The sequence below is a fragment of the Onychostoma macrolepis genome, chromosome 06 (genome assembly GCF_012432095.1).
Source record: "Onychostoma macrolepis isolate SWU-2019 chromosome 06, ASM1243209v1, whole genome shotgun sequence".
Classification (NCBI taxonomy): domain Eukaryota; kingdom Metazoa; phylum Chordata; class Actinopteri; order Cypriniformes; family Cyprinidae; genus Onychostoma; species Onychostoma macrolepis.
Window position 1 is genome coordinate 5,633,652 of NC_081160.1, and position 106,061 is coordinate 5,739,712.

The window sequence follows — 106,061 nt, forward strand, 5'->3', positions numbered from 1 at the left end:
ACTAATCATAGCCTCAGCATGCTGATAGAGACACTATAGTCATTAAAAAAAAAAAAAAAAACTTGGTGGCTTTTGATAACGTGATTTTTATAAACGTGTGTGTGTGTGTGTGTGTGTATCTTCGGCAAGGTACAAGCAATGATGGTAACAGGGTTGGCAGGTTTTCAGTCTAATTTTACATTATTAGAGCCTCTAAACTGGTCTTCAAATTGCTGCTTAGTAGAGCATTAAATGCTATTATTTCAACAAATGTATAATTTTTAATTATCAGTTGTGTGCTATATAAAATCATGATTACAGGGATATAAAAGAGCCCAAAATATCCTTGAAAAATCATGTCATTCATAATCAAATTAAACGTACGATATATGAGAGCAATATCACATGCGTAGCAGTGCGATATGGCAGGTTGTATATCAGCACAGCTGTGATTCGGTCGTAGGTAATCACAGCGTGCTGATATGCAGCCATATTGCACTGCTACGAGTGTGATATTGCAGTTATACAACAGTTTGGTGGCATGAATGTGTAAATACACAAGAAAAAAAAACAACAGTGTCTTTAAAAAAAACTCTCGTGTGGAACTACTTCCTTCCTCCACGGATTCAAATCTCAGTTTAACAGCTGAGCCCAAGCCTCCTTTACTTATTCGAAAACGTCACTTTAATTGAGTTACTTCATTAAAGGTTTATTGTATTACTGTATTAAAAGCTCACTGTATTATGTAGAATAGAGTATTATGAGAGAGATTGACTGAGTAAGTGTGATTCCTGCATCTTATACAGCATTCATTCAGTCAAAAGTACAAAGGCAGCGCTCTGATATGTGACCTGGACCACAAAACCAGTCTTAAGTCGCTGGGGGATATTTGTAGCAATAACCAAAAATACATTGTATGGGTCAAAATTATCGATTTTTCTTTAATGCCAAAAATCATTAGGATATTAAGTAAAGATCATGTTCCATTAAGATATTTTGTAAATTTCTTACCGTAAATGTATCAAAACGTCGTTTTTGATTAGTAATATGCATTGCTAAGAACTTAATTTGAACAGCTTTAAAGGCGAATTTCTCAATATTTAGATTTTTTTGCACCCTCAGATTCCAGATGTTCAAATAGTTGTATCTCGGCCAAATATTGTCAGACCATACATTAATACATTAATGGAAAGCTTATTTATTCAGCTTTCAGATGATGTATAAATCTCAATTTCAGAAAATTGACACTTAAGACTGGTTTTGTGGTCCAGGGTCACATATACAGAATTAAACTGTTATGATACTTTGCGCTCAGCCAAAACTATTTGCTCTGGAACAAATACTAGATTAATGAGACCAAATACTGCATGTTAGATTTACCCAAAACGAATTATCTCTCACGTTTAACCACTATAGAGACATCAGAGCCATCAGCAAATTCCAGAAGATCTGGCCAAGCTGAGGCGCTCTCTGTGGGTTCATGAGTGCTGAACCGCTGACACCCTGGAGCTCACATCTCTGAAAACGTTGAAGCAAATTTTCAAATAGACACTATGTTTATTAACAAAGTGCATATTTGAAGTCTAGACAGCTACATTCTCACCTAAAAAAGTCCTAAAACTATATTTCATTACAAAAAAAAAAAAAAAATGTATTATTTATACAATTATAGTGGATTTGGATTAAGTGGATTCCTGTTATCACTAGAATATCGCACCACTGGAAAAGGCTCTCAGCCAATCAGATCTGAGGACCAGAAAGATCTGTTGAATAAATAAATTATATATGTATATGTATTTATTATAATTATATATATATATGTAATCTTGTATATAAATGTAATTGTGGTGCTCAAATAATTCATTTGATAATACAACTTTTATTTATTCTAGTGCACTGGTGGACAGAAAAGCCTTGATGTCTGTCAGTGCAGGTGTTTGGAATCACAGGGTTTTTAACACCCCAGGGCAGAGGTAGATGGGGTAATATTCACTGCTGGATATGAGGCTCTGCCACACATCCAAACAGCTTCTGTAAGGGTTAGCGGGAATGAGATCGAGATTACAGCCCTAGATGTAAAGACAGACATGTAGTCTACTGAGTCCAGTATTCAGGTATAAAAACAGCATACATTTGGAAAGCTCAATACTTGGCCTACTGAATACTGTGCAGTGTAACCAGGGTTGTATAAAGTATGCAATCATCGTAAAGATACCTTTATGGAAATCGACCCAAGGTACAATATTTCTCATGTGAAAAATACTACAATATCAAAACCACAAGTCAGTTTTATTATAGCCTACCACTGGCAACAGAGTGTTGTAGTCCTACCACAACAGCTCTTTGACACATTACAAATTAAACAAAAGGAATTAAGCCACTTCAACATAAAAGAGAAAAGACCTAAAAACCAGCCAGAACACTCTAGCAACAACACAGCAAAGAAAAACAACAACACCACAAGAGATGTTCTAGAAAATACAGGAGAGTTCCGTCACATAAACAATTCTTATAACGTCATCAGTACTTCACAACATTATTAAGCAAAAACGTATTAAATTAATTCAGACCCATTACAAATTAAAACTTACATAAGCAGCATCTTTAGATTCCATTATGGAGATCCATGTCTTGAGATTTAAACTCAGATTCGTGACTCCGGTTCAGACTCTTTGCGAACCGGTTTGACAAAGAAAGAATCAAATTTAACCGAAGGTTCGACTCAACTTATTCATTCGCGATTTGCTTCTTTGCAGTAGCAAATGTTACAAAAGCGCCTGCACTGCAAAAATAAAAATAATAATAATATATATATATATATATATATATATATATATATATATATATATATATATACATTTTTATGGTAAGTTGTTCCAAACAATTTATTTTAGCTACATTTAAAAAAGCAAATTCAATGAATAATTTTTTATTTATTTATTTTTTTCAGTGTGGAGAAAAGTTTCCAGTCTAAAAGTATAATTTCCTTTTCAAAATATAGAGATGAAAATTCAATAGAAACATTTATACTCAAGTAAAGTATTTAAAACTTTACTGAAGTAGTGTTTATAATCGCTTAATAATCACGCTATTGAAAACTCAAACTTTCAGGGAAAATTTTAAATAAAGATTGAAAGAGTCATCAGAAATTTAATGCTAGTGATGTTGAAGTCATGCAACAGTGGTGTAGTTGATTTATATCTTATGTTTGTATACTTAAAGGGATTGTATCTTCAAACTCCAGAGAGTTGTGTTCATTTGTTAAGATTACCATGAACAAAACGTGTTAATCATAAACTTTTGTTTGTCACGGAGGTTATTTTCTGCAATAATCCAAAAGCCAAAGGAAAAATCCTAGTGGGTTTTTCTAAAGGTTGATATGAACTTGCAGGTTGGCCTCCAAAAATACGTAGCCTAACTGCAGTGCTTCATTCCATGTGCATACATAAAAATTGCATTGTGCATAGTGTACCTATGTCAGCCTAGTGCAGAAATAGTATGCTATGCTATTTCGAAATACACACACACAAAACACTCAAGTATGACATACCTTTATCCTGAAAGCGGAGTTTCAACATGACACAAAGTGTGTATGTGTGTGTGAGTCTATTACTTTAGCATCATTTTCAATTATCTGTCAGCATTGTCAGAGGGAAATTAAAAGAACCCAATTTCCGCTCCAAATGCACGGCGTTAATCTACTCCTCTCTCCGTGCCTGTCTGAAGCTCACACATCCACAGAGCAGTAATGTGATGGTATAGACTTCTCTTCTCACGCTTATTACATGAAGAAAGCCTTTTTGAAAGTGTGAGCCAAGACCAAAACAAGTGTTAAAATATGGGGGTCCTGCATGGTTTTTGAAGCCTGTGACACAAATTCTTTTAATTTATGGCTTCAGGTTACTAGTTTTGGACACACATGCAAACACTGTTATTACAAGAATTCTGGGCGAGTGGCATGACTCTTCAGAAATCTTCAGTGATTGTGTAAAAACATAGTTTTGCAGTCATACACCGCGAGAGTGTGTTTTCATTTTTTGGGGTGCAAAGTCGGTTGGCTGCTGTCTGTATTCGTTTTATCATATTTGGAGAGACGCTAACCGGCTCTGACAGGGGCACATACAAGGGGTCCTTAAGGTCACGCATTTGGAAAAACACTATGGAAAAATTATTCACCATCATTTTGACAATTCTCTATCAAAATCAACTTTGACAGCACATTGCTTGCGTCCTATTTTTGTCTTTCTTTTGGTTTATTTATTTTCTTCTTCTGATTTTTTGCCTCAGGTCATAAAAACATCTCAGGAAAAACACTAGAAAAGCCAGAATACAAGATTATGTCCCATTTTTATTAGTGCCATATGAATGTACTCCTTTAGCCCCCCTGGTATTTTTCATTTGATGTAACTTTCTAATTTATCCTTGAGTAAATAGCAGTCGTAATGCGAATGGAATGAAGAGCAGGCATGAGGCGCGTGCCAATGAGAAGAAAGCGGCCCTCCGTGCAGCAAATTATCTTCCCAGCACGGAAGCATCTGTGCTCAGCCGAGACGAGAGAAAAACAAGGCTTACCTCTCCTCTCCTGCTCCCTAAAAAAAGGCCAGCAATCAATAGAAAGTTCATTTCAGAAAGGCAGTCTGGTAATCTGTTTGGCTGCACGCGCACCTGTCCCTAATGATCTTTCCAGCACAACAGGATGACCTAATCTTCATTCAAATGAATGGCTGCACAACACGGACAATACTTTATCACTGTCTCTCTTACGCACACGATTGGAGGCATGAAGGCCAGAGGAAGACTGATCTGAGTTCAGTGGGTTAAAGGCAGTTTAAGAACATGAGTTAGAAAATGGGAACTATTGAAAATTGGCCTATGCTGTTTATCAGTGCTTAATCTGGTTGTTGCAGGGGGAATTAGTGAAATTAATCTATTTTAAGTATTACATTAAATCACTTTTTTTCTTTTTTTTTTGTACCATAACATGTCAAACAATGAATCATAAAAGTCATTAAACAAATCAAATGCTTAGTTTATGTCGGACACAAACATACTACTGTTACGTGTAACGTTTGGGGTGATTAAAATATTTTAAAGAAACTAATGTATGGAGTCAATTTAATGCCGCATATATATGCAAAAGAAAATAAAGTTTTGCAAAAGAAAATAAGTTTTGCAAAGAAAAATAAAGAATTGCAAAAGAAAATAAGTTTTGCAAAAGAAAATGAAGTATTGCAAAAAGAAAATAAGTTTTGCAAATAAAAATAAAGAATTGCAAAATAGATAAATGAAACAGAGCAAAAGCAATGATTTTGCAATACATATTTTCCATGGCCATATCTACTAATTTATTTGCAATGCAGCTTTTATTTTGTGTTTCAGTCAAGTTTGAGCTTGCGATACCGTTTTCCCTTTGCGCTTCACGTTTCTGCCCGTCTCACTTTGTGGCGCTGTTTTGACATGGGGGTGGAGTCAGGTGACGGGGGCGTGTCCAACAGGCCTGGGCATGCCTCCCTGGAAGTGACGTCATCGGCCCGAGACGCAGATCACAGCTGATCCAGGCATCGTCATTGAGCAGAGGCATGCGGGTGGATCCTTTCCTTTTATTCACTAGCTTTAAAACATGCATGCTTTCGTTTTATTAACAACTGTATATGTGTATTAGCAGCGTTTGCTCAAGTTAAAGAAGTTGTTAATATGAACATCTGCTGTTTATTTCTCTCAATGTGTGCACACTTTTATAGCATTAAAATGTGTATTGTTTCATCTGGTTAACTAAATGTGCATTAATAGTGCTTGTTTAAAATCTCTTAACCTGTGCACAGCGCTCTTTGTTTACATTAGTTCAGAGTTACTGCTAGTTTTAATGTAAAAGAATGCAATTAACTTCACAAACTATACATCATTAAAAAGGTCTAAGACTCAAGCTTCATATCCATCTCGACTTCGTTTTTCATTTACATAACTCCTGGCATAAATTAAGAAATGACTGGCACTGGAAGTTTAAAAAAAAAATGAAGCTTGAGTCTTTTTGGTTTAAATTTCTCGTGGCCACGAGATATTAATGGGTAAACAAACCAGCGTGACCATAGCAACCTGGGATTATCAGAGATGTATTTATTAATATGTTATTTTTAATTAAGAAATTATTTAAAAAAAATACATTATTAAATTATTATATTAACACCACCACGGGGTGATTTTACCCATGGCTGTTTTTCAAATAGGCTACATAATATATTTTCAATTAAAAATATCCAAGTCTTACAGTCATTGACTTTTACTAAAATTGTGTTATTTACAATCCCCTGTTTATTGTTAAAAAAATTGTTTAGATAAAACCAGAACAAAAATGGGGCATTTATACCTATAAGCGCCATCAGGACAAATTTATGCATAATTCCTGTCATCACGTTCAAATGAAGATGTTTTAGATGTTTATTCCTCTACTCATAAATGTTCAAACTTTGGATTAAATATTAATTTGTGTTTGCAATTTTTTATCGTTTATGGTTCGCTACTGTGTTGCTTATTTATTCCTGAAAAAAAATCTGAATTATGATGTAATGAATAAAACAATTTTTATGATTACCCTAAGTTATTGGTTTTGTTCTCTTATTCAAATGATAAATTATATAACTAAACAAATTAATTAATTAGGTGAAACTGTGCACTTGAATTTGTCATTGTACATCCTTTGCAATGTGGTGAATTAGTATGGCTTATAATAGTCTATTTAGGGTGTTTTAGTCATTTAAATAACATGGGTTATCTTGAAACATTTTATTAGCTATAATATTACAACACCCAAATATGTAGCCTATTTATTTCCTCGTAATTCTCGTTGTCATTGCAGGCTGGTTTATTCATCATTAAGAAAAGTGATTAGTGTAACCTGCTTAAAAATAGCTGTGAACTTAAAACAACAGGACAAAAACATAGCTGATGACTAAAAATAATAATTTTATGACTCTAGACATTGTGAAGACAGTGGCATAATACAGTGACATACTAGTGTTTAGCCATATCAAAACAGTAGTCATGGCATGGGTGAATTTGACCCGCTGGCGCTTTTAGGTATACAGCGACCTCTGGAGGCTGAAGTGTTAAGGCTACGTACTGGACTGTATCGGACTGTATTCATAAGTTTATTATGAATAAATGTTACATAAAGTATAATAAAATAGGCCGACAAGAAAACATTTTTATCCATCCCACAAGTCTTGTAAGTCCATGTATTTTATTAGTATTGGTAATATTTTTATATTCGTTGTTATGTATTTGATTTATTTTCCATTAATTTCGATCTCTTAACGTTCAGGGCTGTATAATAATAATAATAATAATAATAGCCTAATATACACATATATTACATAAAAAGACACGATCAACGGACTGTGGGATGGATATATTTGATCAGTCTCTGATAATCCCAGGTTGCTATGGTCACGCGGGTTTGTTTATGCATGATTAAACTCATGGCCACGACATACAGTATTATCACGTTCCCACGACTTAATATCTCGTGGCCACGACAAAACTAAACCAAAATGACTTTTTAATCTTTTTTTAAACTTCCAGTGACAGTTATTTCTTAATTTATGCCAGGAGTTATGTAAATGAAAAACGAAGTCGAGATGGATATGAAGCTTGAGTCTTAGACCTTTTTAATGATGTATAGTTTGTGAAGTTAATTGCATTCTTTTACATTAAAACTAGCAGTAACTCTGAACTAATGTAAACAAAGAGCGCTGTGCACAGGTTAAGAGATTTTAAACAAGCACTATTAATGCACATTTAGTTAACCAGATGAAACAATACACATTTTAATGCTATAAAAGTGTGCACACATTGAGAGAAATAAACAGCAGATGTTCATAATATTAACAACTTCTTTAACTTGAGCAAACGCTGCTAATCCACATATACAGTTGTTAATAAAACGAAAGCATGCATGTTTTAAAGCTAGTGAATAAAAGGAAACGATCCGCCCGCATGCCTCTGCTCAATGACGGTGCCTGGATCAGCTGTGATCTGCGTCTCGGGCCGATGACGTCACTTCCAGGGAGGCATGCCCAGCAGTGTTGCCAAACCCCTCCCTCAGAAAATCTCTAGAACCACCCTCAAAAGTCTCCATTTTTCGAAAAAAAGTCGCCAAATATGAAAAGAAAGTAAATACAGGTAAATTTGGTAAAGGTAAAGGAAAGTGAATATATATCTACTTTACAAATGATGACAGTATAAAAAATATAACAAAAGATGTAGGCCTATAACAAAAAAATCTGAAGTGAAATTAGGAAATGCTTAGGCCTACTTGTAACTCTACAGGACACATTTGAATCAGTAAATTCTGAATCACAAATTCCAAGTATGGGTCACTTTCTTTCTTTCTTTCTTCTTTTACTATTAGCCTACTATTACTACAAAGTAAGTGCAAAATACTGCATCCCAGCACACATGACACGATGATGCACTGTCTCTCAGTATCTGGTTGACATGATTGTGCATGAATTGTGGCATAACTTTTGTGTCTGTGGTTAAAACAAGATGTTCATGCACTGATGTAGCTAATCATATTTTTTCTCCACCATCTTGATGTTTATAATGAAATGGTGGTGTGTGTCATCATGTCTGAATGGCAGATGTACTGATGTGTGTTCACTGCGCAGACTCATTAGGTGCGTTCCACTTTAAGCGGCGCTGCGCAGAACGGTCAGTGTCATCAAAGCACCGCCAGAGCGATAAGAGAGCAGACGGATCCTATGCATTCAAATCGCTCTCGTACTTTGATGACACTGACCATTCTGTGCAGCACCGCATAAAGTCGAACGCACCTATTGTCATGATTGAGAGCAAACGTGAAAGGTCAGGGGCCTTTTCTCCAAAAAAATCGCTATTTTTATTTAAATATAGCTAAAATAGCTCCTTGTCGCAAAAAAATCAATACAAGTCGCAGCAACAATGAGAAAGTAGCTAAATTTGGCGACAAAATCCCCAAATTGGCAACACTGATGCCCAGGCCTGTTGGACACGCCCCCGTCACCTGACTCCACCCCCATGTCAAAACAGCGCCACAAAGTGAGACGCGCAGAAACGTGAAGCGCAAAGGGAAAACGGTATCGCAAGCTCAAACTTGACTGAAACGCAAAATAAAAGCTGCATTGCAAATAAATTAGTAGATATGGCCATGGAAAATATGTATTGCAAAATCATTGCTTTTGCTCTGTTTCATTTATCTATTTTGCAATTCTTTATTTTTCTTTGCAAAACCTATTTTCTTTTGCATATATATGCGGCATTAAATTGACTCCATGGTACTAATACTTTTATTCGGACAGCAATCACAAATTAAATTGATAAAAAGTAGTAAAGACATTCATAATTTTACAGTTTTCAAATACATTGTTGTTGTTTTTAACTTTTATTGATCAAAAAATCTTTTTTTTTTTTTTTTTGGTGATTTCCACAAAAACAATACAACATCACAACTGTTTTTACCAGTATATTAAAATCATTTCTGAATGATTGTGTGACACTGCAGACTGGAGTAATGATGCTGAAACTTCAAAAAAAAAAAAAAAAATCAATCAATACTACTTCTGCTGTATTTTTGGTCGAATAAATGCAAATAAAAATGTTTCTTTCAAAAACACACACATACACATACATTATACATATATACAGTGTGTATATATGTGTGTGTGTGTGTGTGTGTGTGTGTGTGTATATATATATATATATATATATATATAAATAAAAGTTCATTTGCAAAAACAGTTAACTCCGTTTTTAATTTTCAAAAATCATGTTTTTTATTATGTTATGTTTTTGTGTTTGTCGTGTTTTTTCAAACTGCAGTTTGATTGAGATTAATTGGAATGCACAATGAAAATCATGATTTTTGAGAATTGTTAAAAATGGAGCTATCGTTTTTTTGCCAATTAACTCTTCATATATATGCAAGTATGCATATGTATATTTATATAGATAGATATTGTGTGTGGAGAGAAGAGAGAGAGAAAATTATTTAAATTAAACTAAACCATGCTGGTTTTGTCCTTTTTTTATTTGCATAATCACATACATAAATATAACATTATTTTTGAATGTTTTTTTTTTTTCAAATGCATTTAGACATGGCCAAATGTGTGTGTGTGTGTGTGTGTTTGTATTTATAGTTAAAAATATACCATCATTTTTCTTTCTTTTCTGCAGGTTCTGAAAGCACCTTTATCTAAAGAGAATTTGTTGAGAAAGAGGAAAGTGTGAGATTGTGATTTTCATTTAAAGAGCCTGACTGTTACACCATTATAAAAATGCAATTTTTTGTTCCTAAAATAACCAGCTTACTTTCACGTAAATATTTCATACCATAGAAACTATACAAGGTGAATGTCATTTACAGTATATATGAGATTTGAAATGCCAAAATTCTTGTTAATGTCAGGAATAAGACTGATGCTCAAAATGACAAAATCAGATCAAATTCCACACTTCCACTCAGCACCACTGGATGGCGCCAAAGTACGTGACAAACTGCATTTGTAAATATCAACCAAAGCTTCAAATTAGGCACAAAACCCAAATAGTTTGTCTACAAGCTTTATTGGTACTTTATTGGCTTATTTTCACAATGCATTTCACAGACAGTCTTCAGCATATTTTCATCAAAACTGAATTATCATTTACAAATGACCTGCATGAAGAAACAGTGCTTGAAGTTTGCGAGGTTTTAGAGCGTGTGCCGTTTCAGGTATTCGATCCACGATGGAGACGGCAAATTCTGCAAACATGTTGTTGATTTTGACATGACAGGAAGGTGATAGGCCAACACAGCATACATTCTAGTTTGCATATATATTTTTTTTTTTTTTTTTTTTAAGTTTAACTAAACGGCTAAAAACAATGAATAGTTGGGTGCAATATGCCGTAACAGATCCCTTTGAAGTGTGAAATAAAATTGCTCAAACTCTGCTACAGAAGACTAGAAGCCTCTTCACCTCTAACACAATTGAACTGCATCAACTTTAACACAGTTACACCACAACACCACTGTGTTCTAGCACGCCAAGTACAAACAAAAAGGGAAAAAAAATAGCTAAAAACAAAAGACTTGTTGTGAAGGAACTTCGTAACCAAAACAATTCACTCCCTTTATCATACTGAAATGAATCAAAATGGCCTTCAAACAAGGTGAACGCTTCACTGACCAAATAGTAAACGAAAAAACCTCATCGATTCCTGCTTTTGCCGACATCAGTTCCTCAGACTACATTCTGTAATGGTGTTACGTAGCTGCGTTTATTTCAAACATGGAGAGCTAGATCTATTGTGAAAGACAGTGTTGACTCTGCTTGTGAGAGAAACTGATAAGAGGTTTAAAGATTTCATACTCAGTTGCGCTAACAATTCAAACACTGGGGGAGGGGGGGGTAAAGTTTACATTGCATCGTCTAAGGCCTTTTTCCAAACCAAACACGATTCTGTCCATCTTCGCTTGTTCCACCATCACTTCTCGTGCACGGAAATAACACACTAGCTAACTTTCTTCACTCGGTCTTTGGCTTTGCTCCGGGAATCTTGGCCTGGATCCTGTAATGACACACAAACAAAAAGAATATGACTACAGTCCATTAAGGGACAGGAAAAACATCCATTTATGCAACTAATCATTTATTTAGTAGTAGTCTAGTAATTTATGTAGTAATTTTATACTGTCAAAACAAAGCAATATACATATATATATATATATATATATATATACACACACACACACTGAACAAAATTATAAATGCAACACTTTTGTTTTTGCATGAGCTGAACTCAAAGATCTAAGACTTTGTACACAAAAGGCCTATTTCTCTCAAATATTGTTCACAAATCTGTCTAAATCTGTGTTAGTGAGCACTTCTGCTTTGCCGAGATACTCCATCCACCTCACAGGTGTGGCATATCAAGATGCTGATTAGACAGCATGATTATTGCACAGGTGTGCCTTAGGCTGGCCACAATAAAAGGCCACTCTAAAATGTGCAGTTTTATCACACAGCACAATGCCACAGATGTTGCAAGATGTCGCAAAATACTATAAATATTAGCGTAGGTCATCTGTTAATATTATGCACTTTTTTTTGTAGTTTTTTGTTACTCAGACGCAGGCAGTGCGCTGCACAAGACAAAAAAGTAATATAGCCAAAACCACTGCATAGTCGCTCTTTAGTGTAACGTTAAATGCATGTTGATTTTATCAGACGATGTCGCAATTATAAATGAGAGTGACTCCTGGTTAACATGTATTAATGGGTCGTGTTTAGTCATTATTCAGTGTGGAATTTTTCTACAATATTCCCTCATCATGACAGCAAAATAGGGCATTCTAAGTCAATCTACTGCAGTTTGTCCTCCCTCAATCAGTAGAAAATGTGGTTAACACCCAGTCATGCATGAAAAAAATTAATACCATCATATTATACTAACCAGTGAAACCAGTATAATTTTGAAAAATACCGTGATATAAATTTTTGGTCATTCCGCCCAGCACTAATTCAAACATCAAACAAACAGATGCAAACAAACAGCACATCAGACGTGAAGCACTGCGGCTAATTAACTGAAGTCTCGCACAGACACAAGTCTTCTTTCCAAGAAAACTGAATTTTAAACCAGAATATATTGAAATAAATTAGGTTAAATGTTTCAAGAGGGTTACCAACGGGTAAGTTTAGGGTTAGGAGTTGTTAGGACAATAAGTGTATACAACTAAATAACTATATAATTCCTTAAAAATAATAACATACAGAATTGAATAGCAAGTGCTATAAAATAGTATGAGCCACTAATAGTGTCATTTAGCAGACGCTTTTATCCAAAGCGACTTACAAATGAGGACAATGGAAGCAATCAAAATCAACAAAAGAGCAACGATATGCAAGTGCTATAACAAGTCTCATTTAGCCTAACGCAGTACACATAGCAAGAGATTTAATTTTTTTTTTTTATTATATAATAAAAAGAAAACATTAGAAAAAAAAGAGCAATCTAGAGTTGGAGGACTTTTTTGCTTTTGTTAATTGTATAATAAATGAAAAGAAAACATAGAATACAAAAATATTAGAAAAGCTAGTGTTAGTTTTTTTTTTAGAAAACAAGCAGTAAATGAACAGAATGCAAGTCTAAAAGGGACAAGCTTGTTTGTTTTTGTTTTTTTTAAAGAATAGAATTAGAATAGAGAGAAGTGTGACGTTATTCATTCTCTCTTACATTATTTTCAGCTCATTAAAAATTAATCTTGCTGCTGCGTTCTGGATTAATTGTAAATATTTGATAGAACTGGCTGGAAGACCCGACATAATACATACATAAAAAATAAATAAAAAAAACTATAGGGTCCTAGAGTTCCAGTTCTGAAATTACAGTCTCCACCCTACTCCCAACAACAGCCTTATTGAACTTGCCTTATTGAACTTGACCCGAAAGCGCCAGACTTAGGCCCACCCCAAACGCTCTCATTGGTTGAGACGCGCGATGTGTGTGTGTATGTATATACACATATGCCATTTGAAAAGGAATCACCTATTTTCATTTAGTTTATGAATGAATAAAAAAAAAAAAGTGTGTGTATATACACATATGCCATTTGAAAAGGAATCACCTATTTTCATTTAGTTTAACTTTATATTAAATATTAATAGAAACCATATATGGATAAATTATATTTTTTTCCTTCAAGTAAAAAAAATATATATATTAAAAACTACTTCACACAGAGAAACAAACAAACAAAAACTAATTAAATAAATAAAAAGATAACAACCACCCAAGATAACTAACGTTTTTTAAATTAAAATGGAAAACAACTAAAAACTAATTGAAAATATTAATAAAAACTATAGCAGTATCTCAGTGATTCTAAAATAACACTATTTTGTCTACAATTATTTCAAATATGCTACAAAATGGTCATAACACTTTTTTTTTTGTCTAGTTTATTGAAGAAAACACCAGTCATATATTTCACAATGTAAACAGACTTACTTTCCAAAAACATCTTTGATTTGCTTGCTCACCAGTCCATAGTAATGGTCAATTTGTGCCTGAATTAAGAGTGAAAAAGAATAATTACAGCATTCAGGTATACATTATAGGTTTATTATAGTGTTTACTGAAACTGAAGAACCAGAAGTTATCAGAGTCAGGCAGCTGTCATGGTTGATTAAGTATTTATCAATGCATACACATGCCAAACATACCTGATGCTTTTCATAGATCACCGGCCAACTGAAAGCACCTATGAGACCTAAAGAAAAAGCAAATTTGGAAAATGAATGGCATATTCTTATAATACTGGCAAGTGCCAATTAACTGCAAAAAAATTAAGTATCGATTTAAACTAATAGGAATACAGCCCCAAATGGACTTACCCAAAATAAGAAGGGTCAGACCATTGAACAAGGCACCAACATAGGTCAGGATCCACATGAGAACTGCAAACTGGAAGAAGAGGGGAAACCATGTCAACATACAACCACAGTACAACAGACGAGAGGAAACACTGTAGTTACATGTGAGAAACATTTCAAACTCATGCAAGGTGTAACCGTATTAAAAAAAAAAAAAAAAAAAAAAGTTATTCAACAAGGATGCATTAAACTGATAAAAAGTGACAGAGGACTGTTTAAAAAAAATAAATAAAAATAAGCGTTTTGTACTTATAAATAAATAAAAATTCTGAAAAAAAAAAAAGTATCACAGTTTCAATCAATCAAGTAAATAAAGAAATAGAGCAGCAACCTTAACCCTAATGTTTCTCAACACTGACAAGAAGTGTTATTTGACTAAATCAGCTTATTGGAATGATTTTTGTATGATCACAAATAATGACTGCTGAACATTCAACGGTCAACAGTTCTTCTAAATTTTAAAATTTACCCAATATTTCTGCTTTGACTATCTTTTAACAGATAAATGCAGCCTTGGGGGGAAAAGACTATTAAATTGCAATTTTTGTGTTTGGTTGAACAGTTTCCTTAACTCTCAAGATTAAGATGGTTAAAGTAATGAAAGCTAAATAATAACTGATAAAAAAAAAAAAACATTTAAAAAAAAAATCATTAGCATTTTGAAAGTGCATTTTTAAATGCCTAATAACAGACCATTTTCATAAACTGTCATTGTAAACTCAAAAACTTTTCACTTGAACTCAAAATAGAAGGCTGACCCCTTTTCTGCAAGCTGACCCAACAAATGGCAGAGCCTGTTCAAAACCCACCGGCACAAACTGTCACTCGTAACTGGACACGTCACTCAATATAGCCGTCTGACCACAGAGAGACTGAATGCTGGGTCGCAATCTATCCGTCCAGCTGCGGAAGAGCTCCAGAGCTCTGAAAGGGCAGCGGGGTCTGGCTGTAACTCTATCCACAGCCCATAACCACCGCCCCCTTCACAGGGCAGTAAATCTCCTTACACGGATGCTTCCATCCACTGGGCTCCCCTGCGTTTGAGACGTGGGTCAATGCAGCGCCAGGAAATCCACGAGGTGCTGATTTAACATTAATGTTAGTGGCGCTTTTCCATTACGCCACAAACTTTGCTTAGAACACGGCGACTCCTTAAAATGTCAGACATTTTGACGCAAGATTAAGAAGCGCTTATCCCTGGATCCAAACATGTATTTTAGTAAACCAGATGACTTGTGACCTCTAGTTCTGCTACAGTCAACAATTTTAGGCTTACAGGCCCAGAGTGAATTTTCAGATTTTTTTTTGTTTGTTTGTTTTTTTAAGTATATGTAAATTTACATTTTTTCAGGATTCTGATTAATAGAAAGTAAAAAAAAGAAAAAAAAGAACAGCAATTATTTAAAACAGGACTCTTTTGTAACATGTTTATTGTTTATTTAAATGTCTTGTTTTTTTTGAATGGCCCACTCATCAGAACTGGAACGCCCTCAGTATGGCAACATGGGTATTTGAGCAACAATGCATAATGGGGTGGAAAGTTTATTCCAGCTATTCATTCACGATCATTCAGCCTTGCAGCTAACCTTGTCATGTGACGCATTAAAAACAGAGAGCATCACATGACTGGCATTCCTCAATGCTATATCACAGCTGATACTTTAACCCTGCCACCTCCAATAAAAAGAGTTGTTGGCTGTGTGGGGGGGGGAGAGAGAGAGAGAGAGAGGTCTCTTTGGCACCATTTCTATCCCATCAGAGCTCAGTCCAAATCCTCTCGGCCTGATCAACAAAGGCTTCTTTGTGGAGCCGTTCATGACCCGCTTCTGCAACACATGACCAAACACCCCAAACCTGCCTACTAAAAACAAATGGGAAGCCCTGTTTCTTATTCAATATAACAATGGACAAAATTCAGTATACACAACGGGAGAGAACACAGTTGACAATATGAAGTAGCGTTAGGTAATGTTTGGAGACGGTAAGGTTGTTAAAGTCTCTTATGCTCATCAAGGCTGTATTTATTTATATCAGTAATACTGAAAATACCATTTACATTTAAAATAACTATTTTCTACATTAATATATTTTAAAATATAATTCATTCCTGTCATGGCTAAGCTGAATTTTAAGCATCATTACTCCAGTCTTCAGTGTCACATGATCCTTCAGAAATAATTCTTTCTAATATGCTAATTTGGTGAAGAAACATTTCTTACTTTTAGCAACGTTGAAAACAGCTGTTCTTGCTTAATATTTTGCAGAAACTGAGATACATTTTTTCAGGATTCTTTGATTAACAGAAAGTAAAAAAGAACAGCGGTTATTTAAACCAGGACTCTTCTGTAACATTATAAATGTTTTAACGGTCACTGATCACTTTTATGCATCCTTGTGGAATAAAAATACATTTCTCTCTAAAAAAAATAAAATAAATAAAAAATAAAAAAAAAACACTAAACTGTAGCTCAATTACTCAATAAAATAGAAGTGTGTATTAAGGAATTAAGTGGATGTCAGATTTTGAACAGTTCATTTAATTGGCTAAGCAAGCTCAATTTTAAAATATCACAATATTGGTCAGACTGTAACAAATGCATACGTCAATCCAACACCTCACAAGCAGAACTGTTTTCATGTACATGTGTACAGAGTTCTTTGTTTTGGACACTAGAGGCCCACTTCTTCAGAAAACTCTTTTCTTTTCAAATTTAGCATAAACTGTACAGCTTACAGAGGCATTATTGCTCACGGACAAGATTTATTTTTCCAATGTTCACCCTGAGGGCAGTTATGGAGCCCCAAATCAAATAAAAGAGGCTAAGCTGAAAACAGCAGGTTCAAGTTTTCATTTCCTCTGGTCTCCTGGAAGAACTAACCTTGAGCGAGTCCACCAGATCCTCCACCAGGAAGAGTCGTCGCAGCTCCTTAATCAGACGGTTGATGTGCACCAGACCAGTCTCACTGTACTTATGAACCAACTCCGAAGAGATCCCGATATCTTTATCCAAATACATCCTGCAGGAAGAGAAAGAGGGTTTAGCGTGAGACCGGAGCCCTGTTCCATGAGCCTAGCGAGTTAGCAACTAGTTATGGGTCCTTTTGAAACACTGCTTCATGAAACTTTGTCAAACTTCAAAACCTGTGAATCGTTTGTTTTAAACCAGCAATCAAGCATGTATTAAACTGCCAAAGTCACAAGATTTAGTAAACGGTAAACAAGGCTTCATTACAAAGCTTCAATAAACAATGTTTCGTTACAAAATTTCAATGATTCTCCGGACCCATGAACTAGTCTCTATATGGTTTTTACCTGATCTCGGATGAGTATTACAAATTTGTATTTGACATTTTTAAATGACACATTTGTAGAATTAAAAAAACAAAAAAAGGGTTTTAGTTAATAAGCTCTTATTGGCTTGATTATCCAACAAACAAAACAAGCCCTACAATTATACAGACACTTCATGTTTGGAGATATTAAATGATTTGTTAATGGCATTTAATAAATTACACTTTCAATACACCATTTGAAATTGGTTTGTCAGAGGAGTTATGCATGTATGTTTGGCCTGAGTTTTCATTGTATTGACACCATTCTGACCACTTTGAAACAGCCAATCATTTTGCTAAGCAATTGGTTCAATTCCAAGTTTTCCACTTTTTAGTTAGCCATAAAGTTTTTTTTTTTAAAGACCACGCCATTTAACTAGTTTTACGATTCTTCCTTGTCTCGTGGTTATTTATACCCATTTAAAACATTTAAATACAAATTGCTGTAAATTGGCTTTTTATTACTGCTATTTTCCTGCAGTGAACATGATTGTAAATAATTCTCTCTTTTTGTCATTTAGAGAAAAGCTGTAGAAAACAATCTGTGTTTTGGCCATATCGTAACAATTAGCCAAATGCTTTTTGAAATAAACAAGCTAACATCAAACTGAGTCAGGACTCCTGTGCGCGTTGCTTAAAGAGGCCTGTTTTGTGTAGAGCAAGAAAGCTGCTGCCAATGTAGAGCATTTCAAATGTACTACTTAAGAGGTTTCATTTCAATTAAGATGTTGCCTTTGCTGTCTACTGCATAGTCAGCTACCTTCAAAGCAGCTCACTAGGTTTGGAACAGAGCTTTCTGAGAGATACAAAAGATACTGCGACCACTTTACTTCCAAAACAACTTTAAGATTCTTTAAGTGGCTGGATTTTATTCTATTTCACAAGTGAGGCTTAAAATTTTGGCAGGGAATCAAAACCAAGCACCTCATGTAAGCCCAGAAGCTAAGCTCCACAGATCTGCCTTCTTACAGAAACTGGAACACAAACTGATCAAAGAAGGATTATCCTGACCGTTTTACACTCAGGCAACGCAAAGTGAATAAAACATGGTGTGGAAATACGCAAGACTGATGCAACTACAATGTGTGCGACACGTGTGGGTCCTCACTTGAAGGGGTGTCCATCCTCTGACTTCTGAACAGCCTGTAAAATGCCTTTGTATATCCTGAAGGAGATGGTGACAGACAGCAGGGCAAGGGCCACGTAGGAGATCACGCTGATAATACTGCACACGCTGAGGGACAGCAGCAGGAACAGACTGGCTCCAAACACCACCCCCGTCCTCTGCAGATCTCGCCAATACAGCAGGTCCACCACTGCAGGCAGAAAAGAAGAGTTACTTCAGCCCCAAACAGTCAGATGATGCAACTTTCTGCTTTAATGCAAAAAGGAATGAACAATTTTTACATGAACATTCTTAAAATCACTTTAACAATAAACAGCGTCTCACGACCTTTGAAGGAGAATTGAGTTAAATTACTGTCTAAAATGACTATAACTGTAACAAAACTAGAATAGAAGAACTAGAATTTATCAATGTTATTTTTTTTTTTACATATTGCTTGAAGCGTTTCAACACATAATATTTTGTAAATATTTGTTAAATTCAACAATAAAAATATATATTGTACAAACCAATATATTTTAAATATTACTTAAATGTTTAAATTCAGCAATTTCGTAAAAAAAAAAAATCTATATTTTATATACACACACTATATATAAAACTTTTCAAAAATTACTTAAAATGTACAACATTGCTGAATTTAAACACCATTTAATTCTTATATAATAATGCATTTATTTCATAAAGTAATTTAATAGTAATTCTGCACAGTAATTTAACTCAATTCCGGTTAAATATAATATTCATTGCAAGCATTAATATAAAACCAGCTTTTGGTTTCATACAATTTTAGGTACTTCAGTTAATTGTCCAATCAGGGCAGTTATTTATCAGTGCTGATAATCTCAAAATTGCCAATATTAATCAATGAATCAGATTGGCAATACCGAAATATGTTGATTGCACACAAATGCAGGAATGATTTAATAGCTGTCGAGTATTAAAACACTATTTTTCTTTGTAGAGGCTTAGACATAATACAGATTTGAATCAGAAAGTGATGTGCAAGTAAACATGCTCAGTTTTTAAGTAGCTGCAGAGCTGGAAATCTGCTATAGATGTGCTGGTGGCTTCGCAGAGGAGCATGTGGAACAGATTATTTCAATATACAGATTATTTGGACCACACTGATCATCAAAACTCCATTCAGAAACAGAAAATAACTCATGCACACATTAAACAAGGACACCATCACGTCGAATTCTGGCTTTACAGCAAACCTAGTCTGTTCGTGCTGAGGGAGGATAAAAATAGGACAGAAACCTCACAGTCAGTCAAGGACCCTTCAATAATTAAACCTAATCTAAAATATGTCCCAATATGTCTGATCAGAGTTCATGTCAGACAAGCATGCGGTATCTTCTCTTACTGCATTTCTAAAGACAAACATCATCCATCCAAAAATCCGATGTATTTAATCAATAACTCAGAAGCACTTGGGTTCGTTCAGCAGAACATGCTGCCCTTCCTCTTGTACTCTTGCCAACAGACCGTTGCATAAGCTTATCGAAACTGAACAGTCCACAAAGTACTAATGCATCACATTTTCGAAAACCAACGTATAATGCATTCGTATCTGCTCATAAATGTTCATGTTAATGTGTATTGTTATAATGCACGCCGGGAGTCCTGCGGCCTTATCAAGACCCCCCCCCCCGCAATAAAAACTGCATTTTATCATCATGATTTCATCCTAAATCAACGACAGTGCGTGTAAACACAAATTGAAGTGCAAATGCTTATAAATCAAGTGTGACGCCTGGAGGAGGGACGCAATTACAGAGCGTTTAAAGGTCTAACTCACTAACTAACCTTGTTTGGAATCCATCTCGCTCATCTGCGATCAGACAGCCACTCAGCCAGGGCCAAGAACACACGAGAAACACGCAGCACCACTGACAAATGCAGTTCCGGTCGAATTTGAAGACTTCAAAACAAAAGTCCCTGCTTAAGCCAGCACATTTCAGATCAAGAAAAGCACTGAACGGATCAGATACAAAATAAAGGTCAGTGACCGTGCATCTATCAGGAAAACAGAAACAAACACGTTTGGCCAGCTGATCTTTTTTTAAACTAAAAATGTATTTATTTATTTTTATTAATTTTATGTCCAACACGGATTGCCAGACAGCCATCAGTTTTTTAATGCTTTTTAAAAGTCTCTGCATTTATTTGGTTTAAATAAAGTACTATTGTGAAGTATTATTAGAATTTACAATACCTGTTTTCTATTTTAATATATTTTATTCCTGTGATGGCAATGCAAAAGTTTCAGCATTATTACTGCAGTTTGTCACATGGTATTTTAGAAATCATTATAATACGCTGATTTGGTGCTCAAGAAATATTTCTTATCGTCAATAATGACAAAAATAAATTAATAAATTGTGCTGCTTAATATTTTTGTAGAAATTTTGATCGTTTTTTTTTCTCCCCAGGATTCAGTGATGAATAGAAAGTTCAAAAGAACATTAATTTGAAGTAAAAATATATATATGGAACACATTGAACTGTGCTGGTCATATAATTAGAATATCATCAAAAAGTTGATTTATTTCACTAATTCCATTCAAAAGTGAAACTTGTATATTATATTCATTCGTTACACACAGACTGATATATTTCAAATGTTTATTTCTTTTAATTTTGATGATTAGAGCTTACAGCTCATGAAAGTCAAAAATCAGTATCTCAAAATATTAGAATATTTACATTTGAGTTTGAATAAATGACCATCCATACAGTATAAATTCTGGGTATCTCTGGTTCTTTGAAACCACAATAATGGGGAAGACTGCTGACTTGGCAATGATCCAGAAGACGAACATTGACACCCTCCACAAAGAGGGTAAGTCACAGAAGGTCATTACTGAAAGGTGTGGCTGTTTACAGAGTGCTGTATCAAAGCATATTAAATGCAAAGTTGACTGGAAGGAAGAATTTGGGTAGGAAAAGGTGCACAAGCAACAGGGATGACCGCAAGCTTGAGAATACTGTCAAGCAACGCCAATTCAAACACTTGGGAGAGCTTCACAAGGAGAGAACTGAAGCTGGAGTCAGTGCATCAAGAGTCACCACGCTCAGACGTCTTCAGGAAAAGGGCTACCAAGCCACTTCTGAACCAGAGACAACGCCAGAAGCATCTTACCTGGGCTGTGGAGAAAAGAACTGGACTGTTGCTCAGTGATCCAAAGTCCTCTTTTCAGATGAAAGTAAATTTTACATTTCATTTGGAAATCAAGGTCCCAGAGTCTGAAGGAAGAGTGGAGAGGCACAGAATCCATGTTGCTTGAAGTCCAGTGTGAAGTTTCCACAGTCAGTGATGATTTGGGCTGCCATGTCATCTGCTGGTGTTGGTCCACTGTGTTTTCTGATGTCCACAGTCAACGCAGCCATCTACCAGGAAATTTTAGAGCACTTCATGCTTCCTTCTGTTGACAAGCTTTATGGAGATGCTGATTTCATTTTCCAGCAGGACTTGGCACCTGCCCACACTGCCAAAGGTACCAAAAGCTGGTTCAATGACCATAGTGTTACTGTGCTTGATTGGCCAGCAAACTCGCCTGACCTGAACCCCATAGAGAATCTATGGGGTATTGTCAAGAGGAAGATGAGAGACACCAGACCCAACAATGCAGATGAGCTGAAGGCCACTATCAGAGCAACCTGGGCTCTCATAACACCTGAGCAGTGCCACAGACTGATCGACTCCATGCCACGCCGCATTGCTGCAGTAATTCAGGCAAAGGAGCCCCAACTAAGTATTGAGTGCTGTACATGCTCATACTTTTCATTTTCATACTTTTCAGTTGGCCAAGATTTCTAAAAATCCTTTCTTTGTATTGGTCTTAAGTAATATTCTAATATTTTGAGATACTGATTTTTGACTTTCATGAGCTGTAAGCTCTAATCATCAAAATTAAAAGAAATAAACATTTGAAATATATCAGTCTGTGTGTAATGAATGAATATAATATACAAGTTTCACTTTTTGAATGGAATTAGTGAAATAAATCAACTTTTTGATGATATTCTAATTATATGACCAGCACCTGTATATGTGTTGTCAAAAGAGTAAAGACCCGGTACTTCGGTACCAAGTCGGTACTAAAAAAAATGAAAACGTCACGGTACCAGGTTTTTTAAAGTACCGGTGGTACCGAGTACTCGGTCAACCCAGCTCTTGACGCGTACGGCCCGATGATTTCCGCGATGCAGAAAACGCGGACGGAATCACGGAACCTAATTTAAAAACGGAATTTAGAGTTTAACACGGAATTTGTCAAAGTTTGGATGAATTAATCAAAAGTAGGTCATTGCACTTAAATCAAATTGCGACATGGACTAGTATCTGTAAATATTAAGCCGCAAAAGTCGATTTCCAGATATGAATCCCCATGTTCTGCGAGTCTCTGTGTGAATGAGTGAATGGCAGAGACGCGCGGTTTTTTTTGTTTTGTTTTTTCCCTACACACACTGAAGCGCGCGTGACGCTCGCGGTGATTTCAGCATCTGCCGTCTCAATGAGGACATAAATACATAAACAACATCTACAGAACTGCTCTGAGTCATTTCACGAGCATTTTACCGTTTCATTTGAGTAAAACCAGCGTCATATCATATAGCTACACACAGAAATATAAAGGTATTCCCGGCAACCCGTCAAAATAAAGGTTTATCTTAAAGACATTGTGCCAGAAATATATTACTATTATTTAGTAGAATGTATGTGATACTATTACTACTGTTGAAAAAAAATTATCACAATATTTCTTCCATATTTTAATTTTAATAGTAAATCCTCTTTTACCCTCCTCTTTACCCAAAAAATAAAACGTGTTTAAATTTCATTAATTAAATGACTAATTAAATTTGGGTGAAAATTGTTTACTGTTTTTCATACTTCTATTACTTGCGGAAAAACTTGAAACACAATTTAAATAAAGTATAAAGAATGGCATTGATATTTGTACATTTTATTTTTGTTTGATTTTATTATTAAAAATGTTTTTTAATTAGCATGTGGTACCAAGAACCGTGGATTTTCACTGGCATCCGTACTGAATACTGAAATTTTGGTACCGTGACAACACTAATATATATATATATATATATATATATATATATATATATATATATATATATATATATATATATATATATATATATATATATATATATATATATATATATATATATATATATATATATATATATATATATATATATATATATATATATATCGTCAAACCTTTTAACAGTAGTGTATATTAAATGTTTATCATTACTCGTCACTGCAGCAAAAATATCTACAATAAATATATTAGCCTATTCGGGGAAGCCTAGAAAACAAAAACGTAAAATTTTTACATAAAATTATATAATTCAACTGGAACTCATGAAAGGCAAAATGACTAATCTTGGCCCAAAACGGCCATATTCTATCCTAAAGTCAGGCACTTAGGTGTGTCTAGGAAACCCTTTCATAAGTCAGCATTCAGGGTTCACAAAAGTTTAGCATAGACGTCACCCCTCATTACATGTTCCCAGCTTGATTTCATTGCCACAATCAGTGCCAACTTGCATAAACAATTTAAACAGCACTGTCTCCCCTCCCGAGAATCTGAGAAGAGCTATAACACAATGACTAAGTGCTTAACGATGCCAACACACAAAAAGAACAAAAAATAAATAAAAAAAATCTAATTATAAACAATAAATTGCTGCTCAAAGCTCCTCAAGTTGTGGTAAATGGCTTTGACACGCTGCATCATATATTCTTGAACTTCTTTGAAAAATGCACTGAATTCAGAATACGCAGTCAGTACAACATTCTGTGCAGTAAACAGGCAGTTTGCCAAGAGAATTCTCTAGCAGAGGGATAAATGCTTGCCGTTGCAATATGCTTTGTAATGAAGACACCCCAGACCATTTACTCAGCGCAACTAGAACATTCTCTCCCACAAGCACCTTTGCAAGCAAGACCTCAAAACTGAGCAAAACTTACTCACAGCTGTACCCAATAACATTTATGGACAACACAAGCAGAAAAATGGTCTCCTTAATCCATTTTCAGGCTTTTTAGGGCAAAACAAGCATATACCCTGTTCTTTCCAGTGCTTTATCTCCATCCCTGAGGTTGTCATAGAAGGCGTGTTATCTGAATTGGCGTGCATCGGTCATACATTCCAAGTCACAGGTCTGCAGAAGAGATGGTCGGGGGTGAGGAAGGAGGCACGAGTCTCTGGCTGGGGTAGGACAGGACTGAAGGGTACAGAGAGACGCTAGGGCTCTCCTAGCAGAGCTGCCTGATCACGTTCTGCAAAGGCCAGCACTGCTGAGGTCAGCTGACCACATTCAAAGGTGTTGAACGCCGTGTACTAGTAACATGAGGTTTTAGCACAACATCAACTGGGTCGCTCTACAATCCGAGAGCTGTTTGAGTGATACTCATACGGTTAATTTTTTCTAAATGCATTATCAAAAATAACTTGCTGTGGATGCCCTTTTTGGCCTGTCCTCAGCGGTCCTATGAGCAAATGCGCACATTCTGAATAAAATGGAATATATGGAAATGAAAGTGAGATTTTTTTTTAAAGATTGTTAGATTTTCTTTACAGAAACAATAAGTACTTGGATTCCTTTTATTATTCACTAAAACTGTCGAGCATTTGTATTCATTGAAATAAGGATGAAATAAAATTAAACAAAATAAATGAAAAACAAGAAAATTTAAAAATATTGCCTTGGGAAAGAATTTTAATAATTTTATATATATATATATATATATATATATATCTGACATGGGGAAAAAAAGAGAGATGTATGAAATAGATAAATTATTTAAAAAACTAAAGAAATTGAAAATAAACCATTACTAAAATTCAAACTAATTCAAATTAAAAAATAAAATAAAAGCTAATTTTAAATGTTAATAACACGGTAAATTATATTATATATTATATATATATATATATATATATATATATATATATATATATATATATATATATATATATATATATAAAATTAATGCCATGTTACCATTAACCTTGTTGAGACAAATTATGAAAAGTAAACATTTTAGAAATCAAGATAACACAATGCTATTTATTAATACTTTTACATGATTTATCTGAAAAAAATATTTTAAACTTTAAATAAAAATAAAAAACACCTTATCAAAATGGAAAATGCACCTTTCTTAATGACCTACCTACGATTCACTTATGAAGCTGGTGTGTGCAAAGTCTTGGTTAAGTATGACATTAAGAAAAATGGTTAATGTTCAGACACAGTCTGTCATTTAGGCTGTAATGATTATGACAGGCTTTCACTGAAGAATGAATGTCTAATGAATGATTTATGAAGTCCATTGTGACTACGGGTCATTGCATTTTCCTCAAGGTCAATGACACTTCGGAGTAAACTCAGTCACTTAACTAAACTGACCTGTGTCCAGCCTCTATTTAAAATAGGGAGATGACCATTAAGTATGTGGAGCTGAATTAAAAACAGATTTATACAAATAGCCATATAAAAAAAAAAAAATGTATATATTAAATAAAAATAGGCTAATTTAAAAAACAGTTGACAACTAGTACAATTTCGTGGGTTTACGGGGTTTTGTTTTTTTCGTGTCAGTAATGCATCCACAAGATGGCAGTAAAGGGACGCCTTCAAGATGACTTTGAATTTTTTTTTTTAATTCCCCAATGATCATCATTTCAAAATGCTGTTCGAAGTATGCAGTAACGAAGCTGACAAACATTATTTGTAATCACATTAGATGAGTCAGTATTACAGTACATAAACCTCTTTTTAAACTGATCCTGCATAAGCATCAGTTAAAACACTTGCTGAGATAAGCCCAAGAAATATGAATCGGAGACTTAAATATAAATCAGAAACCTCAAACTGTATTACTGCAATTGAAAAGGTAGATAAAAAGTAAGTCGCTCTTGATTAATACATGTAACGTTAACGTTAATAATTCAAACGGATCTGACGTCATGTCAATTGTTCCTGGTGTAACATATTGGGTGGATTCAAAAGTAAAAAAAAGTTGATTATACTTATTTTAGTTAACGTTATTGACAATACTTACAGATCCTCGATTCAAATCCAAATCCAAATGATAAGTTAAAAATACATAATGTACTTACATGAACAACAAGAGTTAGGTTTGGATGGCGTGACTGTTGTTTTCTCATCTTTTTCTTCTGATTTCGTCGGTTTTGTTGTTGCGTCTCCAAAAGCACTGATCGGTGCTGGTTTGACAGCTTCTGGCTCTGGTTTCGAGGTGGATGATGGTTCTGGTTCTGTAAAGTCTAGCAGAGGCTCTTCGGTACGTGGCAATGTGGACCTGTGCCTCTCCAGCGCATCTTTCGCTCCTCCAGCCAGATCTAAGATATCATCGTCGTCTGGAACATTAGCCTCTGCCTCTCTTTTCGAGAAATCATGTCCTTCATCCATTAACGAGTTCTTGTGTTTGTCTGCTAGGTATTCATCTTCTTCATTATCATGCTGAAAGCCATATGAGGGTGTCGTGGAGCTTATATCCATCTGATCATCCATTGTTAAGAATAATTTCACACCGTTATGTATAAGAGTAACTTTTCGATTTGAATGTCTGAGAAAATATATTTTCAAAACTTCACCAACACACTGAGTGTGCGTCAGGTTCAGCACGGGCCTAAAACGCAGAAACGGCGCAACTGTTTGACTAGACGCTTAGTTAGGGGAAGTATATGCAAATTTAGCCAACTCCTTTATTGGTTGAACAGTGAAAATGGGCGGTTCGGCGACGCCCAAGCACTTCGTTGCGTGCAATGTTACGCGCTTAATTAGGGGCGGAGTATGGAAGTTTGTGGGTATTTCATTCGGTGAGCGGTGAAAGTGGGCGGGGCAGCCGTGCCCACACGCTTTCTCTTCCTGAGCAAAAATGTGAAAAATGGCTGAGTGATGCATTTCAAGCATTTTTAAAATTCACAGTGGTTTGAAAATGCACTGATAGCTTGCCTTTGTTCTTATATGTAAATACTAGTTATATGTTCTTAATATTTGCAAGATGTAGCCATTGTTTAATGAAATCAACTAGACGTGATGCCATGCAAGCAACACTCTCTAACCTTGACTAGATTCACAATATAGCAACATCTCGTGCGTTGATTGTGAAATCATTGACTATTGTTGCAAATACATTTATTCAGATGATTCAGTGTTTATGGATGTATTACAACATAAATTAAACAGGCTCGTGAGATCAAATGAGTCAAGACTGTAATAATGTAAAGTGTTTTGTATCATATTACTTTTATATGAAATACTTTGCTGAAGAAAAAAAAAAATATATCACACAATTTTCTATGCCTTCTGGATGGTAGTTCAAGTAAAAAGGCCTTTTATCATTTTAAAAATATCGCCCTTCAGATCGTGGTACATGTCTTTTGTGAAATCTCTGGTGATTGTTTTATCTAAATAAACATACAAATAATTTTTGCATGTTTTGCCCTCCCAAAATAAAAACTACAGGGATTTGATTAAGTATTTAAATGTAATCGTACAACAGTAGATAAAGAGATACAGAGTGACAAATGTTATACTGTTATAAGGATCTCATTGATTTATATTACAAGCTATCAGAAATACATTTTACATTTTGGCCATATAACAGAAACTGTGGCAAATTGAATATTTCTTATTAAAATTGAGTATGAGCTCTATATTCTCACTATATCATATCAGCCATATATGACACAAAGCATATCAAAAACATAGACTACAAAACATGTTTTTTTTAGATTTTGTCTAAAGGTTCAATTAATTTTTATTTATTTATTTACTGTTATTATTATTATTTATTGACTATTATTTCATATTTCTTCTCAGGCTTTGTAGGCTGTTCTGCTATGCTCCAGGAAATTCTGAACATTGTGTACTTGGAGCACATACTGAATGTAATGTAAATGTTTTCCTTGTCACACATTCAGAAAGATCAAACAGAGGAATCCAGGTGGATCCAGACCGTGACGAGACATCTAGTAAAATTACTTTATACCCTCATCATTATATATAGATATGTCTCAGGTCTCTCCTTTATTGTGAGTAAAACCTGTAAGTCTGATCACTTGAAAAATGTGTAGTGCACTTACAACAAAAGCAGTATGAGTAGTGATGCAAGTCTGAGCAACCACTACTATAATTATGGTCAAAACTTATGAGCTATTGATCATTAGCTGTTTTAGTACATTAAGAAGTCTTCTTGTTATCTTGTTTTATTGCAGATGGTGAGTCAGTGCATGTCTGCTAGGCAGATGCCATTGTCTGTCCTCTGTGCTGTGAAAAGGAGACAAAGGCAGATTTGAGGGATAGTTTGTCCTCTCCAGATACTGCAGTCTCCATTGTCATCCAGACGCCAATGGGGAAGCAAAGTACCAAACTGGTTCTGCAGGGTCTTTGTACTGCGCTGGAGACCTGCCAGTGTGGGCTGACTGATAACCTGCACTTTGCTTCTACTGATTGATTAATCATAGAGATGTTTGGTGCACTTCTTCTAATCTAATCTTCTAATCTGGCCTGCTGGTTAGCTCTTTCTGATCTGATCTTTTTTGCTTGTGCAAAAGTCATGTCATAATCCATCTCCTGTAAGAGAAAGGATGCAGGAATATATTTTTAGATCTCAGAATAAAACCATTTTACAGTGAAAAGATTAGCTTTAATCACCTTATTCAAGTTGCTGATTCATGTAGCAGTAATCTTGAAATTCATGGCAGTGAGTCAATGTAGTGCAATACTTATTTCCCAGAAAACAGAGTGCTATCATCTTAGTCATCTTAAGGGAGTCTCCCAGACCTTCCTTTCTTAAACATTCACAATCATTATGATCTTTGATGATCTAAGGTTCATTGTGTAATAGTGTATTTTAATAATTTATGTGTTATGTTCTAATTAAGCAATGAAGGTCACTTATACAGTAAGTAAAGTCATGCCATATCCTGGATTTAGTGTTTAAATTCCCAACATACTGTAGCATGGCTTTATGCAGCCTATTGCTCTTTACATCGGTGACTAGAATGGAAAATAAAAATCGGCTTTTGTGCAGAAGAAGAAAAAACTCATAAAGGTTTGGAAAAAGCGTTGAGTAAATGTCACCCAAATTCTGTCAACATTTACTCAACGCTTTTTCCAAACCTTTATGAGTTTTTTCTTCTTCTGTTGAACACAAAAGAAGATATTTTGAAGAATGTTGCTAACCAAGCCGTTGATGGTAGCCATTGATTTCCATAGTATTTTTTCTATACTACAGAAGTCAATGGCTACCGTCAACTGTTCGGTTAGCAACACTTTTGTTTTTTTTGTTTTTTGCTCAACAGAAGAAAGAAACTCATAGGAGTTTGGAACAATTTGATGGGTGAGTAAATGTTGACAGAATTGTAATTTTTGGGTGCAGCATCCTTTTAATGACAAATTTCCATCAAAACATGATTTTAAGCAAATCAGTTAAATGTCATCCAAATATAAACTGTCAAAAGTAGTATAGGGAGGAAGAGACATCCCACTCATAGAAAACTAATGGATTATTGAGGCTCCATCTCTCTGTCGAGATATTTCAGGAGGTTTCTTTGGGAGTAACATTAGTCTTCTTTGGTTCAGGGTGTTGTGTGGGTTTGTTGTTCCAAATTTGGAAGAAGAATCTGGCTGGTATTTAATAGTGGAATTTACAGGGCAATAAACTGTGATCTAACTAATCAAGACTCACTTACAGCAGGGGTGTGGCTCCACTTGGCAACGAACAGCATTCACAAGCAAACAATCTCTTATTATCACACTGCACAAGCTTATCTGTCTAACTTCTATTTAATTAACTATTTAATTCTAAGTAAGACACAAACAACCCAATCATAACATTATGGCTTTGGGGATTTCACCAGGAACTGCCTTGTTGACAGAAATCAGACTCATTATAATTGCTGAGATGTTAAACTGAATGTTCATGCATCATATCCTAAATTTAGGATGCTCCCAATGAAATATAAACAGTGTTTTAAAAGTGAAAGTATATTGAAAATTCTGTTATTATTTACTCACCCTCATTCATTTTGTTATTTGTAATTAAAACAATTCTGTAACTGAAATACAGCTGAAATCAAATCAAATATAAGTATTAGGGAAAAAAAACTTACATTAAAATGTTACATATATATATATATATATATATATATATATATATATATATATATACACATAGAACAACATGAGGTTGAATAAATACTGGCAGAATTTTTATTCCAGGCAAACTATCCTTTAAAGTGCTTAAATACTCAAATGAGTGTTTAATTAAATTAATTTTGCTTTATCCTCTGCAGTGAATGGGTGCCGTCAGAATGAGAGCCAACATGACTAACATGACACCAGTTCATCAATTAATGCCTTCTGAAGCAAAAAGATTCATGCTTAATAAACAAGTTCATCATTAATTTAGACATTTTTATCTTAAAATGTATGTGTATTTTATCTTAATATGTATAATATTGCTTTCTCCAAGTCATCTCGTCTGAATCATGAGAGAAATATGCACACATGAAGCACCACTTATAAAACAGTTCAGGTTCTAAACAAATATGTGGGTGGGTTTTGATGTGAGTGGACAACTAGAGGATTCATTATTATGGATTCGTATTTTTGCGTTATTATGGACTTGTATATTGTGGCAAGAAGTGATGGATTTGTTACTACAAACATGCAGCTTTTTACTTCACAAGACATTAACTGATGGACTGGAGTGGTGTGGATTACTTGTGGATTATTGTGATGTTTTTATCAGCTGTTTGGACTCTCATTCTGACGGCACCCATTCACTGCAGAGGATACACTGGAAAGTAAGTAATGCTACATTTCCCCCAATCTGTTCTGATGATTAAAAAAACACATCTATATCTTGGCTGGCCTGAGGGTGAGTAAATTTTAAGCACATTCATTTTTGGGTGAACTATAAGCATTAGTTTCAAACAGTGAGTGTAGTGTGTACATTTTATCTACAGTGAAAGTATGCAATGCATCCCATCTAGCTCTTTGTTACTTTTATCAGCCGTTATCCTTTGAGAGTATTCATAGACGCAGAAATAGTGCATGCCCTCTGCGCTCTCATGTCAGATCTATGACTCCTACACTGCTGTTTAGATCTGACTCCACCCTTGTTTCTCAGCTGTGTTCTGTATCTACTTGCTCCTTCCCCCTGAGCATTTATCACAGGCGGAGACAGTCCTGTTTTTGGAACAGGTCATGGCACACACAGTTTGCAGGCTTGCACTGGCTGCTTTCTTCATGAAGCAACTCCATAACACCATGTAGCACCTAGATGTCAACAGTAATCACTCATGCCTGCTGGGTCACTTGTCCTGTATCTAAAGGCCATTGCATATTCATGTGTAAATAGAGTTTTAATGTGCTACATTCTTTTAAATGGTGTGATGACGTCTATATGGGAACATGCTGTTCAGAAACTCATGTCATTCAGCTCTGGATGCACAACTACAAAGCCCTCAATTTCCTCATTCTGCTTCTGCAGAGCAAAATATTAGATTTTTGGCAATGAGCGATGAATCAGGAGCCGTGTTATGCACAGGCTGTTGCCTTTGGTTACAAAACCAAGATTACACAATATTCACATAAGAAGTGTTGTGCAGTTAACTGGGTATATTGGCCAAAGACCACATGCTTCATCAAGGACTGCAAAGGATGTATTATGTAATACAACAAAGAGGAAGAAAAACCTTAGCATGCTTGTCAGGAAGACTTTATAGGACACTGCATGCATATGAAAGAGCTTGAAGACCAGAGAATGCACCAAGTGACCACAGTGAGTCAACTAAATCCATTTTCATTTCTGGTGCGCAACTCTGAAATCCTCTTCTTTCAACACAGTTGTTATAGCGCCCCTAGTGCCGGATGTGCATTTCCGCCGTTCATGCCCATGATCACAAGATATGAATTCCGATTCACAACACTTATATATATATATATATGTATAATATAATAAATTATATATATATAATTTATTCTATGCTGCAAAAGTGTTTTGAGGAAATATAGGCTACTTAATAATGTTGTTTTAGCTGTAGGAATACACATTTATCAGTAGACGTATGTTTGAATCTGCAGACATTGTAATGTGTTCAGTATCATTAAAATGATCGATTTCAACAGCTTAATAAAATGTAAATATAAAATGCTACAGTTAACAGTTATGTTAATTGTTAAAATAACGGCGTATATACTACTAGTTAAAAACTAAAATTAAACATTTCCAACATTGTTAAATACTTACAATAACACACTTTTTGTGGACTTTTTTTTTTTTTTCTCTTCAGGCAGTTCGTCGGGCAGCCTTAAAGCGCTGAAGAGCACGTTGTACGGTTTGAAGGACCCTTTTCGATTTCCGCCATCTAAGAGCTGGTGGTGAGTAAATGTTACGAACGAATAATGGCGAAATAAATATGATATTCGCATATATAAATGCTTTAAAATGACCCAGAAACATTTACATCTGTTTTATACACAGGTGGATTGAACTTCAACATGCAGATTTTCGTGAAAACCCTAACGGGGAAAACCATCACCCTCGAGGTGAGGCACAGACGAGCCGCGCGAGACAATTCGACACTTGATCTGTTGTTTTATTGCAATGCTTGACTATGCGGGGCTAATTATATTGCATTATATGAATCTTTAAGTATGAATTTATAGGCTAGGTTGCGTTATAACGTAAGTAAAAGCTATATTTTTGTAGTTGTACAGAAGCCCTAAATATTGCTAACGACAAGTCGTGTGGCTCCGCTACATTCATACAGTAGAGGAGATTAGAAATAAATGTGAACTGTATGCAAAATATGCATACAATTGAGTACTTAAAATAAATAATTTTAGTTATGCAGTTTTAACTGAAATTTTCCTTCAGTTCACAGCTTCAATATTAATAGGTGCCAGTTACGGTGTAAGAATTGTTCATCTACGTGTAAAGAAGATAGGAGATTAATTTTAAAGACGTATCAACGATATTTTAAATTCAAAATATTCAACAAAAAAACTAAAATAGGATTAGACCTCAGAGTCAGTGGTTTGTGATTTGGAAAAGTTAAAGTTAGATTTCCCTTGGTCTCCTGTACATTAATGATCATAGCTATTGGTTTAAGTGCAGTTTACTGTTATTTAAGACAAATATTTATCTCTTCTACATGTTATAGGTTGAGCCCTCTGATACTATCGAGAATGTCAAGGCTAAGATTCAAGACAAGGAAGGTAAGTTCCCATCTCTCTCTCTCTCTCCCTTTCTCTCTCTCTTGACATAGCAAAAATGTAGAAAAAAAAACAAAAACTTAACATACAAATAACATGAGAAAAAATAATCTTCATTCTTTGAGTTACAAATGGCATGAGAGAGGTTTATCTTCAATGTTAGAGGTTTATTTTGTAATTTTTCCGTCACACCATAGTACACATTGATTCGTCAACTACCGGTATAAACCTCTCATGCTATTTGTAACTCAAAGAATGAAGATTATTTTTTCTCATGTTATTTGTATGTTAAGTTTTTTTTGCTATGTCACACCAGAGGACAGTCCAATTTTTATTTGTCAACTATATATATACAGTAGTCAACATTTGAACTGGATCAAAAAAAGTTCATCAAAGTTGTCCTAAGACAAGAACACATTTTGTTTTTAGGACAACCTTGATGAAAGGGTTTGATCCACTTCAAATGTTGATTAGTGCATGTATGTGTTTTATTTATTTTTATGTATATATGACAAAATGCTGACTGCTACATGTATTGAATGCAGGAATCCCTCCTGATCAGCAGAGGTTGATCTTTGCTGGCAAACAGCTGGAGGATGGACGCACCCTGTCTGACTACAACATTCAGAAGGTTAGTAAATAATGGTACAGTAATACAGAATTTTAGGTTCCTTGCTTTTCCTATCATGTAATGTACTTCATTGTAATCATGCATTCAGGAGTCCACACTGCATCTTGTGCTGAGACTGCGTGGTGGTGCTAAGAAGAGGAAGAAGAAGTCCTACACCACCCCCAAGAAGAACAAGCACAAGAGAAAGAAGGTCAAGCTCGCTGTGCTGAAATATTACAAGGTCAGTTTCAACATCTCCTAAACTGTCTTTTTTTGCCAGCTGCATGTGTTCTGTATTCAGCTTTGGGAGTTGCTAGCATGATTTCATGCTGTCTGTCTTGATCCTCAGGTTGATGAGAACGGCAAGATCCACCGCCTGCGCCGCGAGTGTCCTGCAGATGAGTGTGGAGCCGGGGTGTTCATGGCTAGCCACTTTGACCGTCACTACTGCGGGAAGTGCTGCCTGACTTACTGCTTCAACAAACCAGAGGACAAGTGAAGTACAGTCCTGACAACATGCTCTGTGTAATACAGGAGATTGTCTGTTCTGGAACTTGTACTTTGTAAATAAAATTGGCCTGCCACATTAAAAAGAGTCTCTTGAATCTTGATATCTCTTTTTGGGGTTTTAACTTTTTTATTAGGCATTCATACTAATATGCTAAAGTGAGAAGTTGGATAAAAGTGATGGTAAATGAAAATATTAAAAAAAACTCGCTTATGATTCTTGGTAACAGGACATGCAGAATACAAAGTCTGGTTTAGATGGGTTATCTTTCATTTTGGACTGGAAGTCTTTTCTTACCTTAAATATAATTTATGCACTTTTACTTATTAATTTTCTAGTCATCTGTCACGGTTTTTCCCCCCTCAGATGTAGCTACCCATTCTACCCGATAAGATATTTTGGAGCTTGACATAACTAGAAAAATATTTTTTATTATAAAGTGCCCATGACACAAATTTATAAATTTTTATAACTTGTACATTATTTTTTTCAGTTCTAGAAATGACACTTTTAAAATGTTCATATCCAAGTTTGGGAACCCTGGTTCTTAAAAATTATAGATGTTGAGGGAACAAACTAGAATAAGAAATATGGTGTTAGCTTATATCTTATTTACCTTCCTTACCAACCTTAAATATGATGTGTGTGGTGTTTTTCCCCATATCCTAGGAATTTCATTTCCATCTTGACTTTAAAAATATATTTAATGTATTCAATTTATTACAAAAGCTATATTGTGCGATAAGTTTAAATATATGAAATATCTATGAAGTAGGATGAAAATCATAATACTTTTCAAAGAACAATTTTTGAAAATGTGACTCTTCCTCATTTTTATTTACATTACAAGATACATTATGTACACTTATTTCAGTCCTGATATCTAGAGTCAAAATGAAGACAATCAAATTTTTTTGTAGGTTTGCTACAGCAAATCTTATTACAGCTACTGCATAGTATACTGATGCAGTCCCTTAAAATCCTGGATCCCAAGAAATTTTCTGTTTGATCTCAGAATTACTGTAACAAATAATTTCATCCCCAGGTCTGTATTCAAGTTCTTCGTTATTTAGAGAAAGGCCACATTCCATGCCTGTCTTTACTGTCAGAACATCATCCTTCAGATGTTTCAGTGTTGTCACGGATCCTGAAAGAGGAAACAAATGCATGAAAAAAAAAAAAAATATATATATATAATAGCATGCATTTAACACAGCTAACTGGCATAGGTTTACCTTCCCAGAGAATGTTTCTCCCTCGAATAAGTCTGAATTTCATATTTTTGTCCAGTTGGCCCTTCTGAACTCTACAGCCAGCCACTGGGATCTTCTTTTTCCCAAGCGTCACATCAAACATGGCCAGAACCGAGGCTTCCCCTGAAGTGCAAGGGAGAAAACACAACGTTCAAGGGCAAGAAAGACAGCCAATCTCATTCTTTCATTTACACAGCACTAGTTTAAGTTTGAGTCAGTGTCTTGTCAGCAGGCCCTCATGGAGTCTCCACCTGCAGAACTGTGATGTTCATTTCACAGAAGTATTTTGACTAATTGTTCATGCTTTCAGTTACCAATGTTGTCTGTGGCACTCTCGGCTCCATTTAACACATTTTACCATGTTTGTTTCAATCTACAGATCAAAATCAGGGCAGGAAAGTCTGTATATATTATATCTGGGCCTGGTTGTAAGAGAAGCATGACTGGTGAAGCGATTTAAAATCAACAATATATGTCATATTAAAGTTACACTTACCAATTATATTTTCCTCTGTGTTTGGAGGCAGTTTGCTGCTCAGGTCGTCTTTGAGTTCGTCTATGAGTTTGTAGATGACTCTGTGTAATCTTAAGGGAATGCCCTTCTTAGCAGCCATCTGCTGAACCGATTTATTTGCAGTGACATTGAACCCATATATGGTTCCTGAACAATGAGGGGGACAAAGAGAGAATTCAAGAAAATGGCCGAAAGTTTGACACTTTGACAAGGCAAACAAAAAATTAAAACAATAGTTAATTTAAGGGCTCTAAATCAGTGGTAATCAAGGATGGTATTTGAAAGTCTTCAAGATATTTGAAAGACTGGTTTTGGCTTATCTGAAGGACATCATGCAGTTTGCCTACAGAGCAAACAGGTCTGTGGATGATGCAGTCAACATGGGACTGCACTACATCCTGCAACAAGACAGACCAGGGACTTATGTGAGGATCCTGTTTGTAGACTTCAGCTCCGCTTTTAGCACCATCATCGCATCACTCCTCCAGCCAAAATTAACTCAGCTATCCATCCCCACCTCTGTCTTGTCAGTGGATCACCAGCTTCCTGACAGACAGACAGGCAGCAGCTAGTAAAGCTTGGAAAATTCTCATCCAGCACCCGTACGATCAGCACTGGTGCCCCCCAGGGTTGCGTCCTCTCCCCACTGCTCTTCTCCCTCTACTACACCAAAGACTGCACATCTAAAGACCCCTCTGTCAAGCTCCTAAAGTTTGCAGATGACACCACAGTCATCGGCTTCATTCAAGACTGTGACGAGTCTGCTTACAGACAGGAGGTTAAGGAGCTGGCTGTCTGGTGCAGTCTTAACAACCTGGAGCTTAACACGCTCAAAACTGTGGAGATGATCGTGGAGAAACCCCCCTGCTCTCCCCCCACTCACCATCATGAACAGCACTGTGACTGCAGTGGAGTCATTCAGATTCCTGGGACAATCACATTGAGTCCATTGTGAAAAAGGCCCAGCAGAGGCTGTACTGCCTTCGCCAGCTGAGGAAGTTCAACCTGCCACAGGAGCTGCTGAAACAGTTCTACTCCGCCATAATTCACTTCAGTAACTGTCTGTTTCAGCTCAGCTACCAAATCTGACCTCAGAAGACTACAGAGGGTAGTCCGGACTGCTGAGCGAATCATTGGTACAACCCTCCCCACTTTCCAAGAACTGTACTTATCCAGAGTGAACAAAAGGGCTGGCAAAATCACTCTGGACCCCTCACATCCAGCACACTCCCTCTTTGAACTGTTGCCATCTGGTTGACGCTACAGAGCTCTGAGCACCAGAACGACCAGCACAGGAACAGTTTCTTCCCTCAGGCAATCCATCTCATGAACACTTGACAATAAACGTGGAACACACAACACTATAATACATTATTATTTAACACACATACTTATTTACATTTCAAATTTGCACATATCATACCTGTACATACATAATTGTCTATATTATATATTGTGTTTTTGCTATTTTGTACATTGTCTATTTTGTATATTTGGATATTATTCTTTTTATTATCTGTGTCCTGTCCTGTCGCTGTCATTCTGTTGCACTGTGGAGCTTCTGTCACTATAACAAATTCCTTGTACGTATAAACATACCTGGCAATAAAGCTCATTCTCATATTTCTGGTAATTTTGCTGTAATTACAAAGCTGCTCATTTTCAAACTTTCATAGTTACAGAAACTATGAGTGGCAGCATATAAAAAAAAATAATAATAATTAAATTCCATAACTCTAGAAGTAACTGAATGTTCTTGTTTTATGCTTTTTATTACTAATATATTTTCACATTTCTATAACTATGAAAGTATAATTGATAACATTCCAGTCATTTGTGATTGCTTTTTTTATTATGATTACTGTTTTACTCACAAATAGCAATTTCTACTCTATGATTTAGCTTTTATCTTGTTTTTTTAAGCTGTTATAGCTTATTTCAAATTATTAATTTTTTTTTTATTTTACAGCACTTGGAAGTGTGTGGAAGTCCCCCAGGGGGTCTCTGGTTGAGAATCACTGATTTGAAATTCAAATGAAACTTGAATGAAAGCAGCGATTTCTTTTCCATTGGCTGTTGAGGATTCCTACCTGAGAACGTCTCTGCCAAGTTAACGTCTCTTTCTGAGATGTCGCCCACACCAAAATGAACAACATCCAACTCACACTGGTCATCAGCATCGTAATTTTCCAGGATGTTCAAAATAGCCTCTACTGAGCCATCAACATCACCTTAAAAAAAAAGACCAGCCAGTCACACCAAATGTATAAATAATATAGGGAGGAACTTCATTTCGTCCATCATGATATAATATTATTGTCACCATTATATTATATTAAGTCACTATGAAATGGAAATTCTCCTTCTCTATTTTCTGATTATAAAACAGTTTTCGCTAAAATGATCAAACTCTTCTTGAAGCAGAGGATCTGTCACCTCACCTTTGATGATGATGGGCAGTCTGAGTTCCTCTATCTTGGTTTTTTCACTGACCCTGTGGGAGAGTTTGTGTTTGTTGGCCCGGTACAGGGCCGCCCTCCTCTGTCTCCAGGAGAGATGGGCCATGCTCTCCCTGTCCTTCTTATAGCCCTCCTGATGCTGCTTCTGCTTGGCTTCGATGGCCTGCTGGTCTTCTTTCAACTTGTCCTGCTCTTCCATGTAGCTGCGCCACTCCACCACCTCACGGGCCCTTTGCTGAGAGAGAAAAAAAAAAAAAAGTTCTATGTGAACTATGCCAGCATGGAGTCATAACCATGCCAGTCATAATATATCACACTACTGGTTAAAAGTTTAGAATCAATAAGATTTAATGCTTCTGAAAGTTGTCTCTTATGCTCACAAAGGCTGCATTTATTTGATTAAAAAAAATACAGTAAAAACAGTAAATTGTGAAATATTATTACAATTTAAAATAACTGTTTTCTATGCGAATGTATTTCAAAATGTAATTTATTCCTGTGATCAAAGCTGAATTTTCTGCATAATTACTTTAGTCTTCAGTGTCACATGATCCTTCAGAAATCATTCTAATATGCTGATTTGAGGCTCAAGAATTTTTTATAAATAGCAAACGTTAAAAATAGTTTTTGCTGTTTAATATTTTTGTTGAAACTGTGAAATAGCTGTTCAAAAGTTTGGTGTAAGATAAAAAAAAATAATACTTTTATTCAGCAAGATGCATTAAATTGATCAAAAGTAACACTAAAGAGATTTATAATGCTACAAATTATTCCTGTTTCAAGATTCTGATTTTTTAAAGTTCTATTCATTAAAGAATTCTGAAAAAAGTATAACAGTTTCCACAAGAATTAAGCAGTTTTAAAAGAATTAAGCAGGATTAAACTGCCTTTAACATTAGAAATAAATGTTTCTTGAGCAGAAAATCAGCATATTAGATTTCTGAAGGATCATGTGACACTAAAGTAATGATGCTAAGAGTTCAGCTTTGCATCAGGAATAAATGACATTCAAAATATATTAGCAGAAAACAGTTATTTTAAATAGTAATAATATTTCACAATATTACTGTATTTTTGATCAAATAAATGCAGCCTTGGTTGTGAGCATAAGAGAATTTTCAAAAACATTTAAAAATCTTACTGATTCCAAATTTTTGACCAGTAGTGTATAACATATATCATACAAAATGCTACAAAAGTGTAGAATATGGCTCTCTAAAAAAGTTTATAAGATACCTCTGATTCCACCTCCAGGATCTCCTCGCCAGCAGAGGGAAGATCTTTCCAACCAACGATCTCCACAGGGATGCTAGGTCCAGCCTCACTCACGGCCTGATTAAACTCATCAAACATGAAGCGCACTTTAGCCCAGCACTTTCCTGCCACCAGCGTACAGCCCTTCCTCAGAGTGCCGCGCTGGATGATGGCTGTGGTAACCGGCCTGTGGAAACACAACAGCTGATGGGAAAATCCTTATGATATAATATAAAGTGTAGTTCTTATGGACCTCTGACACTGTAGGGATGTCTTTGTTTGCACTCACCCTTTGCCTTTGTCTGGGCGGCTCTCGATGACCGTCCCCTCCACCAGGCCTGTGGGGTCGCCCTTCAGCTCCAGGACCTCTGCCAGTGTCACTGTGGCTTCAACCAGCTCTAATAAATTGTCCCCCTGCAGAGAAATTACACACTAATAGCTGCCATATTCACATATAATAATTCCAATGGCATGTGGTGCGGTACCACTGTCACAAAACTACATACAGAGAGTGAACAAATATTAATATTGACAAATCCCTGTCACTCTGTAAACAAGAAGACTCTACAAAAACATGCGTATTTTTAAGTGTTATTGTATTAGATGCTAAAATAGATCAAAAATGGCAATTATTTTCAAGGGATAAAGCACGCTTTCATTTTTTTTTTCAAAAGCAAAGTATTATTAATATTATTACTGCCTCTGGTTAGTCTCCTAGAACTAACTTATATCCAGAAATCACTTCGACAACACTTGGTTCATTTGTTTTGCTATTATGTGATTATTATCTAATAACATAAACATTTTTTAAAGGTGGCATAAGATATTATGCAGGACCATGGTACCTTTAATGCAGACACGTGGATGGCCTGTATTTCCCCACCAAACTCCTCACAGACAACATCATGGCATACAAGCCCCTCTTTCACGCGTTGGGGGTCGGCTTGAGGTTTATCACATTTATTCACAGCAATGATAATCGGCACTGCAGATCACACACAGTATTATGATAAATACAAAAAATTGGTACATTATATATATATACATATATATATATACAGTGCAAAAAAGTATTTAGTCAGCCACCAATTGTGCAAGTTCTCCCACGTAAAAAGATGAGAGAGGCCTGTAATTTTCATCATAGGTATACCTCAACTATGAGAGACAAAATGAGAAAAAAAAAAATCCAGAAAATCACATTGTAGTATTTTTAAAGAATTTATTTGCAAATTATGGTGGAAAATAAGTATTTGGTCAATAACAAAATTTAATCTCAATACTTTGTTATATACCCTTTGTTGGCAATGACAGAGGTCAAACGTTTTCTGTAAGTCTTTTCACACTGTTGCTGGTATTTTGGCCCATTCCTCCATGCAGATCTCCTCTAGAGCAGTAATGTTTTCGGGCTGTCGCTGGGCAACACGGACTTTCAACTCCCTCCAAAGATTTTCGATGGGGTTGAGATCTGGAGACTGGCTAGGCCACTCCAGGACCTTGAAATGCTTCTTATGAAGCCACTCCTTCGTTGCCGGGCGGTGTGTTTGGGATTATTGTCATGCTGAAAGACCCAACCAACGTTTCATCTTCAATGCCCTTGCTGATGGAAGGAGGTTTTCACTCAAAATCTCACGATACATGGCCCCATTCATTCTTTCGTTTACACGGATCAGTCGTCCTGGTCCCTTTGCAGAAAAACAGCCCCAAAGCAGCTTCACCCCCATGCTTCACAGTAGGTATGGTGTTCTTTGGATGCAACTCAGCATTCTTTTTCCTCCAAACATGACAAGTTGAGTTTTTACCAAAAAGTTCTATTTTGGTTTCATCTGATTCTCCCAATCCTCTTCTGGATCATCCAAATGCTCTCTAGCAAATTTCAGACGGGCCGGACATGTACTGGCTTAAGCAGGGGGACACGTCTGGCACTGCAGGATTTGAGTCCCTGGCGGCGCAGTGTGTTACTGATGGTAGCCTTTGTTACTTTGGTCCCAGCTCTCTGCAGGTCATTCACTAGGTCCCCCCATGTGGTTCTGGGATTTTTGCTCACAGTTCTTGTGATCATTTTGACCCCACGGGGTGAGATCTTGTGTGGAGCCCCAGATCAAGGGAGATTATCAGTGGTCTTGTATGTCTTCCATTTTCTAATAATTGCTCCCACAGTTGATTTCTTCACACCAAGCTGCTTACCTATTGCAGATTCAGTCTTCCCAGCCTGGTGCAGGTCTACAATTTTGTTTCTGGTGTCCTTTGACAGCTCTTTGGTCTTGGCCATGGTGGAGTTTGGAGTTGGACTGTTTGAGGTTGTGGACAGGTGTCTTTTATACTGATAACGAGTTCAAACAGATGCCATTAATACAGGTAACGAGTGGAGGACAGAGGAGCCTCTTAAAGAAGAAGTTACAGGTCTGTGAGAGCCAGAAATCTTGCTTGTTTGTAGGTGACCAAATACTTATTTTACCGAGGAATTTACCAATTAATTCTTTAAAAATCCTACAATGTGATTTTCTAGATTTTGTTTTCTCATTTTGTCTCTCATAGTTGAGGTATACCTATGCCCCACTGTATATATATATATATATATATATATATATATATATATATATATATATATATATATATATATATATATATATAGGTAAAAACAATAAAATAAATGTAAAAACATTTATATAAAATAGGATTGCATTTATTATCATTGTACTTTCAATCATAATTTATAAACAGCATATTACCTTTGGCTTTTTTGGCATGTTGTATGGACTCAATAGTCTGATTCATCACACCATCATCAGCTGCAACCACCAGGATGACTATATCAGTGACCATGGCTCCACGCGCCCGCATGGCAGAAAACGCTGCATGACCAGGTGTGTCCAGAAAAGTGATCCTCTCACCTGAGGGCAGCTGAACTGAACAGCAAAAAGGCTTGTTTGGTCACAAAATTGCTTTACTTAGCACAGTGGATGCCAAAAAGAACAGCACATATTATTGGGAAATTATTGCTTGTTTTCAAAAAACCTACTTTTTGTCTTAAACTTCTATATGTCTTAAACCTACTATTTGCTCCCTCAGAGAGCAAAGCTTTGATATTCATGATGTACTCTTTTTCTTTTCACTCTCCAACATATTTTTAAGAAGACGTGGGTTATAAAAATCAAAATTTGCATTGGGGTATAATTTGGAAAAAGTGAATATTTTGAATTCACGACAATTGCATTTGAAAAATAATAAGTTTCAGCCAGTAAAGAAACTGTATGACCATTTAAATACTGTAATAAATATTCATTTGTATCAAAGCATATAATAGTAATTTGAATACCAATTAATTTAAAAAATATACAACAATGACGAAACAGCTCAGAAAACAGAAAAAATCGTATCGTTCATTTTTAATCATTAACTGAATAGGCTACATTGTGTGACAGCAGCAACAGATTTGAGTACTGATCTCCAGCATTGCATTTTTGCTACACTTATACGTACTTTATAAATAGATAAATTTGTTCCAAAAGTGTTGAGAATTGGGTTTGTGCCATGTGCTATCACCATTTTGTGTCACTTCAACAAGCAGTGGCAATTACATACACATTTTTTTACAACCAAAACTTTTGCTTGATAAAATTCAGGTGTCAGCCACTGTTATGTGTGGTTATTACTAATCTTTAGTGAAAATGAGGAGGTATTATTTAATCGCTTTAAACAAATTATACAGGTGCATCTCAATAAATTAGAATGTCGTGGAAAAGTTCATTTATTTCAGTAATTCAACTCAAATTGTGAAACTCGTGTATTAAATAAATTCAATGCACACAGACTGAAGTAGTTTAAGTCTTTGGTTCTTTTAATTGTGATGATTTTGGCTCACATTTAACAAAAACCCACCAATTCACTATCTCAACAAATTACAATATGGTGACATGCCAATCAGCTAATCAACTCAAAACACCTGCAAAGGTTTCCTGAGCCTTCAAAATGGTCTCTCAGTTTGGTTCACTATGCTACACAATCATGGGGAAGACTGCTGATCTGCTGTAAGCCACAAACATTCATTGCCAAAGAAGCTGGCTGTTCACAGAGTGCTGTATCCAAGCATGTTAACAGAAAGTTGAGTGGAAGGAAAAAGTGTTGAAGAAAAAGATGCACAACCAACCGAGAGAACCGCGGCCTTATGAGGATTGTCAAGCAAAATCGATTCAAGAATTTGGGTGAACTTCACAAGGAATGGACTGAGGCTGGGGTCAAGGCATCAAGAGCCACCACACACAGACGTGTAAAGGAATTTGGCTACAGTTGGCGTATTCCTCTTGTTAAGCCACTCCTGAACCACAGACAACGTCAGAGGCATCTTACCTGGGCTAAGGACAAGAAGAACTGGACTGTTGCCCGGTGGTCCAAAGTCCTTTTTTCAGATGAGAGCAAGTTTTGTATTTCATTTGGAAACCAAGGTCCTGGAGTCTGGAGGAAGGGTGGAGAAGCTCATAGCCCAAGTTGCTTGAAGTCCAGTGTTAAGTTTCCACAGTCTGTGATGATTTGGGGTGCAATGTCATCTGCTGGTGTTGGTCCATTGTGTTTTTTGAAAACCAAAGTCACTGCACTCGTTTACCAAGAAATTTTAAGAAATGTCAAAGAAACCTGGGCTTCCATACCACCTCAGCAGAGCCACAAACTGATCACCTCCATGCCACGCCGAATTGAGGCAGTAATTAAAGCAAAAGGAGCCCCTACCAAGTATTGAGTACATATACAGTAAATGAACATACTTTCCAGAAGGCCAACAATTCACTAAAAATGTTTTTTTATTGGTCTTATGAAGTATTCTAATTTGTTGAGATAGTGAATTGGTGGGTTTTTGTTAAATGTGAGCCAAAATCATCACAATTAAAAGAGCCAAAGACTTATACTACTTCAGTCTGTGTGCATTGAATTTATTTAATGCACGAGTTTCACAATTTGAGTTGAATTACTGAGTTGAATGAACTTTTCCACGACATTCTAATTTATTGAGAGGCACCTGTATTGTACAATTCTGTTACAATGGGTATCTGAGGATAAACAAAAAATTGTAAATGGCACTGGTATGTTGAGGTGTTCAGTACCCCGAAATGCTCCGATGTGTTGCGTGATTCCCCCCGCCTCCTGAGCAGCGATCTGACTCTTCCTCAGACTGTCCAGCAGGGTGGTCTTTCCATGATCTACATGACCCATGATGGTCACCACTGGAGCTCGAGGAACTAACTGAGTGGAATCTGGGGGAGGTCTGACAACAATTCAAACAGAAATTACAGAAAGGGACAAATTATACACATATAAACTCATTTTTAAAATTGTTCTCACTGTCTCTGGATATCTTTGTTTTCTCTGACTTTGGTTTCTACAAGTTTGGCCCATTTGTGTTTCATTCCCGATCTCTTTACTGCTTCTTTTATCCATTTCTCTTCCAGCACTGTGTCAGGCTCCAACTCGTCCAGATCGACATCTGTATTGAGTAGGGCCTCATAGACATGATCTAAAGATAGAACAACACAGATATACACTACTGTTGTTACCATTTGGGGCCTGTGAGATATTTTATTCTACAGAAATTAATTTTATTCAGCATGGATAGATGAAATTGATCAAAAGTGACAGTAAAAACATTAACAGTGCTACAAAAGATTGCTATTTTCAATAAATGCTGTTATTTTGAACTTTATATTCATCAAAGAATCCTGAAAAAAATCATTACAGTTTCCACAAAAATATGAAGCAGCACAACTGTTTTCAACATTGATGATAATAAGAAATGTTTCTTGAGGAGCAAATCAGCATATTAGAATGATTTCTGAAGGATCGTGTCACACTGAAAACTGGGGTAATGATGCTGAAAATTCAGCTTTGCATTACAGGAATAAATTACATTTTAAAATATATTAAAATTGAAAACAGCTATTTCACAATATTACTGTTCCCTATCGAAGTGTCTCTCGACGTCGCGTACAGCTTTGCTGACGCATTGGGAAAACACCGTTCTCCTTAGAATACTGAAGCCTGATTCGCTTAACGCAATTGCTCTGCAATGGCCAATGGCACCCAAGCGCACGAAAATTGGGGGGCGTGGTGCCCCTTATAACGCAGTGCTTGGCGCCATTTTCCTCAGAATCTTTCTCCTTCACCTCAATTATTTGGAAGCCTCTCCTTCGTCATCGAGTCATCGCAAAAGTGGATAGATGCTCAGTCCTCTTCAATGTTCCGGCGAAGTTGCGATGTCATTCAAACTTTGTTCCTCATGCTTGGGACCTCTAGAGCTCCCAGATGATCATGACTGGTGAGTCTTCTGCCTGAGCCGCGCCCACGCAGAAGCCACCATTGAGGAGCCCAACTGCCCTCACTGCGATGCCATGAGTGTCAGGACTCTCCATAAAAGGATAGCCCTCGTGCTCGGTGACGCGCCTGCCCCACATCTGCCATCCTCTTCCTCCGGGCCGGAGCCGCAGAGAAAGAAGAAACAGCCACTGGTCATGGAAACCAGCACTGCCGGCAGCGAGCCTACGCTGGTGCAACGCCCACGTGCCTCCTGCTCTCCGGACCAACACTCTCCGGTGGTAAACTATCCGGAACCTCAGTTCCACCCCCCGACGAACGTGGGTGATTTTATCTCTTTTGGTGCACCCGAGAGAGAAAACCGCGATGATGAGATGTCCACCGCAGCGTTGGAGTCAGAAGACTGGGCCAGCCAAGTGGAGGAATCCGACTCTCAGAGCAGCGAGATCTACGAGCCTGGTCGCGTAGATCAAGAGCTGCTCCGCATAGTTTCTAAGGCGGTGGAAGAGCTCAATCTAGAGTGGTCCCCTCCCACGGAACCTGAGTGGAACAGGCTGGACGAATGGTTCCTTCAGCCCAGCTGAAGATGCTTACACGCCTAGATGAGCAAGGTCGGGATCCTGAAATCTTCAGGGAGCTTCGCAGCGCTACTGACCTTGCCCTGCGAGCCACTAAGATTACTGCCCAGTCGATCGGCCGTGCCATGGGAAACCTGGTTGTGCTGGACAGGCATCTATGGCTAACGGATATGAAGGATGCAGAGAAGGCCATACTTTTGAACGCTCCCGTCAGTCCTTCAGGGCTTTCCCTCGCGGAACGATTCTCAGATGAAGCATTTCATGTCAAAACGCACCGGTCAGCCACCTCCCGTACGTTCGCGCTCCTCATCCGCTCAGCGCTCCTCTTCTGGAAGAGCAGCAAGAGCCTTCGGTGCTTCCCAAGGACTCGTGGCATCGGCGATTCCCACCTAACAAGCAGCATGGACCCCGCGCATCAGGGAAACCAGCCAAGGATGCCCAGTCACGTTCCTGAGGGACTCCAGGGGAAGAGGAGCCTGAAGCTTGACGGCAGCGATGGCCCAGCAGGAAAAAGAGGCTGTGTTCTTCATGTTCCCCTCGCTTTCCCGCCAGTTGCGGACGGCGAGGACAATAAATTTTGTTCTTTGTTTGTTCCACATGTTTGTGCAATAAAAACCAAACAATCTCACAAAAACAGCTTTTTTCCTCTTCCCGCTGTCACTCATGCTCACATTCTTGACAGCTCGCTGCTGAGTGACAGGGGGCTGTGAATTCCTGTCATGCTGAAACCTCTCTCACAGTTCGCGGAAGCTTGGAGAACGCTACCAGGTATATCAGAGTGGGTGTTGAACACGGTAATAAACGGTTCGCACGCAGACCACTCCGGTTCAATTGCATGGTAACGTCGGAAGTTCAAGCCGCAAACGCTCCAATTCTAAGAGCAGAAATACACAATCTCCTCGCCAAAGGAGCCATGGAGATTGTGTCTCCCGAGGAATGCAAGGCTGGTTTTTACAGCCGCTATTTTTTAGTTCCAAAAAATCTGCCCTATCCTAGATCTGCATCGTTTGAATCGCACTCTAGCAAAACGCTCATTCAAAATGTTTACACTGAAACGAATCCTACCGTTCGTTCAGCCCCGGGACTGGTTTATTTCAGTGACTAAAGGATGCTTATTTCCATATCCCTCGTCACAGGCGTTTTCTGAGATTTGCTTTCGAAAGGATGGCTTATCAATCTTTGGTACTCCACTTTGGCCTCGCCTTGGCTCCATGCACTTTTACCAAGTGCATGAACGCAGTCCTCTCCCCTCTTCGATTGATGGGAATACGGGTAACGAACTACCTAGATGACTGGTTAATTATGGCTCCCTCAGTGAGCGAGCTCTGCAACCACAGGAATTTTCTCATCAACCACCTCCAGTGTCTGGGGCTCGCGATCAATGCACAAAAAAGCCAGCTGCAACCCACGCAGAATATTCCTTTCCTGGGTGTGAGTCTGGATTCTATATCTATGTGAGCGCACCTGCTACCGGAGCGCTCGAGAGCCATCATGAACTCCCTAGCAGTGTTCAAGGAAGGAAAGTCACGCCCCCCGAAGTGCTTTCAGAGAGCTATGGGACTGATGGCAGCCACCTCATCGGTGTGCCGCTTGGGACTGCTTCAGATGCGGCCGTTTCAACTATGGCTAAAAGCATGCGTTCCTGTATCAGCCTGGCACGCAGCCTCGATGCATATATTAATAACGTGCAGATGTTTAGAGACGGGAGTGGACTGGGAGTGGACGCACTTGCTCACCCTTGGCCGAGAGCTCGCAAGTATGCTTTTCCCAAATGGCCCACTCAGCCCTGGTTCCCGGACCTTTTCGAGATGTTATCGAGCCCTCCCTGGCCTATTCCTCTGAGAAGGGACCTCCTCTCCCAGGCGAACAGCTCAATCTGGCACCACAACCCGGCGCTGTGGGACCTGCATGTCTGGCTGCTCAAAGGAGCCCGGCCACTTCAGCATCATTACCTCAGCAAGTGATGAGAAAACATTGGTGCAGCTCGAAGAACATAGATCCAGCGACCTGCTCGGTCTCATTCATTCTGTCATTTTTACAAGAGTGCTTGGATATCGGCCGCACGCCCTCTACGCTCAAAGTATATGTAGCTGCGAACTCATCTTTTCATAATGGAATTGACAAACAGCCAGTTGGCAAGAACGATTTAGGGGTTAAAAAACGGCTCAACCCTCCCCGCCCAACCACAATCCCTGCCTGGGACTTGACTTTGGTCCTGGACGCCCTGACCCTTCTCGGGTCCTTTCAGTGCAGGAAAGCTAAGCAAGGTAAGATCTCTTATTTTTACCACTGCTATTACTCGGCTATTGTGGTTCACACTCTACGGCAGCAATGGGAAGCCCCGCCCCCCTCACTCATGGTGTGGGTTTCCACTAGGTCGGATAGGCTCTTACGTCAGAGTAAGATGGCGTCGGCACCGCCCGCGCTTTTCATCTCTATAATTCTCACCACGGTTATTTTTGTCAAGCCTCTCAAGTTATCCTCTGAAGCACCGAGTTGGTCGCTCACTGCATTTATGCAATGAATCATACATCACCGGCTCTGCAGCCCTTGAATTCACATTGCTTCGTTCCAGGGCACGCTATTGTAATGTGCGGTTTAACTGTGTGCGTTTGCTTCGACAGGACTCGCAATGCACTGTGCCACTTGTAATATTATCTCAGTGTGGGTCCCTCTCGAGCTTTCACAAGACATCACGGAGAATTTCTCCGTTATGGGAACTCCTTCCCTTCAACCTTTCCTGAAGTCCTATTGGCTCACGCCAGTCAAATGACTGGCCAATTGTCGCGAAGCATGCAACTGTATGCAAATACTAACGAGCTCGAGAGGCAGTATAAAATGTGGTGCCCGCGACAATTACGTCAGAATCTTCTACTTCACCTGTTGAATTCATCATGGCTACAGTTTGCAAGATTTGCGCGGGACCAATAGAACCGCCGGATCAACATGATCACTGCGTCGCCTGCCTGGGCCTGGCCCACGCTGAGGCGGCGCTGGACGAGTCCGACTGCGGACATTGCGCGGACCTGCCGGCCCACGTGCTCCGGACCCGCCACGATATGATTTGCGGCCTATTCGGGGTGAGGCCCACCTCTCCTGGTGGCAGGAGCGTCGTCTTGCCGCTCCGCCAAACCCAACGGTCACCCCATTCCCCAGTTTCCTTCCCCGAGGACTGCTTCCACCCTCCTTCCAACATTGGGGAGTTTGTGTCCTTTGGCCAGGAGGATGTCCATTTCGGCTTCGGAGAGGGAGGATTGGGCGGGATCGGAGCACGATCAGACAGACAGCTCGGGGTCCCGAGACCTCCAAGAGGAGCTCATGAGGGTTCTGTCAAAGGCTGTCCAGGAGTTGGAGCTTACCTGGAGTCCTCCAGAGGAGCCTGCCAGGAGTAAGCTCGACTCATGGTATTTCAGGTCCACACGGAAAGCTGACTCGAGGGCGTCGGTCCCCTTCTTTCCAGACGTACACGAGCAGCTGGTGAAAACGGGGTCTGCGCCCCAATCGGCGTGCGTCCAATCGGCCACACAGGCCATCTTTTCCCACGTGGATGGGGCGGAGGCCCACGGGTACGTGCGCTCTCCCCCTGTCGAAGAGACCTCGCTAATAAAGCGTATGCCTCTGATGGTGAGGCGGCTTCCGCGCTGCACGCCATGGCGGTGCTGCAGGTTTTTCAGGCAAAGCTCCTGCAGGCGGCGGAGGGTGGAGTTCTCACTGCGGAGGCTGTTAAGGATCCAGCTGCTAAAGCCGTTATCCCAGTTCCTGAACGCATGGGAAATTATTCCGGGGATCTCGCGCTGGCTACTCGGTGTGATAAAGCGTGGGTATACCCTTCAATTCAGACGCAGACCACCCCATTTCAACGGCGTGGTGCGGTCTCTAACATTGCCTCGAAACGCCCTGGTTCCCCTGGGATTGGTGACGTCGCGCGTTGTGGTCACGATGGACGCATCGACTCGCGGCTGGGGAGCAGTGTGCGAGGGCATGCCGGCTTGGGGTCTGTGGTCAGAACCTCTGAGCCGGTGGCACATAAACCGCTTGGAGCGGGAAGCTGTGTTCTTAGCTCTAAAGGATTTTCGGCCGCAGCTGGAACAGCGGCATGTACTGATTCGCACCGACAACATGTCCGTGGTCTCGTACATAAATCACCAAGGAGGCGTTCGCTCCAGGGCTTTGTACAAGCAGGCAGTGAGTCTCCTGCTATGGGCGGACCGACACTTTCTCTCCATCAGGGCAGCGCACATCCCCGGTCTCCTGAACCACAGGGCGGACATGCTTTCGAGGAGAGTGGAGGTTGCACCCCGAGTCGGTTCGGATGATTTGGACTCGCTACGGGAGAGCGGAGGTGGATCTGTTCGCCACGAGCGAGTATGCGCACTGCCCGCTGTTCTTCTCCCTGTCTCACTCCCCGCTGAAGGGGGACACTCTGACATCGCACTGGCCAGCAGCCAGGCTGTATGCGTTTCCTCCGATCAAGATATTGCCACTGGTGCTATGCAAGATCAGGGAGGAGGGGGCTTCGATGATACTCATCGCCCCAAACTGGCCGAACCAGCCTTGGTTCCCGGACCTGACAGAGCTGCTGGTGGCGCCGCCCTGGCCGATCCCCATCAGAAAGGATCTGCTCGGTGTGGCAGCCGAACCCGGAGTTGTGGAGCCTTCATGTGTGGCTGCTTCGGGGATATCAGAGGAGCTGAGCACCCTGCATTCTTGTATGCTCGACACGCTCACGGAGGCGTGGGCACCCTCTACGAGGCGTTTGTATGCTCTGAAATGGGGAGTGTTTGTGAAATGGTGCAGTCATGTTCATATCGACCCGGCTACGTGCTCTGTGTTGGATGTTCTGCGGTTTATGTGGCAGCTATTGCCTCGTTTCGTTCCCCGCTGGGTGGGCAATCGATCGGGAGGCACGCGCTGGTGGTTTTTCTCAAGGGAGCGAGGAGATTGCATCCTCCGCGTCCGCTTTCAGTTCCGCCCCCGGGACCTAGAGGTGGTGTTAAGAGCTCTTTCACAGCCACTATTCGAGCCTTTGGCATCCGTTGATTTGAAGGAGCTATCTCTCAAAACTGCACTTCTTCTTGCCCTCGCTTCGGCTAAGCGCATAGGGGATTTACACGTGTTTTCTGTGAACAGCGACTGTATTCGCTTCGGACCCGGTGACTGCAGCGTCACTCTCTGGCCGAGACCGGGCTACGTGCTTAAATCACTATCTACCCCCTTCAGAACGCAGACTGTTTCGTTGTCTGCCCTGTCTTCTGAGTCATCGACCTCGTGTGATGCGGACGCTCAGACTTCGGTGTGCCCCGTCAGGGCTTTGAGGATTTACATCGAGCGTTCGGCCAGCTTTCGGCAATCTGACCAGCTTTTCGTGTGCTACGGTGGTTGTGTGAAGGGCCGGGCCGTTTCAAAACAGAGGCTTTCCCATTGGATTGTGGACGCTGTCACGGCTGCTTATACGAGCCGAGGTTTGGAATGCCCTCTGCACATTGGGGCCCACTCAACAAGGGCTATCGCCTCCTCCTGGGCATGGTCGAGAGGTATGTCTATTCAGGATATATGCTTTGCAGCCGGCTGGTCTTCTCAGAATACCTTCGCCAGGTTTTACAAGCTGGACGTTCAGTCCTTAGCCTCCCAAGTGTTGTCGGCGAGTGACTGATTTATGTTTGCTACCTCTATTGTGGTACATGTGTCTTGCTGCCTTGCACAGTAATTACTCTGCGCAGCCTTCTTGCTATCGTTGTTGTTGTCTGCCCTGTACTCAGTGCAGCTCCAGTTATTCGTGTCTATTCACTAGTGCTACCATGATCATGTTATGTTTTATGCTGCTTAACACAGCTATCTCTGTGCATCCCCTTACGATACTGTTGTTGTGTCTGTTCTGCCCTGTTTGCAGCACAGCCTGCAATATTATCGACCAGATATGCAAATTTCGTATACCTGGGGTGTAGACGCTCATTGGCTTACCTCCACCTATCAGCTGCGAGCCCGCCTAACAAGCGTCGCTATTGGTGGGAATTATGTGTGTGTGTATTCTCTCTTCGCTGAGTGTGTAACTTGTACAGGCTGCTCGTAGCCTCTCTCACGGCGGGATTGAATATCATTCCCATAACGGAGAAATTCTCCGTGATGTCTCGTGAAAGCTCGAGAGGGAATGTCTCCGGTTACTGTCGTAAACTTGGTTCCCTGAGAGTGGGAACGAGACATCACGGTGTTCGCCGTGCTCGCTGCTCGACCAGCTAAGCGGCGTTCAGTATCCGATTCTGACGTAATTGTCGCGGGCGCCGCATTTTATACTGCCTCTCGAGCTCGTCAGTATTTGCATACGGTTGCATGCTTCGCGACAATTGGCCAGTCATTTGACTTCAGGACTTCAGGAATAGGACTTCAGGAAAGGTTGAAGGGAAGGAGTTCCCATAACGGAGAAATTCTCCGTGATGTCTCGTTCCCACTCTCAGGGAACCGAGGTTACGATAGTAACCGGAGACGTTCTCTTGTTAGTAAGCGCTGACTGCTACCACTTCTATCATTCTTAGACCGTTCATTCTCATTCAGTGACTACCTGGGCCCCGCCCTCCCTTCTAGAGCACGGGGTTTCAACCAGGTCCGCTGACATGCAAATAATATAGAGAACCTTTTCACTTGATTCTGATTGGCTCTAACGAGTCTAGGTCAAAGGATATTCCTGCCTACACGGCGTGTGCCCCTTTTTTCTACTTCAAACTGCATTGTGTCTCTGCTTATAGCCGAAAGACATTTGCAGTAGACACAGCGTGACTGTATACGTTCCCCAATGCATCAGCAAAGCTGTATGCAACGTCGAGAGACACTTTGATAAGGAGCGTCCCCGGTTACTGAACGTAACCTTGGTTCCCTGAGAAGGGAACAAGATGTTACGTTCGTGCCATGTCAACTTTGCTCAGGTCTTACTTTATTATTCAGTCTAAAGATTCTGAGGAAAATGGCGCAAAGCACTGCGGTATAAAGGGCCCCCCAATTTTCGAGCGCTTGGGCGCCATTGGCCATTTCAGGGCAATGGCATTAAGCGAATCAGGCTTCAGTATTCTAAGGAGAAAGGTGCTTCCCCAATGCGTCAGCAAAGCTGTACGCCACGTCTCGTTCCCGTCTCAGGGAACCAAGGTTACGTTCAGTAACCGGGGACGTTTTTAATCCTATTTTTATCTAAATAAATGCAACCTTGGTGAGCATTTGGCCATATCATCATAACACTTACCAATGTCTTTGTTCATGGCCTTGGCGAGTTCTGACACAGTCATTCTCTGTTTGATCTCCACCTCCTGCTTCTGTTGTTTCTCTAGTTTCACTGGTTTGGAGTTCATCTTCTGACCTTTGAACTGGCCCTTATTCTACAGCAGGACAAACACAACACATTCTGCTCAGCACACACAAGGCATCCAAACTATCTGGTTTGCACTGTAATCAGGAATCTTGAATTAATCTTGTCATCTGTTGTGACCCTTCTGATAAGCATTAGCGATTTTGAGACTGACCTGTTTTGCAGTCAGGTGTCGGATTTGCGGGCAGGTGTACGGAGGTCCAGGGGCCCAGGCTGGTGGAGGGGGAAGATGTGGGCTTCCATGATGCCAACAGGACACTGCAGTCCTGCCAATCAAGGCTGCTATCCGCTTCATTGCAGATTTTCTTAAAAAGTTTTTTTTTTTAATGAAGTTTTACAGTTTATATACAGACGTGCAAATATTGCATTAATCCAGGACATTCAATACACATACAGTACAATTTAGAAGACAAATTACTTTAAAATGACAGTTGAAAGGTATCATGAATATCAATATTTAAATAGCTCGTTTTATGCATATGTTATGATTTGACGCAAATTAACCTATTACTAAAGATATTTGGTCCCTATGTACTGTCATACCACGGTACAGTTTTGGTATCAAATGGTAATACCATGATAATTTAATAAAAGCAGTGGCACTGAATGATTACTGTATGTGTCATTGTATTTACATGGTACTCCAGCCAATTCAAAGAACACCATGGTATTACCATTGTACATGCCAAAAGACTTTGTTTTACCACAGTATATGTTCATATAAAATGATATTACCGTGATAAATGTCATAATCATAAAACACACGCTAATACCAAGGCAATTTTTGTATATTTACATACATCTGTAAAGCTGACATTATGTTACAGTACATTATATTATAGTACAGTAGCTCAAGGCAGATTAACAGCATGGTTATTTCCCGTCATTTTACGTTTTCTACTTACTAAATAAGAGGAAGTGCACTCAACACTGTCATCGCTGAATTCATTCAGTATACAGACTTTGAAAGCAGAGGTGTGAAGAAAAAATCAACTTAAGCAAATAATGTCTTAAGTCAGATGTCATTTCTGCTGTAAGGGCGCCGCCATGACAGTGTATCCCACAATGTATTGCGCAGAATGCAGTTCAAAACACAAACACGCGGTGGCGACATGATTACAAAATCCATGGAGCTCTAAAATATTGTCACATAGAAATTAAGTAAAATTAACACGCTCAGAAACATTTAGATAAAAATGCAATATCTAATAGATTATTTATACATGTATTTTTAACTAATCTTATGTACATGCATATCTTGTCTATTGTGTTCATGTGTAATGTCTAGTTGTATTTTTCTTTCTTCTGTGTACTAGAAGCTTCACAAAGTTCTTGTTTGTGCAAGCATACTTTATGTACTTTTTGCTTGTTTTTCCTGTACTTTTGTTATTTTGTGAAACATTATTTTTCAAATTGTTTGAAAATGTCTGTAAATATGAATGCCTCTAATTTAAGGCTATTAATACCAAAGCGCGTGGTACCTGTTACTTTTCTCAGCCCTTGTCAGGATGAACCAATCACAGTCGTTTGCGCTCAGTGGAGGAATACATTGTTGAATGCTGAGGTGGATTTCTATTTGTATTTCAGATACAATTCATATTTTAAATTAATACCTTTAAACGATTACCTTTTAGTGTTCAAATGTCTTCTATATTTCAGAAAACGTCATGACATTTCATTGGATGAAAATTTTTACTTACTGAGCCACCAAATTTAAGTCATTAAAAACCACATTGTCTATAGTGAGGCTTTATTATTAATCAAAATCGTAGTCTTTTTATTTATATGCTTACAAATAGGAAACATGAGCACAAAACCAGCACAACAAACAAACTAGCAGGTTGTATTACGTTAGAAGGAAAACAAGATGAAACTTAAGCAAGATACACAGGTACTCTGAGATATTTAATGGTTTTTACCAAACACAAGGTGCATTTCAGCTAAAAATACTGCTCTTCTATACTGCAAAAAGGAAAATGACTGTAATATACAGTAGTCAGAACAAATGAACCACGGCAGTTTTGATGCTACATGCTCAGAGGGACACTTGTATTTAATTTTCATTTTTTAGATTTAACATTCATGCATGTAATTTGAGGGGGAAAAAAAGAAAAAAACATGGGATCGGTTACCACATAGTTAAAATGCAAACAAAAAAATAAGGAGACGAAAAATGGAGTGATAGGGGAAAAAATATACATTTAATTAAGGACCGTAGTTGAGGATTGTTTCTTGGCTTCCTGACTGATTATGCCTGAATTCACCTCAGAGATGGCATAATCATAGTGCATAGTTGCCTTTAACATGTTAAGAATAAGATGTTTGTATTTATATGAATCTGGTATGATTTCAGTAAAGCGCTTTACATAGAACCTTTTCTAACTAGTATCATTTCAACTTCACTCACTGAAAATTGTGTTTGTGAAGACCGAATTGATGGTGAATGGTGAATCAAAAAGCTGTTCTGGTTTGTGGTCTTCCTCTTTCAAGACGGGGCTTTCTTTTAATACCTCATCACTGGGGTCAGGCTGAGGTTCAGCACCGTTCTTACCCGGTCCTGCTGACTTCACTGACATAGTGCTGTGGACACTGGCACGTCGACTGTTGCCCTCTGACGTTGAGATGACACAGCTGGCACGGGGCAGAGTGGACAGAACCTGGCCTGTTTTAGGGCTTCGCATCGGTGTGGCAAAGCAGTTCAAACACCCCGATACGGAGGAGGACTTCCCCTGCGTCTCAAGAGCAGGTTTAGATTCAGACCCTGTACTTTGCACACTCTGAGTTTTATAAAGTCCAATGCTTGCTTTGTCCATCTTTTGGGCTGAACGTTCTCCAGCAGATCTCCCACTGCTGGTTCTGCGTACCCCACTCCCTGAGGAGCTGTAGCCCTGCCTGAGATCCTCATGGTTGGGTCGAGCTGGGGAAGGGGAGTCACTGAATCGTTGCCGGCTGGACGAGAGTGGATCCGGAAGGGGGCTGCTATCACTGGACCAGGCCTCATTCTCCAGGCTTATGCTGAATTCGCAACTGCTCGCGCTTGGGGCACGACTCGATTTGCCATTCAGGCCTGGTGAAATTGTCAATTAGAGGAAGTTTAAAGGAGAAGCTCACTTCCAGAATGAAAATTTCCTGATAATTTACTCACCCCCATGTCATCCAAGATGTTAATGTCTTACTTTCTTCGGTCAAAAAGAAATTAAGGTTTTTGAGGAAAACATTACAGGATTTTTCTCCATATAGTGGGCTTCAATGGCGGCCAATGGGTTGAAGGTCCAAACTGCAGTTTCAGTGCAGCTTCAAAGGGCTCTACTCCAGGGCTAGTCAACTCCGGTCCTGGAGGGCCAGTGATCTGCATAGTTTACTTCCAACCCTTATCCAACACACCTGTTCATCATTTTTAAATAGTCCTGAATACTTTGATTGGCTTGACCAGGTGTGTTTGATTAGGGTTGGAACTAAACTCTGCAGGACACCGGCCCTCCAGGAGCTGAGTTGAAGAGCCCTGCTCTATACGCTCCCAGCCAAGGAATAAGGGTCTTATCTAGCGAAACGATCGGTCATTTTCTAAGAAAAATACTTTATATACTTTTTAACCACAAATGCTTGTCATGCACTACCTACCTTTTTGAACCAAAGTACACAGACAAAGAACTAACCACACGTGACCTTTCCAGTGTGATTACGCAATGCGTGAAGATGCACATGCACATCGCAGAGCTAGTACAAGATGAGCATTGGTGGCTAAAAATATATCAATTTAAATTTTTAAGGAGATGACCTATCATTTTGCTAAATAAGACCCTTATTCCTCGCCTGGGATCGCGCAGAGCCCTTTGAAGCTGCACTGAAACTGCAATTTAGACCTTCAACCCATTGGTCCCAGTTAAAGTCCACTATATTGAGTAAATTCCTGTAATGTTTTCGTCAAAAAACTTAATTTCTTTGCGACTGAAGAAAGAAAAACATGAATATCTTGGATGTGGGGGTGAGTAAATTATCAGCAAATTTTCATTTTAGAAGTGAAATTCTCCTTTAAGTTCAACAGGATCATGCATCACTCTGAAAGCGTAATCAACCAACAAATTCTTACCATGATCTTGGCCTTCAGTGCCATTTGCAAGCCTTGGTGGAATTGTGTCTCCTTGAAAATCTTTACCTGAATTGAAAAATATGTAAACAGGCAGTTAGATACTCTAGATATACATTGTATTCCAGTTACTCTTTAAAACAGACATATCAAAGGTGGATAATTACTAATAAGACTTTTATTTTGCAAAGCAGCAAAGCACCAAAGCGGTGAAATGGTGCTTGCCCATGCAAAAGTTGTGGCCACAATACAAAGTTATTGGTTGGCAGAATGTTTCTTTGTGGTTGTTAAGGTGAGTGGCTTTCAGGATGTTGCTAGGGTACTTTATTGCCAGAGCATTTCTAAAGGTGCATCTCAGATCGCATAATTGTGCACTATTCTATGCCCTACAAGGTTGACTGCCTAAGTACATAGTATATAAGTGCATAGGGTATAGTGTGTCATTTGGGACCAAACTTTAGTGTTTCTTAGCCTGTTGTTATTGTGTTCTGGGTTGCCAAGGTGTTGCTATGCAGTTGCAAAAGTGTCCTGAGTGGTTTTTATCGTACAGTATATAGCTTTATAGTTGCTATATTGTTCTGGGTTGTCAAAATGTTTGTTTGCAGCTACTAAGGTGTTAAGAATGTTTTTGGCATGTTCTATGGTGCTTTGGATGTTTTTTTTTTGTGTGTGGTTTTTACCGTGCTGCTTTTTGGTAGTAATAGGACAGATAAACTGCATCATGTGCTAACGTGCATTTTGACTTAGTACCTTGATTACAGATTATTGTATGGTTGTCTATGGAAGAGTAGTGATGAAATGATGATGATGATGCGGAGTGTTTTTTTGAAACGGCAATGGTGTACTGCATTATTTGCTCTTCTGGCTGATCTTCCTGCTTCCCAGAGTCCTCATCCAAACATCCCTCTGACTGCAGCAGGTCATTCATGGCTGAGATGGAACATGACAAGAGATGAAGATGACATGAGATGAGGTCTGTTGGGCCCAAAGGCGACGCTGCATTTGTCTTGAGGGAGTTCAAGCATTTATCTTGCATTATCACTTTCTCTTCACTGAAGAATAAAAGGCATTGATTTACTTCTAAAATGATAAAAACAGTTTTGCTCATATTTAAGGCTGATGATTATTAATATTATCATGTATTCAAATAAAAAGCAATGAAAGTGAAGGCACAGCTGTTACAGGAAGGGCAGGATGTGAGGTCTTACACAGAGATCGGCGGAAGAGAGACTTGACTTTGTCTTTATCCTTTGGTTTGTTACGCTTAACATGAAACATTTTCAGGGTGCTGACTTGATCACCACAATGGAAAACATGAAGACAGGAAACGAGGGAGGAAAAACATGACAATAAGAACGTTTGTGAACGTAGTCATAGTGAAAGAAGGAAATTCTTTTGAAGGAGAGAACATGAAAAATCACAAAACAACCACAGACACATACATCTTTTTTGCTACCTACTTTTAATTTTAAGACATTTTGCTAAGTTCTATGATTTTATGACACATGCATTTCTTCTTTTAAAGAGGCCATTTCATTAAAAAAAAAAATATATTAAATATGATTTATTTATTTTTTTACTTTAAACCCCACTTGCAATGTTTGACTGAATTTCTGATTTCTGAAAATTAAAGTACAGGATGTTTTCATAGAGCTCTTTTATCTTAAGCAACATTTGATTCCTCATGATATGACTCCTTTAAAAACATAAGAAATATTTGTTACACTTTTTTAAGGTGTCCTTGTTAGAGTGTAATTATACATTTAAGTACTAAGTAATATTAATTAACTACATGTACTTACTATAAGGTTAGGATTAGGGTTTGGCTTAGGGTTACTTGCATGTAATTATGCATAAATTATTGTTATTATAATAGTAAGTACATGTAACATGTGTAACAAGAAGGACACCTTAAAATAAAGTATTACCGAAATACAATGGAGGACCAAAAAAAGATGATAGACTCACAGACTTCACGTAAATCAGGAAACATAGGTCAAATAACTGTTTATTTTGAAGAACTGAACTCTTCTTTAAGTTTTCTGTGGCAGGTTTGCTTAGGGCAGAATTTGAAGAGTTTTCTAATCAGCAGAGGTGATTTGTGGGGTGATTTACTATGGTATCTATCCTTTGCTTGGCTACCCCACATCAGTCGTCTGACACAAATTGTCCCGTTCTCCTTCTCCTGACCTTGGGATGTTGGGATGAAGGGTTTGCTACTGACTGAGTGGCTTGTTTCTGGATGTTCCTGGCTGGAATGGCTGGACTGTGACAGTTTCATGTAACTGAAGTTATACTCACTGCTGCTCCTCTTAGGGGACACGGTGTCACCATTAAGGGAGTTGGAAGCAGATTCCTCAGAGCCCTGGGAACCCATAGAGGAGCCGTTGTCATTCCAGCGCAGGTCATCCAGACCCTCGCATGACTCGGAGCGGAGCTGGGGAGTTGATGAACGAACATGCTCCTGATCACGACTCCTCGTCTTCATCAACTTCCTCATCTTCAGCGTTATCCAGTTGCCCCGTCTGCATTGATTAGATGTTTGTAGACAGAAAACGCGATAAATGAAAATTTAATCTTGATTTTTTTTAATGCAAAAAGCCTCTGGTAACATCACATCATGAGACGATACCTGCGTGGTGGTGATGGGTCATAGAACTTGTACTGATCCATGATTTTCTCTTCCAGCTTTTCCTTCTGCCTTCTGAGTTCATTCAGTTTGTCTCTGTCAAAAAAACATTACAGTTAGTCTAGTGCTTACATGCCATAATGTGCCATCAAAAGTTTTCAATCTTTTTGATTCCTTTTGACATCAATTGTCCACAACATGAATTTTCCAGTTGATTGTGATTTACTTTTTACAGATATTTTTACCCGCATTTTCTACCCAATAAAATATTGTAAAATTGTTTTCATATATATTTAGTTTTTTACATTTTTATTTTTTCAGTTTTAATTTTAGTTATTTCATTTTAATTTAAATTTAAGTTTAATTTAAGTCATTTTGTATCTATATAGTTTGTATATCTATATAGTTTTTATACATCTTTATTGAAGTTTTAATTTTAGTTATTCTGGTTTGGCAACTAGCTGGAAATAAGTTTACTTTTATAATATTTAATTTCATTTAAAGTTTATTTTATTTCATGTAACAAGGTTGTTTTTTTTAAAAGGGGGAACTATCTTGATTTAAAGTTGTTTTAGCTTATTTTAATGCTTGTTTTGTCTCATTTTAAGTCACCTTGAAGCCCCAGTTCACTAGCTAAGAGACACTGAATTATGCATTCAGTTATGTTACTTATTATAGAAAAATATACAAAAATGTCATGCTCTTGTTAATTCACTGCACAAAACAAATAGTGGTCAGCACACCCCATGTTTTTCTGCAAGTCAACCCATATTTATTGTCGTCTGGGTTATGTTTTTTGACCTTGCAGTTTTGTTTAAGGTTTTCGAGGATAAGGGAATGTCGAAGAACCTGCCCATGTTAGCATCTACGTAATTTGATTGGCTTCAACCAAGCAGCAGATACATTTTTGCTAAGATTCTATAGTCTGGATGCACAGACATTGATGTCAACAACTAAAGATATAGGAATTGTTTTGTCTCCCCTTTAATAATTGATTTGTTGTGTTATCCTAACTATTCATAAATAACTTTGGCAATAAATCCACTGCTTTAATATTTTTCAGAATATTAATGAGCTTTCTTTAACTGATTTCTATGCTGCATAGACAAAACAAATGTCTCTCACATATATTGTCTCTGCTCCACATGGAACAAGTCCTTGCTCTCCATGGTCTGATCTAGCAGGGTTCGGTTCTGCAGCATCAGGCTCTGGATCTGGTCCAGCAAGTGTCGGTTCTCTTCCTCCAAGTTCGCCTTCAGCTGGGTCAGCAACTGAACAGAAGCACAAAAGAAGGTGATTCATCATGAACTTACAGTATTTCATCAGTAGTTTTGTTTGAAATGCAACAAAGTTCAGATGGCAAGACTTTGTCCAGTTGCTACCAGCACTAACCAGCATAAACCAGCATGGAAGATGACATGATCTGCAGGTGTATAAAAGATGGAAGTAAAATCTTCCAAGAACATTCTGCTCTGATTGAGTGAACTGCTACACACCTCACACTGGTTGGTCAGTTTAATGCTGGTGATTTCCAGTTGCTGGTTCTGCTCCTTGAGTTTGGACAGCTCTGACTCCAGCTGTGTCTGCACCAGTTTGCAGGAGTTCAACTGGCTCTTTATGCTCTTGTGCTCAACCTGAAGTTCCTCATTCTCTGCCAACAGCTTCTGGTAGGATTGATTCAGCCTGGGAGGAGGATAAAGCACAATGTTTTGTGCGGTTAATCAATTCTCTGTTCATATATAATATTTATATATGTAGGTAATTGTATTACTGTAGATCAACACTAGCTCTAAAATATAATGTTTACCATTTGTACACACTGTGCAGAAAAATCTCTCATTATGCTACATTATCACCAAATCTTGGATTCAATCTTTTTGTCATCTTGTTTTCTTTCAATCAGTACAGGTTTTGTATTTCTTTTTGTAACTGATTGATCATAGGTCTCAATTACCTGAGCTTATGCATGTGTTTTTGAGTGAAAAAATAAAATAAAATCATTATTTGTGGATAATTATGTCAATGTTCACTCAAATACTAATGTGCATAAGCACAGATCAATGACACAATCAATCAGCTCCCAAAAGAAATACAAAACCTGTGCTAATTGAAAGAAAACAAGTTGATTAAAAAAATATTGAATTCAATATTTGGTGATAATATAGCATAATGAGACATTTATAAGCAATTTTTGTAGACCTGTCATTTTTGACCAGGAACACCACAAATGAAACAATCCCAAAAATTATTCCAAAAATTAGCCTTTTTTTAATCTGTGTAAGCAACGTCGGTAAGTTTTTGTCCAATGCAGTAACACTGACTAGCAGTTTTGGCAAAAAGGAAATCCTCTCTTGGTCAAAATAACCATAACACAACATAAAGACATAATTGAGTTCCATTACGTTCAATGTGACAGTTATTTTCTGAACTTGGTGTACACCAAGGGAACAAACAAAGTATGAAAACACAGTTACACACATACAGTACAGTATATGAACACACACACGTACAACACAACACTGACCAGTCTTTCTCGTCTCTGAGCCTTTGGCACTCTGCTGTTGTGTTCCTGTTTGTGCATATCTCATTATGCATCTTCTGCTGTTCTTCTCTGAGAGCTTTCTCTAACCCCTCCAGCTGAGCGCGCTGCTGAAGTAGCGTGTTATACCTGGAATCAGGCAGACATAAACAGCATCATAGTTTAATGGCACTTGTCTAAAGCCGAATATAGCATTATATCTTCACACAAAACTTCAAATTAGCATCTTAACCTGTCATTGTAAAGACATCTTATGTTGTGTGTACTAACCTGTCCTCCAGTGATCTGTGCTCTATCTCCAGGGTTCGGTGACTGTTCTCCATCGTGGAGTACCTGTGAGAGAGCACCTCCAACTCTGCTGCCTGTCTCTCATGCAGGACGCTAAGTCTCTCGTGGTCCCGGAGAAGAAGTTCGTTAACGGTGCGCAGATCTTCTCTCTCCCGTATCGTGCCCTCCCTCTCAGCCTCCAAACTCTGCCGTTCCCGCTGTAGCTGAGCATTATGGGCCATCAGAGAGGAATTCTGGGAAGTTACAGTGGACTTCTCAACCTAATAGAAAATGAGGATTTATTAGAAAGAAAGAAATTAATACTTTTATTTAACGCAGCATTAAATTGATCAAAAGTGAAAGTAACGACATTTAAAATGGTATAAAAGATTTATTTTTCAAATGAATGCTGTTCTTTTTAATTTTCTATTTATCAAAGAATCCTAAAAACAAAATTTAGCATGATATCCACAAATAATAAGATAATAATAATAATTTTAGTTGTCTTTGAGGGATCATATGACACTAAAAATTGGAATAACAGCCGCTGAAAATGCACAAGAATAACTTACATTTTAAAATATATTAAAATAGGAAAGAGTTATTTAATAATACTAGTCTTCTGCTGTATTTTTGATCAAATAAATGCAGCATTAGTGAACCTAAGTGACTTTCTCTAACCACACCCAAACTTTTGAATGGTAGTGTATATGTAACTTTTGTCATATTTTATAATACCTATATGTGCAATGCAATTAAGGCAATAGCATTTGGTTTAATGTGACTTACCTGCAGTTGTGCATTGTGTGTCTGCAGTGCTGTGTTGCTCTCCTGCAATGAAGCTGTCTGCTGTTGTAACGCGATTATTTGTGCCTGCAACCCATCTGACTGCATCTGCAATGTCTGCAGTTGTGTTTGCAATGATTGTTTCTCAGCCTGCAAAGTTGCATTCTGCACAACAAAAACCAAAGGCAGATCTGTCAAATTTCTGTAGCTTAACTAGTACAGTATAATGCTTACAGCACCAATGCTGTGGGTTTGATTCCCAAACGTACATGTACTGACAAAAAATGTATATTTTGAATGCGCTAAAATTATGAAGATGCTTAGCAGGTATAAAACATTATTTCATGCTAAAATCCCCCCTTAAGTATTTAAACAGATTGTGGACACTGGCTCCTTCATGAGACTCACATTTCTCTCCACCTCAATGAGTCGATCTTTGAGCTTAAGCAATGCCCACGTGGCCTCCTGACTCGCTCTGTGCCATGTCCTCTCTGGTGGAGAACATTGTCCTGCCTTTTCCTCCTCGTCCCTCTGAAGCAATGCCTCATAGTTCTGTTTAACCTGCAAAAAAATCACATATACGATGAATCCAAAGTCACTTTGGATAAAAATGAAAAAAGCCTTGGCTTGGCTCTCATGTGCATTATCTGGAATAAGCTAAAAACAAAAAAAAAAGACAGTTTTTAGCCTGAATTAAAAGACAATTTTGGTCAGATTTTACTGGTTTTAAAATATTTGAAACATATGTTTGGTAAACTGTTTTGGTCTTTCCCCAATCAGAATGGCTACCAAATAAACTACCTTGATTTGGACTTGGCTTCAACTCACAGTTTTAAGATCCAGTCGTAGTTGCTGGTTTATCTTGGCCGATTCTTGCAGACGGGCCTCAAGGGCAGCCATTCTCTCTTTTTTAATCTTTAGGGATTTCATTAGAGAAGACTCCAGCTCTGACTCCAACTGCTTACACTGACTGAGAGTGGGAGAGAGAGTGACGGAGACAAAAACAAAGGTGGTTATTCGACATTTCTAAGGAATCTGACATTTAAAAGTATCACCTTGGGCTTCAATGAATATATAAGTAAATGTCTGCATACCTCTGGTCTACAGCCTCGTGATCTCCCATTCGCGTCTCCTGGTTTAACCTCATCCGCTCTAGTTCATAAGTCAATTTCTCAAGATCAGATTCTTTCTGTTGCAATTTCAACCTCTGGTCCAGCAGCTCCTGGAGCGGAAAACAGTAAATTTGAGAAAAATAAGAGAATATTGAGAAAGTGTAATAATCTACAAAGCATTCGCTGTAGTGGTAACCTCTCTTAATGTCATCAACATCCTCTTGTCCACTCCAGCCTGTTGAATCAGCTCCTGGTTTTCCTTCTCAAGCTCTTTGTTCTTAGCACAGGATTCACTAAGATAGTTAGTCTTTTTAACCAGGGTACGGTTCTCCTTCTCAAGAACCACCAACTTCAGGTTGCTACTATCCAATGAGGCCTCCTGGATCTTCACTTGCTGCCGCAATCTCCGATTCTCCTTCTCCAGACAACTCCTATCTTGCTCCAAATGTCCGTTCTCATGCACTAGACCTTGGTTTTCCATATATACTTGTCCTTGGTTTTGGTTGAAATTGAATTGAGAACTCTGGTTTTCAGCCTCCAATTCATGGAGCTCTACTTCAAGACAATGAAGATTGCCATTAGTATTTTCCAAGGATGTATGCAAATGTTCTGTGTCAAGGGAATGATTGCTGGTCTTCTGAGTCTGTGTGATAATTTGGCCATAATGCATGTTGGCAAATGCTGGAGTAGATTTGTGAGTCTTACAGTCCACTACAACCGTCCGCCCATTTTCCTCAACATCCAGTGGACGACTGGTTCCTTGAAGTTCTTCCAGGGTCTTCAACAACCTCTGGTTCTCTTTCTCCAGTTTCAGCAACCTGCTACATGTCTTTTCAGTTACCTCTTGGCCCAAAGACTTCAGCTCTACAACCATAGACACATTTTAGGTTTATTACAATTTTTTTTTTTTTTTCTTTCAAGCTGCTATATGTAATAGCAAGATCTTGGTTTCAAAGTAAGGTTTGGAGTAACACAGGGTCTTTAATTGCACTGTGGTCCACAAGCATCACATTTTTAAGATACCTTGTCAAATTGGCAGTGTTAATGTTTTCATATATACCTGAATTCTGTTGGGGGTTCTTGGCAAGTTCTAGCTCCCAGCCCAAACGTTGTGATTCTTCCATACTCCTTTTCTGAGAGAGCTCCAGGATGACGTTCCTTTCCAGCAGCTCCTCTATTTGTCTTCTGTCCACAGTTATTTCCTAAAACACATTAGACAACTGAGTCAAGCAAATAAAAAATAATTTGGAATAGCAATAACAGAAAAGGTATATAGTAATATTGTGGCAGATCTTTTTCACGGATATCATATCTTCTTCTTCTTCACCTCCTCCATATCATGAAGTTTTGATTCTAGTAGGAGGCTGTGTTTCTCCAGATGGTGCAGTTTGTCAGATCGTGCTTTGACACTCTGTAACTCTTCCTCCAGCATGGCCTTACTTTCCATCAACACCTGATTATCCTCCTTCAGCTCCTGTCAACGGCAAAAAGAAAGTTAAGGTGAGATTTCTCACTCATGCACATACTCTAGAAGCTTGGGGACAGTAAGATTTTATCAGCAAAACTTTAAATAAATGCTCTTTTTTAGAACTTTACATTCATCAAAGAATTCATATTTTTCAAATAATAATTTTTTTAAGCACCAAATCAGCATATTATAATGATTACTGAAGGATCATGTGATACTGATAACTGGAGTAATGGCTGAAAATTCAGCTTTGCTATCACAAGAATGAATTACATTATTTTATTTTAAATTTTAATATTACACAGTATTTCTGTTTTCACAATTTTTGATCAGATAACTGCAGCCTTGGTGAACCGAAGTGACTTCTTTCAAAAACATTTAAAAAATCTTACCAACCCCAAAACTTCTGAATGGTACTGTGCACACATAAACATTGTTCTATACACACCTCCAGTTTGACTTTATAAAAGTTCATGTTGTGAAGTTTATCTCGGTAACGAGCCACTTCACTCTCCAGTTTGTCTGCTCTGATGGCTCTTTCTTTCATTGCATCCAGCTCATCACGGTACATCCTGGCTGCTCGTGCATCTGTTAACAGCTGCATGTTCTGACCACGGACAAAATTAGATGGGATAGAAAGAGCAAGGAAGAAAACAAAAAACTTTAAAATAACAACCATAGCCATTTATAAATAAATATAGCACAACTGAAGTTCTGAAGTTGTCATGTCTATAACATAAAACCATGAGCATGTAGCAAAATATAAATTGTGACAAAAATGAAAGTTCATTGTTGGAGCTTTAGATCGGACATATTAAAATATTTTCTTTTTAGTACCTCTTGCTGAAGTCTTTTAAGCTCCGCCTCCACACTGTCTAGGTCCTGCCTGCAGTCTAAGAGCTGTTCGCTTTTCTCCTCTCTGTTGCGACAGGAAACAGATGTTTGGAAGATTTAAAGATTCAATACTCACACAGATTAACATGCAATCACTTAATCAGAGAAGAACAAGTAAGTATAAAACCGCACACCTAAATATGTGTGCACATAAGCATAAGTACATGCAAACATAACCAATGCAAGTGTATACACAAATGCACAACTACTACAAGCACACACAAGCCAAAAAAGAGTCACAGCGTTCCTATGTTTGACCTATAGATACACAAAGATAAAAAAATATTGATGTACAGAACCCGCTACTTTAAGAAATCCAAAGACACTTTGACATGAAAAAACTGTAATACAGAAACTGTAATTCTGTAATACAGAAAATACATTTGCATTTTCCCTAGAAATTATAGCCCTCATAGATACTGGTTCATTAATAAAGAGCATTTCCCATTGTCAAACAGATGCTGTTGTTTAGCCCATACATTACACAGACAGTGAGAGACAAATTATATCTCACGCTATACATTTTACAGTGCATATGTGCTTTTATTAACTACACAAAAATCAGAAAGAGAGTTATTTTAAAATCATTGTGATCTGTTTTCTGCATAGTGCTCTGTTTTTGTAAGATTATGTCAAAAGTCAATTGCATTCATCATATCAGTATATATAATTTATAAAAAATATTAAATGTTTTATTTAAATTAATATTTTATGTTATTGTAATGTTACACCAGAAAGTTAGTATAATCACCTAAAAATGATTGTATCATTGATTTTCCAAAATCAGTTATTCCATAGATCAGTATGCCTAGAATTTTCATTACTAAAGATGTTTTATCCCCAAATTAAACTGACTTTTGACTAAACTGAAGTCTACTTCTTATACAATGAGAAAGCCATGTTGTTTTGTTCAGAAATTAACACTCAATTGCTGCTCGAGAATATACTCCGAAATAGAAGTTCAAGAATGCAGCAGTGTGAGCAGTACTATACAGTGGGTTTGTGGAGGGATGGAAAAAATTGATGGATAGAAGGCTGGATGGGTGGAAACGAGGGGGGTTGACTGTCTGTAGCATTACACTAAGAGGATCAAAGTGGGTCAGCAGAATAAGGATGGACCCTGCACTGTGCCAGGGTCTATTTAATCTGGGGCAAGCTTCCTTTTACCGTAACCACAAAACCAGCTATTATAGATTACTCAGTGAAGCTTTATTTATTATCAAATAAGCAAATCAATGAAAAATAAGATAATATACAAGATTACATTTTATTAGAAGTCTGGCGTTGTGCAAGTGATTATCAGTTGCGCAAAGAATGTTGAAGTAATATGAGATATATTGTTTTGGACACTGGAAACCAATATTATAAGCTTTCAATATTCATTTAAAAATGAAAAATAAAATATCACGACTGTTGACAAATGCCGATATGGCTGCCAATATATTGTCTATCACTAACAGTTACAGACCCCAGGAAATGTCTTGATAAGTGCAGTTTTCTTTCCTGTGTTGACTATTTAAACAGGAAATCACAGTCATGAACCACGATCTTCTGCTTGCTAAACTGATTGCAATCATATACCCACATAAACAGTTTGATCTTTCATCATATCTGTGCATGTGTAGGTCATATTAGTGTGTGTGCATTTGCTCACAGCTCCTGTCTGAGGCGTTTGATCTTGGCTTTAGCATCCGTCAGCTCTAGTGCCAGATGCTGCTGGGATAAAGGGAGCCGGCTGCTGGTGGACTCTGTGAGGGAGGAGTCATCACCAAACACTACAGACTTTGTCGTCTCTTTCCCCTGCATCAGCTCCACGATGGCCTACCAGCAGAGAAAGAGTGAGAGGGGTCAGACAAGAGAATCAATTAGTTAGCCAACTAAACTGTTTTGGCTTCACCCAATAGACATTTAAAGTCGAATGCATTGGCTGTTTATCATTTTATACACCGGCTAATATTTATTTTCCTTCATACCGCAGCCAAGCACAATAAACCTTTTTGAAACTGAATGATCATCTCCTAGAAAAGTGGGGAAGAGAATGGATTCTGTCATTTCTAAATGACTTTTGAAGATACCTCAAATTGCCGGTCTCGCTGGTCCACTAACATTTTGAGGTTAATGCTCATACTTCTGCGGAGATTTTCACATTCCTCTGGACACAGACCCTCCATCTCCAACCAATGCAGATCAAGCACGTTCTCTTGACAATGAGTCACCTGGAGTGCAAAAACATGTCTCAATTAGCATTTTGTATAGCTTTATAAAAATGTACAACATTTTGTGTCATCTACCTACTGCTTAATTCAAAGCACCTCCTGGCAAGAAAGTACATAATAACTTAACAAGATAATACATCAGAAACCCTTTTGTTTGCAGATTGTCAGCAGCATGTAACTTCTATTATCTATTAAGACACTCATTATGCCTGTAGGTGGCTTCTTTCAGGCAGACATGATTTTAATCAGTTCTCCCTGAGAAGTCCGATCAAATAAAATTACTAAATGACTAATCAGCCATATTTGCCAAGCAATTACTGTCTATCCCAGTACCTCTTGGATATGAGCTGCGATCGCTGCTTTTGTGTCAAAATCAAGACTTTGTATCTTCTCGATATACTCCTCTTTTCTTTCACACTGTAAAACAGCAACAGACAGTTTTAGGTCTACATACTAGAAGTAGCACTGCTTCAGTTTGATGAAAATGTACAATGAAAAAATTTAAAGTTAAATGAATAGTCAAGTGCTCGGTTTAATACAATTTGCACAGTGACATATTACCTGCACAGCACAGCCAAGCAACAGTAGCAGCAACTTCCTGATCTCTTCTAGACCTTCCTCTAGAAAGAAAGGTGTCAATTGTCAAAACAAGTGCTTTACAATGGAATGCTAATGATTCTGAATCTGCTCAATCACAGCTGTCTGGTTTGCTCCAAGATGTTTTTAAAAGAAATCTCTTATGGTCACCAAGGTTGCATTTATTTGATAAAAAAAATACAGTAAAAAAAACTGTAATATTGTGAAATATTATTACAATTTAAAATAACTGTTTTGTATTAGAATATATTTTAAAAAGTTATTTATTCATGTGATGCAAAGCTGAGTTTTCAGTATCATTACTCCAGTCTTCAGTGTCGCACGATCCTTCAGAAATCATTCTAATGTGCTGATTGCTGCTCAAGAAACATTTCTTATAATCAATTTGGAAAAAAGTGCTGCTTAATATTTTTTTTGGAAACCATGAACAGAAAATTCAGAACAACAGCATTTATTTCAAACACAAGTTTTTTTTTTATAACATTATAAATGTCTTAACTGTTACTTTTGATAAATTTAAGGCATCCTTGTTAAATATAAGTATACATTTTTGCAAAGAAAAAGCAATCTTACTGACTCCAGACTTTTGAATAGTAGCATAAATAAATATCATAGATATCATATCATATCATAGATATCAAGATATTGTATTATAAATACAACTCTTGAAACTATAAGCGCAAACTTCCCAGAGGGACATGAAGGCAAGTATTTCGAAGAATAGGAAAGTATATTAAAGGAGAAAGTAAAATTAATATTACACACAGCAGCTTTATGATTTCTGTAAGAGCTCCTAATGGATTTTTCATGTGCGCGTCATTATATTCAAGCGAATGGAACTATTGTGCACTTTCTCAGAATCTGTTTTTATTATTATTATTTTTTAAAAAGAGCTGACATACCACAGAGCGGGTTCCTGCCCAGCAGCAGAACATTGGGAGGAGGCGTCATAATCAGCTGATGCAGGGTCTCCTACAGTAAATAGGATGCAAAATCAGAAACAGGAGATAAGAGAGAGGAGATATGCAGAATCTTGTCCAAATATCAGCGGCTTTGAGTTTTATTAAAGAGCAAAAACAGACCCAGCTGCCATCAGTTTCTTTGCATTCAACCGTTTTAAGCTGTAAATTACAGGCAGGACCAGGGACTGGGGTAATTGTTCAGAGACGTCTCAAAGAGTTCAGGAAACTTGGGGGATGGTTTAAATCAAGACAATTATTAAACTTTGAAGTGGTGCTTCAGTTGAACTCGAATGTTGTGGTCACTGTCATCTGCAATCTTATTAATTTCTAAAAAAAACAAAAAAAAAAACATTAAAGGACCAATGCAGAGGTAATTCAAGAAGTTAGATTACACTACACTCACTAAAATATTTATTAGTCCTTCTTAAAAAGCCACTTAACCAGACAACCACAGTGTTTGAGAGCATTCATTACAGAGCATTTCAGCTTAAATCAGCATGACAATGTGTATTATCAATTATTAAACAGCATTATTTAATAATGTCTTCTTGTGGAAGCCAGACATCCCAGAATTTCCAGAGCTCTTCAATATGTAAGTTATGCTAACACAAATCGACAAGGGTACGGGTGGGCTTACTTTGCCTGTCACTTTTCCGTATGGGAATTTGCTAATGCCGATTCTTCTTGGGCAAAATCGTTTTCAGTTTCGCTGAATAAGCTAGTTCAGTGATTGAACGATCTGAATTTCCTCAGGGTAACAAAACTCAAGGGAAGATAAAGTCAATTCCAAAGATTCAAGATGCTGAGCACAAACAACTCTGTCACACTATTTTACATTAACTTAAAAATATGTGCATTTATTTTCCCAGCTTTGCTTTGGATTTAGATTTGCATTTTGAAAATGTGACAACTTAAGGCAACACATGGGTTTTACAAAGCCATAATTTCCACCAATTAAAAACCCAGTGAAAATTAAACAACGGGAAATAATTCCATTATTTGACTGGCCTGTTTTTTTTAGGGTACTTTCATTAGTTTGACCGCTTTAGCCGGCACCATGAGAGACAGGTCTCATGGGATGTAAAATGGGTCATTTTCCAGCTTTGCTCCGGGCCATTGCTGTTTCCTAGCTACTGATTACACAGATGTTGGCTTGGCGCACTGATATCTAGGCCAGCCTCTTTGAGGGGAGCTTGTAGGTCTGGTGGCGAGGCTATTTCCACACGGACAGATGTGCAGGATGCAGGGTGGGTAGCAGGAACTTTAGGGAATGACTTCAAATCCTGCCCTTCCACCCAGAGGGCCTCCGGTTGGGAATATGCAGAATCCAGTATAGTAAAAAAGGAAACTTGACATTGAACTTGCATGCAAGTTGACATTTTACCCTTGAAACAATCTAACTATCTCAGAGATGTATCACAAATGGGGAAACAATGTACAAAAAATAAAAATACTGTGTATTTATCTCTTTTATTAGCTGTAAGTCATTGATTATAAGTAGACATTATGTTTGCTGTTTATTGCAAAATATTTAACCAACTACAAACCTAACCTTTAAATTTATTTATTTAATTATTAATTTTCTCTGTGCCTTACCTGATAGTATGATTTGATGTGGTAAATGAGAACAGACAGATTTTGCGCTCTCTGGCCGACGCCATTGTTCACTTTGTTTAAACCTTGAATAGTCCCTTTGGGATTTCTGTGAAAAAAAGACATGAACTTATTCCTGCAATATAAAATCAGCTCAGCAAGAAGCAACTGAGACGTCTTGTTTCTGACGACCTGTTTAGTACATTAACCTGGACCGAGGGGCACGAGTAATAATAGCAACAAAACACAATCCGTTCATTCATTCTCTTTTTTTTTCCACATGACTTCATTCCTCAACTAGCCAGCACTGAGACAGACACAGACAGAGGCAAAAGCAGCAACATTCAGTTCAGGTCATGTCTTGAGACTTTAACTCTTCTAGTTCAGCAGCTCAAGGTCCGAGTCCTGACACAGTGACCTGAAACGCTGCTGTCTCTTGATAAACTTCAGTCTGGGATGCTGCCCATGCCACCATCAAAAAAATAGTCTACAATCAAGCTCTAATCCATCAGCCTCCCTGAATCTGTGGGATTACTGTGGCCAGCTTGATACTGCATGGTTTACTACCTCAGAATCTTTACAGATTATTTTGATTTTGAAAAAACATGTTCTGGGCATTAACTATCCTTTAAATCGCAACGAAATGCATGTTACCTAAAGACATGGTTGGGTTTTAACATTTAAATACAGCTATGGATTTTTGTCTGAGATGGAAATAGAATTTAGGGCAAAAACAACCCACCCATATGCACCCATCCAAATTCTGTCCAGCCGAACAGTCTGACGGACTGACTACAAAGTGTTCCTTCATGACCATGACAAAGCATACAGTGTTTTTGGTCTCCTGCATGGAATGAGTCATTTAAAAGCTGAAACACATGCTGTCTACAACACTGCTCGATATTACATGTGAACGACACTGAAGGGTGGTGGTAACTTCACAGTATGGGGTCTGGAATGGGGCACACGAATTTGATCACATGTAGAGACAACCTATGAACTGAAAAGTCACTGAAGAGAACCTTTTCAACAATGTGCCCTTAAGCAAAGCACTCAGCTAGTGTTAAATTGCTTTGGATGAATAATTCAGGCTCAACAGCTAATTGAATGTGCAACAAATGTTTACTTTGATGTACATACCAGTGAAAAGTTTGGGGTTGGTAAATCTCTTATACTCACCAAGTCTGCTTTTATTTGATGAGAAATGCAGTAAAAACAGTAATATTGTGAAATATTATTACAATTTAAAAAAAAAATGTTTAAATGTAATTTATTTCTGTGATGGCAAAGCTGAATTTTCAGCAGCCAGTCTTCGTTGTCACGTGATTCTTCAGAAATACCTCTAATTTGCTGATTTGATGTTGAGAAAATGTTAATGTTTTTGTGGGAACTGGAAACTGATAAAAAAAAAAAAATTCAGGAATCATTTAAGAACAGCATTTATAGAAATCTTTTGTAACATTATAAATGTCTTTCTAGTACAGTATTCTGCCTTTTTAGTATACTTTCTTTCAAAGAATTTACTGACCCCAATTTTTCAGTGACATATGTCCCAAAATTTTGATGAGATCAATAAAAATCTCAAATACTGTACATTTAAACAGAATGCTTACTATTGACTTGAGTGTTTGGATAATATAACTGTGTGCAAATAGATACTTACATTTGATTCATGACCTTGTTCAAGAATATGCCATCCACTAATTCAGTGTATTCAGAGAGCATGTTCCCCTCTTTGTCACCTAGTTGACTAAATGTCTTAACCTTTGGAAAACAGATATATATGGGGAATTAAAAAGACATGTCATGAAGTGACAGCAGTGTGACATGCTCTTTACACTGCAAAAAATGGCTTATCTTACTTAGTATTTTTGTCTTGTTTCTAGTCAAAATATTTAAGAATTCTTAAATCAAGATACTTTTACTAGATAAGCAAAATGACATAAGATATTTAGTCTTAATATTACGATTAAAAGACTAAATTAAGTGCATTTTGCTTAAAACAAGTAAAATCATCTGCCAGTGGGGTAAGTAAAATATTCTTAAAACAAGAGCATTTTACTTACCCCACTGGCAGATATTTTTACTTGTTTTACTTGTTTTAAGCAAAATGCACTTAATTTAGTTTGTTTCCTCTGGAAACAAGACTAAATATCTCAAGTCATTTTGCTTATCTGGTAAACGTATCTTGATTTAAGAATTTTAAGATATTTTGACTAGAAACAAGAGAAAAGCCATTTTTGCAGTGTAAACAACATTTTTCTAATTAAACAAGCAGTTGTGTAGCATTTCTGAGACTGAGACATCATACTGAGAAACTACACGGAATACTCATGCTTTTAAACACTCATTAGTTACACTGTAGGGTGATTTAAGGAAACTGCACAAATATAATTATCAGTGAAGTCTGGGCTGTTCGCCACACTTCATTTGAGTGAATATTTTTTTGTGGCAGGTTTATGACCTCTAATAAGGAGATCAGTGGTAGAGACATACTTTAAAGTCTTGGCTACATAAATATGCTCACCATTATATAGTTTATACTTTCTTGTGACAACATGCCCCAATCATGGGGAAAGCTGTTACGGTAAATGGAGTAAGCTGTCAGAATGGAACCTTCCACTGAACAGACTATTATAAGCTTTTCAGATAAATCTTTGTTTTGCCCAACAACATATATAGTGTAATTTATATAACACACATCAGAGTTTGTCAGTTGTCATGACAAACATACAGCTTGATCTTCCAATGAGATAATTGTTATGCTAGCTCAGATACTCTGACACACTGATACAATCTGATACAATGTTTGCTATGTTCTGCAGAATCTGCATGTAACAAACAGGAAAAATAGCAACTTACCCAAGTGACAAGAGGGCTGCTCATGAACTGCTCTAATAAGACTGGAATCTCACCCTCCATATTAATATTACGCGATCAGAGAGATGGGAAGAAACACATAAGATCCACATAAATCCAGCACTGGTGGTTTACCCTTCTCCATATGCAGCTGAGCAGAGGAAATCTAGCTGCATCATTGAACAAGGGACAAATTTGCAGTTCACAGCGATGCGATGCGATGCAAGATTTCACATTCATGTAGCTCGTTCCTCGTCAACAAACTGATAATCTGTTATTAGATTGAAAATAAACGCAGAATGTTGCCTTTTAAATGTTCCATCAGGACTGCAGCATCCTCCGGTACCGCTCACACATCACGCCGAAGCTGCAGTGCAGGGTGTTCACTACTACTGATCAATCCTCACTCACTAGTGCATGTGAAGTTTTAAAGTAAAACCGCCAACCATTAGAACCCAAATAACACAGGATTTTAATAACTAAATGTAAACTTGAAACATTCGGTGCACTTTCGTGCTTCCTTCATCAAAGGGAAATATCCCAAAGGATGTAAAGTCTAAATGAAAAAGTTTTAGTAGGTATTTATGAATTTTCCTTCCCTCAGCATCCGCCTGATCTGGACAGCAGTAATTCCATGGCAACTGTGGTTTAGTACATCTCTGACCTTAATCTGTTACCATAACAACAGCCGTCAACCCCCTCAATCACCAGTTAAAATATCATAACAGGCTTATTGAGTGTAATCTGTGCTTTAAATCGTCACCAATGAGGGATGAGTACAATAATGACATCCACACATTCTGCTGAGGGGTGGACTACGTTAAACTGTATTGGCAGAGCTATTCGTCTAGTTTGGAAAGGGGGAAAAACTAGTTAGTCTGTGATATTAATATCAGAAACGTCCACTTTTCTGTCCCTAGACTTTAAAGAAATATTACAATTGAAATACACATTAGGGTTACAATTTTTTTATATTTTAAAATGAAACAATATGTTATTTGAACAATTACACCTTCCTGAGCCATCAATGTGGCATTATTATTTTTTTATTAATTATATAGAATTCCAAGCACCACAAAACTGCTTGTCCCCACAACCATGTACAGCGGGAAAGTGCTTTATTTTGAGGTCAAAAACAGGACTTTCTACCATTTAAAATACAAAAGTCTATTCATAACTATCAAATATATGATATAAATGGCATAATAAAACAAAATGCCAAATAAATATTATAAAATATATAATGAAAACAGTGGTCCCCTGGAGTTGTGTCACTGGTGTTACCGCTTAACAAAAGTCTTTTATTTTGGAATTAAAAAATCACACTGATAACATCACTCGACTTCCTCCTTCCTATTTTCTAAACATCTATGAAAAAAGGCCCATGTTTAGTCCAATGTTTCTTTTCAGTTATGATAAATTTTCTCATTTATCTCATGATTTCATATGAAGCTTTTAGTTGATGTCACTGGTGTGACCTATTTATTGTTAGGGAAATGTAAAAAAAACTATAATACAAATTGATTAAACTACTTAATTTAGTGAGTATACCATGATTGACAACATGTGGCTTGATACCTTGCAGCAGACATTTTATAAAATGCATTTTTCATGAAAATTGTCACTGGTGTTACTGTCACTGGTGTTACCTTTCTTACGGATAACACCAGTGACGATCAGTATATCAGGCCTAATGTATGTCACTGGTGTTACTGTCACTGGTGTTACTGTGCTATGGTACTGTGTTACTGTACTGTTTTTGTCTGTCACATTAAATAAATAAAACATAATCTCCTTATTTCTTGCATTTTCATTATTTTTCTGTAACTCTGACTATATGTGCTGACATTTTTTTTTTTAGAAATAATATTTCATAAAAACTTTTAATATTGCTAAAGAAGGTAACACCAGTGACAAAAAATGATACACATGGTCTTGAAATAATTGCACAAAAAAGCTAAAACATAATCTAATAATGTGGTCTAAGTTTAAATGTAAAAAAGAAATAAAAATTTTAAGACATTTTGCCATACCAAAAGTGGACGTTTCTGTAGAATGACCCTAATATAGATTTAAAAATAAATATAGCTGCAAGTAGCGATTAGCGGGGCCAAGCCCGTGAATGGGCTGCAGCGCGGCGCAGAGCGGGAAGAACAAAAAACGGCAGAAACAGAACATACGTTGAAAAAGTAGATAGGTTCGGAAGTACAGAAGTTCAACAACGAACAGAAGTTCAGACGAGAATGAACAAACGCACGTGGTCCCACTTTATATTAAGTGGCCTTAACTACTACGTACTTACATTTAAATTAATAATTTGATACAATGCACTTATTGTGTACATACATGTTTTTACATTGTACTTATATTTTTATAAATACCTATATGTACTTACATCTGTAATTAATTTCTGTAATTACATTTATAATTACACTATTAACCCACCCTTAAACCTACCCATACCACAAAACCTGTCCCTAACCTTACCAGTATCCCACCTCAAAAGCAGAAAAAGTGTTTTGCAATATAATATGAAAACAATAATACATTGTACTTATTTTTTGATGTAAGTACATAGTAGTTAAGGCCACCTAATATAAAGTGTAACCACGCACGTTTCTTTTTTTTTGTTATCAACATTTTTTATTTTTCACACATAACATCCAAAATAAATAAAAAAATAATAAAAAAAATAAAAAAAAACAACAGACACATACTCAATATCTCAAAGTCCAGTCAAAGGGAGGGAGAGAGGGAAGGACAAGAAAAACACAAAAGTCACTCCTTTATACAATCACGTATATCAAAGAGAAAGCACTGCCAAGTGCTGTTGTACATTAACAAGTCACTATTTGCAGGAGGCTATGGATCCAATATGTTTTTCCACACATGTGCGGTGTAAACCAGTTTTGTATTATTGTCTTCTTCGCAGCTGTAAAACCAGCAAACAACATTCTCTTTTGCATTGAAGTTATACAGAGACCAGAATCATCATTAAGAAGACACAAACTTGGATTAACAGACCAATCCATTTGCAGTAAGGATGATAAAACCAGGTTTACATGTGTCCATAGACTGATGATGACAGGACATTCCCAAAACATATGCAGAAAAGTACCCGATGATGTAGTATTACATATATGGCAGTTGAGATTCGGTTGTAGTTTCATTTTAAATCTTTTGTAAGGAGTTATGTATGCTCTATGAATGACTTTGAAGTGAATAAGACGATGAGCCAGATTTTTAGATGTTAAACTGAGATTAGACCACACTCTCTCCCAGTCGACAGACAAATTAAGGTCAGATAATTCCCTATTCCAAATAGTTTTAATAGAAAGAGGTTTTGTAATGCAATCAATAATCTTATTATATATTAAAGAAACAGACGGCCGACCAACAGATGGTGCAATCCAATCTTGCATAGGATGAGAGGAGATGGGAGATGCCCAAGGAACTCCATACGCTTTGAGAGCAGAACGTAATTGAAGAAAGACAAAATATGCGGATGCTGGTAGACAAAATTTGGTTCTTAATGTCTGAAATGAAACCACGCACGTTTCTGATTCAAGATGAACGCGCACGGAAGATCAGACGTCTGGAACAAAAGCAACGGCTGCACTGCTTCTGGCCACAGTACCTCTTAGGGTCTGGGTATGTGCCAGCCTGGATTCGAACTCATAACCTGATAGGTTTGGTAACAGTGGCTTAGCAGAGTGCGCCACTCAGTTGTCACTCGTCTGACAGACTGCTGTGGAGAGGTTAAGGTGTGAGAATGAGCAGATAAAAAAGTTATTTAGCTTTTTAACCAGCGTAACAAGCAAAGTTAAGTTAATTGTAACCCAGCATATGGTTAACTCTATAGCTGAAGAATCACATTAAACAGTATTGTAATTGTTTAGCCTGTAACTTAATAGAATGTTAAGATTACTAGCATAAGACAACAAGCACAGGCACGGTCAACTTCCGAGAAGTATTTCTCAAGAACGGTAGTGAATATCAAAAATCTGTTCAGTCATTTCTGTGCAGCTCAGTCCAAAGATCATTTGAGCCAATTTTGGGAAGAATTGGATCAATTTTGAAGGAGGAGTAGCGGAAATACAGAATACTGTACTTTTCAAAATGGCCGCTACTGTAATGGGTGGAGTCTTAATGTAAGCTATTGAATGTGATCGGCATGAAGAGAGTAATCAGGTGTACCAAGTTTCATTTTTCTAGAATTAGGGGTTCAGGAGTTATTACCATTTCAATTTTGAATTTTTGAACTGGTGGTGGCGCTATAGAGTTGGTTATAGAGACCCCAAAGTTGGTCAAATCACTAGTCATGGCCATCTCTACAACTGTGCCAATTTTCATCATTTTCCTATGTTCCCTTCATAGGGCTGCCATAGACTCCCATTGGACGAAAATAATAATAATACCGTATTGTCACGAATATAAGACGACCCTGATTATAAGACGACCCCCCTTTTTCCAGATGTACCTGTTGGAAAAAGGCTTTTTGAAAACCAAATCTTGTTTTCTCTCTCTCTCTCTCTCTCTGTAAAACACATTTATTCTTAAATTATTTTCATATTGCATATTTTTCCAATTATAATTTTTGTTTTGAAAGTATGGTAAATACTGGTAAAATGTACCAACAATGACATTGGAAAATTTTGATATACCATTGAAATAACAGGTAGCCCATCTGAATTATATAACAATTAGGCTATCCAACTCATAGTAGCCTACCAAAATGTTATTATCAGTAGACGTGAAATCTTATTGTAGTCTTCAAATCTGGGTACTGTCTTATGTTTTAAAATCAGTTACAGAGGAAGTTTGGTCCCATCAGGCTAACATGACAGTCACGACTCATGCTGCTGTAAGCTTTTCTTTTTCATTTGTTTTCATTCGCGATCTTTACAACACACATTACATTACATATTTCATGGCACACTCGTTTTATGCGTTTTTGGCGCCACTTATTGTTGTGGGTGTATTATTGACATGTCAAAGTCTAGACCCTGAATATAAGACGAACGCGTTTTTTCAGATGTATTTCCAAGGAAAAAACATGGTCTTATATTCGGGTCAATACGGTAATAATAATAATAATAAAACATACAATTACAATAGGGGCTACAGCCCTTTGGGCTTGGCCCCTAATAAATAAATATATGTATGTATTCAAGCTTGGCCCCCCTAAATTTGGAATCATCAATTTTGGGTGAAATGTCCTCTAAACTATATAAAAAGAAAAACAGCTGTTAAATTCAAACCTGTGTTCCCTGCTTAGCACAGAGCCAGAGAGACGCACACGTTTTTAAAGCACTGCGCATTATAACCAATCCCATACGATTCTGTTGAGTTTATGAATGCAATGACCAATCAGAGGCGTTCAGATGAGTCATCGCCGAAGCGCCGCTATTTCTTCACCGCGCGCGCTCGCTGACTGGAATTCTCTGGTGAATTCTCTCATCAGAAACAACAAAGTGAAGATCTACGAATGTAAGTAAGATATTAATTTCACAGAGTAAACAGCTTTAGAGATTATTATGGGAGTTTTTGAGAGTGCTTGAACTCGCTGGACTGAAGTGAAAATGTTCTTTGATAATGTAAAGGTTCTTTGCTCTCTTTCTGTACAATGAAAGTGTTATGGGCCAATTAGTAACTTACAATATTTTTAGTAAATCCACATAAAATACAAAGTCAGTCGTATTAAAAATATTTTATGGTATGACACTCATATCTGGTACTTAAAGGGATAGTTCACACAAAAATGGAAATTCTGTCATCATTTACTCACCCTCAAGTAGTTCCAAACCTGTATGAATGTCTTTGTTCTGCTGAACACAAAGGAAGATATTTTGAAGAAAGTTTGTAACCAGGCTGTTTTGGGGCACCATTGACTTCCATAGTAGGAAAAAAAAAAAAAAAATACTATGGAAGTTAATGGTGCCCCAGAACTGCTCTGTTTCCCACATTCTTCAGAATATCTTTCTTTGTGTTCAGCAGAACAAAGACATTCATACAGGTTTGGAACTACTTGAGGGTGAGTAAATGATGACAGAATTTTCATTTTTGTGTGAACTATCCCTTTAATTAAAAAGACGGATTTTTATGCAAAGTTAATAGATTACACTATTAGGCTACTTTGCCCATCGCCCATTATAGATCAACTAACATAATATATAAAGGTGCAAAATGTATTTACTTACACATATTTGAGAATCGAGATATTTCGTGATATATTTTGGTATTTCATGATAAATATATATATATATATATATATAATGTGACGGATCAGTGGCCTCCCCTCATTATCATCACCACCCCGTCCCTTATTCGCCGCCCTTCACCAGGCTCCCGACTGGAGTGGGTGGATGAGAGGAGGGGCGTGGGATCAACGCGGGCTGGCGGCGTGTGATGAGGCACAGCTGGACTGAATGAAGCCTCATCACCGCCGCTGTTAAATGCCCAGCGCGCCTCTCCTCGGGAGACCGGTCTCTTCCCCCGTGCATGCACGCTGGTGTCCTCGTGGGTCCAGGAAGGGTGCGTAGAGGGACATCGCGCCACCGAAGACGTGAGCTGCCGAACCCGCGGTCCGGACGAAAGCCGCACCCGTATTACGGCCGTCGGACCAGGATGTCGGGCCGTACAAGTCCTACCAAAGGCCGTGGACGACGTGTAAGAGCCGCCGCTGTGATGAAGCCGCCGCCCTCGCGCCCCGGACCCGAGTGGGAGCGCGTGCGGCCGCCGGACTCCGCCCCTTCGCTGGACCCTTCCCCTTTTGGAACACTGCCCTCCTGCACAAGCCCCGCAGCACGACGAGGACACCAGACCCCCTGTTTATTTTGGACACTTCTTCCCCTGGACACTTTATTTTGTTAAATAAAAGCCTCTCCGAGGCCTGACGCCACACCCACTGTGTCTGTCGTTGGCTCCTCCCGTCACTATATATATATATATATATATATATATATATATATATATATAAATTAATACATAAGCCTATATCAGTTATACAGTGGTATTGTGGCTGCTGTGTGTCATATGAAAAGCATGAGAGCCCCCCCCCTTCACTGTTACTGTGGTCTAGAACCGCCCCTGATAATAGGACAATCTCCCTAAACATGTAATGGGAGGCTTTGGCGCCACCTTGCGGAAGAGTTAAGAACAAGAAGTCCAGTGTTGCCAATTTAGCAATTTTGTTGTTAAATTTAGCAACTTTTCAGACTACCCTAGCAACTTTTGCTTCCAAAAGCACCTAGCAACAAATTTATCTATTTTTAAAATTTATTTGGCAACTTTTAGCAACTTTTGATAAGTGACTCAAATGATAAAAAGGCACACATTTACCATCTAAATTACACAAGAGAAAACCAAAGATGCCTAGTATTACACACATCACGTAAATTAAGTTAGCTGCTGTTTGCAATTGTTTAATTTAATAACGATAATAAAAATAATAAATAATTGTTCATTTATGATACATTTTGTTAATAGTTTGTACTTGCAATTGTTGATCAGGTAAGAAAAATTTCTAGAAAAATGGAAATGGTACTAGTAATTTTCCAGGACATTATCCATTATCCATTGTAACCCAAAAACACAAATAAAAAATGCAGGTTAAAAAAAAAACTGGAAAAGTAAATACGGAAAATTCCTTCATAATAACATAGTAGATTGTGCCCTATTTTACAGACTTTTCTTAGAGTGTAGCATACTAACTAACTACTAATACACTGCTTAAAAATATAATTGTTCAGAATGTGTAATAAAAACTTGAATTGTAATCGTTCAAAAATGTGTGCGTTTTCAAAAATTCTATGTATTTAATAAAATTGTTATTTACATTTTAATATTATATTATGCATTTATATTATTTTACAAACAAATCTAAATGGACATATAAAATATTTTTTGCTGAGATTTAATGTAGTGACAATTTTGCTTTGTGATTACGCAATGACGTCACAACGTCATTTAGCAACAAATCAACCTTCCTTTAGCAACTTCCCCTGAAAATTAGCTGGCAACACTGAAGAAGTCCACTTTGGCCTGCAGATTCTTGACTAAAGCAGCAGCTTATCTTGCACTAACTATAATACACTATAAGTGACGTTAACCGTTGCAGAGCTTCCGACAGATTTTACCCACATTTATATTATATTAATAATTGTATATTGTATAATTATACACTTATACAAGCCTGAAGCTTTGGAGTAATGGTATTTCGATCAGACAGGCAGAAGCAAAACATTTGTTTTCAAGCGGTTTGAAACGCTCAGCTCCCCCCAGCGATGAAAAGCTTCATTCTGGTCTTGCTCCTATTTTTGGCATTTCGCGTTTTATTATCAGTCTCTTTATTCTAAATCTGTCTTATTCTTTTTAGGACACGTGTCTGTGTAAATTGTTGACAGATAAGAAATCATGAACATGTCGCATTGGCACCCTCCTCACTAAAACTAATCTAATAAATAAGTAATCTATTGCGCTCTTAGCTTCCGGTTTGCCATATGTGACCCTGGACCATAAAACCAGTCTTAAGTCGCTGGGGTATATTTGTAGCAACAGCCAAAAATACATTGTATGGGTCAAAATTATCGATTTTTCTTTTATGCCAAAAATCATTAGGATATCAAGTAAAGATCATGTTCCATGAAGATATTTAGTAGATTTCTTACCAAAAATATATCAAAACTTAATTTTTGATTAGTAATATGCTTTGCTAATAACTTCATTTGGACAACTTTAAAGGTGATTTTCTCAATATTTTGTGCACCCTCAGATTCCAGATTTTCAAATAGTTGTATCTCTGCCAAATATTGTCCGATCCTAACAAACCATGCATCAATGGAAAGCTTATTTATTCAGCTTTCAGATGATGTGTAAATCTCAATTTCGTAAAATTGACACTTAAGACTGGTTTTGTGGTCCAGGGTCACAAATATGGACTGTCTGCTGTGAACGCGCAAAATGATTGACAGAGAGACAGCGCCTCAAAAGTATACACACAGATTTGTGTAGGTGATATGATCGACTATGTTTTGAAAGAGCATTAACCATTTGTCCAATGGATTTCCATGTGTTCACTGAGATGGATGAGAAGAATGAAGGAATTTAGGCAATTTGTTATTGCTTTGAATGTGCCAAATAAATTGCTCCCCCAAGAGAGGCTTTAAATTGATTTGGCTTTGAGAGGTGTTTGCTGACAGTCTGACACAAATTACTGAACAACAACAGTGAGAAATCAATGGGACATATGTTGCCTATTTACGACTGGTAGTCAGTTTTTAATGAACTCTTTAATATTAAATTATAACAATCGGTTAAGTTGCTATACCCCATCATTTAATTACATCATAAATTGTGCATTCCATGTAAGAAAATCATTATCTTATGTACATGGGGCTATAATTCAGTTCAATATATGACCCATGCTGCAGCAAGCGGTTTTATTATATATGATTATATGTATACAGTATATCATAGATGCATTGTATCATAGGAGGTAGTCATCCAGAAAGCAACAGCAGCTACAGTTTATGGCAGCATATATAAGGCAAAACATGCTAAAGCATCAGGCCACAAACTACTGAGAAATGCAACATATATGGCCTGCATTACAAGATCAGCAATCAGCAGCGACTGTTTAACAAAAACATTACTGTTCCATTAAAACAGTCAGTTAAAGGATGATATAAAGCTACATATAAAAGCTACTCTATAAAGCTACATTTAAAGGGTGTAAGCTTAAGTTAGTATTCAATAAGAAAAACAGTCTCTTCTTGTGCGTACGATTGTACATTACTTCAAGGCTGTGCATGCTGCATCATGTAAACATTGTATATATATACACAGTGTCAGATGTGCCATAATATCTAGTCAGTCAGAAAGTAATGATAGCTACAGTATGAGGCCGCATATATAATGAGCAAGTTTGTTGGCGTATATGCAGATTTTTCCAAAATGTCTTTCAGTAAGAATGTGCTTGATTTTTAAAAAAGGATGACCAATGAACCTCTTGAGAAAAGTAATTTACACAATGATTATAAAATTTTGGCAATGTCCTTTCTCGAAATTTTTCCATGAGCAGAGTCTCTGAATAAATTGGCTTAAAATAAGAAAAGTCTAAATATTGGAGTAAATGATTTCCACAGTTCTCAGTTAATGGTACTGAGTGTTTTTTATCCAAACAAGCATGCATTATATAATGGTTTAGAGTATTTCTTTGAAAGTGCTGTACTGTCATTTTAAAAAGAAAGCATACACAAAAATCTTCACAGAAGTCCTTCAGAGATTATTATTCCATTCCACTGACAGCATTTGAAAACTCAAATGGTAAGAGTCATGGCGCAGATGTTCTGAGGCACAAAGTCCTTGGCTTATTGGTCCCGCCTCAGAGAGAAACTTGTGCCGCTCACTCATGCTCTCTGCTCTCTGGTTTTGTCTTTAGAGCTTGCAGTTTCTGACTCCCATGTTGGCTCTCCTGTAGGGTCGTACTGCCAGAGAGCAGGCTTATTGTGTAGGGTGAAAACCAGTCTCTTTCAAAAGCAGCAGTCAGCTGCTGTACAATCGAGTCCTGCCCTTCCCGCTGGTTCTCCGGTTCTTGAATCACCAGCCCGGCTCCTGCATTGAAAGCCAACTCACTGCCAACCCAGTCCAGATTCCCTTAAATGACAGAAAATTAGAATAGTGATCTGCGATATGATAAATTGTACATGAATTAATATAATACAGATGACAAATGCCTCATTAGGTATATTTATTTTTAGAATTATTGCATATTTAGGTTTATTTATTTTTTGTTTTGTTTACTGCTATCCCTTTTAATATTACATTTAATTAAAAAACAATGCAATGATTTGTTAATACTTTTACACATTTGCACTACTGTTATTTGCTTTTTAAAACTTATTTTGTACTGCTTTGGCAATACAAATATACAGTTTTTGCCAGGCCAGTGAACCACAATAAATTAAGTGTGTGTGCAAGAGAGAGAGTCTTACCGATGTATGCTGTGTTGTCTGTCACCATAAATTTATTCTCATTTATCCTGTGCTGAAATCCTCCCATGTGCTCCTTGCCTCTGTAAAATCTCTGATTCAAAACAGACACGCATATATAAAATATGACCTATACAGTAAGATATATAAATATATGTTTGGGTATGTGTGTGTGTAAACAGATCAGTCAAATAGATTATTTCCCCACCACTTCTATAGAGCAGAATGGCAGTCCTGTGCATAGGGCCTGCATTGACGTCATGAAGTTAAAGGTCAGTGGATGTGTGCGTGTCCACAGACTGATTAAGAGACGAACTTTGACCTCTCTCAGTACCGCAGCCTCTCGGAGCATCTCGTCTATTGGCGACCAGTACCTGAACCAAAAAATATAACAAGCCAAATGAGTGTTGATGTAAGGAAGCAGCATACAGAGAAGTCATAAATCTTCAAAAGAGCAAATTTGTCCATTTCTAAAAATAGCTCCAAAGATTTACACATCAACAAATCTATTTTTAGTATCTTTGTCTTGTTTTCCAGTGAAAATACCTAAATGTCTTTTAAGACAAATTCACATGAGAAACAAAAATAAGACCTTTCAAAGTTGAATATTTAGATGCATAAACCTGACAACTGAGTGATATCTCAATTAGATTTTTTTTTTTCTTGGCAAGTGTTTTCACAAATACAACATCAAGATAAACAGTCTTGTTTCAAGAGCAAGACTCGATTGAGAAAACTTGATTAAAATGTTATATTGTATATCAAACTGAATGATCAGTTGATTAAATAAATCAGCAAATTTTCTTAAGATGGATAAAACACATTATACATAATGACAATAAACATGTAGAAGATTTAGAGATTTATTTAGTTTTTTTAAAAGCAAATGAAAAATTATTTGGAAAAAGTAAGTAAACAAAAATCAAGTTAATTAATATTAAATAATACGTAAATATAAAAGCATAAAATATAGCATGCTTACTTGAGAAATATCTTACACAAAACGTTAAACTGTGTTACAGGACTTTCAAGTTTCAGTGATTTTTCAAATAATTGCAATGTATTTTATTATGAAATGTGTAAATCTTTTCATGTTTTATTTCCTTTTTTATTTGCAGTTCTTTGTGTCTTTTAACAAACCCCACTAAATAGATTATTTCCTTTATTAACAGCCATTTTGAATGCTGAAACATATAAATGACCCAGTGCCTGTGAAAAGCAGCATTACCGTATGATTGGTGATCCTCTGAAGCTGCGGTTGACTAAGGGCAGGTAATCTGTTACAGAAATGTAGATGAATCTCTTGGCTTCTCGGATCACATGCCGTATGGCATCTAAATCTCTACTTCGACCCTTGGGGCAAAACAGCTCTGGTGATGTCTATGAAGAAAAGTTGGGGGAAAAAAAGATAAAACAGCAGTTTTCTTTTTAAAGGGTTTTTTTTTTTTCCAGCTTTTGTATTGCCAGTACACCAGAGCGAGGTAATGAGATGGCCGTCTGTGTACATACATCATTGTCAGGAGAATAATTTTATCACTGAGCTAGAAATGTCTCCCAGCAGCCTATAACATTACAGCACAATTCATTTGAATGGGATGATGGATGTCTCAGATGTGTTGAGTAAACATCCTGTTGCTGGAAGGGAATCAAGATTCATTATGCTCAAATTAGAATCCGATGGCCAGTGTCTTCACATGTGACGCAGCTTGACGTGCAACAGAGTCACCGGGATAAATTACCTGTCGAGTGAGTGAATTCACCTTAATCAAATTATATCCCATGGGAACCAATGAAAAAGCAGTTTACATAAAAAAATCTTTGTAATAAGAACAGACATAGAAGTAAACACATTTCAATGTGCATGGAATTGGATAATCGATCATGACATGTTTATGCAATAAAATGTCAAATGTATTACTAAGTACTGGACGAAATACGTTTACACACACAAACCCTCAACGGTTTGGAGTCGGTATGAATTTGTAATGTTTTTTTAAAAGGTCTCTTAAGATCACCAAGCTTGCTCAAAAATAAAGGATAAACAGTAATATTGTGAAATATTACAATTTAAAATAACTGCTTTCTATTTTAATACATATTAAAATGTAACTTATTCCTGTGATGCAAAGCTGAATTTTTAGCATCATTACTCAAGTCTTCAGTGTCACATGATCCTTCATTAATTATTCTAATATGCTGATTTGCTTTTCAGGAAACATGTTGAAAACAGTTTTTTCAATGAATCAAAATTTTAAAACAACAGCATTTATTTGAAATAGAATTCTTCTGCACCATAACTGTCATAGAAGTACTAATTTCTTTTTAAATAAATATTACCCTTAAACTTTTCAATTGTATATATACTTGAAATTTATATTTCATTTTGTAGGCATAATGCCATATAGGGGCTAGTTGTCACACAGGGAAGGACTGTATCGCAGTAACTATAAGATTTACTGTATAGACAGCATTAAAAATAAATCTGCCCTGAGAAGTGGGTAGCAGGATACTGAAGATAACAAAGTAAAATATGTGGCAACTATCCCCTGTCTTCCCTTTATATTTTAAAATAGATGTACACTGGCAGATCACCTGAGTCAGGCAAAGACTAGAGAGTTATTTTTTGATCTCACCGACACATAGGCAGAAGCATCTGTATTGTTGAGTCTGAGCTGAAGCGGCTCGTCTCTGCTGAACACGGCCGTGACTCTCTTGGACCAGATTGAAGGGATGTAGTCCCTGTACTGAAGCTGCCAGTAGAAAGAAAAGATCCTGTGCAGGTCCAGAGCCAAACAACTACAGTCGTACACTACAACTCCGAGCTCCTTCAGCTGAGAAAAAATAAAAACAGGAGCAAAGATTTCTCAATATGAAATGTGAAAAGTTTTACTTGAAAAATACGTTATCTACTTTGGTCATGGATGGCTTCATGATACAAATTTGCAGGGTAGCATTCATCAAACTTGAACTTTTAAATGCAGTGAAATTTGAATGAGCTTTCTCTCTTGCATGTGTGTGAATGGAAGTCAATTGAACAAAGAGTGTACTGTGACCGGCCCTTAAATGCTCCCAGGTTTCATATTTTGTTACGTTTTACAATAGCTCTCATACATCATCCAAGTACTTTTCGAGGCCGAAATTCTTTACCTTGGACAGCGCTTTCCAGTTCATGCCAGCACTGCCAATGTAAATGTGCTTCCTGTCCACCACCCAAAAGGAGGAAAGCAGTCTTCCTCTGGTGAGGGCCGTCATGTTGACGTAGCGCACTTCTGCATCTGGGAGAGACCGAGCCATGTGGGCAATGGTTGGGGAACTGTTAAGCGCTCAACCTTGACGAGAGATCTGTCTGTCATTCAACTCTGGCATAAACAATATTGCACAGTCGTGATGTTTTGACCTTGTGTATAGCCTTGAGGGACTGGAGCAGCGAAAAGCCCAAAGAGTTATGCCAGTTTATGACAGACAGATGCCTGTGTGTGTGATCTTACACTGTTTGCCTCGAGAGAACTGCTTTAGTACTGTATTCAGCACTTCAGCAGACACAAATCAATGCATCTCTTAACATAAACGAGAGAGATTTGAGTTCGCTTACAGCGGTCAGACATGCTCTTCAGCTCAATGGAGTTGGGCTGGTCACTGACGATCTTTAATTTGACACCTCGAGACTTCAGGCTTAACAATCTCTGAAACAAATACTGACCCTAGAAAACAGAAAAAGATTGTAGAATGTTAATTCCATGTGCAATATATGCCAATGACAATAAATCAATTTTAGACGTAGAATTTATCAGTACATAATCATAAGTAGGAAGTAGGTATGAACAATATATACGTAGCCTACTACATCATTTCTGTCATGACAACTCTCGGGAGAGTTCAGCATGGTAATATACAGGGCAGTGTTAATGTGTTTGGTTTTGGTGGAATAGATCTGCTACTGCTACTGCTGTTGCGGCAGAGCAAGTACCAAGATTTGCTACTACCAGTCCATCCAGAGATACGCTGCTGTGAGCATGTAGGAAATACTGCTGCTGCACATATAACATACATGACATTGCCCTGTAGCAGATCTATACAGGTGGAGCTGGGGGAGGTGGAGGGTTTCTGAAGCACTAGCCAAGTATTCGAATGTTGAGCAGCAAGCTCATTAGCAGCTTTGCAAAAAGAAACCAATCAGTGCCATGCCAGAAATGATGTGATTATATCAGACTGAGTTAGAACCTTGACAGAACTTTGTATGTGTTTGTCCCATTCCGATATTTAACTTTGCATTTGTATGAAGTCTTAAGGAGTAAAGGGGATAGTAAAAAGATATGAGATGGGAGGGGAAAAAATATTTCAGTGCTTTTGCATTCTCTTGCAAAAGTATTGCGGTCCCCTAAGAAACACTGCATTCTCTCGCAAAACATTTGCGTTCTCTCATAAAATATTTTTGTTCTCGCAAAAATGTTTTTTCCCTCTTATTTTTATGTGACATATTTGTGTTCTTTTGTAAAAGTTTTACATTCCCCAGGAAACTTTGCAGCCTCTCATAAAATATTTGCGTTCAACTGGGGGATTGCAAAAGTTTTGTGAGAGAACACAGAAGCATATATTTTTTTCCCTCTTATGCCATTTTTTTTTAACCATTACCATTAGAGGCTCTGTAAATGTGCACTCAATCTTTGAAACCACTTATAAATTGACAAAACTGATAAATGAAATCTTTAGCAGAATTTCAAAATAAATATACATTTTTCATACTATACAGTAGCATTTTAAATGATTTCAGTTTTCAGTGTTTTATTTCTTAATCAATTATAAAAAATAAAATAAAAATAGTTTTAGTTAGAATATCAGTGCATCCCTTATGAAGTTAAATCACACAAATTATTGTAGACGTATAGTTTGTCTAGGTAAGACAAAGTTATGATAACTATTTGTATTGCTAATACAGTATATAAATAAAAAAAGTATCACTTTAAGTGTTGATATTGCGTATTTGCAGGGTAACCATATGCTAACTAACCTGATAGGAAGAATAAAGCCGTGACCCCTGATCGGTGGAGGTCAGAGCCCAGTATGGCGACACTATCTCAACTGACAGTTTTGCTTGGTCCAAGAGGTGGTTAAGACCCATGGCAAGTGGGAGATGGGTTGAACTATTGGGGTTGAATGACAGCTCTCCTGGGATGTTCTCCACAAGGACAATGCTAAGAGCACATTGATGTAAGTCAGGAAATGTTAATTTGTGGAATATGTTCATAGTTTTATGTACAACATATATTGAAGTCACCATGAAATCAAAATTGAAGCTATTTACTTTCTTAATGCACATATGATTCAATGTATGATTCATTGTTGCATATTTTTAAAAACTGTTGGGCAAGCAGTTAAGCCTTAAAGATAAAATTCATTCATTTACATTATGCTACAACTGTTCATTTAGCAGACATGTTGCCATGTGACACACAGTCCTTTCTATATAGAACAAGAAAGGTGAATCTGGCCACACTTTGTAATATACAGTATAGAAAATGAATGTGGAATAAGGCTGTTAAGTTCCAAAATGAATGTCCTCACAACAATGCAATTCAGTTCAAGTCCTGTGTGAGGAACAGACCGAATTTTAATTGATTAAAGGACTCAATTAATCATCTCACATTGGGATGTTCATGAGGGAATTATTCCTTTTAGTCAGATCTTTTCTTTCAATCAGTCACTTCAGATCTGAATGATCTCTGACAGACAGAATGAATGAGCGGTTAACAGCTCACTAGAGGGAACTTATTTTTGATTAAAATTCAGTCTGTTCTTCACAAAAAGCTATGGTATTGTACGGCTTCAGGAACACAGCAATGATAATTTTATGAAACATTGTGGAATTTTTTGAAGTGTGAATGCTCCAGTCTCCATTTATTGTAATTTGATCCCAAAAATAAAAGGTTGAGTTGGCCTGTGTTATTCAGAATTTTCTTTTTGTTCTACAAAAAAGTCATATAGGTTGGATGAGATAATGACACAACTCTCATTTTTGAGTGAACTATCCTTTTTTGAATCAGCCATTAAGCCATTAGACGATACACTGCCAAGATACAATTAACAAGCTCACGTTGGCTAAAGGTACAAAACACAGAGCTGAATATGCAGTGCTCCCTGGTGCACGTTTTGGTTCATTATAATGAATTCAATATGTACTGTAGAAAATAACATCATCAGGGTATGATCTGTGAGAACTGCTTCTTACCGACAATTTTTGCTGCAGTTCTCCTCAGTGACACCATCCTCATCCTCTCCCCAGACATCCACAGCAGAGAAAATTAGAGCCACCAGGACAGCAAAGCAGCAAACCAGAGCAAACACGGCAATACATTTCTGCTGGGACTGCATAAGACATACAAAGAGAGCTCTGCCAATTACATATACCAGGTTTTAGATCACTTTGTCTTGACTTATTTGTTTAAAATATTAATATAGGGTTTCTGACTTTGGTGATAGTTTAAATTTGCAGGGTCAAGATTTATTGCATTCAAAATTGTACTTCTCTGCTCTGGAATCTTTTCCTAGCTATAATTTCATTTTACGACTGAGAGAATGATAGAGCGTCTCTGTCAAATTTGCACCTGAATTCTATTATACAGAAGGATGGCTTTTTTAAAAAGAGCTTTCCTAAGGTATTAAGGTAGATAAATCTGTTGTTGGTGAGTGTTCTCACTATATAGCGTTCTCTGCAATCCGCCGCTGTAAACAAGCATCAGCACGAAACCAAGGAAAGTGTCTATAAATATTAATGTGGTCAATGGATAAAACGTGGTGTGTGCTGAAGGGCAGTAGTTCTCACATATGGTGGGTTGCTGATAGGGTTGTGGCCAGCAGGGAAAGAACAATACTAAATGTGAATAATAAATCATATAATTATGCTTATTAAGGAGAGTAAAACATACAGGATTATCAACAATACACTACCGTTCAAAAGTTTGAGGTCAGTATGATTCGAAATTTTTGTGATGAGTGCGTTAAATTCATTAAACGTGTCAGTAAAGACATTTGCTGTTCTTTTACTTTCTATTTATCAAAGCCTTTAAAATGTATCACAGTTTCCACAAAAATATCAAGAAGCTCAACTGTTGATGATAATAAGAAATGTTTCTTGAGCAGCAAATTAGCATATTATGATTTCTGAAGTATCATGTGACACTGAAGACTGGAGTAATGATGCTGAAAATTCAACTTTGCCAACACAGCAATAAATATATTCAAATAGAAAACAGTGATTTTAAATTGTATTAATATTTCACCACGTTACTGTTTTTACCATATTTTTGATTAAATAAATGAAGCCCATGGTCATCATGAGATAACTGAGCATTAGTGTATAGCAGAAAACAAACAAACAAGTCAAAGACCTATACTACACGAATACAGAACCTATAAAACAGGTTGTTATCATTGGGCATATTCAGTTTATGGAAATATAAATACATATCAATATTGTATATTAAGAACATTTTGTTTACATTTGTACAATAAAAACTTATGGTGTTTTGTCATCATTTGATGACCGATGTGGGTCCTGAGGCAATACTACTTGAGAACCAGCGCTGTAATCAACTCAGAACTTTTGATTTTCCCTCCAAAAAAGGAAAAAATGAACACAAGTGACTTGATTTTTGCTTAGTGCTGCACTTCCCTGAACATATCTCCCCTGAGAGAGATTGTCTCCCATCCCATCTGCTGGCCTCCATCAGAGTCCCAGCTTTACAGCTGTCTGCCGAGTGACATATACATCGTATATCATTTTCCTCTGAAGGAGACATGCAAAGTGAAGTTTAATTAAAGAGCAGGGAGTACACAAAGCGAGCAGATTAATGCACGGCACTAACCTTCTTACAGTTAAAATGGATTTGGTCAATTAGTTCCCCCTTTATTACCCTTACACACTCATGTACAGTACAGTCATAATTTACTTTGTTTGGATTTTTACTTTATGTTAAGTTTGACATTCAAGATATTACTGAGGATGTTTCTTTTTTATTTATAAAGGATTTTTAAAGCTTGCTTTGGTTTAAAATCAGATCAGTAGCACTGGGGAATATCATTGAATACAGTAACACTGAAGTATCTTTGTTTATTTCAGCCATTATAAGTTATTGGGGTGTTTCAGACCTTTAGGAGAATGTGATATTTTGAATCCATTAGTGTTTCAGTAAGAGCATACACTGCAGTAATCAAATGATATGTCAGATTTCCTCCACTGTAATAAAAATGAAATCCGTGTCTTGCCAGAGGCAAAGGTAGGATTAAAGTTGTCTGTAAACACAGACTTTCTCCGCCTGAAGGGAAATATGTCAAATTAATGCTGTGTTTGCATCGAGCTGTCTGTGCTGACGGCTTTGATTGACAGGACGATGTGCTGCTACTTCCAACCTTATCTGTTACTTTTCAGAGTTCAGTCTTGCCGAGTTAAGCGTTCTAACATACAATCAAAAAGGCCTGACATGCAGCTTAGTCAGACTACTGTAAACCACCATGCTGTACTTGCGAACCACCGTGTGAGAGAAAAATTCATTAAAACATACTCTCCTCTCAGACTTAATCTTATTTAACAAAACAAAATAAACCAGAGAAACTGACAAAATGTAATTACACACATAGCATTTTCATATGTGTGTTTTTTAAAAATAAAATAAATTGCCTACACCACTGAAAAAAAAAAAAAAAAAAAATTCTCACTTGTTCAGGTCGTATTTCATATTATATTATATTATGCTTTTAGAAACATTGAGATTTTTCTGTATTTGTGAAAAAAGTGACATTTATTTTCATATAAATGAAGAATATTTTCAAAAAATGGACCATTACTGTTGAAAATGTGTATATATATATATATATATATATATACACACACACACACACACACACACATATACAAACTTGCATATATTAACCATATACTGACAAATTGGAAAGTAATGCACTTGTTATGAAAATACACAGTCCAAAAATGTAAAATGTTGATATTAATTAGTAGTGCTAAAATAACTTTCTTTATGCAAAATGTAATCCCCCACCACCACCACCACCACCACCACACACACACACACTTTTTGGGGATGAAATTCGACCAAAACATTTCTTGGGAATTTTATGAGTCACCCAATATCAAAATCACATTCCATGCAGCTGAGCAAAAAATCAATTCATTTCAATTTAAATGCAGACATTCTGCAGAAATATTCTGATTGGGTATTTGGAGCCTGAAGTGAAAGTTAAGCCTCACCTTCATGATGTTCTCCTGAGTGGCAGAGCCTGGCATAACAGCTTTTAAGTTCCTTCAGACTTCAGGAAACATGGAAAACGAGACGCTAGTGCATTTCATCATTGTAGTCTCCTTGGTAACGTGTCCCGCTCAGCCTCTCTCTTACGCTCATCGCTGTAATGGATGTGCAAGTCCACGGAATGATATAGTGGGTGATAGATAGTGTGCCTTTTGTTTTAGCACCCTGAGCTCACGCATGCTTCCACTAGCTGTGTGGTTTCCTCGCCTCAACTCCATAGTGATGGAGACAGAGAAAGAGAGAGGAGGAGAGAGAGAAAGAACCGGTCCACTCCCTCTCTCGAAACATCCAATGCTGGGCTAACACAGAACAATCCCCCTCCCTTCTGCATCTTTCTCACCTGCCCTGTGAAGCAAAACTCTCCCGGTAGAGTGCAAATGGATTTGGCTTCAGCAGAAGAAAGACAAGGGGGGAAAAAAACATGTTATAAAACGCAACCTTCTGACTCCAAGCATCTCTAAGGTATTGTCTCTTTTCCTTCCAGCACGACAGAGGGAAGTTCAGCGCAAGCATAAATGAGCTTGACACGTTCACCCTATAAATAATTCAGCATCGTTACAACTGGCTGGCCAGCTCCTGAACTAATCTATCAAGTAAGTTGTTTATTAGAGTCACCGGTATGCAATCTCAGAATCTGAAGTACCTTCCCATAGGAAGGAAAAACACCACAGGATACCTTATTAATACCCGTCTTCTCTCAGACAGCAAATTACATTCAATGGAAAGCAAACTGAGACTTTTGCTGAAGTCTCCTGATTCTCAGATTGCTCTCAAGAGAAAAAGATCCCAGTAATCTCCGAAAGTGTTTTGGAATGGATGTCAATTATGTTTCAAACTGAGCTTACTGGGAAAACATGAAAGTTTGCAAAGGTCAGAGAGCTCACATACTTCTCATCAAAGACCAATTATCCAGACTAAGCGTTCTACTTCAATTTTATAGCTCTGTACTCATGCTGTAATGTCTCATTTGTGTCTAATTTAGGATCGTTAAATCTGCCTGGCAAGCTTGTGAACTAATCTATCAAGCCAGACTTGTACTGTATATGAGATTCACTGGTCTGCAACTCCTATAGGAAAGAAAAATCAAAAAGGAAATCTTTTATTGTCTCGGTTGTTCCTTGAAAACAGTAAATTAGAACAAATTGCTTAGGTTTACTGATTTTATTTTTGAGGGGGAAAAAAGACCCCAGTGGTCTCACTCTCACATCTACTTTATCTTCAGAAGACATCTCAATGATTTATCAAGATCAAATGTCAAATGATTTCAATATGAACTATTCCAAAACCAAATCATCTGAACTATGCTAACCACAATAATTTTAAACGTTTTAAAAATATAATTTTACCAGAAACATCTAAGAAAACATCTTTGAAAGTGAAGTATTAGAAATATTAAAGATATTAGAAATATTATTTTTATACGACTAGAATATTTATTAACAGTTTGAATTGCTTTTTTTATATTTTCATTTTATATATATTTTATATATTTCCTTTTGTCATTTTTATTATTTTTTCTATTTCTATTGTTCTTTTATTGTTATTTTAATTTGAGTCATTTTAGTACTTCAGCTTAATTATTTCAGGTAATTTTTTATTTAGTTTCTACTTTAGTTTAAGTGACTTAAATATATAAAAAAATATAATAATAATAAATATTAATATTAATATTAATATTAATATAGTGGGACCGTTGAGTCAAAAAGGTTGAGAACCTCTGCATTGCTATGTTTCAAAAACAGTTAGCTGCTAGACGCATGAGTAGCATGATAGATGCAAAAAAGGGCAAGAGCTTGAAGTAATCAAAGTTTTCTCTGGAATCACTCGGCAGATGTTCCTGGCACACTATCGTAATGGAATGGAGCATATGCTGCCTACAGCAGGAGACTCCTGCTGAATCTCACCTCACTTACGCACTGTTAATTACTGCCTATACTCACGAGATACAGACGACCTCCTTCACTGGGATTTGTATCATTGCTTAATGAGATATCACCTCCTTAAATCAGTGCATACTCTTCTTAGTCCTGTGATTACAGAGTGGAGTTTGTGGAGTAAGTGTATTTAAAAGCAACTAATTCCCATTCTTGACCACTTTAGAGTCAGCAAAAGCTGTCTGATAAAACTAGACGTTGACAGACCACGAGACTTGATTGCACTTAAGATGGTGATGCATTGAGGAGAGCTGGCAGGATGTTAGACAGGAGATAAATGCACCTGTGTTTTGGGACATTCGTTGCGTAACTTTTCATCGAAGGAAACGAGAGCGAAACGAAGCGGGAATGACCCTGCCCATATAACCACAAGTCAGAATAGAGGTCACTGTCAGCGTGACGTCCATTAGTTACAGCTGAGCCCCTCACCTTAAAACGCCAAGCACTCCATCACTGCACAGCTGATGCACTTTGTACATACAGTAGAGCGCGAGTACAGTCTTTATTTATCATATGTTATGGATGGATGATGATATGGATGATAATTAAAAAAAAAGAGTGCAAACACCTTCGCAAATGTACAGCACAGGCCTGGAACCACCAACACCACTTTAGTATCGGTTGTTAGTATCATGGCAAAGAGTTTTGCACAAGCCAACAGCACTCATGATGGCTTCAGAAAATGATTTTATGGCTGTTCCTACGAGTTCTGTGTTGATTGAATACTTGCAAAAGTGTTAAAGCAATAAAATGTACTGAATTAGAAACTGAGAGAGTGAAAAAGAGAGAGAAAAAAAGAGGCTGATGGCCCAGACAATGCCAGGTTAGTCATTTCTCCAGGGAGAGGTGAAGCAGACAGGGTGTAATATATAAGAAAAATGAGGAAAGCAAACTTGACTGTGTCCTTCTCTGACAGAGGACCCTATATGGCCAGCAGGAAAACTTATTTTAGGCCCTGGCACTGTACATGCTGAAATGGTACACAGAAACAATCATCAGTTACTCTTAGGGTTTAGAACCTCGCAGAAAGATCCACAAATGTCAGCAAAACTGAAACACCGGTCACTTGCTTCAGTTTAATAAATATTTTAGCTAGCTCTGTCAAAAATTGTTATCAAATTAATTGAATTAAATGCAATGAATCAAATATATCAATATTTACTAAGAAAAGCCACAAAATAAAGTGAGTGAGTAAAGCTTTAAAGGAATAGTTCATCCACTGCTCCATCATTATGATGTTTCTAACTTCAAACTGTTGCTTCCAGCTAAAATGAGTCCTCTATCCATAATATTGCTTGCTCCAGTGAAAAAGTCATCTAGACTGAATCAGGAGAGAAATATGCAGAGATCAAGCACCGTTTACAAGAGAAAACAATCCAAAACAGTTCTAAACAAGTATGTAAGTATATATTTCTTTATATATTCAACACTATTTCTTTAGATCCACTGTTTTACACATGTAAACAACTGGCTAGCACCATGTCTAGTTGTTTCTGTCCTACAAAATGCAATGATGTAAGTGTGGATTGGTGAGATGTGTGTCCTGTAGTAGCAGATGTGTCTGCTCTGTATTCAAAACATGAATGTGATGCTAGCAAGAAGATGAAGGTGGTACTTTGTGCTTTGAAAATGCTGTTGAAACACAAATAGGTACTTACACAGTAATAGCAGAACCGTCACGCATTTCAAAGTAACACACAGTAGGTGGTATTCCATTCCTGAGGGATCCAGTCGAGTCTCACTCATATGCAGTCACTTCAGATGCTGAACGAATCAGTGTTTCTGAACGAATCGGACAATCGGTTGAATGGATCGTTTAATCCCATGCATAAAGACAGCCATTTGTCGCCACCTACTGGTGAAATAATGTAACCTGCATAAAGAGTCACTGAAAAATATTTTAATATATATCAAATATTTAAATATATATGGTTCTAGAGCATTTTCAGTAACCATAAAAGTAAGGTAAAAGGTTAGTTTAGTGTGCTAAATGCTAAAGTATCACTGTACATCTCTCAATATATAGCCTAATTTCATAATTGTTTTTCAGATCTTGGTTAAATATGGTTTGTAGTAAGCATATACTATTGAACATACTGACAAACATGCATGGCAAACTAAATTATATTTTAATGTCATTTCTATTGAAACTTATATAACATGTTTTTAAATATATTTGTAATTTCACATTTGTAATCATGATGTTGAAAGTTAGAATTTAAAATGTACTTTAAAGTAAAACTTTTAATTTTAAATTATTACAAAGTGCACTTTTTAAACGCGTATATAAGTTTGTTTTTTAATACAGTAATACAGATTTGAGGTACACTACAAGTGAACATTAAGTGCACTTTTTTCACAAGTGCTGCAGCTTTTAACCTCCATCAGCACTGAAAAGCTGAAATAACGTATAGAGTCTGTCTGGACAGTCCACCTGAAGTAACCTTAAACCAATTAGCAGCTCTGAGCTTTAACCCAATGCATCACACCATCATCTAGTTTACTGACCAGAGACCATTTTCAATGTAACTCCATCTTTCCCAGCGACAACAGCTGTCAAAATCCAGGCAGGTCACATCCTCAGCATCCTTACAGAATTTATTCAGGACAAAAGCTCGGAGCTGAAGCATCTGATCCACAGCAACACCTCTGGCAGAGGAGCGTCATTAGGGGACAGAACTGAGACAGTCTTTCTCCCACAAGACTCATTAGGACCGCTTTACCTGACCTCCCTGTCCACTGTGAGTTGAGAGATCCCACTGCATGAAACACAGTGTTCAGAAACCCGATCGGAGTGTAACAACACATGCTTTCATGCATTATTAATCAATATGAACATTGGCTGTGTTTTCATGAGAGCCTTTTCTGGGACGTCAGAAACATTACCGTTGTAATGCCTGACTCATTCGCTCCTGCTGTGCGTGTGTGTGTGTTTTAAGGTCAGCGAATGTGTGTGGGCGTCACACATACTGAGGGTCAAATCAGTGTATAGTGTATATGCTGTGCTCTTGTCTGCACGATGTCGCACTTTAAACCCTGGGAATCAGCAAACGGTCAGGCTGACTTTGATGAAAGGGCAGAATTCACCCGGTAAGTTGCACAGGAAGATCTCGAATGAGCAAAAATTGATATAAATGGGGGGTTCCACATGAGTGCCTCATAAAATCGCTGTGCCTGTATTGAAACAGCAGGCCCCGCTGAACAAGGTCTCATTATTTTTATATTAAAAAAAATGGCTGGAGAGGGCAAGCAAGTATGTTTATTGCATCTTAGCCTGGAAAAAGCTTTTCTTTTTCTTTCTTATACTGGATCATGTTTTTGCTTTTAAGAACCATAGAAAGGAAGATATTCAACATGCATGAATTATAATGTCTCATTGGTTGCTGCTTTTTAACTCTTATTATAAACTTTAGATTGTAAAATCTGATTGAATGATCTGATATGAAGCCATTGTAAATTGCTAATAATCCAAGGACAGTATAAAGGGGAAAATATTTAAAAACAAAAACAAATATTTGCAACTTAAGCTAATGCTAATGAACTTTTAAGCTAATGAGCTGTTACTGTTATATGGAGATCAAAATTAGAGAACAATCTGTAAATACTTGATTTTTCTGAAATATTGTTAACCTTCATCGCTCAAAATTTAAAGGAATATTAGCTGTGGGTATACCACGGTTATACTAACATGTTCTACAAAATAACCAAGACATTTCAACAAAAACCTTTATTTTGTGGAAGACACAGTGATCAATATTAGAGAACAGGAACCACTATAGCACAACAGAAGACTCAAACTAAAATTTTGGAGGGTTACAGCAGTCTGAAATTAGTAGGAAGTGTAGAGGCTCTTGCTTTGAATGACTTCAGCACATCTGCAGCTGCAGGCATCACTAGTTTCTCACACTGCACTGGTGTGATCTTGGTCCAGTCTTCTTCCACAGTTCCGTAACTGTAGTGGGTTTCTTAGCCATAACTTTCTTGCCAAGGATTTTCCAGAGATTTTCAGTTGGGTTTAGATCTCTGGGCCAGCCATTTCATTATTTCAATGTTCTTAGTTTCAAGGAACTGCTTTACCTGTTTTGCAGTGTGACGGGGGGCATTGTCTTGCATGAAAATTGCAGGCTGATTGGGAGATGCTTGCAGGGAAGGTACCGCATGTTGCTTAAGGAAATTCTGATAAACATTTGCATTCACCTTGCCATGTAGCTGTATAAGAGTCCCAACTCCTGCTGCAGAAAACATCCCCAAAGCATGACACTTCCTCCTCCACCTTTCACTGACTTCTTTACACACTCAGGGTTAGGTCTTTCCCCAGTGTGATGCCGAATATAATGTGTCCCATCTGACCCAAATAAATTAAACTTGCTCTAATTAATAAAGTGAACTTTGGACCAGTTCTCCTCTCTCACACAACATGCTCTTCAGCAAAGATGAGCATAGCCTTTTGATTCTTTCTGCTGATGGTCACTGCAGAGTGCACTTCCACTCTTAAACATGCCATCCTTACTCTGTTCAGCGCTGAACTGGCAAGCAATTCCAGCTGCAGTGTTGAACCGATTTCCCACTGAGTGTTTCTGCATTATCCTGTCTTCTCGTGCATTTGTCTTACATGGATGACCAGCCTTTTTGAGGGACTTGAATGAATTTGTGTCATTGTAACCTGCAATATTCAAGAAATCAAAGATTTGGAATTACCAACTTCTCTTGCAATGGCTGAAAGGGTCATCCTCTTGGCCGTTGTCTCGACAACCTCCTGCCGCAGGGTTTCAGTCACCTTAGAGCAGCCTGCCATATTGTAATCTCAGTGAAAATTGGAGGAATGCTGACAGTTAAATAGGGTTTGTCAAATAATTACGGAAATTAGCACCAGTTGCCAGATTAACACCAATTACTTGGAGGTATCTGGAGGTAATATGCTTCAGAATATAATATATGAAATATGCTTTAAAAACTTCCCTTCTACTCCTACAGTAAATATAAATATCAATAGCTGCTCACATAAAATTCAAGGCATTAATGTTTGCCTACAAAACCACCACTGGCTCGGCACTCCTAAATTCATTACTTCAGACTTATGTGCCCTCTAGAAGCTTGCGTTCTGCAAGTGAATGGCGCATTATTGTGCCATCCAAAAGAGGCTCAAAATCACTTTCACAGACTTTTACATTAAATGTTCCCTCCTGGTGGAATGACCTGCCCAACTCAATCAGAGTCCTTATCCATCTTCAAGAATTGGTTAAAAACACATCTCTTCCATCTTTATTTGACCCTCTAACTCTTTATTTTTTTACTAATTATTATTATTGGCATATGTTATACAGTTTCATGTTGTGCCAAACACCCCAAACCTTTAGTAAAATCTATGTAAAAAACAACCTCTCATAACTTACAGCTAATGCATGCTTCTTTCATTAAACACGGTACACATTTGTACAAGACGAGGTAGGTGTAGGTGTGTGTGTGTGTGTGTGTGTGTGTGCGATCGGGCTGTCTAAGGACAAGATGTCCCTCCTGAGCAGAATACTTAAAACATACAAAGTTTTATCTCAAAGACTTCAGTCTGAACCCAAAGGCTAAACAGAGCTCATTTAAACATCAAGATCTATAGAGCGAGGGAAGAAACCTCTGCTTTGATCAAGCACTATATACACTTTTACAACAGCTAAAGGTGCTACACTCATAGGTATAGTGGCCTGGTTATGTAATTGGGTTTTAGGTTGAAGGAGAAGTCAAAGATTAGGAACTGAACATGATTTATATTTATATCAAAGAAACACAGAGACAGAGAAGCAGAGAAGGTAATCAATTCTTATTGGTGAAGGCACAGCACAGCACAGCACTTCCCTCCACACAACTCCCGAGTCGCTCATTTCACTAAGAGAGAGAAAGACATATAGAGAGAGTGCCAGCAAGCCAAATTAGAGTGCCTGCTACATTACACAGCTAACAGAGAACATGAAGACATGCTCTGGTTTACTGCAGCCTGCAAGCATCATCCAGATATATGGCAACCTCACAAAATTGCCCAGGCCACATATCACCCCAAATGCAAAAGAATTTAAAAAAAAAAGAAAAGAAAAGAAATTACTTTTTGCATAAAGAAAATGAAGCCTATTTTAGGACCATTCCAAATTTTTACGTTATCAAATTCTCAGTAATGAAAGTTTTGCTCATCTTTTTTTGATAGTGATTCTCATCATTGTCACTGATTCTTTCTAGATCCTCATTACTGCAATACAGTATCGCACTCATGTTTTATATATATCGCATATTTAAAAAATCTTTTTTTGCAAGTATACAATTTTTGACTGCTTAAGCCCTGTCACATAAATGATTTACGTTATGTTTTAAAGTAATGTTTTAAACATTCCATGAATATAATGAATAATGCATTTAATTACTTATTTTGTATACAAGATAAAAGTATAATATTTTGACTGTATTTGAAATTGTACATGTTGTAAAATGGGGAACAATAGATGTACCCATCCTTTCTCATATCGACCATAGCATAGATGGCACTAAATCTCATTTATAGAATCCACCAAAGAGCAAAGAAAAAAAAAAAATATATTGAAACTCGTTTGCTTTGTATCCAAATAAAAGGATTACATGCCGAGAGCAATCTTCTTTATTCTTATAAAGTGCTAAAAAGTGCTCAGTGCATGTTAAAATCAACAGACGATTCGGTCATGATCCGGACCTTTCTCAGTGTTGACATTCTATTGAAATGGTTAATTTTTATATTCAATTCCTTTTTTTCCCATATCTATTCCATATGTTGGTCGATTA

General features: G+C 37.6%; 5 protein-coding genes and 1 long non-coding RNA gene across 12 annotated transcripts; 2 read left to right on the forward strand and 4 right to left on the reverse strand.

Annotated features, from left to right (window-relative positions):
- Positions 1 to 10,564: 10,564 nt before the first annotated feature.
- rtn4a (reticulon 4a) lies at positions 10,565 to 27,629 on the reverse strand. 3 transcript variants are annotated; one of them, XM_058778311.1, is made up of 7 exons: positions 27,060 to 27,629; positions 18,877 to 19,084; positions 17,315 to 17,453; positions 14,397 to 14,466; positions 14,226 to 14,272; positions 14,011 to 14,069; positions 10,565 to 11,568 (listed from the first exon to the last, which is right to left on the reverse strand). In XM_058778311.1, the coding sequence occupies exons 1-7, from the start codon at positions 27,469 to 27,471 to the stop codon at positions 11,526 to 11,528; spliced, it is 978 nt and encodes a 325-aa protein (XP_058634294.1). In that variant the 5' UTR covers positions 27,472 to 27,629; the 3' UTR covers positions 10,565 to 11,525. The 3 variants fall into 3 exon arrangements, with proteins under 3 accessions (XP_058634294.1, XP_058634295.1, XP_058634296.1); XM_058778312.1 differs by lacking the exon at positions 27,060 to 27,629 and adding an exon at positions 24,998 to 25,171; XM_058778313.1 differs by lacking the exon at positions 27,060 to 27,629 and adding an exon at positions 20,707 to 20,860.
- Positions 20,763 to 29,992, forward strand: LOC131542046 (uncharacterized). The gene is made up of 3 exons (XR_009271646.1): positions 20,763 to 20,900; positions 28,887 to 28,997; positions 29,181 to 29,992. It is a non-coding gene; the product is annotated as an uncharacterized LOC131542046 (long non-coding RNA).
- Positions 29,993 to 33,315: 3,323 nt separating this feature from the next.
- Positions 33,316 to 35,396, forward strand: rps27a (ribosomal protein S27a). The gene is made up of 6 exons (XM_058778314.1): positions 33,316 to 33,354; positions 33,458 to 33,522; positions 34,140 to 34,194; positions 34,737 to 34,822; positions 34,911 to 35,042; positions 35,151 to 35,396. Exons 2-6 carry the CDS (start codon positions 33,475 to 33,477, stop codon positions 35,298 to 35,300), a joined length of 471 nt encoding a protein of 156 aa, XP_058634297.1. The 5' UTR covers positions 33,316 to 33,354; positions 33,458 to 33,474; the 3' UTR covers positions 35,301 to 35,396.
- Positions 35,397 to 36,061: 665 nt separating this feature from the next.
- mtif2 (mitochondrial translational initiation factor 2) lies at positions 36,062 to 56,107 on the reverse strand. Its single transcript, XM_058780344.1, has 14 exons — positions 55,921 to 56,107; positions 55,170 to 55,320; positions 54,893 to 55,025; positions 46,121 to 46,292; positions 45,883 to 46,043; positions 43,519 to 43,695; positions 41,635 to 41,774; positions 41,079 to 41,203; positions 40,772 to 40,976; positions 39,518 to 39,770; positions 39,167 to 39,307; positions 37,059 to 37,223; positions 36,545 to 36,685; positions 36,062 to 36,456 (listed from the first exon to the last, which is right to left on the reverse strand). The coding sequence occupies exons 2-14, from the start codon at positions 55,308 to 55,310 to the stop codon at positions 36,284 to 36,286; spliced, it is 2,127 nt and encodes a 708-aa protein (XP_058636327.1). The 5' UTR covers positions 55,311 to 55,320; positions 55,921 to 56,107; the 3' UTR covers positions 36,062 to 36,283.
- A 658-nt stretch (positions 56,108 to 56,765) lies between these two features.
- Positions 56,766 to 77,651, reverse strand: ccdc88aa (coiled-coil domain containing 88Aa). 5 transcript variants are annotated; one of them, XM_058777791.1, is made up of 27 exons: positions 77,028 to 77,651; positions 75,829 to 75,929; positions 74,169 to 74,274; positions 72,513 to 72,582; positions 71,575 to 71,633; positions 71,347 to 71,430; positions 70,873 to 71,013; positions 70,452 to 70,618; positions 68,741 to 68,822; positions 68,352 to 68,510; positions 67,763 to 67,909; positions 67,496 to 67,637; positions 66,632 to 67,299; positions 66,418 to 66,545; positions 66,152 to 66,293; positions 65,732 to 65,884; positions 65,327 to 65,488; positions 64,541 to 64,818; positions 64,256 to 64,399; positions 63,228 to 63,414; positions 62,857 to 63,002; positions 61,735 to 61,827; positions 61,404 to 61,627; positions 60,311 to 60,394; positions 59,853 to 60,032; positions 59,106 to 59,171; positions 56,766 to 58,082 (listed from the first exon to the last, which is right to left on the reverse strand). In XM_058777791.1, the coding sequence occupies exons 1-27, from the start codon at positions 77,085 to 77,087 to the stop codon at positions 57,415 to 57,417; spliced, it is 4,641 nt and encodes a 1,546-aa protein (XP_058633774.1). In that variant the 5' UTR covers positions 77,088 to 77,651; the 3' UTR covers positions 56,766 to 57,414. The 5 variants fall into 5 exon arrangements, with proteins under 5 accessions (XP_058633774.1, XP_058633775.1, XP_058633776.1 ...); XM_058777792.1 differs by lacking the exon at positions 60,311 to 60,394; XM_058777793.1 differs by lacking the exon at positions 59,853 to 60,032.
- Positions 77,652 to 86,461: 8,810 nt separating this feature from the next.
- Positions 86,462 to 98,582, reverse strand: pld5 (phospholipase D family, member 5). Its single transcript, XM_058777870.1, has 10 exons — positions 97,275 to 98,582; positions 94,242 to 94,378; positions 93,024 to 93,207; positions 91,608 to 91,716; positions 91,163 to 91,290; positions 90,649 to 90,846; positions 89,244 to 89,395; positions 88,224 to 88,389; positions 88,019 to 88,109; positions 86,462 to 87,680 (listed from the first exon to the last, which is right to left on the reverse strand). The coding sequence occupies exons 1-10, from the start codon at positions 97,308 to 97,310 to the stop codon at positions 87,430 to 87,432; spliced, it is 1,452 nt and encodes a 483-aa protein (XP_058633853.1). The 5' UTR covers positions 97,311 to 98,582; the 3' UTR covers positions 86,462 to 87,429.
- Between the last annotated feature and the right edge of the window lie 7,479 nt (positions 98,583 to 106,061).

Bases quoted from the DNA above. Each gene is read 5' to 3' on its own strand.
- rtn4a (XM_058778311.1), bottom strand. From the start codon at position 27,471: ATGGATGATCAGATGGATATAAGCTCCACGACACCCTCATATGGCTTT. The intron at 17,454-18,876 runs GTGAGGACCCAC...CTCTTCCTGCAG, and splicing joins GAGGATGGACACCCCTTCAA to GATGTATTTGGATAAAGATA. The intron at 14,467-17,314 runs GTTAGTTCTTCC...CTCTTCTTCCAG, and splicing joins ATCTGGTGGACTCGCTCAAG to TTTGCAGTTCTCATGTGGAT.
- rps27a (XM_058778314.1), top strand. From the start codon at position 33,475: ATGCAGATTTTCGTGAAAACCCTAACGGGGAAAACCATCACCCTCGAG. The intron at 34,195-34,736 runs GTAAGTTCCCAT...TATTGAATGCAG, and splicing joins TAAGATTCAAGACAAGGAAG to GAATCCCTCCTGATCAGCAG. The intron at 35,043-35,150 runs GTCAGTTTCAAC...CTTGATCCTCAG, and splicing joins CTGTGCTGAAATATTACAAG to GTTGATGAGAACGGCAAGAT.
- mtif2 (XM_058780344.1), bottom strand. From the start codon at position 55,310: ATGAAGCGGATAGCAGCCTTGATTGGCAGGACTGCAGTGTCCTGTTGG. The intron at 55,026-55,169 runs GTCAGTCTCAAA...GTCCTGCTGTAG, and splicing joins GACACCTGACTGCAAAACAG to AATAAGGGCCAGTTCAAAGG. The intron at 39,771-40,771 runs GTATCTTATAAA...TTTCTCTCTCAG, and splicing joins TCCTGGAGGTGGAATCAGAG to CAAAGGGCCCGTGAGGTGGT.
- ccdc88aa (XM_058777791.1), bottom strand. From the start codon at position 77,087: ATGGAGGGTGAGATTCCAGTCTTATTAGAGCAGTTCATGAGCAGCCCT. The intron at 71,014-71,346 runs GTACTGGGATAG...TTTGCACTCCAG, and splicing joins TCGCAGCTCATATCCAAGAG to GTGACTCATTGTCAAGAGAA. The intron at 65,489-65,731 runs GTGAGTCTCATG...TTTGTTGTGCAG, and splicing joins TCATTGAGGTGGAGAGAAAT to AATGCAACTTTGCAGGCTGA.
- pld5 (XM_058777870.1), bottom strand. From the start codon at position 97,310: ATGCCAGGCTCTGCCACTCAGGAGAACATCATGAAG. The intron at 89,396-90,648 runs GTGAGATCAAAA...TTTTCTTCATAG, and splicing joins ATGCTTCTGCCTATGTGTCG to ACATCACCAGAGCTGTTTTG. The intron at 87,681-88,018 runs GTAAGACTCTCT...CTGTCATTTAAG, and splicing joins AGACAACACAGCATACATCG to GGAATCTGGACTGGGTTGGC.